General features: G+C 30.1%; 1 protein-coding gene across 8 annotated transcripts; it reads right to left on the reverse strand.

Annotated features, from left to right (window-relative positions):
* Positions 1-5893: 5893 nt before the first annotated feature.
* LOC119606237 (adenylyl cyclase 78C) lies at positions 5894-113576 on the reverse strand. 8 transcript variants are annotated; one of them, XM_037959917.1, is made up of 24 exons: positions 113490-113576; positions 112298-112880; positions 80845-81097; positions 23959-24463; positions 23625-23862; positions 20906-21183; positions 20579-20726; positions 18865-19046; positions 17774-17966; positions 16967-17100; positions 16535-16624; positions 13965-14126; positions 12095-12231; positions 11894-12034; positions 11038-11515; positions 9685-9780; positions 9483-9622; positions 9175-9329; positions 7870-8780; positions 7528-7804; positions 7058-7461; positions 6771-6999; positions 6333-6478; positions 5894-6257 (listed from the first exon to the last, which is right to left on the reverse strand). In XM_037959917.1, the coding sequence occupies exons 3-24, from the start codon at positions 80877-80879 to the stop codon at positions 6144-6146; spliced, it is 5193 nt and encodes a 1730-aa protein (XP_037815845.1). In that variant the 5' UTR covers positions 80880-81097; positions 112298-112880; positions 113490-113576; the 3' UTR covers positions 5894-6143. The 8 variants fall into 8 exon arrangements, with proteins under 8 accessions (XP_037815845.1, XP_037815915.1, XP_037815755.1 ...); XM_037959987.1 differs by having other exon boundaries at positions 113462-113576; XM_037959827.1 differs by having other exon boundaries at positions 113298-113575.
* Between the last annotated feature and the right edge of the window lie 4493 nt (positions 113577-118069).

A 118069-nucleotide genomic window follows, 5' to 3' on the forward strand; every position in this document is an offset into this window, starting at 1 on the left:
ATTGCACTTTTAATACTATTTTTTGTTCGTATACATATGTATGGACATTAGAAGTGTCCAAAAACTATCGATTATAAAGCTTACTTGTGTAAAATTTTAGCCCAATCGGATAACGGGAATCCGTGCCGGAAATCGATTGAATATAAACGAGAGAAGCTAGAGGCTGAAAATTTTGCCAGTAATTTTCTGTGGGAGACCTTATATAGGAGCGCTATGTAGGAGAACCATAGACATGAAATGGGGCTTTAGTCCTTCTATGACACATTGGCTTTATAAATCAATATGTCAGTTCTGCGTTAACCAAGGTGAGTGTGAGTACTACGTTAACCAAGGTTCTGAATATGTTGCTAGATATTCCACCCCTTGAAACATATATAAGATATGAGGCGGCACTTATAGCTTAACGGCTCATAACTTTATTCGAACTATCCAAAAGCGTTTACATTGAAAAGCTGTACATAATCATCGGACGTGCTCGATCGCATACCAGACACAGAATATATCGGGAGCTTAGAAACACTGATCCCAGATAGAATGTCATGGTCAAGTGGAACATTAGAGCATAAATTGGGGGACAAAGTGAGCCTGGGGTTCTATATTGAAGACCCAGAAACATAATTTTACCACCGTTTACCTAACTGGTAGCTTCTTACAACACTAAATGCCAGGCAGGAGTATAATAACATAATGCGTAAATCAATGCAATTAACACGTACTTTCTGAAACAAAAGTATCTATGTGTAGACATTAAGGAAACTTTAAAAGAGAATTAAGAAAAAGTTTCTCAACTAAAGTTTCTGTGTGTGGACCGGCACTAACTGTCGAAGCCTATTCAGACTGACGTACAGTCACCGCTAGATCATCTTAAAATATTCTGACGAAACACAAACAAGTATTTATTACACTCTCAAACTTTAGATAAACAACTAAACAAATTTATAACTTCCTATTTGTAAGTACTTATTTAAGTAGTTATTTGTAAGCAAGCGTGGTTACTACTTGCTTCCCATGTCGTAATCGAGTTAGAAACGGAATGACCTATTCAATATTCTCCCCCATCATAACCGTGAAGTATTGACCTTTTGTTTTTTCAAAGTATTAATTTATTTTTCTACAGCCAATGAATTTTCGAAAAGTTCTAAAAAGTACATTTTAATTAAAAAAGAAAATTCTATTTTCTTCTTTCAAAAACCAAAATCAATTTTAAATAATGGGAACATTTTTATTTTCTTTATTTTTTATGACTTTTTTGTACCAAATTCTATTTAAAATAATGAAAATTAAAAAGAATTTTTAGGGAGACATACATATATGTATCTGGAGATTTAAAATGTATAGTGCTAACAATACAATAAATATTTGTTAAATTTTAAATAAAAACTATTCTCTTATAAGTGATAATCTGTTGCAGCACATACAATATGTATAAGTTTATATTATGTGTGTGTATGTAAGTATCTAGGATTGTTTTTGAAACATTACAATAAAAACTTTTTAAGATTGTAACTTTTCTTATACATAATTATGAGCCATTTTATATAAACAAATTAAAATTTAGCATATAAAAAACTAAATTTAGAACATAAACATAATCACAATTTTTAAACGATTTTAAAAATTAAATGAACAAAGGAAGCTTCAAATTGTAACTGGAAGAAGGTACTAAAAGTAAAAGTAAGGATTTTAAAATTAGGATTTAACTATTAACCTTCCTATACCCTCACCAAACTATTAACACCTATATTAAATAGTTCTACAGCAGGTGCAAACATAACCACTTCAGGCCATTATATCCAGAATCCATTCGTTTATTCAGCTAGTTTCGTTTATCGTTTAAAAGATATAGTGGAGGATGAAAGAATAATTTATTACAATCAGATATTCTAAGTAGGATTTCCTGTTTCTAAATATTGGTCCCAATTAAAAACAAAATTCATTAAAAAAATAACTGGTTCCAGCCTCTCAAGCTGTCATATAACTGTTATCGAGGAGAACAATTTTATTTTAAATTAAAGAACTAGTTTCAAAATCGTTCCATAGAGCTTTCATAGAACCACTTTCGAAAGTAACAGTTTCGAATAAAAATTAGTCTCATCGTCAAAATAAAACAAGTACAAACTATAATTATGTGATTTAGAACTAATTGCGGAAGGAATAAAATTTTTCCTGTGGTGAATAATCTGACTTATAGAGTAAAGGAAGGTTAACAATCATGGTTAAATATTTATACTTAATGAATAATGATGTATGAAATTAAATAAATATTTATATGTATTTACGTGCAAAAATATGTATTTTAAAATACAAATATTAATGAGGATGTCTAATGATTTACAAACTATTTAGATTTTATAGTTTACCCTAAGGAACGACATGACATTTAAATTTTGAAAGAATAATATAATTTTAAAGTAAGGACCAGTTATACGGCCGGTCCTTACTAAAATTTAACCACTTTAGGTCTTTTGAACAATATTTATCTATATATATAAAATTCTAACGTTACTGACTGACTGACTGACTGACTGACTGACTGACTGATTCACTGACTGATTCATCATCGCACAGCCTAAACGGTTGAAGCTAAAGAGCTGAAATTTGGACAGGAGGTTGGTCTCCCGCCAAATAGATCCACTAAGACGGGATTTTTGGAAATTCGAATGTTTAGGGGGTAAAAAAGGGTAAAAACGGGTAAATTCGGTAACCTTATATCTCCTAAACTAGAAAAGATACAAAAACAGTTTAAAGCTTTTCGCCGTTCATTTAAAAAATAAACGGACAGGTGTCTGGTACTTTTTTAAAATTCGACCCCTTTAGGGAATAAACGGGTAAAAACTGTATTTTGGTACTTTTTTCGCACCCCATGTATCTTTTAAACCAGTGCACATTCAAAAAATATTTTTGACTCCTTTATAACTTAACGAAAAAACAAAAATATGAATTTAGTACTTTTTGGATATTCGGACGTTTAAGGGGTTAAAATTGTACCTATTTTTGGTACTTTTTTCATAAAACATTGTTTTTGGTTTATTAACTTATACATATGAATACATAATAACGGGCTCCCACTACGATGTTGCAACTTTTTGGAATAGAATTTTTATTTCGTTAATGGGGAGGAAAAAAGTACCAAAAGGGGTAAAAACGGGAAATTTGATTTTATTCAACCAGAATGATCCAATTTAAATAAAATTTTTAAATTTAGAAACACTAAATATCCTAATGGGGTGTTATTTGGAACCCCGGTACCAAGTGATATTTTTTGGTACTTTTCATTCTCCAACTGGTCCTTTTTGAGTTTTCTATGATATTGAAATAGAAACATGAAATTAATAATAAAGGGACTTTTCGCTACTTTTTCGTTCTACACAGGTACTTTTTTGAGTTTTCTTTAAAATTAAAGCTAGAAACATGAAATTAAGCATGTAGAGCTGGAGTAAATGAGAATCTATAAAATGGGACTTTTTGGTACTTTTTCGTTCTTCAAAAGGTACTTTTTGAATTTTCTATAATATTGAACCTAGAAACATGAAATTAAACATGTAGAGACCGGAGTAAATGAGAATCTATAAAAGGGGACTTTTTGGTACTTTTTCGTCCTTCGACTGGTACTTTTTGAGTTTTCTATAAAATTTAACCTAGAAACATGAAATTAAGCATGTAGAGCCCGGAGTAAATGAGAATCTATAAAAGGGGACTTTTTGGAACTTTTTCGTCTTTCGACTGGTACTTTTTGAGTTTTCTATAAAATTTAACCTAGAAACATGAAATTAAGCATGCGGAGGCCTTAGTTAATGAGAATCTATAAAAGGGGACTTTTTGGTACTTTTTCGTCCTTCGACTGGTACTTTTTGAGTTTTCTATAAAATTTAACCTAGAAACATGAAATTAAGCATGTAGAGCCCAGAGTAAATGAGAATCTATAATAGGGGACTTTTTGGTACTTTTTCGTCCTTCGACTGGTACTTTTTGAGTTTTCTATTAAATTTAACCTAGAAACATGAAATTAAGCATGCGGAGGCCTTAGTTAATGAGAATCTATAAAAGGGGACTTTTTGGTACTTTTTCGTCCTTCGGCTGGTACTTTTTGAGTTTTCTATAAAATTTAACCTAGAAACATAAAATTAAGCATGTAGAGCCCTTAGTAAATGAGAATCTATAAAAGGGGACTATTTGGTACTTTTTCGTCTTTCGAATGGTACTTTTTGAGTTTTCTATAAAATTTAACCTAGAAATATGAAATTAAGAATGCGGAGGCCTTAGTTAATGAGAATCTATAAAAGGGGACTTTTTGGTACTTTTTCGTCTTTCGACTGGTACTTTTTGAGTTTTCTATAAAATTTAACCTAGAAACATGAAATTAAGCATGCGGAGGCCTTAGTTAATGAGAATCTATAAAAGGGGACTTTTTGGTACTTTTTCGTCCTTCGACTGGTACTTTTTGAGTTTTCTATAAAATTTATGTAGAGCCCTTAGTAAATGAGAATCTATAAAAGGGGACTATTTGGTACTTTTTCGTTCTTCAAAAGGTACTTTATGAATTTTCTATAATATTGAAAATAGAAACATGAAAGTATGCATGTAGAGCCTGGATTAAGTGAGAAACTGTAAAAGGATTAAGTGAGAAACTGTAAAAGGGGACTTTTTGGTACTTTTTTGTTCTTCAAAAGGTACTTTTTGAATTTTCTATGATATTGAACCTAGAAACATGAAATGAAACATGTAGAGCCCGAATTAAGTGAGGACCTATAAAAGGGGACTTTTTGGTACTTTTTCGTTCTTCAAAAAGTACTTTTTGAATTTTCTATAATATTGATCCTAGAAGCATGAAATTAAGCATGTAGAGCCTGGAGTAAATGAGAATCTATAAAAGGGGACTTTTTGGTACTTTTTCGTTCTTCGAAAGGTACTTTATGAATTTTCTATAATATTGAAAATAGAAACATGAAAGTATGCATGTAGAGCCTGGATTAAGTGAGAAACTGTAAAAGGATTAAGTGAGAAACTGTAAAAGGGGACTTTTTGGTACTTTTTTGTTCTTCAAAAGGTACTTTTTGAATTTTCTATGATATTGAACCTAGAAACATGAAATTAACATGTAGAGCCCGAATTAAGTGAGGACCTATAAAAGGGGACTTTTTGGTACTTTTTCGTTCTTCAAAAAGTACTTTTTGAATTTTCTATAATATTGATCCTAGAAGCATGAAATTAAGCATGTAGAGCCTGGAGTAAATGAGAATCTATAAAAGGGGACTTTTTGGTACTTTTTCGTTCTTCAAAAGGTACTTTTTGAATTTTCTATAATATTGATCCTAGAAGCATGAAATTAAGCATATAGAGCCTGGAGTAAATGAGAATCTATAAGAGGGGACTTTTTGGTACTTTTTCGTTCTTCAAAAGGTACTTTTTGAATTTTCTATAATATTGAACCTAGAAACATGAAATTAAGTACGTTGAGCCCGGAGTAAGTGAGAACATATAAAAGAGGACTTTTTGGTAATTTTCGTTCTTCAAAAGGTACTTTTTGTGTTTTTTATAACATGAAATTAACCATGTGGAGCCCGGAGTTAATGAGAATCTATAAAAGGGGACCCTTTGGTAATTTTTCGTTCTTCAACTGGTACTTTTTTAATTTTCTATAATATTGAACTTAGGAACATGAAATTAAATAAAAGAGGTCTTTTGTTACTTTTTCGTACTTCATTGGTACTTTTTGAGTTTTCTTAAATATTGAATATATAAACATAAATTTAAATAGGGGACTTTTTGATATTGCTGATATATATACATTTACAATAATATTTATTTTATTCCATTACGATGAGGGTAGCGAAGCACACTGGGTATAGCTAGTAATACATAAACATTAAATACTAAATGAAAACATTCTATAAAATAATTATGAAAATAGTTGTGATGTACTTAATTAATTACTTTGTATGTATGTTTGTATTTTGAATAAAATTTTTACATTACAATTCGTCATTATTTTTTAAATTGACATTACGTATCTGTTTCCGTAAATAATTAACTTGTACTAAGTACTTTTTACATAAATCTATATAAAAGACGTATTAAATTAAATTCCTGTGCATCTATCTGCTTTCCTGGCGTTTAGGATTTTAGACCCAGTAACGTAAACGCTATAATGCATCATTTTGACTTTTTGATATTGTTGTTTCGATTTGATCGATGCGACGGAATGATGGTAAATAGGAACCACTTGTTTGTGTAACGATTGAGTTGTTGGAAGAGCTCTGAAATAAAATATAATTATAAATTAAATTAAATAATCTGAATTTATCTATTTTTTTAAATTAGCAGTAAATTACCTTTTTCTGGCGATAAGAACGTCCACGAACTCTAGTAGTATTTCGCCGTACAGGATTGTTGATGGTAGCCTTTTGTGACAGACGGACTGAACTAAATGTACTGCCTCTATGACCTCTTCTTATTTGTGGTGAAGGTGTACCAGTAGCTGTAAAATTATGATGTATATGTACATTAATATAAACATGCATAAGTACTGATTAAATGTCGAAAGTTTTCAGCAAATAATTTTTAATAAGTTATTGAATTTATGATAAATTAAAATTTGAATGAATTTATAGGTTCATCTTATAAATATTTGAAGAGTCTGGTCCATAATTGACCAATAGCTGGTCCATTTTGATGCAAAAATAGTTTTTTTTTTTTAGTTTCGAAAACAAACCATAGCCGATTGCGAATTGGACAAATATCTATAGTAAAATTTCAAATTGTAAACTTACGAGTTCCTGCCATATTTGTACTTCGCTTGGAAGCTTGAAGCATTCCAAAGACAACTGCACTAAATGAACCGTGATGTGAAGTTTGCCGCTGTAGATTGGGTGTTTGTGTCATGGGTATACCAGCTGGCATGTGCACAGGTGAAGATAATTGACTCTCGGTTACTCCACGTGGAAGAACAAAATAAGTAGTCATAATCCCCTTGCCTTTAACATTGATATCACCACGTTTCTGTAACGAGTAACAAATGAATTTTTACGGATTTGATTGTTATTAATTAATAACTTACCACACATGTATAACCTTTGGCCTTTAGTAAATCTGCGGTACTAGCTGGCACCTGTATACGCCAATTTTCGCCAGTTGAATCCATACGTGATGCCACATTTACTGTATTCCCCCAAATATCGTATACTGGTTTGCGGGCTCCAATAACACCACTTACCAAGGAACCACTACATATGCCCACTCGCAATTGAAAATTATTAAAAGCCTCTTTATTGATATCCTCCAATTTTTGTTTCATAGCAAAAGCAAACTCCACTAAACTGCAAACACTGTCCTCAGAAGTCTCACCACGCATTCTCAACGAATCGCAATTCAAGCCTGCTGCTGCCATGTAAGTGGCACCAACTGTTTTTATCTTCTCAATGGAGGCAAAACGTGACTCTTCCAATAGTTCATCAAAGTCGCCTTTAATAGATTAATGAATGTGTTTAAAATACTGCTAAAATTTATAAAATCGAACTATAAACTTACAAATAATTTCATTTAATATTCGTATACAGGCTTTGCCATTGTCAATGTCCTCGGAGTAAAAATCTTGAAAATTTGGTATAGAAGCAAACATGACGCCGCATAAATTGTGCATATTCGAATACAGTTCGTCTGTATGTTCATCGGATAAATAGTAAGCGGCAACATGGTCGGGTAGAATATTCTTAATTAATGTATCGTTTAATGCTCGATTAGATTTCATGTTTATTAATTCCCGTTCTGCTTGTTCCTTCCAAATAAAATCTAAACGTGATGTGACCTATTGAAATATAAATTATTCTGTTATTAATTATTTCCTCAATTATTAAGGAAACTCAAACTTACTTCAACTAAACGGGCATGATAGCAAACCATCACCAAAAATGATACCAAAAGTATTAACATTTGAACGCCCAATGGCATGCCGAGACGTGATTGTTCGAGATCAATTAAATCTTTGGGATATATAAGTGGAAATACCAATTGAATCAGAGTAGTATAAAATGCAACCATGCAAATGGCCATTATCACTTTGACCAAATAGTACAGCTTAAGTGCTGTTGCCAACGACACTAAACACAAGATCCAAGTAAATACGATGTACTCGGGATGGGCACAGTCTGGTGAATAGGATTCATTACGTAAAAATAAATCTGTGTAAAATAGCGTATAGTTGTCATCCGTTGGAATCATGAAATTGTTCTGAATATGGCTATTGTTGGTATCCTCATTGTGTTGATTGCCAAGTACCCGAGAACGTTGAGACTTCTCAAATGGTTCGATCGTATTATTGAGAATGTTGTTTGTGGTCTGTGTAAGATTTAAGGCATCCACTATACTGCGGCGTATCAATTCATTTGTTGTAGCATTTGCTAAATTGTCCACCAACAAGGAATTGGCATCAACAATACTGCCAGCTCCATTTATTGTAATATTGTGATGTATGGTGGCTGAGAGAACAACATTCAATTTTATTTCCTTTTCACCGTTATTGATAATAGCCACTCTGCTGCTGCTGCTGCCGTTAACTGGATTGGATATTGCTTTATAAGTATCGGCCGATGGTGTAGAACGTTTCTCGCTTTCGTTGTTATTATTGTTGCCACTACCATCGAAGTATGTCGAGGATGGGCATAGAATAAGACCAACTGAACTTAAGACTGTCATAAGAATGATAATGGCACATATGAAATAGGTACGACGTTGTCGTTGATGTACTAATTTTGCTGAATTTCGTTTAAGAACATCCGGTAGACCTAGAAGTAAAAAGAAAACTCGTATTAAAAACTGCATAAACAAAATGGTAACGTTCAAAATTTTGAACTCAATTCGGTGGAATTTTAAAAATTAACAAAAAGAAAAATATTGACTTTCAACTTTTAAAATATTAAATAAAGCTAAAATTTCGAGAGAGCGAGTTTTTGCTACAACTAATCTAATTCTAATCTAAAGCCCGCATTAATCTAGAACTTTGTTTCCCAACGGAAGATCTCATTGAGCTTTTATCAGATTTAATTTATATACTTTTAGATCCTCGTGGAATATAGGTTTGCAAAAATATGATTATGGCAACATAATGGTTATAAAATTGGTAGTAATTACATCAAATTGTTATTCAAAATTTTCGACTCTGTTTTTAGTTAAACTTACCTGAAAATTCTTCAGCCATGACTATTATGCAGCTAAATATTAAAATAATAGTTCCTATTGCTAAGCATATTAAGAGATTTGTACATCGGGGTATAATAATAATTTGGCACAATACTATGAAAATCCATATTACAAATACGCACAACATGTTGGAGCTAAAAAGTGAGATTAAATTAAATATATTTTTAAATAGCTTATATGGACCATAAAAACAATGAAACAAAGTTAATAAATCTTCCATAACTTTTAGTTCGAGGAGTTATTGTCTTAACTTTTTACTTTGTACAAAAAAATATATATTCACTTACCGAAACATGTCTTCGCGCAATTGACAGAATTTCAACTCTTGATCTCTATCTTTAAACTTTAATGTCCATGGACTAAGGTACTCTCGTCGAATTTTCTTATTCGAATTAATTTGTATATTCTGCTCAATGAATTCATCTATCTGCAAAATAAATAATATTTATTATAAACATGTACATGGTTTGTTTTTGAAAGAATCCATACTTCCTCATCCAGTGGAGTAACTGAAACACGTTGTGATTGTCTTGGATCTCCTAAAACTGAATCGGAACGTATAATGCCTTCATCGGGAGAATTTAACTGTAAATAAAAGTGTAGTGAAATAATTAAAAAAAAATATATTTTTATATTCAATCATAATCACAATAAAAAACAAGTAAGGAAGTATAGTCGGGCATTGCCGACCATATGATACCCTGCACCATGAGTAGGTGTAGAGTATCATATATGGGCCGATCATTACAAATATCGGTAGTGTCATTTGTGCTTATGTAAAACTTAGTTGTGCCGATTTTTGGACAGATACTAGTAAATTTGACGTAGTTATGGCATAAAAAGCAAAATTGGGAGATCCGGTTGTATGGGGGCTAGGTGAAATAATGGAGCGATTTCAACCATTTTTAATAGGCTTCGTCCCTATGCCGAACATTCTTGGTCCAAATTTTATCAAAATATCTTGAAAATTGTGGCCTTGCGCACAAGGTTTACATGACAGCCAACCAGCGGGATAGACATGACAGACGGACAAGTCTTAATCCGCGCAGAAAGTGATTCTGAGTCGATCGGTATACATTAAAGTGGTTGTAGGACCAATATCATCAGCAGAAGCACAACAAGTTGCATTAAATTGTTGATAAAAAATATTTTTCCAAAAGGGTCTTTATTTTAGACTGGATCCTAAAAAATTTGGTAGATATATTTATGTTATAAGTAAATTATGGACATTGAGGAAATTTTTTGATTTTTTGATAGCTGCATCATTTAGGCGTACATAAAGCATGTTTCTATAGACTCGGTCCTTGAAGCAAAAGCATCGTACTTTGCACACAAAGTTATCATCGACAGACAGCTAGACGAACATGGTTAAACCTACTCAGAAAATAATTCTGAGTCGGGCATCGGTTCAATGCGTTCCAGGCAGAAACCTAACACTTAGTGGTATGGATTTTAAAAATTAAATAATAATATTAGACTAAGTATACATCTGATCGTAAAATTAATATTGTGTGAATATATGGCTTTTATCTACTCTATGCTTTAAAATGGAGAGATTACATCTAAGACCCATTTTCATATTCCCTTGATATACCCTTATACATACGTTGCTAGATTATCCTAGATATAAAAACCCATTAAACATATGACTGATACAAATATAGTTATTGACGTCATCTATATTTTTTTATTTAATTCAAATTTGCGAGAATAACATGACCTATTTTTATATATTTTTTTAATTATACAATTCAATTGGTAAGTGCTTTTATACTTTCTTAAGTACTTCTATTGTTGCCAACAACACCACGTCCAAAAAAAAATGTTATAAATGACACTTACATTTTTAAATGGTATTTCTGGTGTCCACTCTGTGGTCGGTTCGTCTTCTGTAATTAATGATTTTGGATCAATTGCATCCAGTATACTGTGAACACTTCCGCCATTCGCCTTTACTGCAGTGGGTGCCGTTGGTGAGGAAACGGTTGAAAGGCCAGCTGGGCCCATAGCGACACCTTCCACTACATTGGGCAATGAACTTAACGAAATGTTTTTCTTCTGTAGCGCTGCAAGTGGTACATGTGATGTGGGATTTGTTGCTGTTGTTGCTGCTAATGGCGGTGGTGGTTGTGGTTGTGATGGTGTGGGCGTTGTTTGTTGTTGCTGTTGTTCGTTATGAACACCCGTTGTGGAAACGGATTTAGGTACAAACGTTTTACCGGTAATTGTCGGCGATGTGCTCGCAGTTGGAATACTTGTATTACTGCCATTATTGTTGGCAAGATGTTGGGTGCTGCGTGTGCCAAAGCGTCTTTTCGGTCTGAAAATAAAGTGTTTACAAATATACATATATTAAGGTATTCCAAAATTATTATTTGTTTTTTCGCTAAATTAAAGGTCCACACAAAACAATGTACAATCCATATTATAGAACTTTTAATATTCTTATTATACTTAAATTCTATAGAAACATCGGCTTTGATTTTTAATTTATACAAAAGGAGTGACCTTAATGTTGTTTTATGAATGCTGAAATAACCACAACTGTGAAGAAAATATTCAGTTATTATTTTATTTATTACAATGATGTATGTATATATACATCATTGTAATAAATAAAATAAATATTTCAATTGCCAAAACTATAAAAATAACGAAGTGTAATTGAAGAGGTCTTATTTTTTAATTGAATACCAACCTTAATGGTTCTGTGCGTTTGATTAAAAATGTTTTAATATTTAACATTTTCAGATGATTGTCACGACTGCCGCCATTGCCCGGCTCAACTTCATAGGCATCATTTAAACACTTGAGTGTTGCTTCCGATATGTGAACGCGTCTAAAATAAACGAAGTATTTTTTTTCATTGCAAAATTTAAAGAGTTCACAAAATACTTACCCGGGAATTCCTCCAGATTCCATGTGATTTGCAATTATAACATCATTTGACCAAACATCAAAATGCCATTTTTTATTTCCCAAAACACCGCACATAACGGAGCCACTGTGAATGCCAATGCGCATATTGAGATCGACCTATAAAAAAAGTTAAAGATTTCGATTAAAGAACTTTAGTTTTCGAAATTTGGTAAAGTCTTTTATAATTAAATAAGTTATTAACAGATCCAAAATAGAACAAAATATGTTTAATTTGATTTTACTTATAACGGGATTAAAATATATTAAAGATTAAGGACCTTATTCATAACAATTTATCAAAAGTTTATAAGACAATTTTTCACACAAAATTTGTTCTATAAAACTTTGATAAGTTGTTATGAATAAGGCAGTAAATATATTAAAGCGTTCCAAAAATGTTCCTTTTTTTAAAATATTAATTTGCAAATAATATTCCTATTCCTATATTCACATCATACATATACTGGAATACCAAAACACGTTGATGTATAAAACAATAAAAATCTAAATTTGATGACGTTGAACATATTAAAGTGAAAAGTTTTCGGCGAAATAAATGGATGCAATTAATGCAGATACATACATCTATATATGCACACTATGTTACAATCCATTGAAAACACGTGAGTATGGACGAATGGTTACTATGTTGACTTTGTTTGAACAAATAAAACTGTTATAATTGTCTGCCACGAATTGTATGTGTATGTTTGTAGTACAAGCTTACCCAGCAGTTCGACAAAGAGTCAATGCATCCGAAAAAGACACCCAGCAAAAATAAAACGAAGTACTTCCAAAAGAATAACATTAGCACAACTTCAAAAGTAGCACTAAGTGAATTTTTCCACCTTTTGTGAAAGTGGAGTTTAATGACTTCCGAAGAAACGAAAATAATGATATTTTTCCAATGCTGAAGAATGTGCTTATTTTTCCATATTATTTAACTCAAATTAGTTGTATTCTATAATGCTACAATTTTTCTTCCAAATAACTTCCAAAAAAGAACATAAAAATTACTTCTTGAGAATAAATTCGGAAGTAGTGAATTTGGAATCAAATGAAAAGGACATCCCTCCTACGACAAGCCTGTATTAAAATCATCAATTCTGCAGGTCTTTTTCAGTATTTTCATAGAGTAAATTCTACTTCTTTTCCGCTTCTTTGGAAGCTCTTTTTTTACTGGGACAGTAATTTCCGCAAACGTCTAACCATCTGGTTGGCTCTAATTCATCTTTCGCCACGGATGTCCTCTTTGTAAAGGTCGACTTTTTAGTGTCCCCTTTGTAAGTGAGAGTGTGAACACTTAAAAAAACAAACTTAACTTCGGGACTGTTCTACCGAACTGCTGGGTACATATCCGTTTCTGTAGCATCGCCTATCTATTCCGCATACATGTACATTAGTGTGGCCCTGTTTGTATGGAGAAAGAACTAACATTTAAGTTTAGTTCTTTTTAAGATTCAGTTTAGTTTAGTTTAGTTTAGTTTAGTTCCCAATAAACTGATTCAAAATTTTGTTAAAAATTTTTAAATTTTCAAACATAAAACATAGATCGAATAGGGGATCTATGGGAACTGGGCAAAAATTCGGTTATAGATTTTGCACCATCTAGCAAACTAACAAAGCAAGTTAAATAAAAGCTTGTAAAAATATCGGTTCACGATTTTAAATAGGCTCAAAAACAATAATCTATATCTCAAATTTTATAAGTAATTATAAATCAAATCTCTTTTAAATTATATTAAAATTTACTAATATCGGATTAAAAATATGTATTTAAGAATTTCATTCAGTATTTAATTTAAAGTTCTTAAATTTAATATTAAAATGTAAAAAAAAGTAAAACTTACATGTGTATGCAATTGAACATCCTTGATGGCCTTTATCATATGGAGGCCAGTTTCAACACTACATACTGCATGATCGGGACGTGTTTTCCAGTTATCACTTTCGAATTGTGAGACACAATAGTAGCAATCACCAAGTAGTTTGACACGTAAACAATGATTATCCTGAAACAGCAGGAGAAGTACAAAAATGAGAAAAAATAAATATAAACCGAAATGGTATGTTTGTGTGTATATTTTATAAAAACGTATAGGTACAACAAGGACGAACACGTTGTATACATAAGTATGTACGTGTGGAATTTTATTAGGGTGACGGCCATTTATCTATAAAAATATTTATCAGTAAATCATTATTACATTTTTCTAGCTATCGTTAATTAGAGGAAAAACATATTATAAAAAAATACAACGAAAAATTTTGTAAAAAAAATCAGTGCCATCGTAATGGCAATATTATGCATGACATTTAACACTGCATGTTGACTGTTGGTTGTGTTTGTTTAGTGGTACTTTATATCAATAAAATCTCCTTTAAACTATTCCACTTTAACTCAAATTTTTGCGAACCGTAACATACCGAGAAATTGTACCAATATTATTAAATTTTCATGTGAGGTTCAATTTTTAACAATATTGAGTATATTTATATTGAATTTAAATGATTGCATATTTTGAAAACATCTATAGATCTGAAAGTAAGTGTTACTTATAGTCCGCAATTGGAGCAGAAACCTTCCTATTGATATTTAAAGGGTATTTTGACCAGAAGGATTTTTGTCAGTTGAGGCAAAGTTCCTCCTAGGATGAAATTTTAGAGGTATTTGGGGCCATCAAAATCGGACCTTCTCTATTCGTAAACATATTACTCTCTAGTTCTGGAAGGTCTGTGATAGACACTTGTCACCTAAGTCCTTGACGATGCTTTAAATCCTATACTCAAAATCCTGCGTCTCCGATTGTCAGATTTATACTGATCGGATTTCAGGACATTTAAATTCTATCGTTAATCCACAAGTTGACTAAATCTTATGTTGTGTTGTGTAATGCCAATTTAACAAAACGGCTTACTTTCGAGTACGACAACGACACAAGTAATGTGACTCTTGAATAGCTTCAGCTATAGTCATGTTATGTTATTTTTAGAAAGTGATTTTAACATTGTTTTAATGAAAATATTTATCGATGGGGAAATATAATATCAGTATGAAATATTTTGACATCATTCATGTTTAAAATAATTTAAACATTTATGTAGAATTTTACCTTGGTTCCGATATATTTAAAAAGTGCAGCCTGTACAATGATAACTAGGTTTACATGAACCTGTGTGGACATGGCTTAATCAGCTCAGAAATGATTCCAATGCGATTCCAATCTTTAAGGTAGTTTTATGACCAATATATTTGTGCGTTACAAACCCCCGGGCATGTTACCTTGATAAAAGATCCTCATCTTGGTGTTATTACAATCACGGAGGAAAGAAAAAGTGCTACCAGTGTCTCTAGTCGGCCGGGACTATAAACTGGAGATGATCAAATGTATCCTCGGCCTTTCTTTGGAATAATGATTTGATATGGGGCGAACCAGAGAACCACATAATCTAATACCACGGGAATCGGTAGACCACAAGACAGAGTTTCGGACGTTGTCTTATCCCGGATGTAAGGTATCATATACAATTTATACCATTCAATTTTCCTTACTTGTCCGGGTATGTTCAGGGTTTACACTGTTCATACCAGATTTACCACAGTGTGTTCTCTGTGAGTAAGAGCAAAGGCTTATTTGATGAATTCGTGTTTCAGTCTACCGATTACGTCTTTAGGTCCTATTGCCGACTCAACAGAGACCATCCCATATACGTGGTTGTAAACGGAAGTGAGGTTTTTACAACTCGGATGTTAAGCAACACTATGGTCAGATATTAGATAGCTTAAGCACTTGAGTAAGATAAGGGCGGTGGTGAGTCGTGAGAGTAGTTTTGGAATTAATTGCATTTGAGAACTACGTGGTTCTCACTTAGGAACATTTAATGGAAAATGTTTCATTCATATATTTGGATTAGTTTTGGGTCAGTACTGGTGCTTTGCGGAGTACTCTTTACACGCGTGTGCGTATAATAGATCTTGTTCCCTTAAGGAGCGGAACCAAACATTCTTAAAATTAAAAAAAATAAGATTCATATAAAAACAGAACCGATATACATATAAATTGCTTGTTGTGTACTTCTAAATGCGAAATACTTCTGTGTGTCTTCTAGAAGTTAGTTCTATATGCCTAGAAGACGCTTCCACGAGTTCTTTCCAACGGCAGATCAGAATAAGGATATTTCGACAATATGATAAGTAATGTATTTGCCTGACCGCATGGAAAATATTTCAGGGTGATTTCAGCAATAGAAAATGTTTACAGGACATTAATTTATATCTTCAGTTACACTTCTCCACCTAACATTTTTTCCTATGATAGTATATGTCATTTTCTCTTTACGTTTAACGTTATTTTTATATTTTTTGATTCCGTTTCTATTGTTGGTTGTTAGCTACTGTTGAACAATTGTTTTAACTTACCTCTGCTATTCTATCGAAACGTGCAAAAAGGTCGTTAAGTATTTTCACAAGTTGTTGAGCAGATGTTTTACTGGCGAGTTCGGTAAAACCCTGTTGAAAAGAACAAAATACATACATATGTATGTTAATAAACGTTTGTAAGTATGTATTTATAGTAAGTTATTGGCAATATAAACAGGCATTATCATGCAATGAATATGTTTATCAAGTAGGTTAATTGATAAGTATTTAAAATTGCAAACAACAAAATATAAATTCAATAACCAATTAACATTGCAATTTTCCTTATAGATATATTTTTTTTGTTAAATTATCATTTAACCCACTGTATATAAAGGATTTTTGAATTTTATTAAAAAAGAAACATTAATTTTTATTAAACATCTATAATACGATGATTTGAAGGAGCAGACGGACCACTGGAATACTTACTTTTATGTCCGCAAATAATATGCTCACATTATCCATGGGATAAACATACAATTTATTAAATTGCGTTTCAACATTCGGATCCGTACCTTTGTACATCTCGCTGCGAATTTGATTATTAACAATGTTGGGTAAAACTGTTGAAGAGAGAATATCAAACACTTTAGATTTTAAACACAAATATATAGAATTTTTGAATATAACAATTTATTTTCTTTTTTAATATAAATTTCTCTAAAGATGACCCTTACTGTCTAACATTTTCTTAACACTAATGATTTGAAAAGTATTAGACAGAAAACGTACTCAAGTATTTTCGAGAAAGCCATTACCTGTTAAGGATTGTTTTACCTGTGCTCCATTTATGAGATTTAATTTTAGAAATGACTTCAAAAGTCACAAATACAACAACATACAGATTTTATTGGCCTAGACAAAGATCTTTCTTCATTTGAAGGTATTTTCAACATAGAATGCCTTTTTGTTTTGGCACATATTGGTTGTCAAACGTATGTTTTACCTAATAATTTGCTATTTATTGATATTTTATACATACATCCATATGTATGTATGTACGTGTTTACTTGGAAAATAAAAAGAGTTGTGCGAAAATTGATTTTTAAACAAAAATTATGCATTAAGGACTCTTAAACTCAAAAGGATTTCATTAAATGGTTTCTTGGAATAGTAATTGAGGTTGTTAAATTGATACATACAAATTTAATATTATTGGACTACATTTGTATGTGTGTATGTATTTAGTTTAAACTTTTAAAGTAAATGTAATAATTTTGTTAATAAAAAACTTACTTGAATCTAAAAGTTTTTGTGTTTTTTGTAATTCCTTTTCCGATTCCTTTTTATGTTCCATCGCCTTATGGGTTTCTATGAATGCGAGTCGTTGACCTCTATCGGTTAAATACTTCGTGTACATGCCGGCAACATTAATGGCAGTATAAAGAATGAAATTAGCAAATATTTGAAATGCCACACAATTTGATTTCTGTAAAAGTAATATAAAGGAGAATAACAAGAAGAAGAACAGTTATTGATATGTATTCTAAGAATGCATTACAAAATGTTATATCTAAACTAACAATAAATCACACGTTTTGTGGTGAATGTACAAAGTATTTGCATTCATTCCCCACAAAACGCTTTCTTCGTATGAATTTATCGTCCCCATGGAATAGTAAAATAAATTTACATCTGTACAGTTGGCAAGTTATTAACAGGACAATAAAAATATAAAAAATATTGTAGTGTTTTAAATATTAAATAACAAGAGTTAAAAATTCACATTGACAAAGTATTCTTAAACATGGGAATTTTATTTTAAAAGTAATTCTTTGTAAGTGTTAGTATGAAATGGAAAACCTGGGATACCTAAACATACTAATAGGAAGGATTGAAGTCTTAATTATTGAGACCTATTTCCGATTATAGACTAACTATAGTTATTTTTCCAAGAATAGTTTAAGGTTAGAAATTTTTTGAGGCCTCTGAAACTTTTTTTAGACAAATTCTACTGAGATCAGGATTTTAGATCATTTGTAGGGAACTGAGGACATTTTTAGCAAAATATTTAATTTATTTTAAGCTTAATAATTAATTTTAAATTCTGAATTAATTTAAATATCAAAATTCTTAAAATAACAACTAATCGAATAATCTAAGTTTTAGTTTCCAAAGTTATCTAGTGCCTCTAAAAAGCTGATTTTATTTAACAAACGGACAGACTTCTGTCCGATGCCAAAATGATTCGCGATTCGCTATTTTTATTTTAACGTCGAGATTGATTGATTTTTTTTAAATAATATGTAATCATACACCCTAATGTACATTATACATACATAGATATACATACTAATGTATTTCGGTGTATATTCATTATTACTTACTTCCTCTTGTTGCAATTTAATTATGGTTATTACAGTTAGATGACAACTAGCTGTGATTGTACCACCTACTACGCACCATTTCAATGGCAACGGTAACATAGCATACGGTACAAATATGACAAATAATATGTACCATATTAAGTATTCTCGATCAGCAAACCCCACACCTTCTCCAACAAATCCTGCAAAATAATAGGAAATACATATGTGAATTTTTATTTATAAATATAGTAATTATAACTGACATGTCGTGACAGTTCAATTTAGCTCAGGAAAATAAGGGGTTCTCTACGGAATTTTAAATAGCTAAATACAAATTTGCTCACATATTTTACTTAAGGTGTGTTAAAAAAAAAAAAAAAAAAAAAACATTTTTTTAATAACTCGCTTGTTATGTTCTGGTGCTTAGTTGTTTTTTGAGCTATAGTGCATTATTTTTTCATTGCAAAGAATTTTCAAATTTTTATATTTTTAACACCGATGCAGATTATGCCATAATTTTTATATCAAATCTTACTTAAAGGTACATAATTAATTTTTATAATACCCATCCAGCAAAAACCTGGTGATGACTTTTACATGCCTCCCGGGGTCATGTTACCTTGATGAAAGACACTATTTTGGTGTGATTGCAATCCCGGGGAAAAGAGGTGCCACAAATACCTCTAGTATACCGGGACTATAAACTGGTGATGATCAAATGCATCCTCGGCCTTTCCTTGGAAAGATTTGACATGGGGTCGAACCAGAGCACCACAAAATCTGGTACTACGGGTGGCCAGTTGCCCGCAGCACTCTGTCCTGACTGGTCTGTTGGTTGATGTTCGCTCGGGATCCGCGTAGTGGCTGTGGTTTAAACCCAAATTCGCGGGAAGAGAATGTCGGTTAAAGGACTGATGCACTGTGAAATCTAAATTGGGGGATGAGTTCAGTGCTGTTTCCGAAGTCTAAAGAAACCCCACTGTGGGTCTAAGCGTTGGAAATGAGTCGGTGTTAAATGTATATGATACGGGATGAATATGGGGGTATACGGATCTCACTCGCCGGTATACCTATAGTGAGTGTGTCGGATGTTGTTCTCTAAGAGTGTGTCGGATGAATGAAAAGTGTGCTAGCTTGTGTGCTAGGAAGTGATTTTTTGCATCTTAAGCAACGGAGCTGTAATGGTCAGAGGTTGGATAACTTGAGTACTTGAGCAAAGTGCTTGTACGCGGACCGGCAGAACTATGTACAAAAATTGCCACCTGTGTTTAAGATATACAAAGGGACGGTGGTGAGTTGTCTCAGAAGTACGAAAGACGAATTAGAGCTAACCATGTGGTTAGGCTTTTTTTGGGATGCATTGACTTTTTGTCAAGCTGCTGGGTTTCTTCTGATGTTTCCATGATACTTGAAGTTTTAGGTCACATATACATACATATACATATATTTAAAATTCGCGAAAATCGAACTTTTTGGTTTTACTTTTGTGGTTCTAGATTGGGCAAATGTGGCACTGTGCATTTTTTAAATTTAGATTTATATTTAAAAAAAACATTTCTGATGTTTGTCATGGTAAACAATACACTACTTAAGAGTGAATCCTTTTGTGCCTAATTATATTTAAAGTTAATTGCTCTTATTAGATATTACAATATAAATAAATTGTGATGAGTGTGCTCCATAGAGGTCAACAGAACAATACAAAAGATAGCATTTGTTTCGTTTTACATACCTTGTATATTAAAAAGTATCCATGTACATACGGCTGCCCAATGTAAGTAGTTGTTGGCAAAACATCGCCAATAGCCCAGAAAGCATATGGCCATATTGGAAAGGGCACAGCAAACTGACCAAGTTATGGCGGTTGCAATATTAACTTCCTGCATTAATTGAATTTTAGCAAAATGTGAGAAGAAGAGAAAGAATGTAAAACAGCATGAACATAGAAATAGTACAACAATTAAAACAAAACATGTGAATGTGAATCTAGAACATGATGATGTCATCGTCCTGTAACATCAAATTTCATTAGATTCATTAATAAAAAAAACATACATACCACATCAACTTTAGTTACAGTCTCCTTTAGAAACCAGATCATGGCTAGTGCCACCTTCAGTATAAAGTCCACAATATTTACAATAATTAGCGATTTTTGCCGTTGTCGATGCGTGTAGGTCAGATAGGCACGTTCTAATGAACTTTGCTTAAAGGAGTTTGTCAAAGATGGGCACAAAATGCCTTTAATAACATTTCCACTCTTAAATGCTGCATAGGTATCGTTGCTTAATGGCCGTGGTGATGGAAGTTTGTGACCATCTTCCTCTGCATCAAAATCTGCATATAAAAAGAGATCCATTTTTATTGATTGCGTAAGTTTATTGTTGTTGTATATCTAAAAATGTTTTTGTTCACTTAGACATTGCCGTTAAAATTTATAGCACTCGTTTTATGGATTTTTTTAATGAAAATCTTATTTATAAAAGTGTTTATGCAAAAGGTAAAAATCTATGTTTCTTTATATTTTAAACAATTTCTCATAGTAATAAGGGTTCTTAAGAGTTATTATCATATGTATATTTTTAAATGAAATTGAATTTAGATTTTAATGATTTGCCTCATATTCAAAAATGCTTCATAAAGTTGTTGATGGTTTATTGTAGGAATTTATCTTAATATCTTATAAATACGGGCGTTTACTAGTAAATTGATATAATAATTGATATGGGTAGGTGGTAGGTTGATAGGAGGATGTATACTACATCAAATCCGAAGAAATACACCTAGGTCACTATCGGGCCTGTTGTGCGCTCCTTATCATGAAAAAAAGGGAACTGAATGATTTATTTTTCAGTCTTCAAAAACTCAGTTTCATGAACGTAATTCCTAAGAATCTTCCAATCATTGTTAGTCAGGAATGGATCTAACTTCGACGAATGCCTGACAGTGGCAAAGGAAGTGCTCCAGAGTTTCACTCTCCTCTCCACATGCTCTACGTTCGTCTGAATCCGCACGTCCAATTTTGCATAGATGTGCTCGTAATCCTGTGTGTCCAATCAGAATACGTACCATCAACTTCAGACTTGCTCATTTTGAGGAGATTTTTCGTCTTGCTCTCATCAGGGTCACCCCATAGGATCTTCGTGGTTCTACCCACTGTTTCATTATTCCAAGAGGACTTATGGGATTCTCTCACCCATATTTTCAGTTCAGCTTTTGTTGCTGGTCTTAGATTTAGTTCTATCGCCTGATATCGCCCTAATTGCCTTCCGGCTATTGGTAAATATATTAAGCGCTGTGGGCGTCATATTTATTCTAATCCAATTTACGCATTCCGTTATTGATCGTACTTCTGCCTGGAAGCTTGTGCTATGATTTGGTAAACGGTGGTATATTTCTGTTTCTGGGTCTTCAATATAGAACCCCAGCCCCACTTTGTCCCCCAATTTAGAGTCATCCGTGTAACAACCGATTCCTACTGGTATTTGCTCTAATGTTCCGCTTGACCAAGACATTCTATCTGGGATCAGCGCTTCAAAGTTTCCGACATATTATGTGTCTGGTATACGATCAGACACGTCCGATGTTTGTGTATAACCTTCCAATGTGTCCAGTATACATTGATGACCCAAGCAGCATGTACGCTGAACTCCCTGTAGTAGTTTGATATTGCACTTTTTGTCTAAAGCAGTCCACCAGATTATTGAAGCATAAGCTAGAATTGGTCTAATTACACTTTTATAAAGCCAATTTGTCATAGTAGGACAATACCCCATTTCATGCCTATAGTTTTCATACATATCGCCCAGCACCGATGTGTCTAATAATTGGTATAATAACATATTTTATAGAGACACGTCTGTCCATATACATATCTGTCGACGTAAATGTTTTAATCGAATTAAGTTCTGGTTGCTTGCAACTTTAGAAATAATGTAATAGGAATATTTTGGGAAATTATCATAACTATAGATTTATGATGGTTTACCACACGATTTAATAAGACAGCTCCACCTTCAGTAAAATTATAAGCAAAACATTCTAAGTTTCCTATCCAATTACTAAGGCAAAGAAAAGCTTCCATACTTGGCAGAACTCAAAGCTATGTAAGATACTCAAAGAAACACATAGAGGTTTTAACATTAGCTACAACAAATTATGGCATTACTTCCGCGATAAATAAGAAGCTTCTCCGAATCTAGAAACAACAAAAAGGTTTTGCTAGACTCAGTAAAATTTTGCTAAAGGGGCAATCAAATCTAACCAATATTAAAAGGATGAATGACTACTGAAAATTATGACTATCAGAAAAATTTGTAGTGATTAACAGCTGTGATTAATGATATCATCTCCATTGCTTTGGTTTTATTCAATAAATGGAATGCAGGTATAAATACAAGCTAAACAGAACTGCCACTGCCACTGGGGAATTACATTATTAAATAATGCCAAATAAATATGTAGCTATTATCTCTACATTATCATGGAAATTAAACCGAACTTTAGTCAAAAAGGCTGAATGTGAAGCCCAACTACACTTTCTTACTATTAATATTTATATATATATATATATATATATATATATATATATATATATATATGGGTTCAATTAATTCATATTTCTATATATGGATTTCACGCTCTGTGGAACCATCTGTTGACCCCAAGGCCGTTTTTCTTAGCTCAGGCTTATTAATAAATTTTAATTTTTCATTTTTATTTGATATAACCGATCTCCCTAATACAGATTTATGCAGAAAACAATTGAAAATACTTGCCAAGACTTGTACTGCCGAATACACTACAGCTTTCTGTTCTTCTCTTTGGTCCGTAACGAATTTTTCTCTCCATTATACGGACCGACTGTACTCGCAATGGAATGTTCGGCTTAATGCGAGGCTTCCGAAAACTTGCAGCCAACGTGGATGTTGAACCTCGAACTGAAGATGGCATCTCATCATCCATTTGTGCACCATCGCCGGGTAGACGTGGTATTTTTGACATGTCCTCGACATTCTACAATAAAAACAAACAAACAAACAAATCAGCCGTTTAATATGCTAATTATTATATAAATACACACTTAAATAGACGTAATTCTACACAAATTACCTCAATTTCATCATTTATCCTATCGCCATCTCCATCAGTGTTTGTGCAGTCATTAGCCATTTCATTGTTATCCCTTGTGTGTATTGCGTCTATGTCGTTGTCATCAATATTGGATTGAATTCCGGGATTAGTAAGGCCTTCTTCGTCATCTGAATTGTCTGTTATGTGAGTCGTTTTGTTTCTGCTCATATCACCACAACAGATTTTATCTCCGCTTCCGTTGCTGTATTGTTGTTGAGGCATTACTTTGTGTTGATGTGCTGCAGGCAGATTCTCACTTCCGTTACTCAACGTAGTATATGTTACTATGTTATCTGCACAGCAGACGCCACCTCCACCATCGTCGACCGTGGCTCCAAAACTGGAACTTTTTATACTGGCATCAAATTTCTTGACAATCACTTTAGCTGCCTGCTCAAGCGGAGATTGACTTAGACTACGTCTGTGTATTTCGCCGGAAACCAATTTCTTGTCATCATCATCCATAATGCGTTCCTCCAGACTACTGCAGGGAAGTAAGTGTGTGCGTGTGAGAGTGTAGGTGTAAAAATAAAAATAAACAAAACACAAATTAGATTCAAGAATTATACTTCAATCAACTGGCTTACAACAATTTTGAGAATATAAAAGGGAAACTAGAAAAATGTACAAAATTTCCCCATTCAACAGAAAAATGTTTCATCATCAATAATTGTTAAAAGTATTAGACCATTGTTAACGCATTGTAATTATATTAATTAAGACAATGGCTAAAATCATACTGAGTCGTTGCATTTTTTATAAATCTCGGATGAGTAAGTAAAAACACTTTGGGTTTTATTGAGTATTACAGAGGAGAAAAATGTAGTTTTTGTTGATATTAAGATTTGAACATTTCAACATAGTAATTCTGAAGAGAACCTCTTTTGAAAATCACGTTCATGCTTATATCGATACATGACAATGTTTTAATGGTGGGTATTTAAGATTCGGCACAGTCGAAAATAAACTCTTTAAAAACTACACCATTTATCGGGGAGGGTATATTGGGTTTGTGCTGATGTTTGTAACGCACAATAATATAGGTCCTATACCCACCTTAAAGTATACCAATCGACTTAGGATCATTTTTTAGGAGTCGATTTAGCTAAACTACTTAAATGAAATTTGTTACATGATCCCAGGCACGAAGCCTATTGAAAATGTTTAACATCGGTCATTATTTCACCTACCCCCCCATACAACTGAACCCGCCGAATGGGGCTTTTAATTTCATAATTATGTTTAATGTATTCGTATCTCGACAGAAAGCTGCAAAATCAAGTTCTATCCCTGCCTTGATGACCCTAATGAGTTTTATACTTTTAGGGCGTCATTTGACCCTAGCCCCTATATAAAGCCCCCTTCAAAATATGACTTGAATATCCACAATTTTATTCAACAATAAATAGCTTAAGTATATCTCAGGCTAGGCACTATTCCACTTTATTATGAAAACTAAATCACATTTTATTTTTTTACTTGTTTTATTTTAATAAGTATTTCTACAAATCTGTGTGATACCGGTAAGGGTAAATTACCTTGATCTGAATGTATCATCTATATAAATATGAGCAATTTCATGTCAAGTGAGCCAACTTAAAAATCGATTTCGATGAAATTTGCACCACGGTTTCAGCTCGGTCAAGAACTGCCGGAGTTAGAGGGGGTTAAAGTTAGACATTTTTGTCATACAGGGTTTTTTTCAAATAAGTGTAACTTTTCACCTATTGATCCTAGCAAATATTGTCCAACGGAGTTTAGATAGCTATTTCTTCAATGTTTCCAAAAAATTCACTGACCGATTCGTCATCACACAACCTAAACTGTTGAAGCCGAAAAACTTCAATTTGGATGGAAGATTTGCTTTACAAAAAATGGATTGATAAGACGGGATCCTTTGAAATTCGAATGTTTAGGAGTACAAATGGTTAAAACGGGAAAATTCGGCAACCTTATATATTTTCAATTAAAAGAGATAGAACAAAAATATAAAACTTATCGTTGTTCATTTTGAGTAATAAGCTGTCAGACGTCTGATACTTTTTAAAAAGTAAAAAATTGATTTTCTTCAAACTCACTTAGCCTAATATGATAACATTTAAAAAATTGATAGATTTAGTAACACTAAATATGTTAAGGGGATGTTACTTGGAACTCATGCATCAAGGACACTTTTTTTGTACATTCTCGTTTTGTAACCGTTACTTTCTTTGCATAATATTGAACCTAGCATTAAGCATGTAGAGTTCTAAGTAAATAATAATATATAAAAGGGAACTTTTCACACTCTCATAAAATCAAATATTTACAGTCCTGAATAACTGTAAATCTGTAGGAATGAATTTTTGAGTGAATGACAATCTCATAAAAGTGAATTTTGGTACTTTTTCGTTATTCATCTAGTACTTTTTGAGTTTATTACTGAACCTAAAAACATGAAATTAAACATGCAGAGCCTCAAGAAAAAAATTTAATCTCTAAAAGGGGATTTTTTTGGTACTTTTCCTTCATTGACTGATTGATTAAAATCTGTAGGAATGAATTTTTGCACTTTTTCGTTATTCAACTGAAACTTTTTGAATTTTCTTTAATATTGAACGTAAAACATAAAAGTAAACATTCAACGTCCTGCGTGCATAGATATCTGTAGGAAAGGATTTTTTATACTTTTTCGTTCTTCAGCTGGTATTTTTTGAGTTTTCTTTAATATGAAATCTTGAACCATAGCATAAAATATGCTATGAGTAAATGGGAATCTATAAACATGGACTACTAGTTTTTCGTTCTTTACATACAAGGATATTTTCGGTAACTTTTTCGTTCTACATCTGGTACTTTTTGAACATAGAATCTTGGGTTAAAACCCTATAAAAGGCGACTTTCTGATATTTCAGATATTTACTGAAAATTTGCAATAAATATTTTATATTTTATGATGAGGGTTGCGAAGCACGCTGGTTATAGCTAGTATTACATAAAAATTTAACAAAATAATGTGAACATTTCAAAAACTAATGTTCTATGCCAAGAAAATTTAAGATGTTTTTCAAAATTAGCAAATTATTGATTTTGATATGAAAAGTTCTCATTAATAGTACAAAACTACATTCTTAAATAATTTTTGTTGGAAAGTAGACTCATTTCTCTTTTTGAGAAAACCCGTTTTTTCATACCTTTAAGCATTTATAAGTCATAAATTAGTCGTATCTCAACCTATATTAAATTACTTAAAGGATTAGTGCCCAGGAAAAACTTACATTGAAAAGTAATGAGTTAAAAAGCTAATAAAACCTCTCTTCACTACTTCTTCATTAGCATTTTAAGTCACTATTTTAACACGGTGATGTCATTGGAGACAAGTACTTCTACGCTCGCTTACAAATAGGGAGTTAAAGAAGTATGTACTTGCAATTTCTTTTACAAAACAGTTGTTGAGTAAGTTGTTTTGTTTTTTTTTATAAAAAAAGAGCCAGCTAGAATACGAACCCGGGACTTCGATTTGTTAGTCAAATGTTCTACTCACTGCACCACTGCTTATCTATTTTATATCTATTTTATATATAATGGTTTTGTTTTCTCTTTTGTTAAACACAATTCATAACACGCAATTAAATAAAATGTGCAAATAAAATGGCAATGCCGAAAATAAAGTACTTCTCTATCAGATTATAAGAAAGTCATTACTAGAGTACTTCTAAGTAATGCAGGCGGTAAGTAGTAGTCATTGAAAAGTAAGTGGTTATGGAAGTACAACCCATTAGCGAGTTTTTGCTGGGTGTAGATGCTGGGGCCTTTATAATGATAAATATGAAGTTTTGTTTAAAAAAAATCCGTTAATTATTTAATAAGTTATTTATCTTTTTCTTCGTTTTATGTTTGTTTGTTATATGTTTATTTTACCAAGGAAGAACTAATGGTTTTTGGCTTTATTTGGTTTTTGATTGAAAAATTACTGAAATTCGTTTGACTTTTTCATACCGATAGGTCTTATGTGATATTTTCATTCGAGACATATGTACACAAACCTACCTACACATTACATCTTCAAAACGTATATAAAAGAGTAGCGTTACTGACTGACTGATTCATTATCGCACAGCCCAAACGGCTAAACCTAGAATCATGAAATTTTGATGTGCTTTTGGTTATGTAGATCCACTAAGGAGGGATTTTTGGAAATTTCTACATTTAGGGGTAAAAAAGGAAAAACGTGTTTTCTTAATTATCTTACCTAAAATTAGTGAAACATGAAAAAATTTAAATACACCTGTATCTACTCCCAAAATAAGCAGATGGGTGTCTGGTACTTTTTTGAAATTCGTACTTTTAAGGGGTGAAAATGTGTAACAAAGGTGATTTTGGTACCTTTTTTGGACTTTTTAACTAATAAACAAAATAACATTTTTGTAAATATTTTCAATATATCTCCCAAAATTAGGAGACACCTGTTTCGTACTTTTTCAAAGTTTAGTCCTTTTTGGGTGTAAAAAGGGAGAAAACTGTATTTTTGGCACTTTTTTTTAGCACATTAAGAAAACTTTTTCGATTTATTGAAGTATTCCTATTAAATTACGGACTAATTCTGTAATATTTATTGCAACAAAATTTTTGCTTCTTCACTGGGGAAAAAAGTACCAAAAAGGGGAAAACTCATTGAGTCAATTTTTATAAAATTTGAAAAAGTAGTTTATTTACTCACACAAAATAAGCTATTGGTATATTATTTTGGTATTCGAGTACTAAGGCCTACATATATAGGACCAAATTCGAGTAAATTGTTTGGTACTTTTTGAAAGCACAATTTTTCTGGAACAAAATAATGCAGATTTGAATCGTTTGAGCTTTGTCTGTGATATATAGATTTAAATACGGAACATTTTGTAAAGTTAATTCTCAAAAAAGTACATTTCTATTTTTATTAGTACTTTCTACTAAGGTATAATTTATTCCACTTTTGGTACTTTTTTTTCAAATGATACTCTGTATGTTCTATAATATGAATTCAAAACACATTATTATTAAACATACACGGCCCTCACTGAATAAGATTCTTTAAGAGAGAACTTTTTAGTACTTTTTATCTCATAAATGGTACTTTTTGAATTTTCTAAAATATTCAATCTAGGAACCTAAATTTGAACTGAATAATATTCTGTTAGTGGGAACTCTTTGGTACTTTTCCATTCTTCAAATGATACCTTTTGGATTCTCTATAATGGTTAATTGGAACACATGACGCACGGTGCTTATTAAATAAGAATTTACTGAGAGAGACTTTTGTACTTTTTCGGGACTTTTGGCACTTTTTCATTCATTAAATTATATTTTTTGGATTGTATATAATATTGAACACAAAAACATAAAATTTTTTATTAAATGAGATTTGAATAATTTTATAGTTTCTCAGATATACGAAATTTTGTATATAATTCATATGGGAGGTGCCAATTGAAAGTCTGCCCATTTTTCTCTAAATGTTCTCATAAATGTCTAAGATCTTTATGTAAAATTTGATGATTCTAGCTTTAATAGTTTCTCAGATATACGAATTTTTCTAATTAATATGGAAGGTGCCATGCCCACTATAGCTATCCCGCCCATTTTGTCCACAAATATTCTTATGGATTTCAAAGTTGTTCTTAACAAATTTTAGGACTCTAGCTGTTGCAGTTTCTGAGATATTCGACTTTTAATACTTGTTTTGTATGTGGGCGTGGCTCCTTCTTCCAGGCATAAAGGAAGACACTGTGAAAATTTCAAGAAAATCGGTTCGTCTATAAACTTCAAAATACAAACATATATTCATTTTTATACACTACTAGCTATACCAAGTGTGCTTTGCTACCCTAAAAGCAATATAATTAAAAAACCCCACTTAACGATTATGAAGATTTATATAGATATATGTATAATGAGATGCCATTCACATTATTGCAAATTTGCCAATTTTTCCAAACGTTAATTAAGATTTAAATGTAACCCATGAAAAATGGTAATAATCTAATAGTTTCCCAGATATACGAAATTTTGTATTTAATTCATATGGGAGGTGCCAATTGAATGTCTGCCCATTTTTCTCTAAATGTTCACATGAATGTCAAAGTTCTAGCTAGCTCTAATAGTTTCTCAGATATACGAATTTTTCTATTTAATTCATATGGGGGCTTCAAGTATCGCTCTTTTTCCTCCAAAGTGTTCAGATGAATATTTAAGTTCTTCGTGCAAAATTTGAAGAATTTAGTTCTATTAGTTTCTCAGATAAACGAATTTTTATATTCAGTTAATATGAGTTCGCTCCCCTCATGGCTAGTCCGCCAATTTATTACCTATAATTTTTACATGGATGTGAAAATTCTTCATGCGAAATAAATAATCATATTAAAGTGTTTCCGATAAAATTTGAGGACTCTTAACTGTTATATTATCTCAGATATACTGATTTAATATTTTCTCAATATACAATAGACATACAGGAATATACCGTGAAAATTCAAGAAAATCGGTTCAGCCGTTTAGTAGTCTAAAAACTTCAAACTTAAAAACTAACACATACATTCATTTTTATATATATATATGGGGAATTTCGTATTAAGTGACCCAACTTTTAAAATCGATGTCTTCCGATTTGGATGAAATTTGCACCAAGGTTAGTACTATAGGATAGTAGGCCAGACTCAAAAAAATATATTTTTAATTTAAAGAATAAATTTTTTTCAATATTTGGCACTTAATTTTCCCCTATTTTTTCAAAATTGACGTTTTTCTTGTATTTTTTACTCAAAAGAAAGCTTAGTCCATTTCCTTCAAGAGGTTTGTGGACACTTAGGAATACAAGGGACATATGTGAAAAAAATAATATTTTAACTCAAGTTTTGGAGTTAAAATATTTCTTATATATATATGAAATTGTTCATATATGTATATACTTTACGATTAGCAAAAATAAACATCTGTAGTGTAAAATCGGTTGAAGATCCGGATATAATACTCCCATCACTTATATTTCCGCTGGAAAACTATTTTTATTTCAAAACCTGTAACGGACTGTATATCCTCAGAAAATAAGTATTTTAAAACAGAATCGGATTTAGTTTATAAATTTAGGTTGTAAATAAAATTATATTTCGATCAAACAAAATAAAACTTAGTTAAATTAAAATCCAGAATAAAAATAATATATATGAAAATTTGTGTCTGGCCTACTACCAATAGTACTAACCTTGGTGCAAATTTTGAGTTGGGTCACTTGACATGAAATTGCCCATACATAGTTAAAAGATGTATTTTTGAAAAACAATGACGAGACAAAAACGGTGGCTTTACTCTTTAGTAAACAACTCAAAATTATTTGTCAAATGAAAAGTTTTTTATTTCCTGTCAAGATTTTAAGAGAATTTGAAGTTTTCCAATTTTCACGATTTTATGCAGATTTTTTCAGAAGAGTTTTTTTCCCCCTACCAGTGATTGAAAATTCTGATTTCAAAAATAATTTCTCCAAAAAAGTTTATTACATTTTTTACATATTAGTCAATACTTTCTAATTTAAGCTTATTTTCATTTTGTAATTTTTTTATGGGACTTTTTGGTTCAATTTAGGATTAACCAAAATGCAGAAAAATTAAATAATTACTTTATAGTTATAAGCTAAATTTCGACACCTATTTCAGAAAAATTATAATCATTAAACATAGAAAAATATTATCTTCTCTTTTTGGAGAAACCCGAACAATGCCAGGTTCACGCAGCTAGTATGTAATAATTTCAATTATGTAATTACATTAAATAATTCAATGCAAAAATTTTTAAAATCTTAAAATTTTTCGAAAAATTACAATATTTGTAATAATTTTGGAATCGTATACAAAATTGTGTTATGTCAACGTCTCTCAAAGGCCTTTCATATGATACTAAATTTGTATATTGTTTATTTGCCAGAAATATGAAATTAATCATAAAAACTTTAAAAATGGGACCTTTTTATTCTTTAATCCAGCTTACCAAATATTGACTTCAGGAAAAAAATTTTGAGAAATGGTATCTTAGAAAGAACTAAATTTTCATTTTCGGTGGGAACATCAGTATCTTTTGAGCCCACCCTATGTATATCCTTCTCACTAATGTGCAGGGTATAAGAATCCACATTTTGAACATACTCATATAGTGGGCCATGCCCGACTATACATTCTTACTTGTTTTTTTGTTGTGTATATTTAAATGGTGACAAATATGTTATGTAGTAGTAGTTACCTATTTTGGATCATTAATTATTTTCAATATTAAATGAAAAAGTTTTACTCAGGTGCATAAATTTGGTCAAGTTTTTATTTAAAATTTTAATACAAACTCAGTCCATGAATACCAATTTATTTCCATTTTTTTCTCTGAACACAAATCAATTAAACTCAATTTATATCTTATAGGACCGACCACATATAGATTTGTTAGACAATTACGAGTGTGTAAGTTTATGAAAACGATACGTTTTGTTTTAATTCTGTTTATCTTAACATTGTTTTAGTAAATGAAAGTATATATTAAACATGCTCCCAAAAATATATTTGTCTTAGATGGAAATACTGTTCTCCAGCAGCTAAGTAAAACTAAACGGATTAAACATTTAAGATAATAGCAGAACTGTGCCAAAAATCTACTACAAAGAACAAATTTTTAATTTTTTACATAATTATACAAAATCAGTTAACATTATTAATCCGATTTTATTTTAGGTGCTGGTCTAACGTACATATGTAGTACATACCTATAAACTTATATTTTGCGCATTGATTGTTGGTGGTGGTTTGTTATCATTTGACATCAGAGTTAATATAATTATCACTTTTAGTGATAATGGATAAATAGATATATAGATGGATCAACAATAAACATTCAAAAATACACTAAATTGTACTCACTTTCACACACAATTACTCTTACATACATTTACACGAAAATAAATTAATAATAAATACTAGTGTTTGTGCATGCACACAACTGGGCAGAAAAATAGGTGTGTGTTTTGCAAATATATTAAGCTAATAGAAATTGTAAAAATTTAATGCAATATGAAAGAGGTTTTTATAGCTTATACCAGGATGTTTGTGTTGATGTTTGGTAGCACCCAAAAGTAGGACCAATCCTACATGTCAATGGAGACGTGTTTGTCCCACGGACTACACTTTCTGACAGTCGGGGTTTACCTTTTCATGGATTTGCTTATAAAATAACTGGGAATAAATTTCACAATAAAATTTAACTTAATTTAAGTATAATTTAGTATGTTAAAAATGTAGATTATTTTCTATAATAAAGCATTTATGTTATGTTTACTTTAATTCCGAAATATTTAAACAATTTGATGATAAACAAGTAAGAACGTATAGTCGGGCATGTTCGACCATATGATACCCAACACCAGTGAGTATGTAGATTATACTTTTTATAATAAAGTATTTAAGTTGTTTTTAAGTTGTTTATAAGTAAATTATTGACTTTCAAGTCACCTTCTGAATGAAACTCTGTATGGGGGCTGTGTTCAAAATGATGCCCGATCATTAAGATAATCAGCAGTATTATTTAAACTTATACAAAACTTATTTGTGCTAATTTTTGAAGATATACTAGAATATATAATATACATAATTATGAGCTTAAAAGCCTTATTCGTGGTCCTTATTAATAGACCGATTTCAATAATTTTCAGTAGGCTTTGCTCTTGGGTAAAAAAGAGTAAATATGTGCTAAATTTCACAAAAGTAGACTTTTCGGTGGAAATGCCCATATGCAGAAAATAATCATAAATAATGGATATAAATAATAATGGATGGAATAAAGTAATGGATGTGGGATACATAGGATAACTCAACGCCGGGCACAAAAAGTTTGTTTTTAAATAAATAATATATTTTGATTTTGAAAATTTAAAATATTAAAAAAAAATTTAAAAAAAAACTTACATACAAAATTCACACCTATTTGTCTATCCACATGTGTATGTAAAATACTTAAATTGTGTATGTTTGTTTGTAAGTAATGGCAACATACAACAACAATATCGCTGCTATTTATTCATATATTGATGATGAAGAGAAAAATCGATAAATATTTTTAGATTTGTTTCATATTTTTTGCTGTTTTTTTTTTCAAAAACTTTAATAAACGCACCTTATTGTATAACAATTTAACAGATTTTATTATTTTTTTATTTTAAATTTTATTTTTTCTATTATTTTATTTGTAAAACTTTTTTTTATAAAAACCAACTGTTGATTCTCACAAACATATTTTTGCTACAAATAACTGAATTATTATATTTACACAGATTCTTTATTAGCATATGATGTACATTTTAAAATACTACAGACTCTTGATTCCGTTTCTAAAACTTTAAATCACTTAAATTACTATTTGGCACCAAAATATCACGATATTTTTATTAATTTATTTATTTTTTTTATTTTATTAGAAAAATATTGAATAATTTAGTAAATGCGTTTTTTGGACATGTAAATCGTAAAGGTTGTTAACTGCAACTAAATATGATAATTTTGTTGAAATATATTTAGAGTTGAGAATAATTTGGCCGATTGGTTATAATAACATACGGCGACGTCGGACTATGACTGACTCCTCTAATAATAATTTCCTTTTACTACTCATTCATCTAGTAGTTGTTGATGTTGTTGGTTTTATTGTTCGGTTTATTCTCTGATTAGTCAATATACAACAAGTAGTATTCATCACATTTAGCATATTTTTACTAAAAATACGAGTAGTAAACACAGTGGAATGAGCGCACCAGAGAGGGTTGAGTATGACAAAAATGTATAAATACAAAATTATTAAACGTTTTACACTGTAAACAAAAAAGTGTTAATTAATGAAACTGTTGAATTGTTGGCATCGCATAAATGTTTTTATACCCTACACCACTATAGTGGGGAGGGTATTATGTGTTTGTGCTGATGTTTGTAACGCATAAAAATATTGGTCGTTCACCCACCTTAAAGTATACCGATCGACTCAGAATCACTTTCTGAATTGATTGAAGCATGCCCGGTCATATAAAGCCTCTTTTAGAAATTTAGTTTTTCATCAATAAATTGCTTAAATACATCGAAATTAAGGTAAAATTCAACATAAAAATTTCTTTATGAAAAATAAATAATTTTGAAAATATACCCGTGGTGTAGGGTATTCTATAGCCGGCCATTCCCGACTATACTTTCCTACTTGTTTTTTGCTTATTGACAATTAATATGACGCACTATGGGTTCCTTGACAATAATTTCTATATTAAACAATTAATAATTTGAGATTCAGTCGTGCCTGCGATGTTGTGGGTAAAATTAGATAAGCTCTATTTTGAAAGATACAGTGCTTAAACGTCATTTCAACTAAATTAGAAGAGTGACTTACATCACATAACAAGGGTAAATGTGCCAGTAGTTGGTATTTTTTGAATAAAAGTTATGTCTATATTTTATTTTTGCTCCATGAAATATGTGAAGAAGAAACTGGGCGCCAAAGTTGCCGAGAGAAAAAAATGTTTTCGAAGGATATAGCAGGATAACATCCTTTTTGGACACCGCTGTCCCATATACATGAAAGAGTCATCTATTAGACCATGATTTAGTTTATTAAAATAAACCTCAAGGAAAAATATTAGACAAAACTATATGTTTAGAAAGGAAATTCAGACTTTAGATATATAAGATTCAAAATACTACGGCCATTACCGGAGACTATCAGGTTTCGGAATAAGTTTAAACCTAATTGGATAATGTCGGGCCCTTACTAAAGAAAAATTTAGAACAGGATAGACGCCAAAGTAGAAACATTCACAAGTGCACTTTCGTCCTCTTCGAGAGCGAAGTTCTGCGCAGGAAATACCCTACTTGAAAATTATAAAAATCCAAACGAGATATGGAGGATATAAAGGAGACAATGAAACTTCTAATGGACTTTCATTTTCCTATTATTATCGGTCGATAAGCCTTACGTCCATCCTACTTAAAACCTTGGAACGGTTAGACAATGGCAGGATCAAAACCAGTATATATCAGACAAAGTCCTCAAATATCAGCAGCATGCTTATGTGAAAAAAGAATCTGTGGAAACCGCATTGTATGGAGTTGTCTACTATATACATATGTAGGTAGTAGGTATAGGCGAAATGTGTTGCGAAAATGTGCGATATAACTATCAGAAAAGGTTATTTCACAGTTCTCCACATGGTGGCATTTTTTGCCTGTTAGAGACCCTAACCGAGAAAGCACTTATATCTTTCAGTAATACTTCTAAGGGGAAAGGATCCAAATTAATTGTGTAGAGTTGGGCTCAACCGAGAGGCTTGAATGTTAACCAGAAAGACGAAAGTATATTGAACCCTGTTTTCAGGGCGATACCGGTGACCGACAGAGTTAAGTACTTAGGTGTAAGTGCGATTAGACCAATCCTAACTTATAAGACTTCGATACAACAAGTGTTATATCAAACTTCTACAGCGTACATGCTGCTTTGATATAAGTAGACACCACTGAGCACTACTTCAACCAATACCCTAGAAACGTTGCTTGATATTCCACCCATTAAAACATATATGTATAAGATATAAGCACATAATCGTTGAACGATTCTTAACTTTAGATATATACAAACATCGGATGTTCCCGGTCGCACACCAGAAACAAAATATGTCAGGAACTTTGAAATACTGATTCCAAATATAATTTCATGGTCAAGCTAAACATTAAAGCAAATACTCGTAGGAATCCGTTGCTACACGGATGGCTCTAAACTGAAAGGAAAAACCTAGGATTCTATATTGAAGACATAGTAACAGAAATATACTACCGTCTAATCACAACACTAACTTCCATGCAGAAGTCCGATCAATAATGGAATGCGTAAATAGACAGAAAGCAATGAGGGCGATAATAGGCCACAAAATAACACCTAAGACCGTATTGGACTGTAAGAAACTGTGCGATGCAATTTGTGCTGAGTATAGGTGGGAGAATCCCATAAGGGTACTTGGAATAATAAATGGTTAGGATATAATGTTCTGGACAATTTTTATTGAGATTCAGATTTTCAATCTCTGGTAGGAAATTAAGGCCCTTTCGAAAGTTTTTTTTTAATTTCCTGTATTCAGTGAAGTAATACGCAGTATTTAAGCGGTGCGCTTACATCATATTCCCAAAGAAACTGTTTCTTGGGATACTCTAATGGTGTTTTAGCGACTATGTTCTTAATAAATTTATATTTCTTTTTATTGGGTAATATATTTAATAAGAATACATCCATACATATGTTTAATAAAACAAGTAAGAGAGTATAGTCGGGCATGGCCGACCATATGATACCCTATACTAGTTATGAGTATATCTAAAATGTGCATTAGTTTTAATCATAAGGCAGTTATGTTAAATTTTGCTTTAATTTCGATATATTTTTGATGAAAAACTTATTTTATGAAAGAAGCTATATATGGGGCTAGGATCAAATATGAACAGATCATAACAAAGTTTTGTTGACATAAAAGTTATGTCGAATTTTATCGAAATACAAGTGTTTATAAGGGAATTGCCCACGTTTAAGGCATTTTCAGAGGAAGACTTTGTAGGGGAGCTAGGGTCAAAAATGGGCCGATCATTACGAAAGTAATGCTTATTTAAAAAGCAGTTGTGCCTATTTTTATAGAGGTATTAGTTTAGGTATTTGGCATTATTATGAGCTCCGAAGCCCTATTTAGGGGTTCTGGTTGTATGGGGGCTACGTGAAATAATTGATCTATATCAATTATAATCAATAGGATCAAAAGATATGTGTACCAAATTTCATCGAAATATCTTCAAAATTTCGACCTGTAGTTCAATTACAGACTAATGGACAGGGCTTAATCGACTCAGAAAATGATTCTAGGCAGATGGATATACTTTTAAGTGGATGGAACCATTAATTCTATACGTTACAAACATCAGCACAAATCCAATATACCCTACCCAATAAAGTGGTGTAGGGTATAAATAGCGTTAAATGTAAATAACATTTTATAGAAAACACACATACATACATTCATATGAACACCCTTAACAATGGGATTTCTTGAAGCGTTGCCAATCCAGAATAGTTTTTCTTGTCAAATTTTTGGGAAAAATTACAAAAACCTACGAAATGTTTAAACATTTAACAACTTAAATTTTAAAAGAGGTCCTCAGTGAATAAAACTAATTTAATAATCAATAATACCATCCCCACTATTGTGGTGTAGGGTATAATCAAAATTTTCATAAATATTTTGAATCTTTGCAGTTCCATAATAAAACTTTCGTTATGGTAAATTTGGCTTAAAATAAATCTAAATAATTAACAATAACATTAAATACCTAAAAAATATTTTTGAACCACCAAATTTGGAATAAATTTGGACCAAAGTGGCAACTCTTATTTCATGTTTTGCACACAGACAATAAGGATATACATACATACATACACAAATATATATGAATGTATGTCCTCATCCACAGAAAAACAAATAAACACTTGTTTGTCTTATTCCTTAAATGACAGAAATTTTGTATACAAATGTACGCACGCCATCCGTTTAAATATCCGGGTATATTTATATACATACTACATACATATATATGTATGTACCTATGAATAAGTATCAATGTAACAAGTTTGTATATCGTCAGTAAAATTTTAAAATAACATATTTAATATTTTTAGTGTAGGATGTGTAGGTGAAAAAATACTAATAAAAGTCTAATAAAAATATGTCTGTCTTACACGATCACACTTTACGTACGTAAAGTCTAATGAAAAAGTAAAATGAAATTCAATCCGTATGACAAAAAAGTGAATAAAAGTCTTATGATTTATATTTTTTGTGTTTACACGATTGGTATAAAACAATTACAAAGATGGAAAAAGCTGGTTCACTTTTTTTGCATGTGTTTACATAAAATACATCCCTGATCTAATGAGACTTGCTTGTTTCTTGAAAAAATGAAGAGCGCCATACGACTGTCAAATTTTGCATCCGTATTTTCTCTCAAGGTGTGATGGTTTCATTACATATCGCGTTTAGACGATCCCATCCGTACTCTTCTACACAAAATTTTGACAGATCATATTACTTGTGTGCTTGTGTAAAGGGGGCTTTAATTATTAGCAGGCTTGTGGGGTAATTTATACATATTCAATTAAAGCTTTACTAATTACAATTACTTTTAATTGTAATTAAAGTTTTACCAATTACAATTATTTGTAATTGTAATTGAAGTTTTGCCAATTACAATTACTTGTAATTGAAGAATTAAAAAAATGGTTTTGTTTGAAGTACTGTAACTGCATACCTCTATATTTTGATAAAGTTTCTTCTACAATTTGTTTAGATCTACTGAAAGAGTTATGATAAATTTGTGTGCCATCACCCTCTGGTGAGTTATATGGTAGTAAAACCCTGAGTTCGATGATGAAAACTGAAGTACGCGTCGTTTAAGATATGTCACCATGATGTGCCCGAAATGGAATATACATATATAGTATGTATATAGAAGGACGACAAAAACTACTGGAGAAAATCTGAAACTTTTGAAAATACCTCTTTTTTGCGAGGTACACTTATAATCTTGTATTTAGAAGTCTAGAACATCGCGTAATCGTAATATTTTTAAATTTGCTACTTTAAAAATCGGTGGCAAATTCCAGTTAGATTTTTTTTAATATTTTGCACCAGAAAGTATGAAATGTGAAAATGACCAACTAAAAGCATGTTGAGTAACTTTTACCACCAGTTCTAATCAAAAATTGGATTCATTAAACTATACATACGAGATTTAGACTAAGTTTATGAATATAAGCGAAAAACACTACTTCTTATCAAGTTTTATCTTAAAATCGGAGACAAGTCAAATTAATTTCCAACTTGTACTAAGAGCATGAGTTTTAATTTTGTAAAAGTTTTTATATAAAATTAATATATCTAGTTTAAATAAATGCGTAGCATTTCATATAAAATTACGTTCATTTTAGTAGGAATTTGCTGTTTGAAAATCATTATCTTTTATACCCTTCAATATTTCTTAATTACTTTTCTTGCATTATTGCGAACACTATGTCCGTGCCAACCACTGTTGTTATTTTGACAACGCATTGTTGTCATTTTGATTACGATTTGTGTCATTTCAGCAAAACATCGTTATCATTTCGACAATGACGGGATCTATTTGACAACATAGCTTTGGCGCTTTGATACCACATCGTATAATAAATATTATGGAAAAATTTTAAAATGTTTATAGTTAGCTGTTTATTATTTTCTTGTTAATTTGATAACGTTGTGTATTTTTTATATTTTTGTTGTTGATTTGACAAATATCCATGCATACAACGGATGTTATTGACAAATTAAAAACACTTTGGTTTCAAACCGTGTATAATTTTAAAACGTCTTTTTTCCGTCTGGGAAACTTGAACAGCTACAGACTTTAAATTGTTCTCAGCATGAATATTAAAACAAAAGTGGCTTTAAACACCCCATTAAATACTAAATTTCATATATTTGGGAAACTATAACAGCTAGAAACCTAATATTTTGTACGAATAACTTTAATGGTATCAATAAAAATATCTACGAAATATGTATGCTTAACTAACAATAATGGGTGTGTCACCTGTCGTATTTATTACATAAGTACTTAAAATTAGTATATCTATCAATAGAGGAAGCAATATCTAGTCTACAATATTAATTTTTATTCAAATGTTTTAACACTTTTATTTATGGTAAAATTCAACCAATGTTGGAAGTTTCGGAATTTTGACCGCATTCTTGTGAAAATTAGTAATGAATAATTGGAACATTACTATTGTTTAATGCCTAATAAACTATACTTTTGTTGCGTCCTTTCTAAATAAAGGCGGCGATATTATGTTTGTATAAATTAATGCCACGTTCTTTTCATTTCTGGTTAAATGTAGTTCGAAACATTAAAACGTTGATAATGTTACCCGATAGACAAATATTTTAGTCTAGTCTGAGAATAAAAGAGGAAGTTAACCAACTACATCTTTTTGATGTCAACAACAATATTATTTGAAATAATTTATATTTTTCAATTAAAATTTCCATGACAAAATTTATGTTTAAATATACTTTTTAACCAAAGGTTATTATTATTCGACATTTTTATATATAAATCGAGCTTTATTGAATGTTATCTTTATTTGGATGTCATCTTCAGAAATAACGAATCGCAAAAATACAAAATTACAAGGTAGTGTTACATTATTACAGTTATCCAGCAAATAATATTTCCTCTGAATCAAGGTATACTTTCCCTTTAAACGTTTGTTATTTTTCGTAAATTAATGTTGTGTGTTTAACCATGTGTTAAGTGTTGCTATAGTCTTAAAATGTTTGCAACCAAATGACATACAATTGGTAACGAGAACATTGTTAGATATGTCCAAAAATTTGATACTACTCCGCACTCGGGAGTAAAGAGTACTCCACAAAGGGCTGGTCCAAAACTAATAAAAAAAGATATTTTGATAAACATTCCAAGACAAAACTGGTTATATGTATGTAAAACATGTCTAAGAGTTTATTAGACAAATTAAACATTGATAATATAAAATCTCAAATAAAAACAATAAATAGTATTGTGCCAATTTAGTTTATTTAAGAAACCGTAAAAATAAACAGATAATCTTTATTTCCTGTTTGAAATTTTTTTATTGCAGGAACGTAATTTTTAATTTATATACATACATACATATATTATTATATAAATCCATAAGTTTCGTCCTGAAAAGCAATCTTACACCTAAACATGCCCAGTTCCACTTTTCAGGCAATATGGTAATATTTACTAAAATAAATTTTTTCGCTCATTTCGAATCATAAACTTCACGCATAAAATATATTTACTTACCCGGTAAGTAGGCAAGTAATATTGGAGCAAAGTGTAAGTACTTTCTTTTTGGGTAAATAACTTTTGTTTGACGATGACCAAAAAAATAACTGGTTAGAAATGTGCTTACCAGACTTTTCCGGATTTAAAACCAGCTTTACAGTTATTTTCTGTACTTATTAGTCTATTCTATTACCCAATGCTCCATTAACAAGTTGTTTTATGGTGCTATTTGCAATAGTTTTTACACAAAGGTAAAAATCAATATTTCTTCAAAAATCTTCTACACACAGAAAAAAGATCGATAGGGAATCGGTTCCCGATGTAGATATTTAGTAATGTCAACAAAAATTCCATCACTGCCATTAAAAAACTATGAATTTTACTAATTTTCCTGAAAAATCATGATTGTAATTGAATTGTGGTTAAAACAATTTTCAAATCAGTAGTTTTAACCGAATGTGTCTGTTATGAATTTATTTTATTAATTCTGCAAATACTGCCGAATTTAATTTAGCATTCGAACGTATGAATTTCAAATATTAGTTATTATTACCGAAAAAAAGTTTAAGCTAAACATTTTTAGTAATTTATGTAGTTTAAGCTAAACATTTTAAACATTATTTAGTCATTGCAACCAATTCTCCATTAAAAACACGTACAAATTCGGTTATGGTAATAGAACTTGAATTAATTCGATGTTCCTAACCGAATATACTATTAGTTTGATGTTTAAAAAAATATTAAAACAAAAAGTATATAAAATTCACAAATATTTTTAAAAGATAAAAGATACAGATGATTAAAAAGGAAAAAGGTAATGTTGTTCATTTAAAAATCAAGGTTAAATTAGATTTTATGAGATTTGAATATGTTTGCAGCAATAGAAGCAAGAAATCTAGGGCCTACAAACCATCAACATACTATAAACTATTCAACATGGAATATTTGGTCAAGAACTAAAAGCAAAATCTTATATACGGTCAAGCCAAAGGTCATATATGTAATTTTTACCAAAAATGGGTGCAAGATGTTAAATATAAGTTATTTTATCTGAAAATATTAATCTATATATATAAAAATGAATGTGTGTTTGTTTGTATGTTTGTATGTTTGAACGTTATAGACTAATAAACGGCTGAACCGATTTTCTTGAAATTTTCACAGCATATTCCTGCATGTCTGGAATAGGTAATAGGCTACTTTTTATTTCGAAATTTCAAGTGGGCGATGAGCCACGCCCACATTAAGAAAATATAAAATCCGTATATTTTAGAAAATATAACAGTTAGAGTCCTCAAATTTTGTCGGAGCCACTTTAGTGTCAATATGATCATTTAGGACAAAAAGTAGGCGGACTAGCATTAGGGGGCGTGGTACCTCCCATATAAATTAAATACAAAAATTCGTTTATCTGGGAAACTAATAGAACTAAATTCTTAAAATTTAGCACGAAGAACTTTAACATCCATATAAACATTTTGGGTAATAAATTGGCGGACTACCCATGAGGGGAGCGGCACCTCCCATATTAATTAAATACAAAAATTCGTTTATCTGGGAAACTAATAGAACTAAATTCTTAAAATTTTGCACAAAGAACTTTAACATCCATATAAACATTTTGGGTAAAAAATTGGCGGACTACCCATGAGGGGAGCGGCACCTCCCATATTAATTAAAAACAAAAATTCGTTTATCTGGGAAACTAATAGAACTAAATTCTTAAAATTTTGCACGAAGAACTTTAATATTCATCTGAACATTTTTAAGGAAAAAAGAGCGGACTTTCATCTGGGGGGCTTGGAGCCCCCATATGAATAAAATAGAAAAATTCGTATATCTGAGAAACAATTAGAGCTAGAATCATTAAATTTTACTTGAAGAACTTTGACATTCACCTGAACATTTAGAATATAACGGGCGGACTTCCAATGGGTTACTTGGTACCTCCCATATGAATTAAATACAAAATTTCGTTTAACTGGGAAACTAATAGAACTAGATTCTTCAAATTTTGAACAAATTATTTTAATAATCATCTGAATATTTTGGAGGAAAAAGGGCGGACTTTCATCCGGTGGGCTTGAAGCCCCCACATGAATTAAATTCGTATATCTGAGAAACTATTAGAGCTAGAATCTTAAAATTTTACATGAAGAACTTTGACATTCATGTGAACATTTAGAGAATAACGGGCGGACTTTCAATGGGGGGCTTGGCACCACATATATGAATTAAATACAAAATTTCGTGCATCTTGGAAACTCTTATATTATTCAAATTTTTTGTAGATAGATAGAAATTGGCGATAGATAGAAACTGGCGAACTTGCAATAATTTGTTTGACATCTTTTATATGTAACATATAATAAATCTGGTATTTATTTATACATATTCCTTTTAGGGTAGCAAAGCACACTGGGTATAGCTAGTATTTTATAAAATATCATTGTGTGTAAATACATTCCACAAATTTGTGTACAATAAATAATAAGGGTTTTCATTTAAACGTTCAAAACCCTCGTAAACTGTGCAACCTGTGCATGTTTCCATTCTCGCAATTGAATTGTATGAAAATTGATTTGCTCAACCCTTATAAGTTTGAGCGACTATTTAGACTGGCAAACTTGAGCAAACTTATTGTGCATTTAATAAATCTGTTCACTATTGTTCACTTTTAAATTTATGGACTTGAATATTCACATTTTTAACATATTTTGTAAAATTTTTTGTTAAAATAATTTATTTTTTATTTTTTGATTTCGTTTGACATTGCTGTAAAATGTTTATAAATAAGTATTGTAATTGAACAGAATTTGAACAGGGGTTTCATGAAACAAGTCGAATAAGCTTGCCCACTTGCACAAATGGAAAACTTAAGCGTTTAAATGAAAACCCTTAATATTTCAAATAGTATTACTGTGTGTTTTAATTGTTATTACCGAATTGTATATTTAAACTATTCTGCTTTCCATATATTTATTAATGCATTAGAAAACTAAGTCTGTTCATGAGTTAATCGCAAGTTCTCTTTTAAAAATCCAGTAGCAATTGACGATGTTATTCATCTTTTTCTTATACATAATTGTTCATAAAGTGTTATTCTGAAAGAAGCTTTTTTGGGGGATAGGGCTAAATATGTGCCGATCCTCATACAATTTTGTGCAACTATTTATGTTTATATAAAAGTTATTTATGCTGAATTTCATCGTGATATTAATATAATTAAGAGAATTTTGGAATTAAAGTTATTTTCTGAAGGAAGGTCCTGACGCACCAAAAATGTTGGAATGTCTGAAGCTGCAGAATCCCAAGGTGATGGTCATACATGCCTAATTCTAGCCATCACGGAAATAGGTTTCGTGGAACTAGAGAAGGCGGGTTTTATGTTGTCAAGGTAAAGGTGTCCCTGCCGACCAAATCGGCGATTGATGAGACAGATAATGTTGAAGATGCTAACTCTCTGCTCTCAAGTATGACGCTCACCGAGTATCCGAAGATGACGCTAAGACAATATACGAGTTCTTCCAGTCGATGAGAATATCCAGGACATTGGCGTGGTTCAAGAAAACTGGGTCTCTGACTCGGAAGTAAAGTAGTTCCCGGCCTCAATCTATAATATTTTGATATTACAATACAAAACTCAGGAATAAACTAAAGAGCATGCAAACTGTTGAAGCGATTGCTGGTCTTGAAAAGATGGAGGAAAATTGTAGCAATGATGTGAGTAAAGCTTTCCATGTTTCCTTTCATTAAAAACTCTCATTTCTTAACAGAATAATGTATAACATTTCTAAAAATTATCATTTTGGTTATTTTTTTAATGTTTTGCAAAATTAAAATTCAAGTATTAAAAACTATGAGAAACTACGTCTTAATTTTTTCGCGGTTATTAAAAAAAGTTCACGCACCAAATGTAAAATCGATCCATAAGAATCGGAGATATGATTAAAACGAATGTGCAAAATATTTTTTAAAAAATTATAAGTGCTTTTAGACATACATACATATGTATGTAGATTTTTCGCATTTATTTTAAAAACTGACATACCCTGAAAAACCAAAAAGGACTAAATTTTAAAAAAGTACGAAACAGGTGTCTCATAATTTTGGGAGATATGTATATTCAATTTATTTATAAAGGGCCAAAAAAGGTACCAAAATCACCTTTGTTACACATTTTCACCTCTTAAAAGTACGAATTTCAAAAAAGTACCAGACACCCATTTGAGATATGTATATTCAATTTATTTATAAAGGGCCAAAAAAGGTACCAAAATCACCTTTGTTACACATTTTCACCTCTTAAAAGTACGAATTTCAAAAAAGTACCAGACACCCATTTGATCATTTTAAAAGTAGATACAGGTGCATTTAAAATTTTTCTTGCATCACTAATATTGGATAAGATAATTAAGAAACCCTGTTTTACCCTTTTTTACCCCTAAATGTACAAATTTCCCTCCTTAGTAGATCTACATAACCAAAAACACATCTACTGTCAAAATTTCATGATTCTAGGTTCAGCCGTTTAGGCTGTGCGATGATGAATCAGTTTGTCAGTAACGCTACACTTTTATATATATACTAGCTATACCCAGTGTACTTCGCTATCCTCATCGTAATGGAATAAAATAAATATCATTGTTGTAAATGTATATATATCTGCAATATCAAAAAGTCCCCTTTTAGAGAACTCTATAAGTTTGATTTTATGATTCTAGTCTCAATATTACAGAAAATTAAAAAAAAACAGTTGAAGAACGATAAAGTACCAGACAGTGCCTTTTTATAGATTTTTATTAAATCAGAAATTCCTCGCATACAGATTTTTATACAATCAGGAAGCTGCGTGTCCAATTTTAGGTTCAATATTATAGAAAATTCGAAAAGTATTAGTAAAATAACAATAAAGTGCCTGAAAGTATCCTTTTTAAATTTTCGTTCAATTAGGATACTGCGTGTTTATTATATATTTATATATTCAATATTTTAGAATCATATTATAAAAAACTCAAAAAGTACCAGTTAAAGTACGAAAGAGTACCAAAAGACCAATTTTATTTAATTTCATGTTCCTAAATTCAATATTATAGAAAATTCAAAAAGTAAAAAAAAGAAAAAGTACCAAAAAGTCCCCTTTTATTGGTTCTCACTTACTCGAGGCACTACATGTTTAATTTCACATTTCAAGGTTTAATATTATAGAAAATTCAAAAATTACCCTTTAAAGAACGAAAAAGTACCTTTTATTGGTTCTCATGCTTTCTAGGATCATATTATAAAAAACTCAAAAAGTACCAGTTAAAAAACAAAAAAGTACCAAAAAATAGTACCGGAGTCCAAAGTAACACTCCATTGGTATATTTAGTGTTACTAAATCTATCAATTTCTCCAAATTTATTAAAATTGGGTCAGTGAGTTTGAATCAAATCAAATTTCCCGTTTTCCCCCCTTTTGGTTTTTTTCTCCCTATTGAAGTAATAAACATTTTATTTCAAAAAGTTGCAATATGGTAGTGGGAGCCCATCATTAAGTATTCATTCATATGTACCAAGGCGAATACACTATAAGGTGAAGTCATTTCATTTTGCGGCGAATTCATGAAATTTTTTATATATGTAGTTTGACAGCGTCGGGTTTGAGAGAGATTTTTTTTATATTGAGTTTGACAACTTCGGGCTAAATTTCCATGGACAAAAAAACAATCAGCTGTTGAAATGACTTCACCTTATTAGTTCGCCATGATATGTACAAATATGTACAAATCAAACAATGTTTTATGAAAAAGTTACAAAAAATAGGTGAAATTTTCACCACTTAAACGTCCGGATATAAAAAAAGTACTAAATTCATATTTTTATTTTTTCGTCAATTTATAAAGGAGTCAAAAATATTGTTTGAATGTTCACTGGTTTAAAAGATACATGGGGTGCAAAAAAGTATTAAAATACAGTTTTTACCCGTTTATTCCCTAAAGAGGCCGAATTTGAAAAAAGTACCAGACACTTGTCCGCTTATTTTTTAAATGAACGACGATAAGCTTTAAACTGTTTTTGTATTTTTTCTAGTTTAGGAGATATGAGGTTACCGAATTTACCCGTTTTTACCCCCTAAACATTCAAATTTCCAAAAATTACATCTTAGTGAATCTATTTGGCGGAAGACCAACCTCCTGTCCAAATTTCAGCTCTTTAGTTTAGGCTGTGCGATGATGAATCAGTCAGTAACGTTAGAATTTTATATATAATGAATTCCATGAGAAATCAAATAAGAATTGACCAATGGTCTTCAGATTTCTTTAATTTTTTGTAAACACATACTCTATTAGACACATAAGACATATCAACGTTAAATTCTTAAAAATTTCAAGAAACGCGATCAAAAAATCAAAAAGGTATAAAACTTTGAGAGTTCATATCGGATTTTGTTGATTTAGAACCCAATCTATTACTATGGATGAGCTCTTTCATTCTAATATAATTTTTATATTAAAAAGTTTAAGATGCATTATTAATGGAAATGCACTTTTTGAATGCATTTTTGAAATCGTTCTCCCAATTTAAAATTTTTTAAAAATGCATAAGTCGATTATTTGAAGCTTTTTATACATCTATATATATAAAATTCTAACGTTACTGACTGACTGACTGACTGATTCACTGACTGATTCATCATCGCACAGCCTAAACGGTTGAAGCTAAAGAGCTGAAATTTGGACAGGAGGTTGGTCTCCCGCCAAATAGATCCACTAAGACGGGATTTTTGGAAATTCGAATGTTTAGGGGGTAAAAAAGGGTAAAAACGGGTAAATTCGGTAACCTTATATCTCCTAAACTAGAAAAGATACAAAAACAGTTTAAAGCTTATCGCCGTTCATTTAAAAAATAAACGGACAGGTGTCTGGTACTTTTTTAAAATTCGGCCCCTTTAGGGAATAAACGGGTAAAAACTGTATTTTGGTACTTTTTTCGCACCCCATGTATCTTTTAAACCAGTGCACATTCAAAAAATATTTTTGACTCCTTCATAACTTAACGAAAAAATAAAAATATGAATTTAGTACTTTTTGGATATTCGGACGTTTAAGGGGTTAAAATTGTACCTATTTTTGGTAGAGCCCGGAATAAATGAGAATCTATAAAAGGGGACTTTTTGGTACTTTTTCGTCCTTCGACTGGTACATTTTGAGTTTTCTGTAAAATTTAACCTAGAAACATAAAATTAAGCATGTAGAGCCCTTAGTAAATGAGAATCTATAAAAGGGGACTTTTTGGTACTTTTTCGTCCTTCGACTGGTACTTTTTGAGTTTTCTATAAAATTTAACCTAGAAACATGAAATTAAGCATGTAGAGCCCTTAGTAAATGAGAATCTATAAAAGGGGACTTTTTGCTACTTTTTCGTCTTTCGACTGATACTTTTTGAGTTTTCTATAAAATTTAACCTAGAAACATGAAATTAAGCATGTAGAGCCCGGAGTAAATGAGAATCTATAAAAGGGGACTTTTTGGAACTTTTTCGTCTTTCGACTGGTACTTTTTGAGTTTTCTATAAAATTTAACCTAGAAACATGAAATTAAGCATGTAGAGCCCAGAGTAAATGAGAATCTATAATAGGGGACTTTTTGGTACTTTTTCGTCCTTCGACTGGTACTTTTTGAGTTTTCTATAAAATTTAACCTAGAAACATGAAATTAAGCATGTAGAGCCCTTAGTAAATGAGAATCTATAAAAGGGGACTTTTTGGTACTTTTTCGTCCTTCGACTTGTACTTTTTGAGTTTTCTATAAAATTTAACCTAGAAACATGAAATTAAGCATGTAGAGCCCTTATTAAATGAGAATCTATAAAAGGGGACTATTTGGTATTTTTTCGTCTTTCGACTGGTACTTTTTGAGTTTTCTATAAAATTTAACCTAGAAACATAAAATTAAGCATGTAGAGCCCTTATTAAATGAGAATCTATAAAAGGGGACTATTTGGTATTTTTTCGTCTTTCGACTGGTACTTTTTGAGTTTTCTATAAAATTTAACCTAGAAACATGAAATTAAGCATGTAGAGCCCTTAGTAAATGAGAATCTATAAAAGGGGACTTTTTGGAACTTTTTCGTCTTTCGTCTGGTACTTTTTGAGTTTTCTATAAAATTTAACCTAGAAACATGAAATTAAGCATGTAGAGCCCTTAGTAAATGAGAATCTATAAAAGGGGACTTTTTGGTACTTTTTCGTCTTTCGACTGGTACTTTTTGAGTTTTCTATAAAATTTAACTTAGAAACATAAAATTAGGCATGTAGAGCCCTTATTAAATGAGAATCTATAAAAGGGGACTATTTGGTACTTTTTCGTCTTTCGACTGGTACTTTTTGAGTTTTCTATAAAATTTAACCTAGAAACATGAAATTAAGCATGTAGAGCCCGGAGTAAATGAGAATCTATAAAAGGGGACTTTTTGGAACTTTTTCGTCTTTCGACTGGTACTTTTGGAGTTTTCTACAAAATTTAACCTATTTTATATTGAGTTTGACAACTTCGGGCTAAATTTCCATGGACAAAAAAACAATCAGCTGTTGAAATGACTTCACCTTATTAGTTCGCCATGATATGTACAAATATGTACAAATCAAACAATGTTTTATGAAAAAGTTACAAAAAATAGGTGAAATTTTCACCACTTAAACGTCCGGATATAAAAAAAGTACTAAATTCATATTTTTATTTTTTCGTCAATTTATAAAGGAGTCAAAAATATTGTTTGAATGTTCACTGGTTTAAAAGATACATGGGGTGCAAAAAAGTATTAAAATACAGTTTTTACCCGTTTATTCCCTAAAGAGGCCGAATTTGAAAAAAGTACCAGACACTTGTCCGCTTATTTTTTAAATGAACGACGATAAGCTTTAAACTGTTTTTGTATTTTTTCTAGTTTAGGAGATATGAGGTTACCGAATTTACCCGTTTTTACCCCCTAAACATTCAAATTTCCAAAAATTACATCTTAGTGAATCTATTTGGCGGAAGACCAACCTCCTGTCCAAATTTCAGCTCTTTAGTTTAGGCTGTGCGATGATGAATCAGTCAGTAACGTTAGAATTTTATATATAATGAATTCCATGAGAAATCAAATAAGAATTGACCAATGGTCTTCAGATTTCTTTAATTTTTTGTAAACACATACTCTATTAGACACATAAGACATATCAACGTTAAATTCTTAAAAATTTCAAGAAACGCGATCAAAAAATCAAAAAGGTATAAAACTTTGAGAGTTCATATCGGATTTTGTTGATTTAGAACCCAATCTATTACTATGGATGAGCTCTTTCATTCTAATATAATTTTTATATTAAAAAGTTTAAGATGCATTATTAATGGAAATGCACTTTTTGAATGCATTTTTGAAATCGTTCTCCCAATTTAAAATTTTTTAAAAATGCATAAGTCGATTATTTGAAGCTTTTTATACATCTATATATATAAAATTCTAACGTTACTGACTGACTGACTGACTGATTCATCATCGCACAGCCTAAACGGTTGAAGCTAAAGAGCTGAAATTTGGACAGGAGGTTGGTCTCCCGCCAAATAGATCCACTAAGACGGGATTTTTGGAAATTCGAATGTTTAGGGGGTAAAAAAGGGTAAAAACGGGTAAATTCGGTAACCTTATATCTCCTAAACTAGAAAAGATACAAAAACAGTTTAAAGCTTATCGCCGTTCATTTAAAAAATAAACGGACAGGTGTCTGGTACTTTTTTAAAATTCGGCCCCTTTAGGGAATAAACGGGTAAAAACTGTATTTTGGTACTTTTTTCGCACCCCATGTATCTTTTAAACCAGTGCACATTCAAAAAATATTTTTGACTCCTTCATAACTTAACGAAAAAATAAAAATATGAATTTAGTACTTTTTGGATATTCGGACGTTTAAGGGGTTAAAATTGTACCTATTTTTGGTAGAGCCCGGAATAAATGAGAATCTATAAAAGGGGACTTTTTGGTACTTTTTCGTCCTTCGACTGGTACATTTTGAGTTTTCTGTAAAATTTAACCTAGAAACATAAAATTAAGCATGTAGAGCCCTTAGTAAATGAGAATCTATAAAAGGGGACTTTTTGGTACTTTTTCGTCCTTCGACTGGTACTTTTTGAGTTTTCTATAAAATTTAACCTAGAAACATGAAATTAAGCATGTAGAGCCCTTAGTAAATGAGAATCTATAAAAGGGGACTTTTTGCTACTTTTTCGTCTTTCGACTGATACTTTTTGAGTTTTCTATAAAATTTAACCTAGAAACATGAAATTAAGCATGTAGAGCCCGGAGTAAATGAGAATCTATAAAAGGGGACTTTTTGGAACTTTTTCGTCTTTCGACTGGTACTTTTTGAGTTTTCTATAAAATTTAACCTAGAAACATGAAATTAAGCATGTAGAGCCCAGAGTAAATGAGAATCTATAATAGGGGACTTTTTGGTACTTTTTCGTCCTTCGACTGGTACTTTTTGAGTTTTCTATAAAATTTAACCTAGAAACATGAAATTAAGCATGTAGAGCCCTTAGTAAATGAGAATCTATAAAAGGGGACTTTTTGGTACTTTTTCGTCCTTCGACTGGTACTTTTTGAGTTTTCTATAAAATTTAACCTAGAAACATGAAATTAAGCATGTAGAGCCCTTATTAAATGAGAATCTATAAAAGGGGACTATTTGGTATTTTTTCGTCTTTCGACTGGTACTTTTTGAGTTTTCTATAAAATTTAACCTAGAAACATGAAATTAAGCATGTAGAGCCCAGAGTAAATGACAATCTATAATAGGGGACTTTTTGGTACTTTTTCGTCCTTCGACTGGTACTTTTTGAGTTTTCTATAAAATTTAACCTAGAAACATGAAATTAAGCATGTAGAGCCCTTAGTAAATGAGAATCTATAAAAGGGGACTATTTGGTATTTTTTCGTCTTTCGACTGGTACTTTTTGAGTTTTCTATAAAATTTAACCTAGAAACATGAAATTAAGCATGTAGAGCCCTTAGTAAATGAGAATCTATAAAAGGGGACTTTTTGGAACTTTTTCGTCTTTCGTCTGGTACTTTTTGAGTTTTCTATAAAATTTAACCTAGAAACATGAAATTAAGCATGTAGAGCCCTTAGTAAATGAGAATCTATAAAAGGGGACTTTTTGGTACTTTTTCGTCTTTCGACTGGTACTTTTTGAGTTTTCTATAAAATTTAACTTAGAAACATAAAATTAGGCATGTAGAGCCCTTATTAAATGAGAATCTATAAAAGGGGACTATTTGGTACTTTTTCGTCTTTCGACTGGTACTTTTTGAGTTTTCTATAAAATTTAACCTAGAAACATGAAATTAAGCATGTAGAGCCCGGAGTAAATGAGAATCTATAAAAGGGGACTTTTTGGAACTTTTTCGTCTTTCGACTGGTACTTTTGGAGTTTTCTACAAAATTTAACCTAGAAACATGAACTTAAGCATGTAGAGCCCAGAGTAAATGACAATCTATAATAGGGGACTTTTTGGTACTTTTTCGTAATTCGACTGGTACTTTTGGAGTTTTCTATAAAATTTAAGCTAGAAACATGAAATTAAGCGTGTAGAGCCCTTAGTAAATGAGAATCTATAAAAGGGGACTTTTTGGTACTTTTTCGTCTTTCGACTGGTACTTTTTGAGTTTTCTATAAAATTTAACCTAGAAACATGAAATTAAGCATGTAGAGCCCAGAGTAAATGACAATCTATAATAGGGGACTTTTTGGTACTTTTTCGTCCTTCGACTGGTACTTTTTGAGTTTTCTATAAAATTTAACCTAGAAACATGAAATTAAGCATGTAGAGCCCGGAGTAAATGAGAATCTATAAAAGGGGACTTTTTGGAACTTTTTCGTCTTTCGACTGGTACTTTTTGAGTTTTCTATAAAATTTAACCTAGAAACATGAAATTAAGCATGTAGAGCCCAGAGTAAATGACAATCTATAATAGGGGACTTTTTGGTACTTTTTCGTCCTTCGACTGGTACTTTTTGAGTTTTCTATAAAATTTAACCTAGAAACATGAAATTAAGCATGTAGAGCCCTTAGTAAATGAGAATCTATAAAAGGGGACTTTTTGGTACTTTTTCGTCCTTCGAGTGGTACTTTTTGAGTTTTCTATAAAATTTAACCTAGAAACATGAAATTAAGCATGTAGAGCCCTTAGTAAATGAGAGCCCTTAGTAAATGAGAATCTATAAAAGGGGACTTTTTGGTACTTTTTCGTCTTTCGACTGGTACTTTTTGAGTTTTCTATAAAATTTAACCTAGAAACATGAAATTAAGCATGTAGAGCCCGGAGTAAATGAGAATCTATAAAAGGGGACTTTTTGGAACTTTTTCGTCTTTCGACTGGTACTTTTTGAGTTTTCTATAAAATTTAACCTAGAAACATGAATTTAAGCATGTAGAGCCCTTAGTTAATGAGAATATATAAAAGGGGACTTTTTGGTACTTTTTCGTTCTTCGACTGGTACTTTTTGATTTTTCTATAAAATTGAACCTAAAAACATGAAATTAAGCATATAGAGCCCGGAGTAAATTGGAAACTATAAAAGAGGACCTTTTTGGTACTTTTTTGTTCTTCGATTGGTACTTTTTGATTTTTCTATAAAATTTAACATAGAAACATGAAATTAAGCATGTAGAGCCCGGAGCAAATAAGAATCTATAAAAGGAGACTTTTATGTACTTTTTCATTCTTCGACTGGTACTTTTTTCAGTTTTTTTATATAATTTAACCTAGAAACATAAAATTAAGCATGTAGAGCCTGGAGTAAATTAGAATCTATAAAAGGGGACTTTTTGGTACTTTATCGTACTTCGACTGGTACTTTTTGAGTTTTCCATAAAATTTAACCTAGAAACATGAAATTAAGCATGTAGAGCCCGGAGTAAATGAGAATCTATAAAAGTGAACTCTTTGGCACTTTTTCGTCCTTCGATTGGTACTTTTTGAGTTTTCTATAAAATTCAACCTAAAAACATGAAATTAAGCATATAGAGCCCGGAGTAAATGAGAATCTATAAAAATTGACTTTTAAGTACTTAAAATTGAGTACACATATACAATCATCATTTCTTCAAATTAGGGAATTACCAATATTTAAAAATTTGTAATCTTTGTAAAACATATTATTTTTTCCTTGCTAAATGAAGAGCCAACATATTTCTCATTCTATAAAAACCCTCGCTAACAAAGTAGCGGGTAATAAGCTAGTATATTGATAATATGAAGGAAATTGGAAGACATGAGGTCAAAAATTGCCAGTTTTTCTGTGTTCTTTCCTGAAATTCATGATATATAGACTACAAAAGTAGAGATTGCTGCCTTTGTTTTTACATCCCTCACATGGTATAATAATAAATTGAGGGAGCCATACCGTGACAAATTAAAATCGTATAAGAAAGCTAAAAGAATCTTATGGAGAAGCTTCTGCTAATCTATATACAACACAAAAGATTCGTCTAGACTTAGAAATAATCATCGGCAGAATCTCTTCACATCCTACCGAATACACATTTCCCGGGTTGCAAGGATTTCCACATTCAAACACTAGGACGAGATGGTATTTTACCAAAGATGATACAAAGTGCAAAGAAATAAACCATCCATTGGTTTTATAGAATATTCACGCTCAGCCTCTCTCACAACAATGTTCCGGTCAATGGAGAATGTCGTTTCAATTCCCAATGCTGGCAACATGAGAATGCAAAAAACTTTCGTCCAATTGGCCTTTTATCTTTTCAGCTCAAAACGCTAGAAAGACCCTTTCAACTAGACAACGTGCCTACTTTAAAGGTCGATCTACAGAGCGTTAGGTTCAAGCATGTGCTTTAGCTTGTCGTTGTTAACTCCATTCTTATTTAACTGGAATAAAATTCTTTGCTTATGAGGACAATGTTCCGATACTGGTGAAAGGAATATTCCCAGACGTGATCAGTGACATTAAATCCAACGCTCTGCTGCTACTCAATAACTGGGAGTGACCTAGAAGTAAATCCAAGGATTTCAAGATTCCAAGCTTCAACCTGCCGCAGTTAAAGAATTGCGAAATCCCATTATCTAGGAATTATCCTAGATTCTAAATTATCTTAGAAACGGAACATAAAACAAAAAGATATGAAATTGGGACATAGTCCTAACATAGTTAAATGCATGTATACAGCTGTAGTATGTATTCTGTATTCTTATATACGGATCTCTTATATGAAAGTTGGAGATCTAGAACAAATGAACATTCTTTGATTTTAAGCCTACTACCTCCAGTATTAAACCAACCATCCGACTATATTATGATAGAGTTTTCAAAGTTAGAGTTCCTTTTAGGAACAGGTGGTGTAGGAGCAACGAACCGAATGAATATACCATCAGAATCTTTACAGATGGTTCTAAAATGAACTGGTTCTGCTGCCTTCTTCCATCTTCTATGTGAATGAATATCACTTCATATACAATCTTGGTGAGATATCTGGATCTAAACTTAATGACATCTTGAGATTTCTCACGGCTACAGGCTAGTTCTAATACTATACAATACTAAATCTGACGAGTGGAGTGGTCCTGTCAATACGGAGTTTCTTAGACGGAAGAAGGAAGGAAGAGCATCACACTTCTATTGTTTACATAGCTGCAGTATATTGAACGACTATGATAAAATATAAAATTCACTTAAATTTCTATATAAGAATGACTGTGTTCGTAGATTTATTAAAAACTGTTAGGTAAAACTTTTTGTTTATCACCCCAAAATCAGTCCTCTTTGTCACTTAATATAAAGAGACAATATTGAGCAATTAATTTATTATTATTGTTGATTAATTTGGATCCAGTGAATTGAGAATATATTTGCCGAATCCATAGAAAATTATTGCTGGTCCACAAAAAAATTTCAAACGGCAAAGTTTGACACGTTTCTTCTAATTGTATTCATAGCATCTAAACTGAAATTTTTAAGTGTCTAGGAATTATTCTAGACTCTAAATTATCTTGCAAACTTAACAGAAGAAGAAATTAGTTGCAGATCAGCTATACAAAGTTCAGAGATCAGCATGCATTGGAATAACAGGTGCTCTAAGAACTAGGCCTTCCGAAGCTCTGAATACTATATTGCACATACTACCTATAGATCTGCATATAATGGCCATGTCTGCTTATAGCGCAGAGAGACTTAACTCAACTGGATGTTGGAGGTCAAGAACATATGGACTACTAGGCCTACTACCTCCAATTTTGAAACAACCATCCGAGTATTAGACCGAAAACCGAAACCGGTTTACCGGTTTTTTCCTTGTTTGAAAAACGACCGGTTTCGAATAGTTCATATATTCGAATTATTCGACTGGCCGGTTTTTTTGTGTCGCTTAACCGGTTTTTTATGGATGAAATTTTCTTTAAATTTTGAAAAAAAAATAACAACTTTTATATACATTTTGTGTTAATTTTTCCATCTAAATATTTTCTAATCATTTAATTTTTTGACTATGAGGGGACTTCTATAAATAGTTCATCAACATTTACCGAAGCAAAAAAATAAGTTTTGGGGAACATCTTTTTATCCTAATGTGTATTCTTAGATGAAAAGTTGTAATATTAATTTTTATGAAAATTGAGAATTTTAGATGAGATCTGGCATAACATCTAACCTAAAAGTACGCACCATTTCATCGAGCACACTCCATATACATACATATATAGTATATCTTTGTTAAGAAGTTGATCTAACGCTTTTTCGAAAACGTTATTTAAACCATTTTCATAAGATGTCTTAAATATTAAATATTCTACAAATACGTACATATTCCCGCTTTGTATTTGAAAACGTCTTTGAGTTATTTTCGGAAAATTTATACATAATTTTTGAAGAAAAAATTACAATGAATTAAAAAACCGGTTAACCAGTTTTTACACTTAAAACCGTATTCGAAACCGGTTTTTTAGAAAACGCAATTTTTCGAATTACATATTCGAAAATCGGTTTGTGAAACAAATCGGTTTTTAGAATACTCTACCTAGTATATAACACCACACACGTATCTCCCATCGTCTTCCAAACAACTGTAGTGTTTTTCAGGCTGAAATATTTACGTTAATGTCAGCCTGTAGGGTACTTACAATCTCAATATTCGTGGCAACAGTCAAGCAGCACTTCTTTCACACTACCACTTCCCTATTAGTCAGACAATGCAAGAAGAATTTGTTAAGGCTGACATTACCCGTGTTTGGGTCCCTGCGCATAGGGACTATTATGGAAAACAACAGATAGATGAGCTTGCCAGAACGGGATCTGCTCTTGATATCTCAGTTTCAATAGCAACTCCTAGGCACATGTAAAGGGACTTTTGGCCGACTTTCAATGAGAAATGCACAAGACACCTTATAACCCAAAGTAGGCGGGATATATGTATGTAGGTTGATGGCAGTAATAACAGGTCACTGGATACTTTGCAACTGTCGCAGTTGCAAAGATAGAGGAAAGGAAGAAGCGGTCTTCCATTTTCTTTTTGAACGCCCTGTTCTAGCCGCTAAGAGAAGCAGTTTTCTTGGCAGCTACTTCATATCCAACCTTGGTGAGATATCTGCGTCTAAACTTAAGAACATATTGACATTTCTCATGGCTACAGGTTGGATCTAATACCATACAATACTACATCTGACGAGTGGATTGGTCCTTTCAAAACGGGGTCCCTTCGTATCTACTTGACAGCTACTTTTTACTAGTTTTTTAAACGACAAAAATGCATTGGTCTCATGAAATCCAAAGTTATCGGTTTTATGTCCCGATTTAGAATTTAATGCTTTATCTAATAAAAATAAATTTTTTTTTCGCTGTTTTCAAACTCTAAAAACAAAAATGCTTTTATAAAAAAATTTAAAACAGGCAGTAAAATTTAAAAAAATAATTTATTTTTTTTTAATTTTTAAGAAAAATGTTTTGAAAAGAAATATTTTTAATAATATACAAACATTAAAAAATAAAGCACAAAACATCGAAATATGCTCTAAAAACAAATCATGCAATATTATGCTCTTATGCGTAAAATAACCAAAAATATGCTCTAACAAATCGATGCCAAAATTCTTAAATAGGACTGAAACTTGTAAATATCTCAACATACGTCCATACGACGCGCCACAAAAAACATGAATTTGAATATTCTGTTTGCCCTGTTCAACATATTTCACAGTATGATTTCTGGGCAGCCCTAATTAGGTTATTATTGAAGATCAACGGTAAAACCAAAATATTTTGTGTGACATTTTCTGACAGGTGTATTGTGAGAAGGGTGAATTAAACTCATATTTCTGTTAGTCGACTTTATATACAATACATATTTATGTTTTTTTAACAAAAATAAAAAAGAAAGGTTTAAATCGATGTTTATTGGGTAGTAGCACAGAGTGAATAATTTATCCCCGTGTCTTCGTGGGAGTGTGTGAGATTACATGAAAGTGGGTGTATTTATGTATGTGGCCTCTTTAAAAAACCCTTAAAATATTAAACATTGTTGTTACACTTGATTGCAATTGAAAGAGTTTCTCATATTGTTGCTGACTATGACACATTTTTACACTGTTTGTTATACACATACATTAATAGTATGTACATGCATATGTATGTATGTACATACATATATACACAAATGTGGTGGAATTTGAATGTTTATGCCAGACACTTAAATTTTCGAAAAATTTAACAATTTCCTCATACATTTTAAAATAGAATGTTCCAAAAACCGAATCTCGAAAATTTTCATATTCTAAGAAACCGGTTACGAATACAGTTTTAACTATAAAATTGCTAGATAACCACCTAGAAAAATATAAGATATCTTCTGATATTCTTCTGGACGATAAATATAAGATATCTCAAGACTATTTATTGAGAAATATTAAAATATCTTTAAATTTACTATTTAAAAAATGCGCTTGATAAAGTGGAAGACAGTGTTTATTTTTTTTTACACGGTAAATAACGTCACATAAAAAAACTAATTTTTTGGAACACATATTTTCCCCCTTAGGATAACTGGAAACGGTATATTTTTAGAAAGACTTAGTTCTATATATATCCAAAATTTGTCTCCGATATCTTTATCCGTTCAAATTTTACATTAATTCTACTTTTATATTTGTGATTTATAAAAAATTCTATAACATGATTTTTGAACTTTTTCGTAAATACTGTTCTAATAAAAGATCCTTTTTATTATATATCTATTAAAATTTAATCCCTAAGAGCGGGTTTTTGAGTTGGCAATCAAATGCCAATTAATAATCTGATTAGTTAATCTAATCATAAATTTAATCTGATGTTAATCCCCTTTTATGTTTCTGAGTACAAGATAAAACTTCGCAGTGTTGCCATACAAAACAACAGAAAATGTCACTGTTTGTTATCAAAACAATGCATGTTTTATAAAAAAGAAGAAGACAATTGTAAATTTAATATGAAAATCAATGAAAACTTAAATTTAAAACCAAATTTATAAATGCATAATTTATACTAATCAATAAATAGAACACTTTAATGTTTATATTTATAAAATTGTATTAATTTTTTTTGCATCAGCTGTTTACACTTTTGCATTTCATGTTTAAGTTTAAACCACTTCCATTGGGTGCTTAAACTTGCAAACAAAATTAACTAATTGAGTACTCAAAGACAACTTTTGAGGATTAATTTTAATTTAATCGCTAATCTTTCACCTAAAGATTGGCCCTAAGTCATTAAGTTTTCAATGGTACCATATACTTGTTTAAAAAATATATATAAACTTAACCCCCAGAAAGTTCTCAAATTTTTACTCCTTTTGATATTATTAATACTTTTTTATGATTTGCAAGCAATTTTCGCTTTGTTGAGTCTAATTTTATTCCATCGGATCTAAAATAAACTGGTGATAAGTTTTATCCCAATCGGATAGTGAAAATTCATGAAAGAATTTCATTAATTATCACTGAATTGGTTAAAATTTACAACTTTTTTCTGTTTTAATCAACATTTTTACAATAAGAAATAGTTTTTAAAAACTTAAAATAAGGAATTTTATCTTTAAAATAAGATATAGAACACTAAAATCAAATCAGAAATAACCAAGTTATTAGGAAAATTTAAGAAAAAAATTTAAACCTAAATATCTCTTAAAGCAAAAGAGATAACCCACATATGTAAGCATATTTTTTGTAGATCTTCTCAAGATTCAGCTCATTCCGATCATAAATGGATTTTTAGCAATTTAAAAAAAATTAATATCCGAGGTTATCAACTATGAGGTGCTAACGACTGGCCTCCATTCCGTCCTCGACCTCCTACTGTCAATCAACTCGAAAAACCTTCAGCTCCAAACATGTAAAATTTCATTGGGATATATCCAATAGTTTCAGAGATACCGAATTATTTCCAATTATAAAAGTTTCTCAACCACTGTGAAATGGTTGTATATAAAAATGGATAGATTGGATTTTAAGCCTTTAATATTTAAATATTCTTATAGATAGGTTTGATTTTGGTTAATAAAATCTTTTAACGAGTGTAGTTAAAAAACGAATTGCACTATTAAGAAATATAAGATAATATTTTAATTTTTTTCAATTCAATACATAAACGAGGTTCTGTTATTTTTTCGAGTAGATTTTTATAAAAAATTCAAACTGCCGGACTTAGAGGGGGTCAAAGTTGGAATTTTTTAAAATGGGCCCATTTTTGCTTAAAAGAAAGCTTATACAATTTCCTTTAAGGGCTTTTTAGTCTTTTTAGTAAATTTCGTCGAAATCGATTTTTTTAATTGTGTCACAAGACATGATATTGCCCATATGTATATATATCCTCTGAAATCTGAGGATAAATAAATTGTGTATGTTTAGATGCACTTATGTATGAACGTCTTTTAAATTAAAAAAAAAAAGTTTAATAGTTGTGTTATCATACGACATTGTCAAAAGGAAATTTTAGGCAACATATTCTTCCGTATTAAAAAAAATTAAAAACATTTTAATTACAACATTTTTAATTTTTTGGAAATTTTTTGTGTTTTAAAATGTTTACGTAGAATTTTTTAATGTAAACAATTGAATTTGCTATACCCAGTGTGCTTTGCTACCCTAAAAGGAATATGTATAAATAAAAAACATACTTAACGATTTTGAAGATTCTAACTACAATAGTTTTCCAGATTTATAATTGTTCAATTCACAATCAAGTTGTATATTGTACCTTCTAAAGTGTAGTAACAGTGATTGTGAACAGATCTTTTTGCAGCAAGTCATAAGTTTATGTTTTCAATGAAAAAAATCAATGCAAACAAACATACATAACAAATATATAATATTAAATTAATTAAACAAGCAAAAAAAAAACAAATTAATTTCTTTGAATTTTAAATTCTTTTATTTTCGTTATTCCACATAAACTGTTTTTAATAAAATTTTATTTTTTTGTTTTGGTAAACACCGGTCTGTATGTGATTTCAGTGTTACCACTTAATCGTTTTTTATGCCAAAATCGATTGCATTTTTTTTGTTCATATGCTGAAATAAACAATTGACAACACTAAACTTTCTTACAACATTCGAAAAACATATGCAAAACTGTCGTATGAGTTGTATAGAGCTTTTACATAGAAAATACCAACAACATGTTATGACTATTGTAGCAGCTGCTGACATACTACTCATACGATGCTACAACATCGATTGTGAATTGGACAAATATGTTACATATGAGAGATGTCAAGCAAATTATTGCAAGTTCGCCAGTTCTATCTACAGTAGTTTTCGTTTATGAGTATAAAAATTCATGTTTATTAAAGAAATAAATATTGTTTTCATTAATTCATTACATTAAAGAAATATTGTTTATATTATTTAAAAAAATCATCAATTTTAGTCTGTCTTAGGTTGAGGATGTTGGTTGCAGTTCAAACAAAGAATTTGAATTATATCTAGCTTTAAGCAAAAATGTCGCAAAATATCTATTGTATTTAAAATTTCCTTAATCGAAAATCGTTTTTCTTCAACAAAAACTTCTTCATTTAATTCCCGATAATTTAAAAAAAATCGTATGTGACAATATCGTGAAGTTTTTTCATATAACATGACTTCTATTAGAAGTCTTCTATTAGATACACTGAAAAAAAATCATGCCTAATATATACGAAAAATGTCGTACATTGTACGAATCGTTCGTTGTTTCGCACCACGAAATTCTTTCGTAATATATATGAAATTGTACGAAATATTTTAGTATAATGCAAAATAATCTTAATTTACATAAATTGAAAAAAGAGAATTTTGAATAAATTTGGCAAAATTTACGAAATATTAATTTATGCAAACATTTTTGTTCATTTTAAAATAATTTTTTTAATTTTAGTTCAAAATTATTCTCCACACGAATTTTTAATTTTTTTTTATGAAAATAATTCGTGGATAATATTATACTTTTTCTTAAATTTTATAAAAATGTTGTAGTTTTATTTAATGATAATATAATTAATATGATTGTGTTTAATTTCGCTAACATTTAAGAAAAAAATATTACGAAAGGTTTTCGTACTTTCGTAAAAATAGAAAAGGGTTTTATTAAATAATATTTCGTATTATACACGAAATTTTTGTAAATATTACGAAAATAGAAGCTACGAATTTTTTTTTTTTGTAAAGTTGAGCATGGATTATTTTCAGTGTAGTAATATGTATCAGTTTTTATGATAGCTAACAATGGCGTATATAAAAATGGATAAATTGGACTTTTTACCTTTAATATTTAAATGTTTTTGTAGATAGGGCCTTTTTTGTAAATAAAATCGCTAATTTTGGTCGGAGGAGTCAATTTTATGTAGATATTTCTTTTGATGCAATACATCAGAATCAACAATAAAATCGATTTTGAATTTTTGGTTAGTTAGGGCCGTTTGCGTTTCAGGTGACGATATATTCTGTGTCCTTATTAAATTTTAATAAGGACTCGGCCTCTATCATGCTCTCTGTTGAAAGCACGATAGAGGCCGAACGGCAAGAGGTAGATGATTGGTCGATAACTGACCCTACCCCAGATATAGGGTGCCCTTCATTTTTTTGGCTAAAAAATATGAGTATAGCGATGAAATTTGACATAAGTAAGTTTCTTGTGAGCCAAAATCTCTCTACCGAATTTTCTGTGTAAATTTTATAAGAAATTTTATAAGGATCGATCCATAACTGACCCTACCCCCCATATAAGGTCCCCTTCAGAAAATGATTTTAAAACTCATTACTGCCACAAAATAGCGAGTACAGCAATAAAATTCGACATGAACAAGTTTTATGGGAACTGAAATCTTTCTACCGATTTTGATTAAGGTGGATCAATAACTAATCCCACCCTCCATTTAAGGACCACTTTAAAAAATTACCTTAACTCTCATTAGTTACTTAAAAATACGACTTAGGCGATGAAATTCGAAATAACTCACTTACGAAACATAATGTATATATGTACAAAATTTACTGAAGATCGGTCTAATAACGCTCAATAATGCCTCAAAAGTTCGTACAAATTACAGTTGTTTTATAGGGACTGAAATTTTTCAACTGAATTTGATGAGGATCGGTCGATAACTGATCCTACCCCCATTATCGGTTTCCTTTTCGGCAATGATTTGATAGTGGATATATAAGATTCGGCATGGTCGAATATAACACTCTTATTTGTTATTTTTTATATTCACAATAAATAAATATATAAGATTTTCTTTATAAGCACATTGTGGCATATACAAAAAATTTTGTTTATAATCACTTTAGCGATATAGTCCTCAATTTGTGTGCAATTAAAGGACTATAAGCGAAAAGTACTGTATCGCCAATTTCTATCTATGAAAAATTTGAATAATATAATTGTTTCCAAGATGCACGAAATTTTGTATTTAATTCATATATGTTGTGCCAAGCCTGCTCTAAATGTTCACATGAATTTCAAAGTTCTTCATGTAAAATTTGAAGATTCTAGCTTTAATACTTTCTCAGATATACGAATTTTTTGTTTAATTCATAGGGGGCTTCAAGCCCCCCCAGAAGAAAGTCCGCTTTTTTTTCTCCAAAATGTTCAGATAAATATTTAAGGTCTTCGTGCAAAATTTTAAAGATCCTTACTACAATAGTTTTTCAGATTTATAATATATTACATATGAGAGATGTCAAGCAAATTATTGCAAGTTCGCCAGTTTCTATTTTATAAATCAAGTTCTATTAGTTTCCCAGATAAACGAGCCAAGTTCCCCATTGTCCGCCCGTTATGCTCTAAATATTCACATGAATTTCAAAGTTCTTCATGTAAAATTTTAAGATTCTAGCTCTAATAGTTCTCATATATACGAATTTTTCTATTTGATTCATATGGGGGCTTCAAGACCCCCTAGATGAAAGTCCGCTTTTTTTTCCTCCAAAATGTTCAGATAAATATTTAAGTTCTTCGTGCAAAATTTGAAGAATTTAGTTCCATTAGTTTTCCAGAGAAACGAATTTTTGTTTTTAATTAATATGGGAGGTGCCGCTCCCCTCAAGGGTAGTCCGCCAATTTATTACCCAAAATGTTTAGATGGATGTGAAAGTTATTCGTGCAAAATTTTAAGATTCTAACTGTAATAGCTTCCAAGATAAGCGAATTTTTGTATTTAATTTATATGGGAGGTGCCACGCCCCCTAATGCTAGTCCGCCTACTTTTTGTCCTAAATAATTATATTGACACTAAAGTTGCTCCGACAAAATTTGAGGACTCTAACTGTTATATTATCTAAAATATACGGATTTATTATTTTCTTAATATGGGCGTGGCTCCCCGCCCACTTGGAATTTCAAAATAAAAAGTAGCCTATTACCTATTCCAGACATACAGGAATACGCTGTGAAATTTAAATAAAATCGTTTCAGCCGTTTAGTAGTCTATAACGTTCAAAGTTTGAACTTCAAACATACAAACAAATACACATTCATTTTTATATATATAGATTAAATATAATACAATTTCACCGACCTTTTTTTTTTTTCTTTTTCAAAATTCCATATAGTTTGTATTTTATTAAAATTTTTAAAAACTCATTTTCTATTCGATCTTGGATTATAGAACAAAATTTATTATACTATCATTCAGCATCAAAATCTCAATTTCTATAAAAAGTGGACTTGTTACGTTTGCGCACTAAGCTAACGAAATATTTCAGTTTAATAGAAATATTTACACACTTTTAACTAAAATGCACTAGCTATCGGGCTTTCTTTGTAAATAACATTTTTAATGCTGCTGTTTGCATTATTTATTAAGACACGTTGATTTGAAGCAGATTGAATTTCGAAAAGCTCGAGGTTTATCATATATTAATTTTAGTTAACTACATTAAATAAATCTATAATAAATTTTTAGCACAAAAAATTATGAAACGCCATTGAAAGCCCCTCTCAAAGTCTTTTCACATGATATCAAAATTTCATAACATTCCTTTAGTTGAAATATGAAAAAATGGTAAAACCTTAAAAAAATTACGTAGGTCAACAAATTTTGAGAAATGATATCTTAGAATGAACAAAGATTTCAAATTCGGTGGGAACATCATTTTTTCACCATACAAACGGGTCCACCCTAATATTCATAATTTGTCTAATCCTACTTTTAATATCCTAATTTAACACTTTCAATAGACCTTAGGAACAAAATTAACCACCCAATTTGACACAATTATATGATATAATCTATAAACATTAGACCACAAAAATAAGAATTAAGTTTATGACAAATAAATGTCCTTACAATCATCACTATAAACGAACACAACAATTAAGTCACGTTTGCAGTAATTTTTTCAATTGAATTGTATCGATACGTTAATTCCCAAATGCTGATAAAGTGTTCGTACATTTATTTTAGTTTGTCTTATTGCCTTTTGAGGACTTTTCTCAATTAAAAGATAATTAAATAATGAACAATAGATTAATTGAAAAAAAATGCTAAAAATAAAAAAATATTTTATCCTTAAAGACTAAGTTGAAAATGTTTTCAACAGAGGGATTAAATTCAATTATGTTTTCTATTAAATTTTAATATGTATTTTTAATTATATTTCTTTACAATTACTGACGCATTACATTTCCTTTGCGAGTACAATGGATGATTATGATGATGGTGACTAATTAAAATTCAAATTTGTGTTTTTTGTTTTGATAAGTTTTTGTTAAGTGACTTGAAAGTCTTCTAAAACAACCTTCACTTTCAACGCACTGATAAATAATTCAGCGGAAAACATAAGAAAGGCACTTTTATATTATAAATTTAAAAAAAAAAAGATTTGTAAAAAATCCTTTATAAGAATTCTAAAAAATGCGCCATTTAATATATCATTGTAAAATGACATACATAAGTATATACTAAATACATTGTTACATTATTTCTAAAAGTAAAGAAGTATGCATGAGTTTCTTGACCTTTTATATGATGGCCCTTCTACATACATATGTATGTATGTGAAAATAGAACAATATCCTAGTCTTTTTAAAATTATAACTAGGCCTATAAAATTAAACTCATTTATTTCCAGCAATTTACTTTGTTGCACTCACGCATTAGTACAATTTTCAAGGAATTAACAACAATTTTCTCAATACTCTTATGCTACTTGAGGTGCATACAGTGAATCAATTAAGTTTTTTGCATACCATTTTCAAGAGTGTTTTGGATCTTTTCCAATTGACAACAGACACTATGTAAAATAGTAAAATCAAAAAGAAATATTAAATTGTTTGTGCATTTGTTTATTAAATCGGAAGTCTAATCTAATAATTGATTATTATTTTCGAACTAAAATCTAAACTACACAATTCATGTTAAGTCAAACAATCATAAATATAGGTATATAGGATAATGAATCGGTTAAGTAATGTCCAAATTTAGTGTTACCAACACTGGAATATCTGGAACTTGTGATTTTAATCTACAGACATAATAGAGATATTAAAGCAAACTGAAAAACAAAATACTTTTTAAAATCTCACTAATTATTATCACGATTTTCTTTTTATAGAAGAAAATTAAAACATAAAAATTTGTTCAGAATATGTTTTTTCTTAAAATTTATAAAATTTCACATAGGCAAATAACTTAATTGATTCACTTAACATACATTCCCATTGCCAAATATTTGACGTTAAAGCGTTACGACCATTTTAGCCATAATTTGAACGAATAAGAAGTTTTTTTTGTATTATTTTATTATGTGAACACACAACAACGAAAATGAAAACATATTAAGAAGCATTGACAGCATAATTAATAATTTTACAAGCTTACAAAACAATTAATATTTTATATAAAAACCATTAATTACATTTCATTTTCTTCAATTTATACACATCATCGGAAAAGATGGGGTATATTGATGTTGCTCTTCCGTTTGTAACGGATCGAATACAAGATTTTAGACGAACAGAAATGTTTATATACTATATGGCTCATTTACTACAAGAATGTCATAACATTTCTTAAATTTGATATGAATAATATGATAAAAAAACTTTCTACAGATCACTCTAATGATTGAATCGTCGAACATTGCAAAAAGGACCTAAGTATTTTCATATGTACATATGTATAAGTTGGTCATCTTCCAAAATTCACTATATTTTGAAGGTGCGTATATAATATTCGTCATAGCCGAATATACATATGTATGTAAATAACACATTTACTTTCTCGATATACATATGTATATACATGTCATAACCACATACATACATAAATCGCTCACTTACGTCAGTAGCGTCCTAACTAATATGTTTTGTTTATGTAAAAGTTATTATGCTGAATTTCATCGTGATACTAATAATAATAACAGAATTATGGAATTCAAGCAATTTGCTGAAGGAAGGTTTGCATTGGACTGGGGTCAGATGAGGCCTCATACAAAACTCATTTATTCCGGTTTTTTGTAAAGATCGGACCACAAAACTAGTAGTAAGAGATTTACTACTTACTAGTATCACAATTAAATTTGCTATAAATAACAAATATTTTTAGGATCGGGCCATATTTGTCCCTTTTCATTTAAAGAATTATTCATAGAATCAGTTTTTGAAAAATTTTGTGCTAAGAAAAATATCAATGACTCAATTGTTAACGGATTTTTTAAAAAGTTGTGTTGAACTCATGAATAAACATGGTTGATATAGGAACCGTACATTGAAAAATAGTACAGCTCCAATATAAAATCAGAAAAATGATTGCTGATGAAATACTCCTATATTTCTCCAAATTACTTTAATATTATATATGTATATCATTAAAAAGGTCTCAGCTTCAGCTATCTAAATCCGTTGAGAAACAAACATAAACGATATTCAACCATGTTATTGACTTTTAAATGCATAAAGGTTTATTTGACTGTAACTCAAGATTTTGGAGGTGTATGGAAAATTAAAAAAAAAAAAAACTGATTATTGTTAAACTCAGAATTTTTACTTTTGTCACATAGTGTAATTTAATAAAACATAAAAAAATAATCGGTGTGAGAATGATTTTTGTTTGTAATAAATGTTAAAACTAAACCATTTGTCACATATTTATATTTTATTATCCACGATTTAAAAGTTATTTAGAGAAGAGATAAATAATATAAAACCAACGTGTTTTTCTATGAAAGCATAATTTTAGTGTTAGAGCACTTTTAAAGTAAACGAGTGATACAAGCATGTATGTATGTGTTTGTATGTATGTGCGTTTATTTATAAAGGATACAGGATATGAAGTGTATTGAAAGAAAAAGTGCTGATGTCAGTTATTTTTTAGAGCGTGAACTTTTCGAAATATTACTCACAAAATATTTAGTAGTTTTTTGCGCGAAATCCACATTTATCGTGTTGTTGCTATTTGTTAATTACAGGTGGGAGTAAATGAAATACTTATACACATTTAAGGAAATATTAGATATACTATCCAGCAAAAACTTTCATTACAAAATAAAGGATTAAAATAAAAAAACAAGTGAGAATGTTATATTCGGCTGTGACGAATCTCATATACCCACCATCAAACCGTATGCCTTAAAAGGAATGCTCCCCTATAAACATCAGGGTTACTCATCAAATTAACTGAAGAGGACCTTATATGAGAGATAGGGTTAATAATTGACCGTTTTTCATAAAATTGTTTTAGACCAATTTTGGATCATACAAAACATCTTTACATCGAATATCACTTATCGACACTTTCCGCATGAAATTCGGTAGGAAGATTTACATACGTTCCCATACATGTTTCTTATATAAAATTTCATAACTTTTCACGTATTTTTAAGTCAGCAAATATCGTTAAAGTAATTTTCGTATGGACCGATCCTCAATACATTTGGTAGAGAGGTTTTAACTTGTATAAAAAATATTTGTGTCGAATTTCATCGCTTTTCTGTATTCTGTATTTTTAAGCCAGTAATGATCCTTTAAGAAATTTTTTGAAGGGGACCATATATGGAGAGTAGGGTCAATTATGGACCGATCCACATAAAGTTTGATAGACAGATTTTGGCTTCATTGAAACTTATGTGTGTCGAATTTCATCACTATACTCGTATTTTTAAGCCAGCAATGAGCGTTAAAGTCATATTCTGAAGGGAACCTTATATGGGGGGTAGGGTCAATTATGGACCGATCAACATAAAATAAGCTAGGGAGATTCTGCATCATATGAAACTTATGTGTGTTAAATTTTATAAATATACTTTTATGGGTGTATGACCAATATTTCGATGTATTACAAACGGAATGACAAAATCAATATACCCCCCATCTTTGTTGATGGTGGGTATAAAAATTCCGTAAATTTGATCTTATCTTGGGAAAAATAATTACACTGAGGTCAGGATTTTCAATCGCTGGTAGGGAACTGAGGACCACTCAAAAAAATATTTTTCTCGTGTTCGTACATTAAAATGCATCGATTGAGAGGTATTCCTACATTAAATTCTTAATAAGCCTATTCCTCGGAACATTCTAATATTCTAAGGAAAGTGATGAGTATTAAAAGTCATATTAAACTTCTTATGTATATGTTATTATCAAACCAAAATCTGATACTTAAATAAAATAGATTTCATGTCAAATCTTGGTTTTCACCCAGAAAAGTACATACAAATTTAACAGATTATATGTAAGTCATTACTATACTACATCAAAGTAATGTATAAGTATTAGTTATTATAAGTAAAATAATAAATCTGTGCAGCCGTATTTATAAACTCCTTTTACAAAACTTTACGAAAGTATTCTATGAAGCTAAAGCTTTACAAAAACACGAAAGTTTACCCTTTGGCATGCTTAGGTTCAATTTCTGAAAAAGCTAAAAACACTTTTATTTTCTAAAAGGATTAAAGAGTACATTTCCAATGTTTTACTTTAAATATATTTTTTGACCTTTTTTAAGAAATCCAATTCTTAATAATTCGTTAGTAATTATTATAGAAGAATATTAAAAAAAATATTGAGTTTTATATCATTATGAAATGCTTATTTTGTGTACATTAGGATTCTTTTACATTAAAGTGCAAAATTAATTATTTAATGCCGAAATTTTAGGAAATTCTGAAAAAAAACTATTTTCCCTTGTAAATGCACCTAAAAACTTCAGGGCCGTTATGTCACCTGTCAATGTTATCCTATCAGTCTAATTGTTTGCATGATATAGTTTTACAGCCTAAAGAGCAATTCTCGAGGGGGTGGTCAAAATTCGAAAGTTCATATTCACACTCGAATATACTTTCATATATACATACTTCAAACTTATTTGATTTTGTAGCCGCTATACATATTTGTATGTAAATGACTAATAACTAATAATTTTTATTTTATTACTTTTATTTCCTAATGTCTTCTTTAGTGGCTAATAATAATTTCGCAATGGGTACAAATTTATATTTTTTGTTGTTTATTTTTGCGTTTTCACCAATTTTTTTTTATTGCATAAATATTTATTACAAATTAAACAGTATAAAAGAATACAAAGGGACAGTCTGGACAACATAAATTCATTGTGTGAAACAGGAGTGGGTGATGGTTATTGTTGCTTGATTGAATGTTTACTGAGTAAGTACATAAATCATATTTGTATCGAATTTCAAAATAATATCAAAATACATTAGGGATTTTTCTTAAAATGTTTAGTAAAATTTAATAAATTGAAAATTTTTATTGCTGTGACGTTATTGTGTTCCATTGCATACTTTTGAGGCGTTTTTGATTTTACTTTAATTTGGATTTTATTTAATTGAATACTTAAGCAATTTCCTAGCTAAGATTTCACTTACCGGATAAGCAGGCAAATAATAATGTATCTAGTTTTTTTTGATGAATACTAGATATTTTTCCGCGATGTCCAAAAAGTAACTACTCCGCTATAGTGTAGGGTTTAAACATACAGATTGTTTTGGTAAATTTTTGTAGCGATACAATATTCACTGTCCTTTAATATCAATGTTTGTACAAATGTGTAGTATATTTTTTTGTTGCCACATGTAATCATTGTATTAAACAACAAGTTGAACCCAGCAAAATCTTTACTTACTCGGTAAGTAGGCAAGTAATATTGGAGCAAAGTGTAAGTACTTACTTTTTGGGTGAATAACTACTTATTTTTGTTCGACGATGACCAAAAAATAACTGGTTACAAATGTGCTTACCCGACTTTTCTGAATTTAAAACCTGCTTTACAGTTATTTTCTATGTTTATTTGTCTATTCTCTTACACAATGCTTCTTAAAAAAACTTCTAATATCAACTAGGGTTAGAACCAGTAACTAATTCCTTATTAGGCATATGCTATAGACAATTGGTTATAAATCCTATTTAAAAAACCATATTAATGCTATTAATAAGGCCCATTCATTACCAAGTAATGTATGAAAAAACTACATTACCTACAATACTCATTACCAGAATTTGAAAATATTTCACTGAGAAAGTTTAAACAGATTGAATTTTGTAAATGTGTTTAAAAACTATTTTGTTTTTTTTTTTTGGAAATAAACATATGAAACTATACCAACAAACATTTCAATTAAAAAATGTTTTACATTACACTGATAATTAAATTTTATTTTATATTATTTTTATATTACCTTAAGTAAATAAGAACAAAATCGTATTTTCGGACCATATAACCATACATACAACCATTTTATTGTATTGCCAAAAAATTCAATTATTTTATATTGAATTGAATTGAATTTGTTTGCTGTTTAATGAGAAAATAATAAAAAAAAACGTCAACGATCTTATTTAATTCAAAATTCTCCCAATGGCGTTAAACGTCGACTCCACCGCCTTTTTCGTATTCAAGCTTAATATGTGTTTATTTGTCTGCTAGTCGGTTTGTTACGCTAGACCGATTTTCTTGAAATTTTCACAGTGCCTTCCTATATGTCCGGAAGGAACTTTAGGAAATTTTTCAAGTAGGCAAGGTGCATACAAAATAATAAAAAATTATAACGATATTGGCAAAAAAGTGCTTTTAAATTTCGGTTTATCGAATAAAACAGAAAAATGTTTAACTGTGTAACAAAAAGGCACAGCCAGGCAATGGCACATTCTTCGCCGTTCCCAAAGATGAAAAGAGGCGTATGAATTGGAGTGCGATCAGCCATAAGAGACTCTATCCAAGTTCTCGAACATGCTTGGATCAGTTCAATTCATCACGACTAATAACGGCTGGATGAAAGCAGCTTTTATTACCAATAGCGGAGCCAAAAGCACTGTCGTCCCTCCCACAACAGTTAGTAAAACCTAATTTATATGTTGAATTTCATGGTTAAAGTAATATTCTGAGGAGACTTTATATGGCAGGTAGGGCCAATTACGGACTGATCGTCATAACATTTGATAGAGATTTTATATCCATTTGTAAGATAGTTTGTGGGTTAAAGTTAGTTTTTTAGGGGGATCTTATATGGCAAGTAGGGTATATTTTGGACCGTTCATCACAAAATTTAGTAGATAGATTTTGGATCCAACTTTTTCAATTATTTATTGTTTAATTTATAATGCCAAGTTTCATAAATAATGAAAACATTGAGCCAACCAATATGGAATCAGATGAGTTTTGTATTTAAATAATTCAAGTCTTCCATTCTATACTATCGGGAACAATTTTGTTAAATCAACCTTCTTGTTCAAAGTATGACCCGTTTGTCCTTTGGACAGAAAATGCTGTACCAACAAATAGTGTCTATACAGTTATAAAAACTTGTAAAACGTTTGTAAGCCAGGAAAATCAAACAGAATAAGACATATAAAATATATAAAAGTTTGCAACTATATTTTAACATAATACAAATTTAATATTTTTAGCAGACATTTTTTCTGCGGAATCTGCAAAATATGTCGGAAAAATTCGTACTTTAGAGAGGGAGAACAAAGATTTACGGTTTATACTTCTTAAAACAGAAATGGCCAATCGGTAAATAAAATATTTACTGAAGGCCAAATAAGAAAGTTGAAGGGGTCGAAGAAAATAGTGTGGAGATGGGCGATATCTCCTATGAATGCTGCTGAGCCAAGAGGTTACAACCGTCTTTATCACAAAGGATTTCCATTACCTCACGTAATCGCACTACATCGCTGGTGCTAAAAAATAAACATTGCTGAAGGAATTCTTTACACTTCGATATGTTTCATAAAACAAGCTGCAGATCTGGCACTCGAGGATAAAATTTGTATCCTTGCGTGCGACGAAATGAAAGTTGCAGAAAGTTTTGAATATGACTTCATTTATGATGTCGTTAAACAGGCCTAAATATATGTGCAGGTCGTAATGGCTTGCGGCCTCAAAAAATCGTGGAAACACTTAAATTTATTTTATTTTATATTAAGAATAATACATATAAGATTAAGTTTTTCACTACACTATAATAAGCACTAAGATACACAATCTACTCTAAGATAATATTATTAGATGTTAGGGATATCGTTATTTATTAAATATTTTTATTATATTTTCCCTTTAGATAAGCCATGGTTCTGAGGATAAAGTGTTCACTTTTGTGGATGCTCCACATTTATTGAAATTGGTAAGGAATCACTATTTAGATACCGGCGTAATATGTAACGACGAGCACCTAACACCGCACACCATTGCCGATGTTTTAAAACATACTGGTGAAACTTAAACTTAATGATGAGCATCTCTTAGTCAAAGGCACTGATATTGATGCATCTTTTACTTATATAAAAAAAACAAATATCTTACGGGTAGTATGCGCACGGATTAGATATTTATAAATCAATTGAGACTGCTGAATTTTTTCACACAGTTAATGATTGGTTCGATGTTCATAACTCGTCGATGAATACGTATGGACTAACAGCTTAATTACAATTGGAATCGCAACCGTTGTCGACAATGAGTTTTCATACATTTTGTATGGAGAAAAAATTACCGTCTTGTGGTTGATATCAGGGTTGGCAAATTGAATTTTCAAATTGTACAATACAGCATTAACAATTGTACTTTTTTGATTCCATTTGTACCAAATCATTTTTTTTTTTTTTTTTTTTTTTTTGAAATCATATATCAGTATGAAGTATTCTCAACATTAACAGTTCATCTATATCTATGGGCTAGATAAGTCATTAGACTAGTAAATAAACAAGTCCATTTTGTCACCAGATTGGTCCATAGACCAATAGGGAGTCTATAGACTCCCTATGGTCTACACAATAGAGTAGTCTATAAACTAGACAATAGACTACCCTATAGACTAGACAATATACTAGTCTATAGATTATAATGTTATATATTAGTCCAAAGGCAAATACATAGAGATGTCTATAAACTAGATAATAGAATACCCTATAGACTATACTCTAAATACTAGATAATAGGATAGTCGGTAAATACCGCAAAGGTTACTTCATAGACTAGTCCCTAGACTAATTTATAGACCAGACCATAGAAAATTCATTAGACTACGCCAAAGTATAGTAAAATGTACTATAAAAGTCTATTCAAAATAGCACTTAAAAGACCCTTAAAATTATTTCAAATCGGATAAAATAAGTCCTAAATAAATAATAAATAATTGTGGAAAATTAATACTCTGGCTGTAATTTCTTTCAGGTTTCTAAACAATATGAGAGAATATAAACAAGAATTACATATATTTTTCCTCAGAATTTATCGAAGGACTTCCTACCTTTGAACTTTATGTCAGAAGTACAATTTTAGATTATTATTTCAGTAAGAAAATGAATTTAAAATTGTACAAAATGGGTCATTTGTGTACCATTGTACTTTCGAAGATTGAATTGTACCAAAAAAGTACAATTGTGCCAATTTTGCCAACCCTGGTTGATATAGATTCCCAGCAAAAAATAATTGATGTCATACTTTACAAACGACATCTTAATCACATCTAAAAATGCGATTGCATATTTTTCGCTTCTATAAACCAAATATTTCCTTACAAATAAAAACCGAGTTAAAAGTGAGGAAAGAGATGTTGAAAAGTCATTAAGGATCATTCTCACTATAAAGGCTCAATTTTATGTTTCACAGTGCTAAGTAAAAAAATTTACAATAACAAAATACATTACACACAGAAAACAGATCGATTGTTAATCGGTTAACATGATAAATATTTAGTTAAATTAATTAAAATTGTATAGATGTTATTGAAAAACTGTATAATTAACTGATTTTCTATATTTAGAATTAAAAAACCATAATATTAATCGAATTGTGATTGTAACAATTTCCAAATCAATAATTTGAACTGAATTCTATTGGTTATTAAATTCATTTGTGAATTCAGTAAATGCAGCCGACTTTTATTTAGGAATAAAATGTAAGAACATCAAATATTAGTCTCTGTAACCGAAAAACAGTAGAAAGTAAAAATATTGACCACTGCAACCAATTATCAACTGATAAAATTATTTAAAATTTAATTACGGTTAAGGGAACCAAATTCGATGTTCACAACCGATCAATTGGTAATTATATTTGACGTATACAAAAATAAATAAAATAAAATGATTTTATAATTGAATAATAAAACTATTAACAATTAAATGTAAATTAATACGGAAAATGGGATAGAAAAGGTAAGTTTAGTCTATTTTATATCTTAACATCTATTTTGTTTTATTTTCCTATAATCTTTAATAATTTTACAGCAGCGGAAAAACGTGGTATGGTTGTGTTCCATTGGAAATGTTGGACAGAATTAAGAGCAAAATCCCTGATACATAAATAAAGTTTTTACCATCAATATCTCAAAACTAGAGAAGAAAAGTGACTATTTTATAATAATAAGTTTTGTAGGTTTGTAAATGTACATTTATATTTTATTGTAATTATTTTAAACAAAATAAAATATATTTTCAAATAAACATAATCCACAAATTGGTTTTAATAAATAATATTTCAGTTCCAAATACCGATAATTTCGATCCAGTTTATCGAATAATAATTTAAAATAGTTGCGTACACCATATATTCAGTAACAGGAACCGAATTTTACAGTAGTTGCAATCGAATTATGGGATAGTTGTGAGAACCGACTGAATTCGATTAGAAACAAATTCGGTTATCACAACGAATCTGTTTTCTCTGTGTACTTTTTAATTTTTATCATATTTTTGTTGAAATTTAATTTGGTGTGCTGATCCAGAAAATTCCCCATGATTGAATACTTGTGTTCCAAATATTAAATTCTTTAATTTTACGAAAGTTACGAATATTGATTGTCTCTGCCTCTAGACCCCAACTTTAAGTTATAAAAGTGCATTCTACAAATATTTGGGATAGGACTACGTTAACTGGTGGCGAACCGAATCCGAAGTGGAAAATGTATTTTGCAAAAATTTTACCATAATAAATATATCAATTATCGTTCCAATATGATATAAAACACAAAAATCGGTCTAAGATTATTACAAATTCCTCAAATCACAAATATTTAAAAAAAATTAACACATTTTGAAAAATATTCTAATAAAATATGGCATTACGTTAAATATATTCCTATTAACATAAAAGTGAGTTTTTATCTTTATTAGATAGTGTAAACCATATTTATGACTATATCCCAAAACTCCAGTTTCAAACTTTAAGCAATTTTATTAGCAAAATTTCAAAATTTTTAGAAAATCTCAAAATTAGTAAAGAATTAGGTCTATATCTCTAATTAGGTCTATATCTGCCACAGATTAGCAGTACATGCGATTAAAATTTTGAGGATTTCGGAGAAATTTTTTTGGTAATATTTTTGATTACAAGTCTTAATTCCTTACTGTAAAACGTTTTCAAAATAAAAATTTCAAGAAAATAGGAAATATACAAGTTTTGGTAAAATAGAATAATTTTAACCCATAAACTGTGAAGGTCAAATTCATGCTATGAAATATTGAGAAATTTTCTTGAAACCATAGTGATAATATTATCTTGTTTTCAATCGATTTAAATAAAACTTAGGGAAAATACTTAACGAATGACATCGAAAGAATCGAAATTAAATTTATGAAACATTTTATGAAAAACAGTCAATAATTAACCATATCTCTCATATAAGGCCCTCTTCAGTTAATTTGATGATTAATATCACTCTGATGTTTATAGGGGTGCATTCCTTTCAAGTCACACGGTTTGATGTGCCGAATCGCACAGCCGAATATAACCCTCTCACTTGTTTTATATTGAGTTTTGCAACTTAAATCGTGGAAGAAATCCGCACCAAATTAAAATGTATTAATTTTTTTCCAATTTACTTTCTTTTACATTTAGAGTTACCAAGCTATTCATACTTTCTATGAACAAAAATCATGTATTTAATATTTTCCTGTGAATGCCAACGAAGGAGAAGACAAAATAAACTATGAAATACAAAAACAAATAATAATAAAATGGCTACAAATCCGCAGCCGCACTATATTTAATTAGCTTTTTCTATTGGAACCAGTACCACGTTTCTGTATTTTTCTCGAATCGAGAAAAAAATTAAAATATAATAATCTTCCAGTCGTTATTTTTAAACTGTATTCATTAAAATTCAATAAGAAATGTTTGAAATCCTTGTGTTCATCCTGTTTTACACAAGATGATCATGAATTTTTTGACAGATTTTCTCGATGCGAGAATTACAGAAAACGGAACCGCATGCGCAGGTTTGTATTTCTACCCTAAGTTCCATATAAAGAAATTACTAAATGATAGTACCCTCACTACGGAAACTAAACTTGTGCCGAGTTATCTAAAAACTAGATAGTTAAATGGGTTTTAACAAAAAGTCGCTGATGAAGGGTATTTAAGATTCTGCATATCCGAATATAGCACTCTAACTTGTTTAAAAAAGCTTTTTTTGAAAGTATGCACTAACATTCTCCTTTTTGATAAAACTTTCAGAGGTTGTCTAGGATTTTTGCTCATATTTATCTCCGTTATATATGGACGGATTTTGCTGATTTTTAATAGAAACTTCTCGTAAGCATGTCTGACAGAATTATTGAAGATTTTTATCCCGAAGACATCTGGGGTTGTCTAGGATTTTTGCTCATATTTATCTCCGTTATATATGGACGGATTTTGCTGATTTTTAATAGAAACTTCTCGTAAGCATGTCTGACAGAATTATTGAAGATTTTTATCCCGAAGACATCTGGGGTCTTCAGAAAATTGATTTGAATAGACGTACAGACGGACATAGCTTAATAGACTCAGCTGTCTATAAGAATCCAGAATATATATACTTTATAGGGTCGGAAAATTATATTGTCGAAATTACAGACGGAATGACAAACTTATATATACCATTCTCACTAAGGTGAAGGGTATACATAATTACAGTATTGTTCGAAACCTAAGCAACTTTTTTTGGCATTGTACATAATGTGCTATATTTTCTATTTCAATTGATTTATTCAAAATTATATAATTGATTTGTACAATATTATGTGTCTACATTATAATAACAAAAAAAATTTAATTCCATTTCGCTGTGAGTTACAAGAAAATAATAACTGAATTAACTCCATAGTTAGATGTTCGAAACTTAAGCAACTTTTTGATCTTCTTATGAAAATCGTTGGTCCTTTTGAGTTTCAAACACCTTTATGGAATAGATTAGTTACTAGTATAGTTCGTAATGAATTCCAATAGGATTTTCAGCCATTCGCCAGCTGCACTGTTTTCTAAACGAGTTCCGACCCAGCGCTTCAGAACGCCGAACAGCATCTCTAAGGGATTTGAGTCAGGAGATGTTGATGAGCAATCAAAGTATTTGGGTCCTATTATACGATAAATACTCTTACATCAACTTTGCCAAAGGTTTTGGTTCATTATCATGCTGAAAATCGCAATAAAGTAAGTTGTTCTGTTCGGTATACTCAATCATATGATTCAAATTAAGATGTCTGCATATGGGATATGTAAATGTTTATCTTAATTAATATTTTATTGCTAATTCTTTAACAGTAAAAAATGTATAATAGTATAAAAGTGTGTAAGTAGATATGTTAGGAAGTTAGGAATTTAATATAAAAATTATATATTTTTATTAAGTACATTTTATTATTACGTAAATGTTGTAATAATATGTGCAAACAAGTCTAATATAAATACTTGTTTACATACATATGTACATAACTATTTATGTACGTTAAAGTGTACAAAACATTAGGGTGTTTTTTTTTTTTGGTTAACCTTTTTCAGATCGGATTAATAGTCTGAACCCAACTATCTTAAATATTCTGTAAAAAAGCTTTAGCCTAGTGCAGTATCATATGTGTAACTATTTTTCCCCATTTCAAGAACACATATTATTAAAAAAAAGTGTCGCACTAATGGATTTAAGACAAAAAAAAAAAAAAGAAAACGGAACTTACCGCAAACAAACACGTTCCTCTTCATCATTATTCATTGTTATATTAACAAGAAAAAGTGGTCTTTATTCCAACTAACTAAAAAGTTGGTCGCTTTAGTTACCGCAGGATTTTGATTAAAAGTAATGAGCAGTTAATAAGCTTAAAGAAAACTTATCATGGTTATTTGACGATATCTTTTCCTTTGTTCAGATTCTCTTTTCTATTACATAGGCATTCAAAATGGGAATTTGTTTAACTCCATCTGATTTGATTTCTGCAAAACAAAAGAAAGATAAAAAGACTATAGTTTTTAGTAAAAATTATTTTAAACATTTCTAGGAAAAACGGGAAATTTTAAATTAACATATTTTAGAAAATCTAGCGATTTTATTATTTAAAGAAAAATTACAAAATGCCATTAATTGTGCTAAATTAAATGAAAAAACCCTAAATTAAAAACTATCAATCTATAGGTCTGTTCGCGTACTCGTACAATTTGTAACAATAGTTACTGGATTCCGTTTGCGTACTTTTGAAAACTTACAACGAGAGAGTAAGAGAGGGATAAAAATGACAATTCGTTGATAGAGATTTTCTTGATTTTACTGCATATTTTTTTCCCAGTAAAAAATATCCAACATATGTTCACAAGATATGGTTGATATGTATATGATTATGTAAACAAATCAAAGAAAACAAAAATTTGGTAAATTTTACATTTATTGAAAGAAATATATAAATAAATAACACACGAATATTAAAAAATTATTTGCAATTAGATTTATTTAAATTTTATTTATCATAAATTAGTTTTTAAAATAGTTTGTTTGTTGTGAAAAATCATAACAAATATTGTCAATCTAGCGTTTTTCAAACATTTTAATTTGTCTTTCTCTTAGTGATTTGGTGTAAATTTTTATTTATTAATATGTTTGTAAAATGAAGTTTTAAAACAATTTACTCTCTATCATAAAGTTACTATATATTTTTTACTGGAAAGTACGCGAACACACATTATGTAAAAGAAATAGCAAGTACAAATAGAACCAAAAATTTAGAAATTCTCTTATACATACATATGTATGCATTCTTAACGTATGGAAATTGAAGTTCAAAAAAATGCTTGTTGTATAAATATTGTAATGTAAAATAGAAAATAAGATTTTTTCGATAAATTTTTAAGATTTTTTAAAATTTATTTATATTTTTAAAAGTCCGGGAATGCCAAAAATTTATTTTATCATTCCCGTTTCCCAGAAATTTGAAAAGTCCGGCAATTTCCAAACTCTAGTTATAGCCTTACGGCTATATTTATAAAAACTTATTTTAGTTTTATTAAACAATTTTATGCAAAATTCAGGAACATCGTATTCATAAACGTCAAATAACTTTAAACACCCTCAATAAGCCATTAACAAATATAAGAATTTTATTGCAGGGTCGACCCTTCTTTAAGCCAATAATAATCAATTTTAAAAGTTTTTTTCTCAGATAAAGCTTTTTTCGATAATTTTAGGTTGATAGCGAAAACTAATTATGGTTTCTTTTAAAATAAAATCTAAAAATAAAAAACTTCTTTTATCTCTAGTAATAAACCAACTATGTGAATATACATAATATCGTCACCTAAAACGCAAACGGCCCTATCTAACATTTTTAAAATTTTACATTTTTAAACGTTTACATAAAAATACATCCATGATATAATGCGACTTGCTTGTTTTTTGAATCATTTCAAAAAATGAAGAGAGCCATATGACTGTTAAATTTTCCATCAGTATTTTCTCTCAATGTGTGATGGTTTCATTACATATTGCGTTTAGACGATCCCATCCGTTCTCTTCTACACAAAATGTAGACAGACCATATTACTTGTGTGCTCGTGTGAAGAGGATGCGACAGATGGAGGAACTAACATCGTGAGATGTTACATCAATTAAATAATATTAAAGCTCAATAAAATATATCGAAGTCTGATTTATAGTTCAGAAGAAATTCTTCGGCTTCAAATTTTGGAGTAGCAGGCCGAACTGGCAAAAAAATACTTCGATACATAGGTACATTTTTCAAAAGGAGATGAAAATTTCAATTTAAAATCAAAACATACGTCTCAAAAAAATTTTGTTCCAACGAGATAGAAGTCGTTGTTCTTATTCCTGACATGGAAAGTGAGATCATAAAAGAGGACATCATTTTGGAGGAAGTCTAATAATTTTTAGGGAAAAATTACCAGCAAATGTCTGATGATTGTCCATCAAACTGCAAATCTGTGGAATACAAAAATAAAAATATTTAGGTATATTTATAAACATTTGATATATTGCCAATTTCATGTCAAGTGACCCAACTCAAAAAATCGATTTGAATAAAATTTGCATCATGGTTTTTATTTAAATAAGTATTTAAAACCAAATTTACAGAAGAAGTCCCGTTAATTTTATTTTATTTATTTGAAATAAATTGTGTTGCTAAATTAATAAACCTGAATAATTTGAATAAGTTCTAATTTAAAGTGCGTTATATTTTTGGCAGTACTTTAGATTTGATAAATTTGTATTATACTAAACGTCATGATCAAAAAGTAGCAGGTATAGTCGGCATTTATTAGTGTTGTAGCAATGTTATGACAAAATTGTCAGGACAATTATTATTGATAACAAAAGTAATTTGTATAGAATTTTGTTTAAATTAATTGTTAATATAAGTTATATTGAAATTAGTGTTTATTTACAAAATTTGCATTTGATTTTAATAAAAATAAACTAAAAACTCAAATCCTATAAAACCCTAATTGCAATACAAGTAATTTATAAAAACTGCATGAAATATTTTTTGAAATTAACAGCAGATTAATATTATTCTTTAGTATTTCTGTATATATTGTGAGTGTTCGCTTTTATTTTGAATAATATTTGGAATACTCTAATCATAAGATTTGTTGGAATTTATTTTATTACCTTGGTTTTCATACATACTTTTGATGATAGAACCAGGAGAATATTCGTCGTGAAACATTGAAAAAATTATAATTTTCCATTGGAAAATGAACACAAAAATACGCGTGAATCACAGACAGCATTGCACACTGAATTTTAAAATATAATTTTTACATAATAATATTTGATTTTTATCAGATGACGACTTGTTACATGTGTTTTATAATTTACATTCATACATACACATACACATAAGACGCAATACTATTGAATATTAATGAATTAAATATCAAAAATTATAATAATTAAAAAAAAACTTTGGTTTGAAATTATTTTTCCATTTGTATTTAAAGTCAATACTTATTCAAATCCTTTAAAAACCGTACAGAAAATTACTTTGGAGGAAATAAATCTAATTCCAGTTGAATATTCGCATAGTTATTTTCCATATTTCCCAGGCATCTGGTTATGCCTGATCGTCTCTCTGTTGCTATATTTTTTGTACGTAAAATTTTTCATTATACAAGTTTTTATTCGAAGTTTCGTCCACTGAATACAATTTTCCAAAAATAATGTTGTACAAAATACTTGCAAATCCGAAGGCATACTTTACTGATTTGGTTCCACACTTAATAGTTTCAATAAATATTGTAAAAAATTTAGTACGTCGGTAGATAAATCGAAAAATGTCTTAAAGGGTCCTTAGAACGTTTTGTGCCGTTATGGCAGTCATTCACTATTCAAAGGACACTATTAATTGGTATGACACAAACAATATAATTTATTTTTTATATAATTTTTCAATTTAACAAATGCTTTGTAGCTCCGACCAATGGAAAGGTACTGAGTGTTGATACGCTTTAAAATATGAGTAAAAAGTGATCAAAATTTTGATTTTTTTGTAAAGGGCGATATTTTGCGAATTACTTTTTCTCAAGTTGCTCTTTTAATTTTAATGAATGATTAGGATGGATTTATTGCACCTGAATCCACGTGTTGTAACAAAAAATGTTGTCTCCTTTTTTTCGCAAAAGTGTTTTTAAAATAATACATTTTTTTGTTACATATTTAAAGTAAAATTTTCAATTGTGGACAAAATTGACAAAAACAACAACAAATAAAACAAATAAAATTTACTAAAGGATGTCTGCATGTATATAAGTTATTACTTTGTATTTGTTTTTCTATTCATTGATGTTTCACAGCAAATATACCACCAAAAATCTGGAAGTATGTCTGACAATTTTCGTTGTATCTTCTTCATTTTTATACCCACCATCAAAAAAGATGGGGGGTATATTGCTTTTGTCATTCCGTTTGTAACGCATCGAAATATTCATCTAAAACCCATAAAAGTATATATATTCTGGATCCTTATTAAATTCTAAGACGATCTAGTCATGTCCGCCCGTCTGTCTGTTGAAAACACGATAGAGTCCAAACGGAGGTAGCTAGCGGGCTGAAATTTTGCATAGACATTTTATATTGATGCAGTTTGTTTGGTATTGAAAATGGGCAGTATGTATTCAGAAAATTACTTTAACACTCATAACTGACTAAAAGAAGCAGCTATAGTCATGAAATATATATTGATGCAGTTTGTTTGGTATTGAAAATGGGCAGTAGAGTGGGTCGGTCTCTATGGACAAAAAAAAGTTGTGTCAGTCACCCCCTAGGATTAAAGATATGTTAATAATAACATTTCCAAAAATATAAAAAATATTTTTTTGCCACGCCTAGAAATACCGCCCTTTTTGTTTTTTATATATTACGCCGCCATTTTAAGTCCGATTGTAACATGTCATATATCAATATTTATGGCTTCACTGTACCTATATTTCACTCTTAGAAAATTTTTTAATTCGACGTCATTTTCTATGCGCGACTTCTGATATATCGGATCCTTCCCAAAATCTAAAATTGTGGCTATACTGGAATAAAGTACATTGAATTATATGAACTATTAGCCTTTAAAATGCTCACTTTCATGCATAAACACCTATTTTATAGATATTTAAAAATTTTCAAGCATTTATTAACCGTTCTCACAACAAACAATTTATTTGCCAGTAAACACATAGTTAACATAGTTAACTTTCTTCTATTTTGAAAGGAAGTAGGATTTGAAATGGTTTGTAACTGAAAAAATAAAAAAGATTTCTGTTGTATATAGTTCATTAAAAAAAAAATGTTTCGACTGTTTTTCCTGGCAAATAAATTGTTTGTTGTGAGAACGGTTAATAAATGATTGAAAATTTTTAAATATCTATAAAATAGGTGTTTATGCATAAAAGTGAGTATTTTAAAAGCTAATAGCTCATATAATTGAATATACTTTATTCTAGTATAGCCACAATTTTAGATTTTGGGGAAGGATCCGAGATATCAGAAGTCGCGCATAGAATATGACGTCGAATTAAACAATTGTCTAAGAGTGAAATATAGCTACAGTCAAGCCATAAATATTGATATATTATATGTTACGATCGGACTTAAAATGGCGACGTTATATATAAAAAAGAAAAAGGGCGGTATTTCTAGGCGTGGCAAAAAAATATTTTTTATATTTTTGGAAATGTTATTAACATATCTTTAATCGTAGGTGGTGACTGACTCAACTTTTTTTTCGACCCACCCTAATGGGCAGTATGTATTCAGAAAATTAATTTAACGCTCATAACTGACTAAAAGAAGCAGCTATAGTCATGAAATTCGACATAAACATATTTTATAGGAACCTTAATATCTTTGTAAAATATTATAAGGATCGGTCCATAATTGACCCTACCCCCCATATAAGGTCCCCTTCAAAAAATGATTTTAAGGCTCATAACTGTCTAAAAGAAGCATCTATCGCGATGAAATTCGACATGAACATATTCTATAGAAACCTAAATCGCTTTGTAAAATTTAATAACGATCGGTCCATAATTGACCCTAACCCCCATATAAGGTCCCCTTCAGAAAATGCCTTTAACGCTCATAGCTGCCTTAAATGATGGTAAAATTATACATAGATGTAATAAATGAAATATCAAAGTTTATTTATAAGAAAGCATTCCTTTTCGGCAATGATTCGATGGTGGGTATATAAGATTCGGCACAGCCGAATATAACACTCTTGTTATAATATCTCTTGGTGGAACCCTTAGAAATTTTCATCTAATACTGCACAAAGATATTCAGGAAGAATTGAGAGTCTAAAAAATAAGTTTTAGTGAAATATTTCATTTAAAATGTCGATATGCAGAGTGCAGTCCTTTAATTTTTTTCTTTATAGTTTTCAGCTCTTTGTTTGCCCATAAAAAATGACAAACATCTATAAATACGACATGTACTCATCTTCTAACTCATTAAGCTTTATTATAAATACTTCATCCTCCAAAAGTTCCCGTATTTGCGGCCCTACTTTGGTTATACGAGGAGAAGGGTAAATATGGGCCTATCCTTAAAAATTTTGGTAGAAGGATTTACTTTTACATTAAAGTAATTTATGCATAATTACTTGGTGATACTAGTGTATATAAGTGAATTATTGACCTATTTAAGTTTATTTTTATATTTTATAGATTTTTTAATGATTTTTAAGCTTATTAGTCCTGAAAACGAAAATTGAGTATAATTTTATTCCACTGGGTCTTAAATTAACTGGTTCAGCTTCAACAATGTGAAATTTCGTTACCATATCTCGAATAGTTTCAGAGATATCGAATTACATATTACCAAAAATTAAAGTTTTTAACCATTGTGCATTATTATTATAAACTAAGCTGCTGAGAATTTAGATTTTTGACAAAATGGTCACATTTTGTTTCTCACGACATAAAAAATACAATTTTTGGGCGACAAAGTATAAATAGTCAACTATTGCATTTTCCATTACAAACAAATTTCAAGAAAAGCCTCTTTTTCGAACCTTTTACTAATTCTTCATTATTAGACAAATTAATAATGCAGTTAAGATGAAATTTGGCACAACATTTTTGAAAGTTGTGGAAAATATAAAAACTTAGCGATACCAATAAATTCTGCGCGTAAATTAATTAAAAAGTACAAACGTAAGGATATATTTTTACGTGTAGCCTCCAAACTAATCATCCATATTGTGAAAAGCATTTCAATTAAATATGTAGTTCAACGAGCTATTTGAAAAACATTTCATCTTAACTTGTTGTTTAAGGAAATATTACATTTATAACATTTAATTCTCGTTATCAAATTACAAGTACAAAACATCGATCTCTTAAGGCGAACTTACATACATGTACATTTTAGATTTAGTAAACTAAATTAATTTTTATTAAAAATGTTTAAATTTACTCTAATAACATGGATGCAATTATTTTACTTCATAAACATTTTTCGGAAATGTACACATGAATTTGTGTACATTAGAGGTGTCCAAAATATCGATTTTTATTTATTGGCACATAGCTTCTCCTTAGCATTATTAGTTAGGGATTATAAGTCACCAAAAATATTGTGCGCTAAGCGAGATATTGGAGGTCAAAGGTTACAAAAATCGGGTTTTAGCGAATATCTTGCTTATTATGCATCGTACGGGTATTGATGTCATTATAATTTCTATAGAGATTTGAATTTCCTACATTTTGGTTGAATATTTTTACGTATCATTAGTTGATTTAAACAATTTAATACCTTATTAGAAAGAAGATTTAATTCAAATATTAAAAATTTAATTTTAATGACATGATTTTTGAAAAAATCTAAAAAGTCCTATTATTTACTCATTTTTTACACTTTTCAATATGGGTTTTCGGTTTAAATGACTAAAATTTTATATAAGATACATTTGAGAAATTGATACTCATTTAATTAAATACTGATGAAATAACTTAAAAAATTTAATTTTGAAAAAAAACTACACATTTCTTTAATAAGAATCGCTCCTACAAGACTGACATAACGGAAAAAAACAACGGCTTTGACTGTTTTATAACTTTTTACTAATTTTAAAACAAATTGGGAGTTTTGTAGGTACATAGTATGTACTATGTGTATGTATTTATTTTATAATGAAATTTATTTATTTTTTATTAAAAAAAAACATGTAAAAAACAAGTAAGAAATTATAGTCGGGCGAGGCCGACCATATAATACCCTACACCATTGACAAAAATATAATGTGATTTAGTTGCCATGATAAAGCATTTAAGTTGAATTGTACCTTGCCTTAGATATACATACTTAAGCCGTTTATTGTTGAATAAAATTGTGGACGTTTAAGTGCAATTTTGATGGGGGCTTTCCATAGGGGATAGGGTCATATGAGAACCTATTATTATGGAATTTGTTAGGGTCATCAAGTCTTGTATACAACTTGGTTTTTGCAGCTTTTTGTCGAGATATGAGTATATTAAACATAATTATGAACTTAAAAGCCTTATTCGGCGGGTTCAGTTGTATGGGGGCTAGGTGAAATAATGGACCGATGTAAACCATTTTCAACAGGCTTCGTCTACGGTACCATAAAATATCATGTGCCAAATTTCATTGAATTATCTCCAAAATTGCGACCTGTAGTTTGATTACAAGGTTTAAAAGCCCTATTCGGGGGTTCAGTTGTATGGGGGCTAGGTGAAATAATGGACTGATGTTAACCATTTTCAATAGGCTTCGTCTACGATACCATAAAAGATCATGTGCCAAATTTCTTTGAATTGTCTCCAAAATTGCGACCTGTAGTTTGATTACAAGTATTGCAAGCCCTATTGGGGGGTTCAGTTGTATGGGGGCTAGGTAAAATAATGGTCCGATCTTAACCATTTTCAATAGACTTCGTCCCTGGGACAATAGAAGATCATGTACCAAATTTCATTGAATTATCTTCAAAATTGCGACCTGTAGTTTGATGGACGGACATAGCTAAATCGACTCAGAAAGCCGATTGGTATACTTTAAGGTGGGTATAGGACCAATATTATTGTGCGTTACAAACATCAGCACAAACCCAATATACCCTCCCCACTAAAGTGGTGTAGGGTATAATTACTCAAAATCTGGTAAAATGAAAAAATATGATAAAATAATCAATATAACAACATGAGTTTATTGTTAAGTGTCCAAAAAAGTTGCAAGCACCAAAAAATTAATACTCATTTTTTAAATATTTCACCAGCTCTACTCATAGAAGATGTAAAATTAAAACCTCTTTATCTCAAAATGTTGACGTATAGGAAAAAAATAAAACTTGTTAATTATACAAAATATAATTATTCCACAATATATGTTTCATTCCAAGAGCAATCAAAAATTATTAATTTGTAAACTAGTGTTATTAAATATTTTTTATTCAGAAAAAATCAAATTTAACAATATAAAATGATTATAAAATTTAAACAATTCAATCGCAAATAGTCACTGGGATTACATTGGAATTAAATAGAAATACAAACATCCCAGCAAAAAAAAAAAATCTCCAAATTTTTGGTAATGAGTACTCTAGGTAATGTACATATGTAGTTATTTAATACAATACCTGGTAATGAGTAGTAGCTATCAATAACATTATTTTATTTTTTTAATAGAAAACAAGTTCGACTCCTGACATCAGTAGTTTTTTCCAAAAACGATGATTTATACTTTTATGTAAAAACTATTCGTAAAAGTACTAAAAATAACATGTTAATGGAGCACTGAGTAAGCGGATAGTCCGGGAAAGTCAGGTAAGCACATTTGTAATCAGTTATTTTTTGAACCTCGTCGAACAAAAATAGTTGGTTATTCACCAAAAATGTAAGTACTTCCACTTTGCTTCAATATACTTTCGTGTTTATCGGGTAAGTAAATTTTTTCCTGGGATGTGCTGTTTTTTTGTCGTCTACAGTTGTTTCTATTGTGCACATTTATTTTATTCTTCGCCCATATTATTAGAATTTTTCCTATTTTTGTTATTGTTTTGTTGCGTTGTACTTATTGTTCTGTCCTGTATTGTGTTGTTGTCAGATTTAATACACATTTTCCAATAAAGGCGCTTTAATAGTTACACCATTTGAGGTCTCTCCTTATGGTTTGTCCTTTTGGTGGGTAACGATTGAAATATGTGTGTGTGTGTGTGTTTAGTAAGTTTAAAATATAAATTCATATAAACCTCATACACACACAATCAAATACTTGTTGGAATTTATTTTCCTTCTGAATGGACCCAATAGGTTTTCAAGTGAAAATGTATCAATGGTACTAAAATCTATATATATATATATATACATAAGTACTTTTTTCTTGTTTGACATACGCAAATACATGCATTCATAATATCAATGTATGTCTTCTGCATTATAAGGTGAATTAAATTAATAAGTTTACTTATCCCAGGTATTTAGCACTGGCTTTGCCATAATGACCCTAAATAATGTATAGATTAGTAATTTTTAACCCAATATGAAAAAATGTATTCTTTGCAGTCTTAGAAAACGTATCGCATTTCGGAAGTATCACCCAGCACGGCCGGTATGTTTTAGTATATTTTAAGTTTGTATACATATTTGTATGAGTGCAATTACTAATGGCACCTTTAGCGACGGTGGGCTCATTTTTTATGACTGACTGACTCACTGGTCGAATGTTTGTCTAACTGTTGGGTTGATTAGATCGGATTGGATTGTTTAACTCGTTGTGCAGAAAAGAGTCACCTAGAATTGTAAGAATGTTTTGTTGGCAAAATAAAAAAAGGACATTTTTATAAGTATTTCAAATGGTTTGAACAGTTGTTGTCATTTCTTTTGTTATCTAAACAAATACAAATACAATAGTTGAAAATACAACAGTATTTTCAACTATTTCTCTGTTTTATAGAATTAATTAGTGGAATTCATAGCGGTTTTTGTGCATAATTATTGAAAATAAAATTTTAAGGAAATAAAAATGAAGAGGAAGAAAGAAAGTTATTTCGCTTATTGACGGTGTTTTGCTACTACTATATTTTTATATAAAACAAATACATACATATGTACATAAATTTTTTTTTTTTTTTTTTTTTGAGAAGGATATTTTTAATAAAAGTCGAAACTAAAACTGTTGATTTTACGCACAATTGATTTGTAAAATCAAAAAATCCATTTTGAAATGAACACAAGTTTTAAGTTTAGAATTAACACAAAATCTTTTTTGGGACAAAGACGTGACATAAATTGAAATATTGATTATATTTGCCAATAGTAATTCATGTTCATAATCGATTGTAAATCCGTTTATAATTTCCACAACATACTACATACATATGTAATTTTCCGAACCTTTAAAAAATAAAGGTACATTCTGGATCCTTATTATTGGCATAGTCGATTAAACTCCGTTCTGGAAACCTTCATTGTCTTAGGAACTAAAATCTTCAATAATTCTACCAGAAATTCTTTTTCGTTACTTGAAATTAGCAAAATCGATCAATATATAACGGATATATGAATTGTAGACATTACATAGAAAACACAAAAGATTTATTGTTATACGATGTTGCTATGCCCTTAATCTGAGTTGATTAAGACCGCCCGGCTGGCTGGCTGTCCATGTAAACCTTGTACGCAAGTACACGCCGCAATTTTCAAGATGTTTTGATAAAATTTGGACCAACCGAACAGGGAAGAATCCTATTGAAAATGGTTGAAGTCGGTCCATTATTTCACCTGACCTTCCGATTTGAGCTTCCTAAATCATAACACCGTCAAATATACTATCTCTCCAAAAATCGGCACAACTATGTTTTATATCAGCCCCCCATAAAAATGTCTTAAACCTCCAACATTGACTTATAACTATTAGTATCGCTATGAAATTCAGCATAACTAAATTTTATATAAAAATATAATTCTCCTCCAAATTTTATGAGGATCAGCCCATGTTTGACCCTAACTCCCACTAAAGCTTCTTTTAGAAAATTTGTTTTTCATCAATAAATTGCTTAAATACATCGAAATTAAAGTAAAATTCAACATAAAAGTTTATTTATGAAAAATAAATAATTTTTAAAATATACTCATGGTACAGGGTATCATATTGTCGGCCATTCCCGACTATACTTTCCTTATTGTTTTATTATACACAACATTTGTCACAGTTAATGGCTGAAATCGGGGATGGAACGAATTTATACAATAATTCAGATTAAAATTTAAAATTAACAAGAGGTTATACGGAGGCAAGCGGAAATATGGGCCTATCCATATAAATGTCCATAGATAGATTTGTCTTAACATTAAAGTTATTTAATCAGAATTTAATCGTCATACTACTATTTATAATTGAACTATCTGCGTGTACCCGGCGTTGCCCGGGTTTCTTGTAAAAGTAAAAGTAAAATTGTAAAAGTAAAGAATCTCTAATGACTTTTTTTGAAATTTAAATATTTTTCTGCCTTTTTTTAACCCTTTAAGTCATTTTCTGGACCAAAAAGTTCTTAAAATTTTAGAAATTGAAAATGAGCTTAAATTAGGAAATTTTGACTAATTTGTAGAAAAATTTAAAAAACTTTTTATGAGAAATTATACTGAAATCAGCATTTTCAATCACTGGTAGGGAACTAAGGACACTTTCAAATGATTTGAATTTTAGTGCCCCTGGTGTAAAGAGGCAAAAGTCTTCGGGAAATTTTATTAATTTCAAAAATACGTATCATTAACCTTATAAAATTTCAAGCGATTTTTTTTGCTGTTTGAAAAAGTACATGCAATTGAAAAAACTCTGAAACGATTATGAGAAATTCTGCACAAAATCATGAAAAATTTGGGCTCATTGATTTCAAATTCCTTTAAAAAGAACAAAATTACGTTTTTTCTGCCCTAGGAAAATATGAAGAATCCTTGAATATTGACAGAGAAAACAAAACTACTTTTAATTTGACAAACAATTTTGAGTTGTTCATTAAAGAGTAAAACCACCGTTTTTTCGACTTTGTTTCTCAAAAATACATCCGTTTATAAAAAAATATGTTTAAAAATATTATTTTTATTCATTAGCTTTTATGCTTTTATGGATTTAGACACCACTTATTAAATCATAAAAGATCATAAAGATCAAATATCGTTAGATATACAAAAAAGTTACCCAAATAATGAAGAGAGAAAGCTCTTTTTTCGTGGTAAAGCTTGAGTTGGCAATCTATGTGTATTATCTATGGATTTGTAGATTTAAATTTAAAATTCGAATTTTTGTGAAAAATGTAATATGTCTGTTCCCGTACTCGTTTGGGTTGCAAGTTTTTACAATAAGTCGTTCCCGTACAAAAATTTCAATGTATTTTGTTGTTTTTCTGACTATTTCTGACTAAAACCTGCAAAACTGACGAGTACGGGAACAGACATAATATGAATATATTATTTATCCTATTTTAGGAGCGGTTTTTGTTCAGTACTGCATACAAAAGTGACATCGTAGACATTCATTCGAGATCTAATATAGTTTTCTCGATCGTAGGAAACTACATCCGATTCTCTTTTAAAATTGTTATTTTCTGAGGATATACAGCAAATTAAAGGTTTTGAAATAAAAATTGTTTACCGGTGGAAAATATAAGTGGTGGGAGTAATATATACAGATCGACAACAATATAACCATAGAATATTACCGTAGAAGGCCAACTCTCCCGGAAAAAACCTAACTCAGCTGTCAAATAAACCTAACTCTAAATATGTATTAGTAAGATTTTCTTTAGAAGTGTTAGTGTATTAAAGCTTTTTACCACACATAAAATGCCCACATAGTTGCATAAAATCGGACGAAATAATAGTACAATGTTTTTATAGCATTAATTTTCTTATATTATTACATTTCGAATTGTCGATTGCATTTATAAAAGCATGTTAATATTTTTCATGCATTTTATATTTGCTAAAATGTAAATTTCTTTAATTTTTTCGATTTTCATAAATTTGTTTGCTACCAAAAAATGCTACTCTGCACCTTCAATTTGAAATAAGAAAAACAAAAAATGAAATGTCAAATAATTAAAAAATAATTTTTTTTGATTTGTGAAAATTAAAAAGTTTTTGATGAAGAAATTATAATAAAATAATTGTAAAAAAATAAAAAATGTGTGTTTGTGTTATAAAATTTGTGTCCGAATCGTTTTTTTGTGCGAATTTTGGAATTAAAATATTGAATATTTGTTGTTGTAGCTTTGTGTTGAATTCACACAGAACATGTAAGTGTGAAGAGAGAAAGCTCTTTTATTCGTGGTAAAGTTTGAGTTGGCTATCTATGTCATCTATGAATATAACTTTGATAAAAAAGCGGATTACAGGGTTTGAAATAAGAATAATTTTCGCGTGGAAAATATAAATGATGGGGTATACGAATCCACAACCGATTTTACGCTTTAGATGAAAATCGATTTTTGATAATAAATTAAATTGATTACAGATTTTAATTTTACCTAATCGTTAAGGACCTACAAACATATGTTAGAGTTTTCAAATAAAAATAAATTTTTGATTAAAATTTTAACTACCTAAATAATAATTCTTATATACTGAAAGAAGTATATATTATGAGCATTATAAATGTAACAAAAAATGGACGGAAAAAGGTCATTGCATTTCATTAAGATCATAACAGGCCCGAAATTAGTGGTATAGGTGTATTTATTCGGATTTAATGCATTAAACATTCTCTTCCTCAAACTAACCTAACCTTCCACGATAGAACTGTTGTCATGCAAAATTTCATGAAACATAAAATCCAGATCAAAAAGTTGATTTCATATAGCCTATTGTTCCACTTTAGAATATAACTATTAGTGTTCTAAATTTTATGAAAATCGGTTCAGCAGTTTGTCCGTGAATGCGTAACAAACAGACTTTCTCTGTCATATAATTATAGGATAAGATATAGATAAGGATAGTTTTATAAAAAGTGTGCGTAGAAAGGGGCGTGGCATCGGATCAAGTTCTTATATATAGCCTATAGTTCTTTCCAAGCTTATACCTATCGGTATGCAAAATTTCAGTTTAATCGGTTTAGTAGTTTTTGCATATTGTGATTGCAAAATTTGTGAAATAAGTTTTACAAAAAGTAGGCGTAAAAAGGGCGTGTCATCCGATCAAGATCTTATAGAGCCTATTGTCCCTCTTGGGGTTAGACCTATTAGCGGTCCAAATTTCATGTAAAACGGTTCAGTAATTTTGCCGTGAAAGCGTTACAAACAGTCTGTTTTATATATATATGTATATATATATATATATATATATATATATATATAGGATTATTGATCTTAAAGTAATTTTCAGAAGGTGACATTGTACTGGGGCTAGTGTCATATGAGAAGAAAATTGACTACAAAACAGAAATTTAAAATAAAGTGAAGCATATTGAAGCTGTGAAAAATTTTATTTCTCAAAATTAATCCACATTTATTCATTTTAAAACTTAATCATCGCACTGCCCAAACGGCTGAACCTAGAATCATGAAATTTTGACAGTAGATGTGTTTTTGGTTATATAGATCCACTAAGGAAATTTGTACATTTAGGGGTAAAAAAGGGAAAAAACGGGTAAAACAGGTTTTCTTAATTATCTTACCTAATATTAGTGATACAAGAAAAATTTTAAATGCATCTACTTCTACTCTTAAAAAGAGCACATGGGTGTCTGGTACTTTTTTGAAATTCGTACTTTTAAGGGGTGAAAATGTGTAACAAATGTGATTTTGGTACCTTTTTTGGACATTTATAACTTTTCAACTAATAAACAAAATAACATTTTTGTAAATATTTTGAATATATCTCCCAAAATTAGGAGACACCTGTTTTGTACTTTTTTAAAATTCAGCAATTTTTGGGTTTAAAAGGGAGAAGTCGGAGAGTTTCTGAGACAATTCTACTTTAAATTAATATATATTAAATTTATGAAATCACATAAAAATAAATTTTTATAAATAATGTATTCTTTTTCTTCTCATTTTTGGTCGCTTAATGTAACATTTCGAAATTTGCAACAACCCCGATTTCCTTTCGGTTGCAGCAATCGAGCCAGTATTTTGATTTGTACACTTTTTCTCATGTTCTCTTTAAATGAGGGGTTTAGTCAATCAATTATTGATAATTTCACAGTAGATTTTCTGTCTTCCTTATTCTGTAGTTTAAAACTATGTTAAAAGGCGAAAATTGTCATTAAATATTAAATTTAATATTTATTTATGATCAGAACATAACTATTTTACTTTTCTAAAATTAATTCAAAAATATATTGAAAATTTTATATTTTCATCAAATTTACCACTAAAGTATTGTTTAAAGTTTTCTCCTATCAAATTTAAGGTACAAAAAGTATTGGGCCAGACGAATATATTATTAAGAATTGTTTGTAATTCCTTTTTCGAAAATTATTTCTATCCAACTATGTTTTTATTGTATGCAAATTAGAGCCTTCATAGTGTCCTATGTATGAGTGTGTATGAATGTCTAAATATTAATACGATTTCTTATCTGATTTCAAAGTTTTTAAACCTTTTTATGCACATGTCCACAAGTATTTTTCATACTTGCTTAAACACACACACACAAAACCAATTCTATCATTTGGTGCAATACTGGCATAACTAAAAAAATATAACTTTGAGAAAAACGGATTTGAAAGCAAATCATGAGATTTGACAAAATAGTCTTGGTTTTGATATTAGAGATTAATATGTTTCTAATTTAAATTAAAATTAAATTTTTATTGATCAAATTGGTGCATTTTTACAAATATTTAGATAGAACTATTTATATTAAGTTTTCAGAACTCTATATATTTGAGTTATTCTAGTCTTGTAGTAAATCAGTTTTTTAATTTATTTGTGTGTGTTTTAATATTTGGGTTTTTGTTACATTTTCCAAACGAAATATTTTGATTCTTTTTGCAAATTTAACGCAAATGTATCGCATGAAGTAATATTTATTAACTACACCAATAATTTTTTTCTCTATATCTTGTTAATATATGTTTGAAATTTCATTGCCTCTTAAATAGTTTCGTAATTTTTTAGCACAAAGATAATCGTTAACATATGGATCGCCGAATACACTTAAAATTATAATAAAAATGTCAAAATAAAATCTTACTTTGGCAATTGTAGTTTCTTCCAGCTGATTTTTGGCAATTTTTCATTTTCAAGATAATTACAAAAAACAAAATATTCGCACGCCGATTCAAACACCAATTTCTGGAAATCTGAGGTCGTATTTCGATTAGACTAATTTAAAAATGTTGTTAATACTAGGAAAATAGGTTGTGGGAAGGAGTATAGAGGGAGTAGTGTTTGTGGACATTTGATTTAAATCTTCTTATATCGAAAGTGGCAGGGATTACCTCTGCAGGAAGTTTATTCCACATACGTACAGTGCGGCTGAAGAATGAATTTTCCCTGTTGTGTGTTGTGCGGTCCACTGGCCAATCTACCACAAATGGGTGTGTTCTTTAAGAAAGACGTGTGTTATGCATGAATATGCGGGTATCGGGAACAAGTTCCCTAATTTCAGAGGAACACATTCCATTGTAGTATCGATAGAACAGTGAAATACACCCCACGTTGCGAATCAATAGAGTTGAATACCCTACTGTCACAGATAAGTACCTTCGTCCTCTCCTGTACGCGGTCGAGTAGCTCCAAAATAGACTTCGAAGCTCCGCCCCATATATGAGAGTTGTATTCCATTTTCGGTCGGATATAAGTGCTGTAAATAGTAAGAAGAAGTATGTCTTACACCGTTTCAAAAAACCGAGACACTTGAATGCTTTTTCGACACTTGAAAAATGTGTTTAGTCCAGCGGACATCGCACTGAATTTTCATGCCCAGAACACCAAGAGTTTCCGATTCCTTAATATTTACACTACCCATATATATATATATATATATATATATATATATATATAGATGGTCTCTAAATACTTGACAAGATGGAAATTCCTATTGGGCGATAATTTTTAGGAATTGGCGTTACATTAGCAATCTTCCAGCATGCAGGAAATGGTATAGAATGCTGAAAAGATTAGCTAATGGACGAGCTAGCGACTAGAGCACTGCTTCGCATTGCCATCTGGTCCAGGAGACTTGTTTATGTTGAGATCTGTTAAAACCCTTTTAATGGGACGCGCTCGAAATAATATACTTGGCATAGTTACTGATACCTTTTTATACTTTTGCATGTGACCTTTTTTCATCATGATATTTATGTTGTTTCTGTTACAAATAAAGAACAGTAAGCTAAATAGTACAGTCGGGAATGACTTATTTAAGCAATGACCGACAGATATATGTACATTGCATGTACTTACTAAAGCAATTTATAGACAAAAATGAAAAAGTATACAAATCTTAATGAAATTTGGTGGATTTACATATGTTTGAATAAAACTTACATATTAATGCCAAATTTTAACAAATTACTAGTGTTTATAAGTGAATTATGAAATTTTAAATAATTTTCAGATAAAGGTTTTTGTATGTTTTTGGCTCATCTAAAGTTTAGATCTGCCAATTTTTGAATAAATATAAGTAGATTTAACAAAATTATAAGCTCTAAAGCGATTTTCGGAGATCCCGTTGTATGGTATCTAGATGAAGTAATAGTCCGTTTTTAACACAACAAATTAATTTTCACTGTGTATTTTTGTAAAAGATTTTGTTTGAGAATAGATTTTTTATAACTTTTAATCAGAATGACAAATTAATAAAATGAAACCCCTTTTCATTTTAAAGAATACGGATTAAATTGACTAAATATTTTTATTTGGGAATTGGTTAAATAAATAAGATTTAATCTAATAGATATTAAGTCTCGTGATTTGCCATTTTGTCTTTTTATTCAATATTTGTATTTTATATGCGGTATAAAATATTTTAGTATTCACCGGCTCAACACATTACTCTGACCTCAGTATAATTTGTGAAAAATAAAATATCTCCATTTTTATTGAAATGGACCTCAAAAATTCCACTATTCTAATAAATAAATTTTAATTATTTTTCCCGCGATAATCAAAATTATGGAATTTTTTAGACCGATTTCGAAAAGATTTCAATTAATGATCACTAAAAAACGGGACGTAAACTACTTCGAAACTGATTTACTTCTCATGACCTAGAGTTATTTCAACTGATGTTCACATAAAAATCAGATGTTAAATACCTCTGAATATATTTCTAACTTCAATAAACCAATAGTCAATTTCGTATCAAGTGAACCCATTCAAAGAATCGATTTGAATAAAATTTGCGCCATGGTTAGTACTATTGGGTAGTAGAAATAGATATCTTAATTCCTTTTTTTGCTGAAAAAAACCTTATATGATCAAAATGTCCTTCTTTGACCCCCTCTAATTCCGGAAGTTCTTGACCAATAAAGCTGAAAATTTGTGTCTGGCCTACCTAACATTGGCGCAAATCGATATTTTGAGTTGGGTCACTTGACACGAAATTGCAACAATACTAAATCCTAAATTTCTGTGAAATACCTGGAAGTGCTATTATAAGTAATTCAAAATTTTTATGTCGCTGGACCTTCCTATTATGAAGTTTGTTTAACATTAAAAATAAGTCATGTCGGAAACCTATGTATATTTTTTATTTATACCAAATATTTTGTATTGTAAATGGTCGAAACCTGTTTAATTTAAATCTAAACGAGGGGACTTCCAAAGCTAAAAGATAATTTTTTTATACCAAAATATTTATTTGGGACACATTTGTTTTTCAATATATACATTGAATTTCACGTTAAAGTTTAAAAAATTAACTGTAAAATGCCAAAAAAATACTCATTTTGCGTAAATCGTTATATTAACGCAATTTTCGTAAATACAAGGCAAAGTTGAAACTTCAAGGTTTCAATTTTCGTATCATTAACGATATGTATAACTTTTTACTAAAAAATACGGTTTAATCGGATAATTTTTTTCTTATAAAATTTACAATTAATTTTTACACTCTCTATATGAATAAGTTTGTTGCTCCTTTAGTGTTATTTTATGAGTTGAAAATATGATTTATTAATTTAAACAAATAAAATAGAAATTTCATATAATTTACCCCAATTACAACAAATACAACAAAACTACTTACACAAACACATTACAACTTACAACATAATAATTTGTTGTTAAAATCAATTCAAATTATTAAAGCATCAGTGATCAGACCCAAAAATAAAAGTTGGCGCTAAAATTTGTGAATACACACACATTAAACACATACATAAGTAATATCTTGTTAATCTTTAAGGACTAAAGATGTTGGTTTTCAGCATTTAAAGGAATGTCTTGGTTTTGATTACTAACAAGAATATACATATGTATCATGTAGCTGAAAGAGTATATTTAAAATTATTTTTGAAAGATGACCAAAATATAACTAGTTTGTTCTTGCTTATGTCCAAGCTTCGCCACAGAGTTTGATAGACATTCGAATCACGTCTCCTCTATTGCTGTATGAATCAGAGGTATTCTCAAAAAAATCTGATTCGGATATCTTTACCTATAAGCGTTAGTTTTGATTCATTCTCCAGAATTGGAGAATGCCCTCTCTCTTACCGTGGTTTTGGCGTGGGATTTGGACGATTTCTTACACAATTAAGAAAGCTAAAACATAAATGTATTGGAGTAATTGTTTAGGATTTAAGAAAAAGACACTCTTATCCCGGATAGAATTGCTCCAAACTTTGCTTTAATTGGATTCCTTTAAAAAAGTGTCCTGGATAGACGGCCTTCAGCCAAGCGCAGGGGTTTTAAACTCTGGTTTATTTTGAATACCGACTTCGGTAAATAAAGCCTTTTGTTAATAGTTAATAATTTTACCTATGGAAAATGTGACACTCTTGAAAGTGACACACGTGCATGGACACTATGATTTTTTTAAATGTGTCATAACGTCCATGGAAATTATGACACCCCCACCATATGGGGGGAAGGATAAATATGGGACTATCCTTTACATTAAAGTTATTTATACAGAATTTTATCGTGAGACTAGTGTTTATTATTGAACTTGGACCTTCAAGTCATTTTCAAAAAGAGACTTTGAATGAGGGCTGGGGTCAGGTGAGGCCCGATCATTTCGAAAATCGTCAGTATCATTTAGATTTATACAAAACTAAATTTCGCCGATTAGAACATTTAACATAATTATGAACTCAAAAGCCCTATTCGGGTGGTATGGTTGTATGGAGCTAGGCGAAATAATGGACCAATTTCAACCATTTTCAATAGGGTCGTCCTTGTGTCAATGGAAGCGTATGTGCCAAATTGTATCCAATTATCTTGAAATTGCTACCTGTAGCGGTAAGCGTCTCAGAATTCTGAGTGATTCTGAGCCGATTGGTACACTTTAAGCTTTTGGTTTTATACCCTTCTGACTATAGTGGTGTTGGGTATAAATATATTCACAATACTATAGAACAATAATCGGTCTTTTTTAAAACTATTTTTGATGAAGTGTCAGGAGACTTTCAGACTGAGGTTGAAAATGTTAAGAGGCAGATGTAACAAATTCGGTCGAAAATACGTATTAAAATCATGAATATTAATAAGTACATAATATGTACTAAATAAGTTTATAATTGAAAATGTGTCGCTACTACAGTGATCGACTCGGTTTTTCAACCGGTTTTTTCTGCTTTAGCAGTGTCGGTTTTTTCTAAATGTTGATTTTTCAAATATCGAATAACCCGGTTTTTTTACTTTTTAAAAACCGGCTTCGAATACTTTTATTTGCTTTGTATTCAAAGATTATTTAAATTAAATTTTGAAGTAATTAATAATACACCCCGTCTAAATTTTAAAAATAATGCAGGAACTAGAGTATATTTTTCTAACATGCCTTTTATTAAACTTTTCGATTTTTCTTGTAAAATTTATTAGAACATACTGTTTGATAAAATTTGATCAATCTTAAGATTATATTCCAATTACAATAATTAATTTGCCGCTAAAATGTTATGTAAGTGTTGGAATGCCTATGAATTTGTTTAAACGGGGATTTTAGAATAAGCTAGGGTTACATAGTGCATGAGGCCATAACTCGGTGCTTTTAAGCAAAAAATACTTAGTTCTTTCAATCTTTAAAGGCGAGTTCAGAGCCTAAATACTTGTACATATTTAAGTTACTATAGACTCTTATTTAATAACAAATTCTCATAAACATTTATAATTTCATCATAACTATTTAAGGAATAAAGTCTTTTAAAGTTCTGCAAATATTAATGTATATTTTCGGTTGCTTTATTTTGTTGCTGATTTTTTTTGGTATATTAAATATATTTTATATATATTTTTATATACATACATTCATCTCTATTATATAAATAAATATGTATGTATGTAAATAGTATATTATTTCAAGTGTGTTTTAATGTTTTGTTAGTATGTATTAACTTGTAACGGTTTTATTTAAGAGGGATGAATTTTATAAATAAAAATAAAAAAACAAAAAGATTTTTCTCAACTTCTTTTTTTTCGATGTTCATGTTCAGTTGTTGACACACACAAATAAACGTTACGACAAGGAACAGTAAATACAGGACAATATTAACAAAATTAAATTGTTATTAATCAATTTTGTAAACACGCACACATCGATACACACAAAATCATTAAACACACATACTACTTACCGAAATACATGCTGTACATAAATGTTGTGGCTGTGTACATAAAATATTGAAGTCTTAAAATTCTGTCATTTAAATTTTTGTAATCGGCAATTTAAAAATCTGTTTATCAGTTTTTTTCGAATTTCAAAGTATGAATATGCACCATGGGGCAAAATTTCGAAATAAAAACAATTTTTTATGTGTGTGTGTTTGTTTGAAGTCTATAAACTGATAAGCAATGGACCGATTTTCTTGAAATTTTAACAGTGTCTCCTATATTCTTTGATGAACTAAGCACCACGCCCACATACAAAATAAGTATTAAAAGTCATATACACACATATGTATATGAGAAACATCTAGAATCCATAACTTATGGTGAACTAGTATTAGTGGGCGTGGCGCCGCCCATATAAATTAAATACTTTTATTCGTATACTTGGGTAGCTATAAAAGCTATAGTCACCAACATTTGTACGAGTACCTTAATTCCAAAGTATTTAAGCAATTTATTGATAAAAAAACTAATTTTCTAAATGAGGCTTTATATAGGAGTATAGGTCAAACATGGGCCGATCCTCATTAAATTTGGGAAAAGGATATATTTTTAAATAATAGTTAGTTATGTTGAGTTTCATTGCGATACAAATGGTTACAAGTAAATTTTAGACGTTTAAGACATTTTTTGAAGGGGGGTTTGTATGGGGGCTAGAGTCAAATAAGGGCCGATCATTACGAAAATCTGCAGTGTCATTTATACTTATATAAAACTTATTTGTGCCAATTTTTAGAGAGATAATAGTACATTTGACGTAATTATGGCATAAAAAGCCCAAATCGGGAGGTACGGTTGTATGGGGGCTAGGTGAAATAATGGACCGATTTCAACTATTTTCAATAGGCTTCGTCCTTGTGCCAAAAAACATGCTTGGTCCAAATTTTATCAAATTGTCTTGAAAATTGCGGCCTGTACCTTGCGCACAAGGTTTACATGGACAGCCAGCCAACCGGTCAGACTTACGCACATGTCTTAATCCACTCAAAAAGTGATTCTGAGTCGATCGGTATACTTTAAGGTGGGTGTAGGACCAATATTTTTGTGTGTTACAAACATCAGCACAAACGTATAATACCCTCCCCACTGTAGTGGTATAGGGTATAAATATTGGCAGATAGTAGACGAGAAACCTCCCCTATGAAAGTAAATATTAAAATTAGATTGTTTGGGAAACTAGAACAGCTACAGTTTAAGAGTAAGAATGTTTTCTGTATAAATATTAAGAGCAAAAGTGGACTAGCAAATAATGGGTTATAATTTTAAAAAATCCTAAAAACTATAAACTTTGAACCTCGATAAAATCTAAACCGTAACGAATTTAGAAATTTAAATTTCTTCTTTACAAAAAGAATGTGAGTACAGAACTTCATCGAAATCGAAGATGGTCATGTTCAAAATCCTACTTTTTTGTTGGAATTTTTTTTTTTAATTACTCTATTTTCATTTAAAATATTCATATAAAAAATATAAAAACAAAGCCTGTCGAAATATAAAATTCTCGAACCCGATCTATTTTAATAAAGTGAAAACCCGGTTTATAGTTTTCTATTTAAACTGAGCAACAACAAATTTCCTAAAAGGCCAAATAGCTTGACAAACATACCAATATTTTACGTTTGTGCAAGTCTGTTGTGTAGTGTATGACGGTTTTCGTGTTTGTACAAATGCTTGCATTATGTTTGTACATAAATTAAAAAATTTTGATTTTTACACAAATATATTGAACTTTTATTAAACCTTTTGTATGATTTATATTCATTAATAACAATTTTTTTCAAATTTTCCATTTATAAGAAAAATTGACCTCTGTACCTTTGCAAGTCCACAAAAAAGTGAAAAAATGGTGTTTGTACGAGCAATGTTTGTGTAGTGTGTGTGTGAATAAAAAAAGTATGTTTGTCAAGCCACTTGTGTAGTCTATTTGGGCCTTAAATTGCTAACAAAAACATTCATGTTCTAAAGAGTAATTTTTAAAAAATTTAAATTCGAAAATTATATAAAAAGAGAAAAATTTTAATTTAAAATTAATAACTCAAGTATTATCTTACCGATTGTTTATTTTGAATGTTAACTGGTCCAACATTAATGATTTCTTTAAATTTCCAGACATTTCCTTGTACTTTTCCTTAATGAAACCTTTAACACAAAAATACCCTTATATAAATAATTATGCACATAAACATACATATGTACTTTAGGGTTATAACTATTTTTTGGGAGGTAAAATACCACAGCACTATCTTATTGCCAACACTGTTCTGATAAAAAAAAAAAAAAACAATTTTTTAGGTCAATTTATTTAAAAAACTTCCCGCGCCGAAAGCAATTTCTAAAATGCTTTTATTCGATATTTTTACTAAAATTATATAATTTTCATATTAAGTCATACTATTGTCTAAAATATGCAATATTATGCCGATTTATTGAATTTTTTTAACATTGTTGTATATAAGATAATGTAAAAAATTGCAAAATTATTAGGTAAAATATTAATTTTGCACATTTAAAAAAAAATGATATTTATACAAAACTTTATCGCGTTTGGTGCGGGAACTTTTTTGACGATCGCGAAAAAATAATATTATATTCCGTATCATATGTTCAAGCTCTACAAGGTCTTGCTATGGTATTTTTGATATCCGCAAAAATTGCAAAAAGTAATTACCCTAATGTACATACATACATATGTATGTTGAAAACAATTGTATTTAGAAATGGTTTTCTGGAACGCTTAAAAATATGTAATTTATTTTCATAAATTTAATTTACTTCAACTTCAGTGAACATGACCTTATACATACATATTTACTTAAGAATTTAACATAATTAAAATTTTTAAAGAAATATGAAAGTATAGTCAGGTTTTGCCGACCATACGATACCCTACACCAGTTATGAGTGTATTTAATATGTGATTTATAACCATCACTTTCGTGAAAATGGAATGTCTATACATTGTAGAGCACCAAAATATCAATTTTCTTTGGAACTAGTGAAAAATTTTAATTCAATCGTATAACGGAACCTGTGCCGGAAATCGATTAAAAAGTGTTAAAATTAGGCCAATAAGAAAAAATAATGCAATTAAAATTATATATTTTTATCATTCGAATTAAGTCTTATTTCCTGTTATAAGCTCAAAATTAGAAATTGTTTGAGACCAATTTCAATAGAATTGAAAAATATCTTTAATGAAAAATCATACTCAGGACACAAGTGAGGGGATATCCTATGTGACAAAAACGGAAGATAAGACTTATTTCAAATTGACTATAAATCCCTTAAAGGAAAAGGGCCCATTTTTGTAAAAAAATATTTAATTAAAATTTTTAAAATATTTTTTCAAAGATTGAAGAAATAGCTATCTAAAGTCCTTCGGGCAATTTTGACTGGGACCAATAGGTGAAAAGTTACACTCATTTAAAAAAACTCTGTATGACCAAATTGTCGAACTTTGACCCCTTTGGCACAGGGTATACAGAGGCGTCACGAGCAAAAAACTATTTGCATCTTTTTCAACACAAGTTTCACACTATTTTTTAACTGTAGTTTATATATATCTTCATGCATAAGTTTCGCAAAAGCTGGGCACCAACTGATTTTAGACTTTTTTAAACGTCAAGTAGGCAACGTAACAAGTCCACTTTTTATAGAAATTGAGATTTTGATGCAGAATGGTAGTATAACTTGAAACACACATGATGTAATCAAAAAATTACCTTTTTTATACTTTAAACATGTACTTTTGATCCGGTAGGTAAACGTGTTAAGTCCTCAAAACAATAAAAATATACAAAGAAAATGTGCTAAGACCTTACAATTTGCTATTATAAACGCATTAATTGGTCATGTAAAAAGAAATATCAATAATTTTATACATCAACGTCTAGGAAATAGTGTGTAGTTTGTAAAATCTTCAATTGAGTAAGAAATCATGGAATACTTTTTTAAAATATAGTAAAACAAGTAAATATTGACAATAAACTGATTTTCTTTAAGAGGGATGATATAGAGAATAGCTTAAGTTATGGACCGAATGTCATAGTAGTTAATAAAGAAATTTTGATTCCTATAAAACTTGTTTACGTTGAATTGAATCGCTATACTGCTATTTTAAGCCAGTTGTGTGCTTTAAAGTCGTTGGGGTAGGGTCACACATTGCCCTATCCTCAAAAAATGTTGTAAATAGTGTTTGGGTCCCATAAAACTTGTTTATGTCGGATTTCATCATTATTCTGCTACTTTAAAAACAGTTATAAGCGTTAGAGTAATTTTTATAATGGAGCTATGGTCAAATATGGACCGATGCTCATTAAAATTAGTGTAGCAATTTAAGTTCATTAAAGTTTTTTCTATATAGAATTTCAAAGCTATACTGACAGGTTTAATGGATTTATGAGAGCTAAAAAGAGCTTTCTGAAGGGGATCTTATATGGAGGCAAGTACAAATAAAGTCCGATGTCCGCCATTCTTTACTATATAATTTTTCAATACAAAAAAATAACTTGTTCCAAATTTGATCACGATTACTAGCTTCTCAACATGTTTATTTTTGTTTAATCTCTTCTTCGTGCAGCCGCTTGTATGAGGGCTATACGAAATAGTGGACCTACACTAACAAAATTTTAAACACTTCGTCCGAAGGACACAGCAAAATATTTGTATCAAATTATATCAAATTATCTTCAAAATAGAACATGTATGTAAGGAAAAAGTTATAAGCAAATGTGCTAAGTCCAGCAAAAAATAAAAGTTCAGAAAAAGAAAACGTGCTAAGTCCTAAAAAAACCGCCATAAATATTCAACAGCACTATTTTTTACTACCGATATTAAAAAAGGAGAAATCTAAAAAAAAAACAAGTAAGAGTGCTATATTCGGCTGTGCCGAATCTTATATACCCTTACCATAGTGTATTTAAAAATTCATTTTCCCGACTATCATTATTATAGCAATAGCAAAACATAATGAACAACAACAACGCTAAACGAAATAAACACACAAAAAATAAAATACACAAGCCAGTAAAACCAACAGACATCCAAACATACGAAACGAAATACAGAAAAAAACAAAATACACAACGCAATGAAACCAACAGACATCCAAACATACGAAACTGAATACACTAAGAAACAAAAACAACATACACAAGGCAATGAAACACACAGCCATTCAAACATACGAAATTGAATGTACCAAGAAACAAAAACAATATGTATGCACAAGGCAATGAAACACACAGCCATCCAAACATACGAAACGAAATACTCAAAAAAAACAAAAACAAAATACAAAGGCAATGAATAAGCAGTGTTGTTGTTGTTTATTTTTTATGAAAATTTCAGAGGTTGTCTCGGATTTTTGCTTATATCTCCGTTGTTTATGAACGGATTTTGCTGATTTTAAATAAGAAACTTCTCGAAAGCATGTCTGATAGAATTATTGAAGATTTGGATCCCGAAGATATCTGGGGTCTTCAGAAAACTGATTTCAACAGACAGACAGACAGACAGACGGACATGGCTTAATCGACTCCGCTATCTATAAGGATTCAGAATATATATACTTTATGGGGTCGGAAAATTATATTTTGGAAATTACAAACGGAATGACAAACTTATATATACCCTTCTCACGAAGGTGAAGGGTATAAAAAATACGTTTACAGATTTAAAAAATATGAAATACAAGAGAAGCTATGAAGTTTTTTGCTTCTCCTGTAAAATTTTCAAAAGAGGACTTGTTACGTTTGCGTACTAAGCTAACGACATATCATCGAAATCGATTTTTTGAAACTGATGTCTTTCGATCGGGATGAAATTTCCACCAACGTTAGTCCTATCCCAGCAGATCGGCGGGATAGTCCCGTACTGACCACTTAACCTGCACAGAGGGAAAAAGAAATATACACGCCTGAAACTGTTTATAATTTTTCAATACCATCCGTTGTCAAAGTATGTACATTAGACCGACTCACTCTGTGTGGAAAGTAAAAACGTGTTTTTGTTACCCCTCTCAAAATTTACCTTGCTTTGTTTTATGATGATTCCCAAAATAATTTAAGTCTAACGATGACCGTTCGTGAGCTAGACCAAATTTAAAAAAGGTATTTTTGAATTATATTTTTCAAATTTTAGTTTTGTTTTGAAACAATATATCCAATATGGGGTATCGTTTGAAAGGGGTTTTAAAGCCGCGTCCAATGATGTATTAATCATAAATAACCGTCTGCTCATATTTGTCATATTCCAAAAAATTATAATTGTTAGGTTTTTCATTAATATAAATAAAATTAATTCACAATTTTGCACCACTAGACGGGGCTTCAAAAAAGCTTTCAAATGATACCACACAATTGCAAATTTGAACAAATAACTAAAAAGAGACGTTTTTGTAAACGGTCCAGCTCACGTACGGCAACCGATAGACTAGAAAGATTTTGGGAACCATCATAAAACGAAACAAAGATTTTTCTAAGCTGGGTAAAATATTTAATTGAACATGAAAAATTGTGTCCCCCATAGGATATTTTCTTGAAAAATGTCCAGCTCACGAACGGACAACACTGAACCCAAAATATTTTGGGAAACATCATATTACATAACAGCGAATATTTTGATGGTGGTAACTCAAGCACCATTTTTTGTGAGTCGGTCTAATATATATACGTACAACAACACTATGTAATGTTGACAACATTGCAACAATTCGTTGTCGAAATCTAAATTTTATACACATCCTTTGTCTAATTGTTAACAAACGTGGTAAGCTCACTATTGGCAACGGATTGTTTGTCAATAGTGAGACAACGGATGTGTATAAAATTTAGATTTCGACAACGAATTGTTGCAACACTACATAGTGTTTTCGTACGTATGTATATACTTTGACAACGGATGGTATTGAAAAATTATAAACAGTTTGGTGTCAATTTGGTACCAGGCGTGTAAATTTCGTTTTCCCCCTGTGTACCACTTATGGTAGATGTGTAAATATATAATATCTACATTCTGATGTACAATGGAAAAAAACAATTTTTAAGTGTCCCCTCATCGTTTACCTAGGGTACAGTAAAGGGACGACTGTCTTCGCTCTCATTTACGAAGAGTACGTTGGTGACGAATAACTCAATATATAGAAATTAGTGCCAACCATATGGTTATATGGTTAGTGTAAATAACTTAAAAATTGATTTCGGGATTTTTATTATTTTTTCAAATAAGTTAAAGAGTTTCTTATCGTGCTTTCAACCCCAATTTTTAAATAAATTCACTGTAATGTATTGATGGTGGGGAAGCTAGTTCCTATGCGCATTTCGCCGGTTGCTTAAGCCAGCTCATCAGGAAACCTTTCCCAATATTTTAGGAAAACTAGAAATGTCTTATGAAAGAATTATTTTAAACTCAATAAGAATTCAAAACGCATCTTTCACAAAACATTAAAGTTTTGACAAAACACCAACAATAACAGTGAGTTTATTTTTTCTTACATTCCTTTCTACACTTGGCTGGTTGTTTTCCAACTCTAAATGCAGTTGTAAGGGAAAAAATAAAAACAAAATAAACAACTTCTATTTTGTTGTTTTTTTTTTTTAAAAACAACAGAATAGGGTATTCAGTTTTAAATGCACGGGCACTTGCAAATTTAATTTAAAAATTGATTTCGGGATTTTTATTATTTTTTCAAATAAGTTAAAGAGTTTCTTATCGTGCTTTCAACCCCAATTTTTAAATAAATTCACTGTAATGTATTGATGGTGGGGAAGCTAGTTCCTATGCGCATTTCGCCGGTTGCTTAAGCCAGCTCATCAGGAAACCTTTCCCAATATTTTAGGAAAACTAGAAATGTCTTATGAAAGAATTATTTTAAACTCAATAAGAATTCAAAACGCATCTTTCACAAAACATTAAAGTTTTGACAAAACACCAACAATAACAGTGAGTTTATTTTTCTTACAAAAAAAAAAAAAAAAAAAATAAATAAACTCACTGAACACCAACAATAACAGTGAGTTTATTTTTCTTACAAAAAAAAAAAAAAAAAAAAAAATAAACTCACTGTTATTGTTGGTGTTTTGTCAAAACTTTAATGTTTTGTGAAAGATGCGTTTTGAATTCTTATTGAGTTTAAAATAATTCTTTCATAAGACATTTCTAGTTTTCCTAAAATATTGGGAAAGGTTTCCTGATGAGCTGGCTTAAGCAACCGGCGAAATGCGCATAGGAACTAGCTTCCCCACCATCAATACATTACAGTGAATTTATTTAAAAATTGGGGTTGAAAGCACGATAAGAAACTCTTTAACTTATTTGAGTAAATAACTTTCTTTTACGTGTGCATTGACTCCTTGTCGAACTGCTGGGATTAGATAGTAGTTTAGACACAATTCAACAAAATCAGTCAAGAACTTTCTGAGTTACAGTGGGTAACTCAATCTTTCGGAAAGAATATTAAATCAATTATTTTGATTTTTTTTTTTGCAAAATTAAAATTTTTTGAACTTTTTTTTCCAAAATGGTTTATTTAATCCCGATCGGAAACGTCGGATTTAAAAGTTGGTTTACTTTACAGGAAATCCCTCATATGCTGTACAGTGGGTCCGAATCTAAATTTTTGAAAAATAAATCTAGTATTTCGAAGAAGTATTTCAGGATCAAATATTGGTAAAACCATAGGTTTTATTTTAACAAATAGACATTTAAAATTTATTAAGTAAACTCACTACAAAAACACGATTTGTGAGAGATGCACTTCTTCAAATTAATAAGCGATATGTTGTTTTGATCCCGCCGATACAAACATTTCACATCTTCCCTTATAATTTTATTTTGTGAAACGATTTCTGCATAACAATTTTGTTATAAATTTTAAAATTCAAATAATATTGAATTTGATACTTACGTTTGCACTATAAATATTTGTAGTTGAATTTAATCGTTATGCAATATTTATACAAGTATTTCATAAAATTACTTTTTTACTTAAAATTCGTGGCACACACATTTAAATTACTATTAAGTAGTAAGAACTTTTTTCTAATGATTTTTTTTTTTCATCACAAATTATAGCTGTTATTACTTTATTACTCATTTATGCATCACTTGGGACAATTATTATTGTTAAACTTTTATTGGTACTACCGGGTATAATTTTGATTAATTTTTTCCACTATTTAATTTCAATTTAATTCCAACGCGACAGGGTTAATGATGACGATCATCATCATCACTATCATCATTATTAGTGTTGACGTTTGTGTAGAACATTAACATTTGCATATTGCAGACAAACAACACTTTTTTTAATATATTTTGCTATTTTTCACATGTACTATAATTTATTTCTCTGACATACGAGCAAGTATTTGAAACAAGAAAATTAGCGAGAATATGAAACCTTTTTTTTTTTTTGATTTAGTATTTAAATTATTTCACTTTAAATTTCCACTGTAGTCGTCAACAAGTTCAATATGAAACAACAATTACTAACAACGGTAATGAAAATGAATAAATATAAAATTAACAACAACAACAACAACAAAATTTTAATAACATAAAGTGTTTTATATTTATTTAATTAGAATAAAAAACAGACACTGAACGGTCGAACTTCTTTTATTTTTATTTATTCTTCCGTGCATTCTTCTTCCGAATGCTGCGCCAAGTGACTTTTGTTTTTTAATTAATTTAAATATTTTTATCTCACAAAAATACCGTTATTGTTGTTGTTTGTCTAACAACATTTATCTGATTAGAAAGATTAAACAAACATAGAAATCTATTCAAACGATAACTTTTGACTATTTACATCTATTTTGGTATTTGAAACAAAAACAAAAAATGAGTAATTATTATAAAAAAAATAAACAAAAAAAGAAAACAATAAAAATAAAGAAATAGACCTTTAAACAAAATAAGAATTTATATGTATTTTGCAATTATAATGACACATCTTTAAAAAGAAATATTAAATGGTAAAAGAATCTCCAAAATAAAAAAACAAAGAAAATTGTCATGTTTAAATTTAACACTTTCGCACTATTTGTTTGTAGTAGGTATTTTTTACATTTTGTATTTATTTAATTATTAATTACACGACACGGCACAACCAACAAAAAATGTGCTCAACAAATACCACAAGGCGTATACGCAATTTCCGTTACGTGTTTCGTACGGTCGAGTTTACTGGCGGCAACTGAATTTGTGCCGAACGAACCTTTGAGTATGAACGTTAAATTTCCAGCAGCAACATGTGAATTTTAATTCAACAGTTAGGAAAAAGCTTTCTGTTAAGTCTAACAGTGTTTGGTTTAATAAGCTTCTCTGTAAATGCATTTAAACGAAACTAACGGTTGTAGGAATAGACAACAACTTGTTGATATAATCGTCTATTGGTCAAGTAATGAGGCAGGAGTCATTAAATGAAAACTTTTGACCAAGTATGTAATTAAGTTTTTTTGTCTATGGAGCCATAAGTTTCTACATAAATATATCGTTCATTTACTTGAAGACTGCTGCAACTCAAGAACGGAATATTTTTAAATTTTAATATAAAAACTGGATTTAGAAAAATAACATCTGATATAAATACGTACATCAGGGTTATAAGCAAAATTAGGCCCTATCACTACGCGGTAGCCAGTAGTGTTCTTTTCTCTGGTCATTCCGCAGATAATCGATTTTACGAATTTATATGTATTTTTATACCATCCACTATCATCAGTGGTGATAGAGGGGGTATATAAATTTGTCATTTCGTGTATATTCTGGATCCTTATAAAATTCTGAGTCGATTTAGCTGTGTCCGTCTGTCTGCCCCAAACACTCTCACGTTAAAAGTAAGCAAAGCAAATCAGCAAAATCCACTGAAAATATTCACTATTATCCTAAGCAGTTTGTTATTAAAAATCAGCCTAATCGGTCCACAACATAAAAAGTTTTGAGTAAAAATTTCAGACGTTTTTTATCCTAATTCTTGAGTAGTTTTCTCAGAAACTACTAAGAATAATGGAATAAATTTTCTCACGTTATTTTATTTACCCAGGGATCAAAAATGTTCAAACTCAAAACAATCGATTCAAAATTTCTTACAGCGCCCATACAAAGGTACATATTCTCGAAAATAGATTTATCGTTAATAACTTCTGCAAAAATATCGGTATCACCACGAAATTTCGTATGAACAAAAATCATATTACCAACGTAGATCTGTATAGTTCCATTATTGGTCACAGCTACCATATAAGGTCCATTTTCGAAAAATACTTATATACAAATAACTAATTAAGAAATAAAGATATTGAAATAGTATTTAACATAAATATGTTTTGTGTATACATATATCACTTTGCAAAATATTTTTCGGATTGGTCCATAATTGGGCATAGCTCCCATATAAGGCCCATTTCCGATAACCACGTAATCGCACATATTTCATAACTGAATGAAGACATCGGTATAAAATTCATCATGAATGTGAAATTTTTTCCGGATCGGCCCATAATTGGTCACAGCTCCCATGTAAGGTCAACTTCAGAAAATCACTTAAATGCACATAACTAATTTAGAAATAAAGATATTGAAATAATATTCAACATATATATGTATTGTGTATACATATGTATATCACTCTGCAAAATATTTTTTAAATCGGTCCATAATTGGGCATAGCTCCCATATAAGGCCCATTTCCGATAACCACGTAAACGCACATATTTCGTAACTGAATGAAGATATCGGTATAAAATTAGTCATGAATGTGTTTAAAGTAGATATGAAACACCCTGCGAAATGTTTTTCGGATCGGTCCATAATTGGTCACAGCTCCCATAAAAGGACCACATCCCAAAATCGCTTAAATGCAAATATCCAATTAAGAAATATATATATATATATATATATATATATATATATATATATATATATATATATATATATATATATATATATATATTTTAAAAATAGGCTAAATAAATAAGTTTTTTTTCGGATCGGGCCATAATTAGTCATATCTGTCATATAAGATCCACTTCAGAAAATCGTGTTCGGATTGGCCTTATCTCCATAAAAGGTATATGATTTCTAAATGATAGCACCCTCATCACGGAAGCACAATTTAAACTTTCACACAAAGTTAAAAATTAAACTTTTTTCCTAAATGTGCTCTTTTTATTTTGTTCAAAAGAAAGCTTATCTTTTAGAGCTTTTTAGTCACTTAATGGGATATATATCAAAATAAATATAATTGAAAAATTGTGTCTAAACTATTATCCAATAGGAATAACATTCATGCAAATTTCTTCGCGTAACGCGCGAAGATATTTCTGGTCCTTTTGTGGACCAGAAATATCTTTACAAATTTAATTTTTCCCCTAATAATCTTAAAACTAAGGAATTTTTGAGTTACATTTAGATAAAATTAAAGAAATTTATTTTTTGACATATTTTACTGAGAATAAGAAACTGATTATTAATTCAAAAATTTAATTTTTTTCTCGTATTCAGTACGGTAATGGTATAAATCACATGCAAATGTTTGATTTTTGTCTTTAATTCATATGGGAGGTGCCACCCCCTATTTCTAGTCCGGCAATTATTCTCAAAATTGTTCATATGGATTTTAGTGTTGACCGTGGATAACTTGAGAATTCTAGATCTGATAGTTTCCCAGATATACTAATTTTTGTATCAAAATCATGAGGGGTGCCACGCTCCCCTATTTTCAGTCCGCCTATTTTGTCTTAAACAATCATAATGATACTAAATTGGCTCCGTTAGTATTAAACAGTCATATTTTCTCAGATGTCCTTATTTAATACATATTTTCCTTATATGGAAGGTACCATGTACCCTACAGCCAGTCGGTCCACTTTGTCCCCAAATATTCAAAATTGTCCATATAAAATTTTAGGACTCTAGCTATTGCAGTTTCTGAGATATGCTTATTTTATTATCTATTTAGTATATGGGCGTGGCATCTCGCCTACTTCAAATTTGGAAATAAAAAGTAGCCTATAATCCTTCCAAACATATAGGAAGATTCTTTGAAAATTTTCAATAAATTCGGTCCAGTCGTTTAGGAGTTAATAGACTTCAAACACACACACAAACAAAACAAATATAGATTAACCCCCTTTAAAGCCTACCCAATAAACCACAGAGTGACATGATTTGAATAATGGCTCTGTATAAGAAAAGTTTTTAGAATTTTATAACTTAACTTTGTAAAGCATTTCCGGATTTATGTTGAACTGCGCTTTTTTACAACTTTATGGTCAACTTTTAGAATATTTTTTTATATTTTTCTCACAGTAATATTCTAAAACAATAATATTAAAAATTTGTTGGAACTTTCATAGATTACGATTTAAGTACGCAAAATTATTATTATTATTTGTATTAAGTCGTGAACATTAGTCACTTCATTATTGCCCTAATTAGAATTAAAAATTCAATTTAAACTTTTTTTGTTAAAAAAAATTATTATTATTTACGATAAAGATTCTAAAACAATATTAACAATTCAGCACAAATATTCCCATATATACAATTAACAATATTTTGAACTCTTAACAATCACACTTTTAGAAATAGATTTAAAAAGTTCAAAATGAATTAATTACAGCGATTAAATGTTTAAATATGTATAAAAAATGTAGCTAAATAGATAAACTAAACTAAAAATGTCTGTTTACAAAAAATCGTTGGCAGAAATTTCAACACTCATAAATAAAACATAAATTTGCAAAATTTGATTTGCAAATACATATTCATACAAAATTATTAAATAATACATGCGAACTAATAATACGTATTATAAAGTATCAAATCTTTTTCACGGACCTAGGGAATTTTCTATGCCTATTTTTATAAGTGTAAAATATGTTTTAGTATGGAAGTGCAGGATAGAGTTAATATCAATCTTGTGATCCCATATTTTGAATAGATTTTAAATTATATCTTTAATTATACCGAATTAATGATTTATTCAAAAAAATAATAAGAATCTTGTCAGAGCTGTAAACAAGTAATTACTAAACGAATTTATGCAATTTTTGAAGTGAAGTGTAGATTTTTATTAATACACAGATTGTCGTACATTTCCGACCACATGATACCCTTACAGCTGCACTGGAACGAACTATATATAATTTGTTATACCTATAATTTTTTCAATAATTTCAATACCGACACACAAAAATCGTATAAATTTATTATTAATTTATTTTTATTTACAGATTCCCCTTAACTGGATCAAATGCATGATAAGGAACAGATGAATAAGCTGCGAGATATACGATATAACCCTAACCGACATATACATGAGACCTGTCTGTTATGCAGACGATGTCATAATGATTTTAAGCGAGAGGCCTCAATGTTAACCCGGCGAAATTAGAAATTTGTCTTCTCACAAGAAAGACAAAAATTTCCAAGTATATTGAACCCTGTTTCTTGAGAAAGAAGATACCGGTGACAGACAGTGTTAAGTGTAATCCTTGACCGGAAATTAGAATGGAGACACCACATAGAGGATAGGATCTACAAGGCACATCGGTGCTAAACGCTTTGTAGGAGAACCATAGTGTAATAAGACCAATTCTAGCTTATGTTTCAATAATCTGGTTTACAAATCTTTGGACAAAAAGTGTAATATCAAACTACTACAGGGAGT

Source organism: Lucilia sericata, unplaced genomic scaffold (assembly GCF_015586225.1).
Source record: "Lucilia sericata isolate MDLA Ls3-8-SP2 unplaced genomic scaffold, ASM1558622v1 Contig000000F_arrow, whole genome shotgun sequence".
Classification (NCBI taxonomy): Eukaryota; Metazoa; Arthropoda; class Insecta; order Diptera; family Calliphoridae; genus Lucilia; species Lucilia sericata.

What these genes read in the sequence shown, in the direction of transcription:
- LOC119606237 (XM_037959917.1), bottom strand. Translation starts at nt 80,879, where the DNA reads ATGAATAATGATGAAGAGGAACGTGTTTGTTTGCG. An exon ending in ATTCGGCAGTACAAGTCTTG is followed by an intron (nt 21,184 to 23,624) that starts GCAAGTATTTTC and finishes TTTTATATGCAG; the next exon opens with ATTTTGATGCAGAGGAAGAT. An exon ending in TTACTCCACTGGATGAGGAA is followed by an intron (nt 9,623 to 9,684) that starts GTATGGATTCTT and finishes TTTATTTTGCAG; the next exon opens with ATAGATGAATTCATTGAGCA.